At 43.4% G+C, this 144,179-nt stretch overlaps 2 protein-coding genes and 1 long non-coding RNA gene across 5 annotated transcripts in view; 1 reads left to right on the forward strand and 2 right to left on the reverse strand.

Moving 5' to 3' along the window:
• The first annotated feature begins 15,301 nt into the window (after window positions 1–15,301).
• Pik3cb (phosphatidylinositol-4,5-bisphosphate 3-kinase catalytic subunit beta) lies at window positions 15,302–119,778 on the forward strand. 2 transcript variants are annotated; one of them, XM_021636594.2, is made up of 24 exons: window positions 15,303–15,535; window positions 33,984–34,085; window positions 50,632–50,818; window positions 53,345–53,570; window positions 61,665–61,888; window positions 64,489–64,668; window positions 67,757–67,927; window positions 69,217–69,294; window positions 82,877–83,128; window positions 85,554–85,650; window positions 86,561–86,691; window positions 90,869–90,919; window positions 93,832–94,020; window positions 95,751–95,872; window positions 97,833–97,976; window positions 100,137–100,236; window positions 100,409–100,587; window positions 101,815–101,924; window positions 103,236–103,314; window positions 110,227–110,394; window positions 112,155–112,278; window positions 114,227–114,372; window positions 115,807–115,939; window positions 116,743–119,778. In XM_021636594.2, the coding sequence occupies exons 3-24, from the start codon at window positions 50,648–50,650 to the stop codon at window positions 116,878–116,880; spliced, it is 3,213 nt and encodes a 1,070-aa protein (XP_021492269.1). In that variant the 5' UTR covers window positions 15,303–15,535; window positions 33,984–34,085; window positions 50,632–50,647; the 3' UTR covers window positions 116,881–119,778. The 2 variants fall into 2 exon arrangements, with proteins under 2 accessions (XP_021492270.1, XP_021492269.1); XM_021636595.2 differs by lacking the exons at window positions 101,815–101,924; window positions 103,236–103,314 and having other exon boundaries at window positions 15,302–15,535.
• A 9,516-nt stretch (window positions 119,779–129,294) lies between these two features.
• LOC132654505 (uncharacterized) lies at window positions 129,295–136,421 on the reverse strand. Its single transcript, XR_009592139.1, has 4 exons — window positions 135,909–136,421; window positions 134,850–135,149; window positions 132,439–132,555; window positions 129,295–130,153 (listed from the first exon to the last, which is right to left on the reverse strand). It is a non-coding gene; the product is annotated as an uncharacterized LOC132654505 (long non-coding RNA).
• A 1,269-nt stretch (window positions 136,422–137,690) lies between these two features.
• The window catches only part of LOC110548405 (fas apoptotic inhibitory molecule 1), an 11,392-nt gene continuing 4,903 nt past the window's right edge, over window positions 137,691–144,179 (reverse strand). For both annotated transcript variants that reach the window (XM_021636620.2, XM_021636619.2), the window contains 4 exons: window positions 143,679–143,811; window positions 143,116–143,344; window positions 140,381–140,430; window positions 137,691–138,170 (listed from right to left, as the gene is read on the reverse strand). In XM_021636620.2, the coding sequence (XP_021492295.1) occupies window positions 138,021–138,170; window positions 140,381–140,430; window positions 143,116–143,344; window positions 143,679–143,789 (540 nt within the window). In that variant the 5' untranslated portion in view covers window positions 143,790–143,811 and the 3' untranslated portion in view covers window positions 137,691–138,020. The remainder of the gene's footprint in view (window positions 138,171–140,380; window positions 140,431–143,115; window positions 143,345–143,678; window positions 143,812–144,179) is intronic.

Genomic DNA, 144,179 nt, shown 5'->3' on the forward strand with positions numbered 1-144,179 from the left:
CAAATGCCATGGCATGTGCGCCGCGCGCATACACACACACACACACACACACACACACACACCCACACACACACACACACACACTCGCGAGCCCAATAAATAAGCAATAAATTAGACATCAGAGAGCATCATATAGGGACGGCATCTTCTTCATTAAATCTGCACTTTTGCATATAGCATTGCAAACAGATCCATTCTTACTTACTTACTTGTGTTTATAATAGAACATGCACTTCTCACTGGTTATTGAATCAAGGAGGAGATTAAGACACCATGCCCTGAGTTCTGTCTGGCACGGGCGTAGCAAGAGAGTATTCATCTCGTCCCAAGGGGGCCAGAGTTCCAGACATCGAGTTGTGTCATCATCGGAACGTAACACGTGTGAAACTCATTCCATGGACCGGGTGGAAATGGAGACACAATTTCAGGATGCTTGCAAGGTGAACTCTGTGCTGCGGAGGCTCTGGTTACATCCTCAAGGCCATTTGATTGCATGTGCAGTCAGGTGTATTCTCTCCATATTTTCTCTTTCAAATAGCAGATGACTTAATTACTTAGAGTAGAACAAGACAAAAATTCTGTCTGGGGTGTGGTGGCGCATGCCACTTGCAGGCAGGGTTGTAAAAGTACCAGGAGTACAGTTAGGTGTGAATCATTAGATATATATGTAATGAAACACATGTATTTACAAATTCTTTTAGACAGGGTTACCCAGGCTGGCTGATAAGGGATGACATTTGGTATCTAATCCTCCTGCCTTAGGGGAGTGCTGGGGTCACAGGAGTGCTGGGATTGCTCTCATGGGCTGCCAGTCCCAGTTCCTGTACTGTTGGGGACGGAGCCAGGGGCACTCCACCAACTGAGATACACCACCACACCATTTTTTTTTTTATGGGAGGAGTCCTATAATATAGAGCCTTATTTTGTAACTTACTATGCAGCCCAGGTTCACTTTTAATTCAAGGCAACCTTCCTGCTTCAGCCTCCCTATTGCTGGAATTGCAGGCACAAATGCCTTTGTCTACATTTTCTTTCTTTCTTTTGTTTGTTTTTTTTTGTTTTGTTTTGTTTTGTTTCTGTTTTTTTAGACCTGGTCTCACTTCTTAGGTCAATATGGCCTTAAATTGACTATGTAGTCCAGGTTGGCCCTGAACTCTTGATGAATCTCCTATCCCACTCTTTCTACTCCTTGAATGACCAAACCCATAACTCCTTGAGGTGCTGGATTATGGATGTGCACCTTCCTAAAATTGCTTTCTGGACATGGACAGACTGAAAGAAGAAGCAGAAACCAAGAACAAAAGCAGACTAGGGGACAGAACAACAGAGAAGTAACTGACTAGTTACCTCAGATTATCTTGTTTGTGTATGGAGAGAAAATGTCATTATCTCCTCAACTGATAATTTAGGAAATTTGGTGTTGTTTGTGTAATCCTGATTTACTTAAGGACAGATAATTGCCTTAGTTTCAGTGGAGAGACATCAAACTTTAATCAGTGACTTTTTTTTTTCAGGGCAGGGGCGAGGCTGGTTTCTCTGTGTACCCTCGGTAGTCCTGAACTCACTCTGTAGACCAGGCTGGCTTCAAGCTCGAAGATCCACCTTCCCCTGCCTCTTGGAGTGCTGGAATTAAAGGGGTTTGCCACTACCTCCCGGTAAATTTATCTGAGGCTGGCCTTGAACTCCTGATTCTCCTGCTCCTGCCTCCCCTAGTGCTGGGATTACAGGCCTATGACATCACCCTCAGCTTCTGTTTTGACTTTAGCCTCTCCATGCTGGAACTTAGCCCCTAACAGTGGCCTCCTGTCATTTGTGTGTGTAACAATGGTGGAATGGTTATTCTAGTTCATGAGTAGTCTGCTGCCATCCTGGCAGCTCTCCAGGGTAGCTTTCCTAAAGGCTGGCTGAAGCCCAGGTTGCTCTCCTTGTGGGCTTTCATATCAGCGTTCAAAAAAAGAAAGGACCTAGAGAAACACACCAATATTTGTTTCTCAACACAGCCAGCATCTCACTGCACAGTCCAGGCTGACTTCAGACTCCTTATCCCCCCCCCGCCCCCGCCTCAGTCTCCTGGGTTTTGGGGTTACATGTGTGTGCTACACACCTCCCTGACACCGCAATAGAGAAGTGAGGGCTTTTTCCCCCCGGTGGAGGATATTGTTTATTTGTTTGTTTTCTTGCTTTCTGACTTTCATTGTTTGTTTGTTGCTTTTGTAATACTAAAAGCTCAAACCCAGGACTTCTGTATGTGAGTGACAGCTACACCTCCAGCCCCTACTCTGGTTTCTCTGGATTTCTCCTTTGCCTAGGTTTCTTCCTGCTATAGGTCCACAGACCTCTTCCCTAAGTTGTTTTGTTTGTGTATTTGTTTTTGAGACGGGTCTCAGGGAGCCCAGGCTAGCTTCAAACTTATGATGCAGCTGAGGATGGCCTGGAATTCCTGCTCCTTCTGCCTCCCCCTCCCAAGTGCAGGGATCACCAGCTCATGCCACTGCAAGACTGCCCAAGCTGTTTGTGATTGCACTACTTTTAACCATCCCTCTTCCTTTTAAGTCAGGACTTCCATCAAACCCAAGCTATCTCTCCCTTCCTTAGGGGAACCTTCACTTCCCCTCTGACTAAGCCAATCCCCCTATTATTATTTGCTTTCACAACATCAGGCGCCCCGACTTCATGTCACTTAGATGTAATTTGCAGTTACTCATGTGATGACTTCATTTATGACTGTTTCTTCCGCTGCTGCCCCAGCTGTAGGAATCATGTTGTTTTGTTCACTCTCCTATCTCCACCCCTGCCTCCCAGTGCCTTTGACTGATGCTGAACGGAAGACAGAATAATTCCCATAATCCAGGAGCACTTCCCCCCTCTTTAAAATGTATTATTGCAAAGTGAGAACCAATGCTGCCTATGTGAATGTCTTTGTTCTCTTCTCCTTCTCCCTCTCTCCCCCCTCTCCCCCTTCTTCTTCTTCTTCTTCTTCTTCTTCTTCTTCTTCTTCTTCTTCTTCTTCTTCTTCTTCTTCCTCTTCTGTCTTTTTTTTTTTTTTTTTTTTTTTTGAGACAGGGTTTCTGGGTATAACAGCCTTGGCTGTCCTGGAACTGGAACTTAATTTGTAGACCAGGCTGGCCTCAAACTCACAAAGATACACTTATCTCTGCCTCACACCTGGCTGTCTATGTGAATTTCTTTGAGTAGCTTTTAGTTTTAAGATTTAATTGCGCACGCGCTCATGCATGTGTGCATGTGTGTGTTGGGGTGTGTGTGATAGAATTGAAATTGGGGGCTCTTTAAATGTTAGGCAAATGCTCTCCTCTTATTGGCTGATATTGGAAATCAGTTGACACCTACAGAAGGCTTCCAGATTCTTATGTACTGGAACAAAGAATTGACCAGGTACATGTCACAGCAGAAACAGGGACAGCTTCTAAGGAAAAGATATAGTTCTAGAAACCCAGAACAACAAAAGAGTTCATTAGCTTAAACTGAGGCAGTATACAAAGCCTGGAACTTATGGGGAACTTAAGAGGGAAAGATCCCCTTTACCCAGAAGTCTGGTTGTACCCTTTAGGCAGCTGAAAAGTCAAGAATCCCAACATGATTAATATTTGCTTTCTGGGCATAGTGGCAGACACCTTTAACCTCAGCACTTGAGAGACAAAGGCAAGTAGATCTCCGTGAGTTTGTGACCAACCTGGTCCACACAGTGAGTTACAGTACAGCCAGCACTAAATAGTGAGTGAGCCAGTCAGTGGTGGGGCATTCCTTTAATCCTAGCACTCAGGAGACAGAGGAAAGCTGATCTCTGGAGGCCAGCCTGGCCTACAGAGCAAGTTCAAAAACCAAAACACAAACAAGCAAAAAAAAAAAAAAAAAAAAAAGACAATGTTGAAATGTTGAAATCAGAATTTGTAGCCTAAGCTGGCCGTCGTGGCATGTGCCATTAGTCCGTTAGTCCCAGCACTTGGGAAGCAGAGGCAAATGGGTCTCTGTGGATTTGAGGCTAGCCTAGTGTTCCAGGACAGCCAGGGCTACACACAAAGAAACCTTGTCTCAAAACTAAAACAAAGGAAAAAAACAAACAAACAGAATTTGTACCCAGAGTATCCTGTGGGAAAATGGGAGATAGAGACAGAAGGTACCTCAAAGCTGGTGGGCTTTCTAGCTTGGCCCATACAGTCGGAAAACAATAGACAGCCTTTCTCAAATAAGGACTAAGGTAGAAGGGGTTGCTGACCCCCAGAGTTGTCCACTGACCTATCCACACACATGTCATAGCATGCACATGCACACCTACACTCACAAATGCATCCTTGCATACACCCATCACACATACAAATAAAATCAAAAAGTTAAAAAAAGTTTTAAATGTCTTTATTAAGATGAAAAACTTTATTTGTGTGATTCTGCATGAGTATATGTGTACCACAGGCATGCAACAGCCTTCAAAGGCCAGAAGAGGCAAGCAGATCCCCTGGAATTGGAGTTACATATGGTGTGATCCAAAGTGTGGATGCTGGGAACAGAACCCAGGTCCTTGGGAAGAACAATAAGCACCCTTAAATAACAAGCCATCCCTTCAGCCCCTAAAATATCTCTCCATAAAAACTCCAGACTAGCCAGGCTCACTGCCAGTGAGCTATATCACCATCCATCTTTTGGTAGCTTTACAGAAACATCCTTGCCAACTTCATTCCGAAAATTTAGCCTGGACATAACATCTTTCACCACTGCTATGGACTGAATCTACCACTGGGTCATAACCATACCACAGCATGTGCAAAGTTTCGTTATTGTTAAGTTAGAACATAAAAACTCAACATATTGTTGAGTTATTGTTACATTTATTTGTGTGTGTTACAGAAAGCGTGTGGAAATCAAGGCAACCTGCAGAAGTTCATTTTCTCCTTTTTGCATGTGGGTCCCCCAGGGGATTGAACTCTGGTTGTCAGGCTTGGCATAAGCACCTTTAACAAGCCATCTCAGGTTCGCTTGTTAGTTGATTGGTTGGTAGGTATTTGTTTGTTTATCTGTGCTTTGAGGCAGGATCTGGCCTCATACCTGTCTCACACCTGTAATTTGAGCTATCTTAGATGTAGAATCAGAATGATCAGGAGTTCAAGGCCAGGTTGTACTGCATAGTGACGCCTGGTTTGTACTCTTTCTAGTAGAGACATGACAGTGTCTCTTCCCTGGAGAGCTAATTCAGTTGGTCTGGCCAATCACCTGGCTAAGGAACACAGCTCAGGATGGCAGATTCACCTAACTCTATGCTAAAAGATGGGAGGAATAATAATCCCTTTTAAAGAGAGAATGTACCTTTCCTTCCCAGAATCCCTTGCTCTCACTGTAGTTGCTATGGAGCTGCTTTGGGGTTCTGTTAGATCTGGTTGCCTGGTTTGATTTAGAAAAGTGGAGTGTCTCCTTTTTCTTCTTTTCTGTCTCTTTGAGATGCCAGCCAGGGCCTAGTGAATCATTCTCTATTGTTGGGGCTTTTTCACTCTTTCTCAGGCCACTTCTTCCCTGCTTGTTCTCTTTGTGGCTGACCTCCATGCCAGCTTAACACAAATGGCATGACTTTTTCGCCTTTCTAATCTTCGTCTTCCTTCTCCTTCTCTGAGTAGCTGTTGGGATGTCCTCCTGTCTCGCCCTCCCAAGTCCTGGGAACATGGTGCCAGGGTGTAAGTCTTTGTGGTGTAAGTCTTTGTGTGTGTGTGTGTGTGTGTGCGCGTGGTCATGCGCACTCATGTGGAGGTGAGAATATAAATGTTCTGCTCTTTTCTCCCCTTCCATTGTATGGTTCTAGGGACAGAAATCAGGTCCTCAGGTCTGGCAGCAAGTGACTTTACTAGCAGAGACACTTTCATGGCCCCTGAGTGTAAACCTTGATCACGTAAGAGGAACAACTTTATCTGGCCTAGTGCAAGGTTTAGGGAACTGAAGATTAGGGAAGTCGCTTAGTTTATTTGTGCTGTCCCCGCCCTTTCAGATTGAGCAAGGCAGGTTTTTGTTTCTTGAGGGAGATCTTGTACCTGTAAGCTTCCTCATTCATTTGCATAGGAATTTTCAAGCCTGCCACCTACTTCTGTTCCCCACTTAATTATCAAAAGCTTGTACAAAAATTCAAACTGCCTGATGGAATGCATGTGCGGTCTTAGCACTCTAGAGTCTGAGTTACGGGGATTCTTGCTAGTTCAAGGCAAGCCTGAGCTACACAGTAAGACCGTGTTTCAAAAATAAAAATAAAACCCTATGGTTCTCTTCCTGCCTTAGGGGTGGTGGAGCTGTTTCCCACCAGCCATGAAGTCAAGAGGGGCAGAAGACGAGGAGCAGAACTTGAAAGGGTGGCAAGCGCTGTGAAGATCAGACATTCTGGGAACCGCTTCAGGAAGCTAGTTCAACTTTAATTCCATCGAACAATGGCTATGTACCTCTTGGGGAGTGGGTGGGGGGTTCCAAGGATAACTGTACATAATTGGTTAAAACCGGGCACTTCAAGGATGCTTGATTTGCATTAAACAGCATATGAACACAATACCTAATTATCCTATAATACGGGGGGGGGGGGGCGGGGGGAGAGCTAGCAGGGAGTTGTGTCAAAGGCCATATATCAAATGTGGTTAGGAGCATCTATGTCTAGAGACACTGTCCAGATGAAGTCAGGCAGAGAGCAGGAGGCCCTGCTGGAGAGAGGGGGTCCTGTGCCTTAAGCTTAGCTCAGAATGGCTCTCCGGACTGGGAGGACTGCAATGTCAGACAGCAGGGTCCTTCTAGCAAAACTCAAAGTGCCTTTATCCACTACTGCTTTCAGCTCTGTCATTATTATAGTTATTTTTTTCCCTGGGGCTTCTCCATGCTAGGCAAGGGCACTGCTTCCAAACTGTACCATCAAGCTCTTCACCTTGTTATTTATTCCTGCTGGTGTTCCTGCCGTACTAGGGAATAAAAGCATTGCCTCACACGTTCTGTCCCTACCAGATTTCCTTGCCTACCTCAGCCCTTTTGCTCTTCTACTTTTGTTTGTGCTTTTGTTTTGTTTTGAGACAGAATCTCAGTTTGTACCTCAGGTTGGCCTGAAAAACAAACTGTGTAGTCCAGGCTAGCCTCAAACCCATGACAATCCAATTGCCTATGTCTCTGGAGTGCTGGAATTACTTCGAACCATGATGCACAGCTATTCGTTCATTTACTCATTCATTCATTTATTTTAGGGGCTCATTGGCTTTGGCCTCTTTGGGGGTCTTAAACACCCAGAAGATCAGTTACACTAGTATGGAAGAACAAGTTGTTGTTAAAGTTTCGCTATTGTAGGGCCATCAAGGTGGCTCAGATGGGGCTGGAGAGATGGCCTAGACGTCAAGAGTGTTGTAGCGTGTCCACCAGAGAGAACTGCTTGGGACGGGGTTTAAGCCGTTAAAACGTCTTTATGAGATGGCAATTTTGCTTATTCAGGATCCCAGTGCAGCTTTCTCAGGGTGAACTTTTAAGCACAAACAACATGTCCTGAGCTGATATACTTCAGTTAACAAGAACAGTTAGCCAGAAGCTGAACTACAGAAGCCAAAAAGCAAGGCTAGTACATTAGTACATTTACAGACTTTCCCAGACCTACGGGCTTTGACAAATTAGGCCTTTGTTTTAGTTTCAGCAGGCGGTGCCATCTACCTGTTGAGTTTTACAACCTGAATCATATTTCTACCATGGCCTCAGTTGTGCTAAGGTCGGGGGACCTGTTAAGATCTGGAGCCCTGTTGTGAGAGCACTGGCTGCTCTTCCAGAGGGCCCAGGTTCAATTCCTAGCACCCATATGGCAGCTCGAAATTGTTTGTAACTCCGGCTCTGTGGGATCCTACATACTCAGACAGACACACACACAGGCAAAACACCAATGTACATAAAATAAAAGTGAATCATTCCAAGAGCAAAACAACAAGGAAGAAAGAAAGAAAGAAAGAAAGAAAGAAAGAAAGAAAGAAAGAAAGAAAGAAAGAGAAAAGAAAAGAAAGAAAGGAAAAAAAAAAAAAGATGGTCCGGAGAGGGTAAAGCTGCTGCCAGGCCTGATGATCCTGCCAAGTCCTGAGTTTGAGCCTCAGGACCCACAGAGTAGGGAGAACCAGTTCCTGTAGTTGTGGCATACATGTGCCCCTTTCCCACAGTAAACAAACAAATAAATAAAATAGAAAACAAGCAAGCCCCAATTTATGTAAATCACCAATCAATCATCAGAACTCTTGTGGCAATGCACGTCTGGATATCTGTTCTCCCACCTTGCTCGCTAGCCCACTTCTACACTTGGGTGTACCTTTTTCCTACTTAATAAATTATCTCCATTTCTGTTTCTCTTCCATGTGTCCCTGGTCCAGTTTCTTTTTTCTGGGACACAAGATCCTGGAAATCAGTGGGTTTCCACACTCATCCACACCTGTGACATTCTCTGGCTGGTTGTTTTTTTTTTTTTTTTTTTTGGTGTGTGTTTGTGTGAGTGTGTGTGTGTGTGTGTGTGTGTGTGTATGCACACATGTGTGATTAAAAAAAATTTTTTTTTCCAGAGGCATACCATGCTGTTTCTCCAAATTCCTAAATTTTTTATCCTTGAACTTAATCTATAGTCTCCACAGACCTTGAACTCAGTCCTCCTGCCTTAGCCTCTTGAGTGGCTGGGATTACAAACACTAGCCACCAGAGATTTGAGTTCGTTTTAAAAATAAAAGCTTGAAAAACTGACCATAGTGGCAAATATCTACAACCTGAGAACTGAGGAGATGGCGCCAGAAGGAACAGTTCAAGATTATCCTCAGTTACATATTGAATTAGAAGCCCAGGCTTTAGAATAGCGTATGTCAAGATGGATACAGAGAGACAGAGACAAGGATGGAGGGTGTCTTTGATTTGCTAGCTTTCCGTATTTATTTATGCACGTATTCGTTTATTTTTGAAGGAAGGGACTGTAATGAACTCCATTTCCTTTTTCCTTCCTTCCTTCCTTCTTTCCTTTTCTTTCTTTCTTTTTTGTCCATCTCTTAAAGCAATTCTCTTTCAAGTTGGGGCTTTGTTTTGAAAGAGCCTTGTAAACTGTCCTAGGGAGGTGAAATGTACCCTAAGAATTTAGTTACCAGGGAATCAGGGCAATCTGCAGACATTTCTACCCAAGTCTTCTTTTCTTTCTCTAGACAAGTTTTCTTATATTGCTTATGCTTAAACTCCCAAACTTCCGGTGTTTTTCTTTTTCTTTCTTTTCTTTTTTGGTGCTGGAGAATGAACCCTGATCCTCCTGGAAGCTAAACATTTTCTCTCCTGCTGAGCCACCCCACAATCCCTCCTTTCTTCTTAAGTAGTTTGTAGTCTGTGTAAATTGTTTATTTACTTGCATTATCTTCCTTAAATATAAAGGCAATTTAACTTGTAGTTTAGAGAGGTTTGTCCATTGCAGGGCAGTGCCTTTGTTGATAAATAGTTCACATTCCACAAGGCAGAGTCACACTCAGACCTCTTAGGAATCAGGGCTACACACACTTTGATCTCTCTCATTACAAACCCTGGCACAAAATGATTTGTAAAGTATCTGATTTATTATCCCTTATATTCCTGTACAGAATGACACCATTCTAGGGCCACAAGTTCACAGGGCTGAAATACCTTGTGAAATGGACTTCTCAATTTGCAAGGCTAGTTTCACAGCGTTGTTCTTTCAGCCCTTCAAGCTTCAAGCTACCCTTGAGGCCTCACTGTCTTCCTCACTAGCCATCTGTCTTTCCTGCTTTTGCTTTTCTTTCCTCAATGGCAGTCATTCTTTCAATAAATTACAGTCTTCCCATATATATGTTTTTGTTTTTGTTGGTTGGGTTTTTTGGTTTTTCTCTTTTTCTTTTTTTGGCTTTTTGAGACAGGGTGTCTCTCTGTAGCCTTGACTGTACTGCTGGACTTGCTTTGTAGACCAAGCTGGCCTCAAACTCACAGAGATCTGCCTGCTCTGTCTGTTGGAATTACAGGCACATGCCACCATGCCTGACCCATAAAGTTTCTGTTGTTGTTAAGACATAATCTTAAGTAGCCCATGCTGACCTGGAACTTTCTATGTGGCTTTCAACTTCTGACTCACCTGTCTCCACCTCCAAAGTGCTGGGATTATAGGAATGTGCTACCATTTATAGAATATGTATGTTTTCTTATGCATACACACACACACATACACACACAAAATAGACATGTTAGAGATATACCACATAAGTGGTTATGATTAAAATTCCAAGTCATATTAAAATGGATAACCATAAAATTCAATCATATCCAAGCACAATGACCCAAATCCATAATACCAACCCCGAGGAGGATTTCCACCAGTTCCAGGCTAGCCTAGTCTACATAACAAGTCCAACCTGGACTATGTGAGACCCTTACTAAAAAACCAACCAAACAAACAAACAAAAAAGACAAAAAACCAAAACCAGTTCTGCCCTTAAGTAAGAAGCAATTTGCAATGGTAGCTTCTGGAAGAGGGAAAACTAGTTTCCTCCAATGATGTGTCACAGGGTATATCAACCACGCTCCAGGGTAGGCCTCAGGCTCAGGAGTAGCTAACCTACTCCATGATATTTCACAAATATGTATGTTTGGAAAAGAGAGGGCAAAAGAAAGAACACAGAGTTGGGTGGGTAGTGAGGTGGGAGAGAATATGGGAGGATATAGGGGAGGATAAAGATATAGTCAAAATATATTGCATACAAATTTAGATTTTTTTTAAAAAAAGAAAAACAGAACAAACAACAGAAGAAAACTGACTCGAGACAAGCATGGTGACTAATATTTGTAATCTCCTCACTCTGGAAGATGAGACAGGTGGATTACACTGAGTTCAAGGCACATCAGGATCCTGTCTCAAAAAATTACATCAAAATAAATAATAATTAAACATGCTGGGTGGGCTTGGTGGTGCATGCCTTTAACCCCAGCACTCCGGAGGCAGAGGCAGGCTTATCTTTGGTAGTTCAATCCCAGCCTGATCTACATAGTGGGTTTGAGGACAGCCAGGGCTACATAGAGAGACCCAGTCTCAAAAAACCAAGGGAACTCCCCTCCCCACAAGAAAACCCAGAAAACAAATCAACCAACCAACAAACCATGGGCTAGGGATGCAGCATGGCAGAGCACTTGACTTATCATCATATGAGGCTCAGGGATCAACTCCCAGCACACACCTCTCACCCTTAAAGGGTCCAGTCAACATTTATATAAGTATAAGCAGTAATGCCAGGAATCAAGGCTTTATAAAACGATGTTTTTCTTGCCTGAGCCAAGAGATGGGGGTAGGGCAGCTTTTCTGCTTCACCTTCTCTCTCTGAAGTTCCTTCCTCTTGTATCTGCAGTTTGTCTGTCTCTGCTCAAGTGGCTGCGCCTTGCTCTTCCCCCTCCTTCCTCCTCTATACCCTTTATCTGTCTCTGTCTGTCCCCTTCCTCCCAAGGTTAGTGGCACTAATATGGAAGGCTGGATCTTCTGTCCTGGCCTTTGAAGGGAAGAGGGATTGGCAGCAGGCCAACTTTGTGGATAGTACAGGATGAGGTGTTCTTGCCTTTCTCTGCTATGTATGTTCACCATCTAGGCTTTCTCCACAACGCAGGGAGAGTAACGGACTTAGGCCATGTTCAATTCTTCACGCTTTTCCAAAATTAAATTAACTAATTTTAAAAATTTTATATTTATTTATGTATTTATTGAATTCCAGGGGCTGAGGGGGCAGCTCAGTTGGTAGAATGCTTGCCTACCACACACAACGTCCTGGGTTCTGTTCCTAGCCCTGAATAATATCAGACATGGTAGCACAGGACTATAATCCCAGCCTTTGGAAGACAGAGGCAGGAGTTCCAGGGTGTCCTGGAGAACAAGACACGCTCTCAAACCCCTGCCCCCAATTTTATAATGATCCTGCTGTGCAATCTGAATTTTAAGCCTTCAATGTCTAATCTCTAAAATTCCCTCCCCCACAAAAAAAAAACAAAACCAGTTAAGCCTGGATATGTGATAAATGCCTATTGTCTTAGCACTGGGAAGGCTAAGACAAGAGGAGTAGCCTTAAAACAAAAAACAAAAAAACAAAACAAAACAAAAAAAACCTTTTCCAGTTGCCCTGGAACAAGTCTGCAGAAAAGGATTAGCCTGAGGACCCAAGTTTAATAATCTCTATTAACATACGATGCTCCTCCATGACTGAAACCCCAAACCTGCAAAGAAACAAAGAAACAAAGTGGAGAGACTGGTGATGGGAATGGAAGAGCACACCTGCAATGCCAGAACCTCAGATGTTCAAGGTTGTAAAAAATTAATAAGTAAAATGAAAAACCTCTTAATAAACAAACTAGTGGGACTGATTGCCAATCATGTCCCTCCCTCCTTCCTGTTCTTTCTGTTTGCCAATACAAGCAATATTACAGTAAGCATTTGCATTAGTCTTTTGTCTAACTGAGAAAATTGTTGCAAAGTTTGTGCTTAAAAAAAAACGACAACCCTAAAATTTAGTTCCTCATAGTTCTGGACTTTAAGAGTGATGTCAAGATGTCTGCAAGGCTGGTTCCTTTTGAGAAATGTTAAGACTCTGTTTTATGTCTCTCTCCTAGCTCGTGTGGCTGCTAGTAACTTTCATGTCCTTAGGTTGTAAAAGACATTGCTCCTGTATCTGCATTCTTCACATTACCCTCCTATGTTTGCCAAATCAACCTTTCTTTTTATTTTTATCTATCAGCTATCTGTCTGTCTCTCTATCTATCTGTCTGTCTGTCTCTCTATCTATCTACCTACCTATTTGGGTCTCCGTCTTACTATGTAGCCCTGGCTGGATTGGAATTCACTATGTAGACCAGGCTAGCCTTTAACTTTTCTCTTTCTCCATTTTTTTTTTTTTGACAGAATCTCACAGTTTAAATCCAGGCTCAGGTTCCTCTCTCTTTGGCTTCCTGAATCCTGGAATTCCAGGCTTTCTTTCCTTTCTTTATAAGGACACCTGTCTTTGGGGTTAGGTCCATTCTAAATGAAGGATGACCTCATTTCAAGATCCTTAACTTAATTAGACCTGCCAACACTATTTTTTCAGCTAAGGTCATATTCACAGATTCAAATGTATCTCTGGGGTGAATGTACTCCTGTCTCTGCTTACTTATCTCCTTCATTGCTACATTGGGGATAGCTGTCTGAATCTAGCTTTCTGGGGCTGACAGGCATTTAACCCCTTTCTCTATGCTACACATTTGTTACCAAAAGTTAAAACAACACAAAATTTTATTTTATTGTAAATTTTGAAACCCAGAAAATATAGTTATCTACTCTAATTATTACATTCTAACCAAACAACCTAATATTCTATTTGCACCTTTGCTATTGTATTTCATTTCAGTCTTGGAGCTTTTAAAACATACCTCTTATAAATTAAAGCATGAAGGTACAATGAAGTCATTCATGTACATTCAAACTGCACACATTTTTTTTTTAATATACTACTGGTGACAAGTGGATGAGGTCCTTAGCATCGTGAAAAAGATGCAAAGAGGAATATATCACAGAACTCTTATCATACATTGATTATTCAAAATTACCTTTGAACAGTCTAATCTCCCTACTGCATGGCAATACTAGCAGCAAAGAACAGTGTAACCAGACTAGGCCTAAATCCATTCTTTGTCATAGTCTACTCCTGTTCTAGCATTCCCATCTTGCTACTGAAGAAACCTCGTAGGTATTTGACTGGCAAGCTTCTTGCTTTTTCTCTGTTTTATTCATTCCCTCCTTCTCTTCCTCTCTCCCTCTCTCCCTCCCTCCCTCTCTCCCTACCTCCCTACCTCACCTAAGTTTTCTCTGTGTGGTCCTAGCTGTCCTGGAACAAGTTCTGTAGACCAGCCTGGCCATGACTTAGAAATCATGGCGTGCATCACCATTTCCAGGCTGGTCTCATTTAGGATCAATGCCTCTTAGTTCTCTTTCAAGCTGGACAGATCTTCTGTTTACAAGATATCTCAATTTCGCCTGCCATTTTTACCTCACAGACGGCAAAGTTTTCATACTCCTTTTCTGCTTGGCCAGGAAGCCATCTCTAGTTTCCTGAAAGATACTTTCCCTTCTGTCCTGGGCCTGAGGCTGACCTTGTGGTAGAGGGGAAGGAAGTTTGGTAGGGTTGAGGGTCAAGTTGTGGAGGTCCTCTACTGACATTTCTGGCTGTGAGCTCGCTGAATCTTGAGGGGAATTTTGTTCAATGGACATCTGAAAAGACCTGGGGTTCATAGTTGGGTTAAGCATTTGATGGCTCCACTGGCAAGGGGTTAAAAGCCAGCTATACATAAAATTCCCGATAGAAGCTCCAAATTCCTGCAATCGTGGTAAAATCTGTTTTTGTTGTTGTTGTTGTTGTTGTTATTGTTGTGTGTGTGTGTGTGTGTGTGTGGTTATGCAGCCCTGCCTAGTCTGAAACTCAGGATGTAACCCAGCTGGCCTGGAAATGCACCTGCCTTAAGGGTCGTGAATGCTGGGCTTTACAGGCATCAGCCACCACGCTTGATTCTTCTCTTAAAAACAAACAAACAAACAACAAAACAAAACACTGAGCTAATATTCAGAATCAAACTATTGTTTCGCCACCTTGCTTCATGTTCGTTTGCTTGTGATTCTATCCCAGACTGCTCAAGTATAAGCCTGAGCTGTTAAGAGTAGCGTTAGGTTACAGTAGGCTTGCGATATGCAAACAAAAAGACCGTGGGGATCCACGCTGGACCTCACGCAGGCTACGAGCCTTCCCTACCGCTGAGCTCTATCCCCAGTTCCCAAGGTTTGGCTGACAGTAAGTGAAATTCAAACGTCTCGCTAAAGGAAGGGCTGTGAAATTTCCCGACAGCAGGGAGATGAGGCAAGCAAAAAGCTCTGGGCGAAGTGTAAGGTTCCGCAGCCAAACGCCAGCTGCGGTCTGGTACAGACGAGCACAGAAATGTTTCAAAGGCTGGACTCTTCACATCGCAGGGAAAGGAAAGCCAGCTGGGCGGGGGAACAAAGAGTGTCTGCGGAGGTGCGGGTTTTCCCGAAGGCGGCGAGCTGGGGGCTGCAGACACCGCAGTGCTCCGCGAGCCAACCCAAGCGCGCCGGTAGCGCAGCAGGACCGCGGCGCAGACAGCCGCACTGGGAGAGGCTGGCGCTACCTCCCCCGGGGGGCGGGGCCACGGCAGAGCCCTGCGCGGCAAGTGGGCGGGGCTGCCTGGAGGCGGGCGTCCGGGGATTGGCCCTGGAGGGTGGGCGGGGCCGGGCGGCGGGGAGGAGAGCCCGGGAGGCCCGCGCGCGCACTCGCGCAGGCGCGGGCACGGCGGTGGCGCGCGCGTGCTCCGTCGGGCGGTGCAGCGGCTGCGACTGAGCCGGCCATGGTCGTGGGCGGTGGGCGGGTGTCGCGCTGAAGCCCCGAAGGCAGCAGGAGGCTGAGTGCCGGGCATGCGGGTGCGGGAGCCGGGCGGGTGCCGCCGCGGGAGCTGCTGACGGCGCTGCGGGATCGGGAGCCGGTGGCGGCGCGCGGGGCAGGTGAGCGCGGGAGGCGGCGCGGGCTGCGGCGCTGGCGGCTCGGGCGGGCGCTTCCTGCCGGGCTCGGCCGCGGGCGCGCGGGCTCCGAGGTAAGCGGCGGCCAGGCCTCGGGCGGCGGACACCGAGCAGCGGAGGGCGCCCGGTGGTCACCGAGGGAGCGGGTGCGGAGCGGCCCGGCCGTCGTCGTTGCGGACGCCAGGCTGCTGCGGACCCTCAGGTGCCTTGGCGCAGCGTTCACGGCGCGATTCCGGGCTCTCCGGCTTCGGACCCGTCAGAGTCCCGGTGCCGTCGCTGACGAGGTCCCGCGGCCTTGACTGAAACACTCCGGGGAGATGTGAAGCGGGAACTGTGAATACTCAGCCTCCCCGGGTTGCGGGAGGCCGAGCTAACCCCGCCGTAAGTGCTCTGTGGACCGGAGCTCTTGGGAGCAGCCCGCTGCAGCATCCTTGCTGGCTCTGGCTAGTTCCAGTGCAGGTTGGCATTGGGGGCAAATTTAGTTCTGAACCGCTCTAGTGTTGCAGTAAGCTCAACTCGAGTTGCTTACGAAGAAGCCTGTTATCTTACAGCGTCCAGAGTAGGATTCTGTAGTCTCTTCCTAGAATTCTGTAGTTTCTCTCGTGCAAAGGCTTCCTTGGAAACCTATCTTAGGCACGGAGTGAATTAGTGCAATGAAATCCATCAAAATTACAATTTACACAACGTGGGAGATGGTGGGACATGTAACCTGACTTGCTTTGCTAGTTAACGCATCTGAAGTGACGCTTAAATTGTCACTTGTTACAGAGTATAAACACAGGAAGAATATGGAAACACTCCTTTTTTTCTGCATTGCTACATCCGAAGGGAGTGACAAGTGCTTTTGTAAACATGGTTGTGGGCAGTGTTACTTACTGTCTGGTGAAGTCATCATAATTAAATCAGATGACTATTTATTCTGTAGTGCTGAATGGGTGATTGGAAAGATGATTCCTAATAAAATCTCCAAGGAGTCTGAGTTTCCAGGAGTTATCACTTGCGGCCTTTTGTACTACTTTGTAAGGTTTTTGTTTGTTTTATTTTGTTTTGCATTTTCTGAGACTGAGTTTTGCGGTATTATTATTTAATGAACTCACTCTGTAGACTAGGCTGGCCTTGATTCATTCATGTCTCTTTCTCCCTAGTCCTTAGATTACAGAATTCCAGGACTGTAAAGTGAAAACAAGAGCGTTTCCAGAATAGAATTTTTTTTTTTTTTTTTTTTTTTAAGGTTTGGGTGGCATCCACTTGTCATCCTAGTGCTGAGGAGAGGCACACAGGCGGATCGCGGGGGTTGAATCATGGCGCCACACGCCCAATGAGAGACCCTTTCTTAAAAAATAAGATGTATGAAAGGACACTTGAGGCTGGCTTCTGCAAACGCGCGCGCGCGCGCGCACACACACACACACACACACACACACACACACACACACACACGATTTTTTAAAAAGAAAGCACAACTGTATAGGAAAAATCTATAATGTGGCAGAAATCAGGGTGCTTTGGGTTAGGATATTGCCCAAGTTTCAGAAGGCAAAAATCTGAAACTAAAATTGAAACTGTATTCAGTAAAGCTAAAAGGCTTTAAGAAACATCTTTAGTTTACCCTTGTGATTCACACACTGACTAGGACATTCCACCTTCAGGGTGTTTTTACAAAGTGGAAAAATCAGGTTGGTTTTCTTGTGCTAGAGATTACTGGCCTGACAACAAGTTGGATGTTGATTTATTCTACTTTTCTGAACCTAGGGCTTTGCCAGGCAAGTGCTTTACATCAGAGCTTATATGTCCCGGTTACCTTTGTATATTAAAAACAGAACAAAACAGAGCGTTGCTCTGGAGCCCAGGCTCACCTATTGCTCATTGCGTAGCTCTGGCTTCTTGTATCTCTGGGCAATTCTGCATCTACCTCCCAACTCTACCCTTCCTAGTGCTGGGAGTCCATCACACACCTGTAAACCACACCTGGTTTCATGCTGAGTTGGGGCTTAAACTCCGGGCTTCCTGCATGCCAGGTAAGCACGTTAGCACCAGCTGGGCTATGTCCCCAGCCCCTGCCTTGACCTCCCTTGTTTTTTTGGTGTATGCATGCTGAGGATTGAACACAGGTCTTCATTGGTAAACATGCACTTAGACCATATCCCCAAGCCTGCTTTCCTGCTCTTTAAAAAAAAAAAAAATTTTTTTGAAGGTGGAACCTTAGAGTCTTCTGATCAACTTGTTTTGTGAATGTCAGCAAATTATATAGAGAACAGAAGTGACTCCAGTAGCTAAATGATCTTTCTTGTCTGCTTTATAGAGTGTTGCTTGTGCTACCCATTGTGAAAGGCCAAGGGTCAGAAGTGGCATCTTGGTTTGGTTCTAGACCTTGACCTAAGTCAGAGTCAAAAGAGCTTCGGTTGTACGGGTTTTGCCTGGTCTTTATGAACCTCAGATTTTTAATTTATAGAATTTAGATAAATATGTGGCAGATAGGAAGAGGTGGTCTTGGTGAAGACACTGTACAACCTGAGAATTGAATAAAACCAAAGAACTTTCTAGGCCTTAGAGTTTTAAGGCTTTCTTCCCTCTTTCCTTTACCCTTACTCCTTGAATTGAAAACATCCAAAATCCCTGAGGGCCTCCTGGCCCTCTTCATTTCTTTACCTGTGCTCATCCTGAATGATGTCATTCTCTTCCCTCTTTAAATATTATCACATGTTGTTGACTCAGATTTTTATCGCCAGTCCTGAGCATCATACTTGGGCTATAGCTAGACCTATGCATTTTTTTCCTCCTCCTCATTCTTATTCTTTCCTTGGTTGGGAGTCTGGATAGGATGGAGCTGTTGTGGTTCTAGAGATGGATTTATTTTTAAAGTTTATGTTATGGCTATGAGCGTTTTGCTTGAAGTATGTGTGTGTCCAGTTGCCAGTGGAGGCCAGCGGAAGGCTTGGACTCTCTAGATCTGGAATTGCAGATGTTAAAATTTAAAAGTAAAATCGAAAGGGTTAAAGAACTGGTTCTGTGTAGAGTAGAGGGAACAGTGAGTAAAGAGATGATTTATGAATGCATGCCTATCATCCTGGCACCTGGAAGGCTGAGTCAGGAGAATCTCTAAGAACAGCCTGGGTTATACGTGAGTTCTAGGCCAGTGTGACCTTCCATGGAGAGAGACAACAAAACAAAAAACAACAACAAGAAACAGGATTTGAGGTCAGGTGCAGTGCTGCATGCCTGTAATCCCAGCACTCAGGGAGGAAGAGGCAGACAGAACTCTGCCTCTGTGAATTCAAGGCCAGCCTGGTCTACAAAGGGAGTCCAGGACAGGCACGGCTACATGGAGAAACCCTGTCTCAAAAACCGAACCAGACAAACCAGAATCTGGACCCAGGTTCTCTGCAAGACCAGCCGGTGCTCTTGATCATTGCACCATCCCATTTGTAGGCATTTTAAAGGTAGTATGGTCAGGACTGGTTATTAGCTCTGGCTAGATCACTTGCATAGCATGTTTTGAGGGGTTGAATGCCATTGTGTGTGTGTTTGAAATATTCAAACAGAGAACTATTAACTTCTAGTCCCCAATCTATTTACTACTTATTTTTGGCTTAACTTTTGAGACCGGCTCTCCTAGAGCCTAGGTTGGCCTTGAACTCCTGATCCCTCTGCCTTCCTGTTCCAAGGACTGGAATCATAGGTGTGTACTTTTGTGTCCTCAAAAGTCTTCCTCCACCCCACCCTCTACCCTTGAGTGACAGCTCCAGTGGTCATATATTTTGTTTTGGGTTTTGGGACAGTGTCTGTCTCATTCTGGAACTCACCGTGTTGCCCAGGCTGGTCTTAGACTCTTGGTGGTTCTCTTGCCTTGGTCTTCTAAGGCTTGGGATTACAGGTATGCATCTGCAAGTCACCTCTTTACCCCACTGCTCCTACCTACGTACCCAGTTCTTTAAGTCTTTCAAAGTTACTTCTGAAATACATCCCAACTGAGTTGTCTTCACATTCCTGCTTGCCACCATCTCTGTCCTTCCTGGGTTGTGATTTATTGTGGCGTCCCCCCACCCCCACTCTTGTTGAGCCCCTCTTCAGTCCTCCCCTCTCTTGCCTTCTGTCATGCCTTTTTGCACCAAAGTCTAGCTTTGTAGTCCAGACTAACCCGGAACTTTCGATCTCTCTGTCTATACCTTCCGTGGGCTGGGATTACAGGTGTGTACCACCATAGCAATCAGAGCAGTTTATACCATTCTGTTGTCTCAGTGACTTCTCATTAAGAAAAGAAAATTCAACCTTATATTTCTAATTATTTTGCATATTCTGTCTGTGTCTCTTTCTTTTGAGACAGGGTCCTACTGTGGCCTAATTTTTTTGTGTAGACAGGCTGTCTTCAAACTCACAGAGCTCCACCTTGGTCTGTGCCAGTGGTATGCTGGGGTCAAAGGCGTGTGAGACCCTTCCATTACTTGTATGTCTATGTGTGTGTGAAAGAATTAGTATGTGTGTGTACACAGGTACACGTGGCAGCAGTATGTGTAACCCTCTCAGTCATTTGCCTCCTTTACCACATACTGCCTTACTTGGAGAAAAATCCCTGTCATTGGATTTCTGCTGACTACTTACTTGACAGTGTGGCCTAATTGTATTCAGTGTTGTCTGGCTGAAACATCAATCCCGAAAGTTGTTCAGAAGATCAGTTCGTGAAGAAAGGTCATGGAAAAATCAGAAGTGGCCTATGCCTGTAATCCCAGCACCCAAGAGGCTGAAAGCAGAATGGCTACTTCTGTAGTAGCCAGTAGTCTAGCCTGGCTACTACGGGATGTGACTCTTGTCTCAGAAAAAGAAAAGAAAAAGCAAACTCAGAATATGTAAGTCCATTGTCAAAGTAGAAGTACAGGGGAACATGTTGGAATTTAAAGTCTTTTGGTTTTTCAAGACAGAGTTTCTTGGGGCTGGAGAGATGGCTCAGTGGTTAAGAGTATCGTCTGTTCCTCCAAATGGACCAGGGTTCAATTCCCAGCACCCACATGGCAGCTCAAAAACTATTAACACCAATTCCAAGGGATCTCACACCTTCACACTAATGCATAAAAAATTAAATAAGTCATTAAAAAAAGACAGGGTTTCTTTTTGTAGTCTTGGCTGCTCTGGAACTCACTCTGTAGACCAGGCTGGCCTTGAACTCACAGAGATCCACCTGCCTCTTCCTCCCAAGTACTGGGGTTAAAGGTGTGCTGGAATTTAAAGTCTTAGAAGAATATTTAATGAACAGGAAATGCAAGCTGTATGAGATATCACCAGTTTGCTGGCACCTGTGAGACAACTTTTCTTACCCACTCCCCCCCATCTTATACCCTAGATTTTGACTCTATTGAGCCATATCCTTGCCCTCCTATCTATGATGAAATGGAATTCCCATGTCTTTATTAATAGCCTGCCAGATAGTGTGAGGATTATGTTCTGAAGCCTCAGCCTTTCTCCTCTTTTTTTGAGACAGGTTCTCTGTATTAGCTTTGGCTGTCCTACAGCTCCTTAAGTAGATCAGCCTGGCCTTGGACCCACAGAGATTCTCCTGCCTCTGCCTCCTGTGCTGGGATTAAAGATGAATACTAGCCTACTACTATGGTACTGCTCCTAGTTCTTGAGAGGCAGGTGGGTCAATCTCTGAGTTCAAGGCTAGTCTACATAGATAGATAGATAGATAGATAGATAGATAGATAGATAGATAGATAGATATAGATAGATCGATCGATAATAAAACAATAAAACAAAGATATGCACTACTATGCCTAGCTAGCCTGGTCTACAGAATCACAGGACAGCCAAGGCTACACAGGGAGGCCCTGTCTCAAAAAAAAAAAAGATAAACAAAACAAACAAACACCAAAAACAAAACAAAACAAAACAAAAAAACAACCCTGACATAATAAAACATAAAGATATATAATACAATGCCGGGTTCAACTTCTTCATCTTTTGTTTTGTTTTGTTTTAGACAGGGTTTCTCTGTAACAGAGCCCTAGCTGTTCTGGAACTCACTTTGTAGACCAGGCTGGCTTTGAGCTGACAGATCCATCTTCCTCTGCTTCAGTGCTGGGATCAAAGGCCTGCCTGGCCCTTTCTTCTTCCTTCCCTCCCTCCCTCCCTCCCTCCCTCCCTCCCTCCCTCCCTCCCTCCTTCCTTCCCTTCCTTCCTTCCTTCCTTGACTTATTTATTTATTTATTTTATGCATGGTAGTGCTCCTTCTGTATGTACACCTGCATGCCAAAAGAGATAATCAGATCCCGGTGTAGATTGTTGTGAGCCACTGTGTTGTTGCTGGGAATTGAACTCAGGACCTTCAAGTGCTCTTAACTGCTAAGCCATCTTTCCAGCCCTCAGTGTTTCTTGAGTCTTCTCTTGCTCTGTATACATTCTGTTTCTTACTTGGTTCCAGCCAAGTTAATTTGGTTAATATGGTTAATTTAGGGTTCTGTTACTTCTTCAGAAAATATGTAAACTTTGATGTGTCTGTTTTGTTTTGATGCAGGGTCTTCATCTCTAGCCTAGGATAGCCTGGCGCTCACAGCTATTCAATGTTAGGATTATAAAATTAGTGTATGGCTTATAAAACAGCTCTTTTAATATTGAGCAGATATCCTGAGTTGGGGTCTCTAACTGGGAGTATGAGCCAGGTCTCCAGTTCCCAGCTGCCCTGTGGCTTGGTTTCCCGGTGCTGAGGCCACTGGGAAGACCACCAGGCAAGTGACCATTTGCCTTAGAGGAGAATGTGATCCTGATTATCCATGCCTAACCAGAGGATTAAGTAGATTAAAAGAAATTGGGTGGTAATCCAGAAGCTTTATTTTAAACTACAGTTTATCCACATTCCTGACCATAGTTTGTCCCTGGACATTGGAAATAATTTACTAAGAATATTTCCTAACTGTATTATATTTAAAAATTGTACTCATCCTGTCATTTGAAGTCATGGCAGTTGTGAAGTAGGGAAAAGATGGAAGGCGTTTAAGGAGTTAGATGATCAACCTGCATTGCCTAAATAATTTGGTGTTGACTGTGGTCAACCACAGTGATCGTTAGACTGAAGACCTGAATTCCATGAATTCCTTACCTGCTGAGCCACTGGAAGGCATTTTCAGTGGCTGTCAACAAGAGGGCAAAGCTCTGTTTGGACACATTTTTTTATTACTAGTTTATAAACAACTGAATTTTTTTAAATCTGAATAACTGACACTTAAGATGATCAGAATTTTAAATATAATCAAAGTTGGTGTTTGCTTTATTTAAAATAACCTGTGGCAGTGTTCTTAGAAAATAATGAAAAAAAAAATGGAGAGGGGAAAAAAAAAGAAATTAAATACCCTGAAGGCCTAGCAGCCATCTGAAGTATGAAAGAGCCCCCACCTCCAGGCAATGTCCCACTCTGGAGCTCAGGTTGGCCTGAAATTTGGGAGCCTCCTGCCTCAGTTTTTGGTTGAGAGATACTTTTTTTTAAGGCAGAGGCACCACTACCTCACACAAATTACATATAATAGCACAAGAATTTCCATGAATTAATTGACATAGAATTTAAGGGTACTGTGTTTGCAGTATTGGGACTGGAATGTAGGGCTTTTTAAAGTGCGCTGGGCAAGCTAACACTAAGCCACACCCTTACTTCCATATTCTTGTTTTTCTCTGAAGCAGGGTCTTACAGTGTAGCTGAGGTTGTCCTCTCCCCTGCTTGGGTACCACCACACCCATCCCATTATTAACTGATGCTGGATGACCTCACCTTTATTCCAGTATTTTTATTTTGTGGTGTTGAATGTGTACCCAAGGCCTCATGCACACTGAGTAAAATGCTCTACCACTGGACACACCTTAGCCTTTCTGTTAATGTCGTCTCTTGATGAGGAACTTCTGAGTGTAAGGTTCTCATGCTGCCTTTATGAAGAGCTAGTTATCAGACTTACCACTTGTTTTTGTTGGGGTGGTGGTGGTTAGGGGGTGGGTGATTGTGTTTTTAGACAGTCTTGCTATGTTGACCTGGCGGGCCTAGCTAGTACTCAGTGTGGCCCAGGTTGACTTTGAACTTGTGGCATTTTCCCTCTCTTAATCTCTTTAGTACTGGGATTACAGCAACACTTGCCTAGTTTAAATACTGGGGACTGAAACCCAGGGCCTCATGAATGCTAGGCAAGCATACTACCAGGTGAGTTACTGGCCTGTCTTTGTTTTAGTTTGAGAGACAAGGTCTCAAGTAGTTTAGATTAGCCTCAGTAACTATGCAGCTGAGCCTACCCTCAAACCCCTGGTCCTCCTGCCTCTATTTCCTTTGGCTGGCATTACTGATGCTTGCTGCTATAGTAAGCACCAGCTTCCTCTTACAGCCTCTTAAAGATGTGGCTGTGTAGAAAAACTCCCAAGTGCCTCCTCCTGTATTTGGGACTAGGCTGACTAACAATAACAAGCATTTATTGGATGCTTACTTACATGTCGGGCTGTGCTAAGTGCTTTCTATAATTTTATCTTTGTAACAGCTCTCTAATGAAGGGACTGACAACATCACCACTGGAGGAAACTGGAATTTCAGGAAGTTACATGTCAAATGGAGCAAAGTTTTTAAGTGGTAGAGTCAGATGTTATGTGTATGGATTTTTTTTTTTTAATTTATTTTCATCTCGTGCGCTGGTGTTTTGCTTACATGTATGTCTGTGTAAAGGTATAGGAGCTCTTGAAATTGGAGTTAGAGACAGTTGTGAACTGCCTTGTGGGGCTGCAAATTGAACCCGGGTCCTCTGGTGGAGAAGCTAATGCTCTTAACCACTGAGCCACCTCTCCAGCCTTTGTATGGATGTTTTGTCTGCATGTATGTCTGTGGTTCACTTGTGTGCCCTGTGACTAAGGAAGCCAGAAGAAGGTATCAGATTCCCTGATGTTGGAGTTACAGACAGTTGTGAGATGCTATGCCATGTGAGTGCTGGGAATCAAACTCAGGTTCTGAGAGTCAAAAGAAAAAGTATTTATTTAAGTGTATGGGTATTTTGTCTGTATCACATGAATGCCTAATGCCCATGGATGCCAGAAGAGGGCATGAGATCTTTGGATCTGGAATTACAGGTGGTTCAGAGCGGCCATGTAGGTACTGGGAATTGATTCTGGGTTCTCTGGAAGAGGAGCCAGTGCTCTTAACCACTGCACCATCTCTCCAGCCCCCATGAGAGTCAGGTTTTTGACTCTAGGTCTATCTGATTTTGTACTCTCCTGCCTCAAGTAGCTGGATATGTAGTCCAGTCTGCTCTGATGTTCTTCCCATCATCATCATCATCATCATCATCATCATCATCAATCACCATCACCATGACTGTTCACTTTGAACCTAGGGCTTCATGCATGTTAGGCCTCTACCACTGAGTTATAGTCTCCGGTCTTAAATTTTGTTTTATTTTTATTTTTGAGAGTCAAAGTCTCACTGTAGCCTAGGCTGTCCTGGAACTTGGGGTAATCCTCTTGCCTTGGCCTTCTGAGTGGTGGCATTGCAGGTGTGAGGTGCTGTACCCAGCTGTGTGTGTGTGTATGTGTATGTGTATGTATGTATATGTATGTATATGTATGTGTGTGCGCGCACGCTTGGCTGGTTTCAGACTCAGAGATCTGCCTCTGGAGTGCTGAGGTTAGAGATGTGCACCATCACGCCCTGATCATTTATGTATTCTTTTGTAGGATTTTTCTGGTAGCTTTTGTAGCTCTATACTTCTTGGTCTCTTTTCAAGTGTAATTTGCTCTTCTGACCAGGCCCTGTAGACCCAGGTTTGTGTGTACTAATATGTTTGAACATACTAGGTAACTTCTCTGCTGCTGAGCTATATTCTTGCCCCCCCCCCTTTTTTTTCTCCTTTTCTTCTCTTTTCCTTAATAATTAACTAGCAAGGAAGTTTAATGATCCAAGTGTGAAATCCAGCTACGGCTTACATATGAATTCTAGGCCAGATAGAGCTACATATATAGTGACACCCTGCCATCACCACCAAACCAAACCAAACCAAACCAAAACAACAACAACAACAAAAATTCCTAATCTTAAATGTACCATGCTAGCGTGGTTGTGTATTCTAGTAAGTGTGTGCAGATGAATTAAAGGTTTTTGGGTCAGAAGGCCTTGACTGAGACTTTCCTGAGCAAAATCTTAAAAGTACTGGGCATAGAGGAAACAGATGAGTCAATGAAATGCAATAGGTAAACCATGAAGTGTAATTGGTAAACCATTCACATTCAAGTACATGCACTGGGGAGGCTGAATAAGGCAGCCTGGTCTACAGAATGAGGACAGGAAGGGAGGCTACACAGAGAAACCCTGAAAAGACCAAAACCCCAAACAAACAAACAAACATAACCTCAAAACAGTAACAAAACAACAAACAAACAAATAAAAAACCTATAGCAAACACTTGCACTGTTAAGTCCTTTTCTTCGTGTTTCAAAAAGGAAAGGATGTGCTAACCTTATGCCTGTCATCAATAGTGCTTAAGCTCTCAAGGAGAATCCCTTTCCTTTGCTTTTTTATTTTAAAGGTTTATGTTTATTGGATATTTGAGGTGTCTGCATGTGTGAGTACAGGTGTCGGTGGAAGCCAGAGGCACTGGGTCCCCTGGTGAGTCTGAGCCACCCTTCATGAGGCCAGGAACCAAACTTGGGTCTTTTGAAAGCAGTAAGTGCTCTTCACTGCTGAGTAATCTCTCCCGCTCTGCGTGTGCCTGAGTGTGTTTGTTTTGAGATGAGTTACATGTAGCCCAAGACTGGCCTCAAACTCTCTATATAAACAAGGGCCATGGCTGGAATTATAGGTGTAAGCAATAAAATTATGAGACAGTAAGTCAGTATGAGCTAGGCTAGTCATGTAAGATATCTCAGAGGTCAGACTTGAATTTTGTGTACTATTTATTTGAGATAGGGTCTCAGGGCCCAGGCTGGCCTGGAACTCACTGTCCTCCCAGGCACTGGTACTTAACTGTCAGGTCACAGACATGGGTACTTAGGTATCACATCCAGCTAAGACCTCTTATGCGCTGCCTTAGAAAGTCTAGTCTCTCTCTCTTCCTCTCTCTCTCTCTTCCTCTCTCTCTCTCTTCCTCTCTCTCTCTCTCTCTCTCTCTCTCTCTTCCAGACAGGATTTCTCTGTAGCTGTGGCTGTCCTAAACTTGCTTTGTAGACCAGGCTGGCCTCAAACTTCTAGTGATCTGCCTGCTGCTGCCTGCTGAGTGCTGGGGTTAAAGTCGTGTACCACTGAGCCCAGTTGGAAATTCTAGTTTCTTTGACCTGCTTCACAGAGGGAGCAGCCAAGACTCTAAATGTGTATATCACACCAGGGTGACTCCATCCTAGAAACTAACCTTCTAAGGGCTTGTTTTTCTGATGCTGCTGTAGCTCTTCACTTGCTGTTGGTCTCAGCTCTCCTGCATTTAGGAACTCCAGCCATTCAGTCCTAGCCATAACCATACTGGGTCTCAGTTCTCACTCCTGGGACTTCTGTCAGGCTGAATTTGGGAGAATGAATACAACAGTGTGATCGTCCTGTGCATTTATTTCTCTTCACATCTGAAAGAGTATCACTGAAGATTTGCAAGAAAAAAAAGAATCACTGATGTTAATGTATCTTTCTCTCAGTCTGTGTAGACATTATTGCTCTATCGATTTAATCATTGCAGATAGACTTCATAATTTTTATTTCTTTGTTGTTAATATTATTATTGATACTGGGCCTCTTGTGACACTGTGGATTTCTTATAGTCAAGGCTGGTCTCTAATAGTAAAGGCTGACCTTGAATCCTAATCCTCTTGCTTCTACCTTCAAGTGTTGGGATTACAGGTGTGCCATGTCTTTCTTCTTTTTCTTTCCTTTTTTATTTTTTGTTTTTGTTTTTTTGAGACAGGGTTTCTCTGTGTAAACTTGGCTGTCCTGGACTCACTCTGTAGACCATGCTGGCCTTGAACTCACAGTGATCCACCTGCCTCTACCTCCCTGAGTGCTGGGATTACAAGTGTGCATCATCATGCCTGGCTTTAAGTGTTTTTATTCTTAAAAAGCTTAAAAAAAAAAGATTTATTTATTTATTCATTTATTTATTATGTATACAGTGTTCTGCCTGTATCTGTGCCCGAATGTCAGAAGACAGCACCAGTTCTCATTATAGATGATTGTGAGCCACCATGTGATTGCTGGGAATTGAACTCAGGATCTTTGGAAGAGCAGCCAGTTAGTGCTCCTAACCCTGAGCCATCTCTCAGCCTTCTGAAAAAGATTTTAAATTTATGTGTTTGTGTGTATGGATTGGAACTTTTGTCCTCATGATTTCACAGCAAGTACTCTTAACCCCTAGTCATCATCTCCCCAGCCCAGAAATTAAGATTTTTTTTTTTTCAGATCATCTGTGTTTCATTTACTCAAGATACTAGGCTATACGTATATACGCATGTGTCTGTATATGTAAGACATAAATAAGTAATCAGGTGTAATAAAGAAAATGTGGCAGTAGTATTAACTTGTCTGTGAATGATCTAACCACAATTGGATGCCTTTTCATGACATGCATCGTCAGGGAGTTCACTGATTAGGGCGCCAATCATTGGCATACCAGATTTGTTCCACGGGGTTGAGTCTTTCTCGGTACACGAGTTAAAGACTGCAAATCACAGCACATGGTTGCTGCTTTTGGGGCTTCATTTTATAGTCGAGAATAGAGGCGCAGAGGAAGCTGGCAGCTAAAGTCTGCAGTGGCTGTTGGGGGAAGTGCTCTCGGCTAGTGTGGCACCTCGCTTCTGTCTCCTGGGCCCTTACTGCAGATACAAGCGCTTTGGGACAAGTGCTTCTTCAGGGAATGAATACATATATCTTGGCATATTGGTTAATTATTAAGGTCCTAGGCCAGATGTATTTATACGCATGCATGCGTGTGTGCATGTGTCATTGAGAATGGAGCATCATGGGCCTCTCTGTCACTCTGGTAGACCCCCAGCCCAATTTTTTTTCCCCAGCCCAAATTTTAACATTAATTTATTTTTGGTGGTGGCAATCAGGATCAGTGCCTGTCCCCTCCACTGACGTACACCCAGCCTCGTTTCTTTTAGTAGTGCATTTTGATGAAGTTTTCGAATACATATGACTCTCAGAGTGCGGATACTTGCATTCTCTTAGTCACCAGTGGCTGGTGTTTTCCCTACCACCACATCACTGCCCTCTCCCGCCCTTTTAAAAACAGTGGTGCAATTGTCTCCTTGCAGAGGTGGATGCTTTTTTCAGTCAGAGGGCTGGAGCTGTGGGTGTCTGGAGTTGAGCTGCCTCTCAGGATCAGCTTTTCTTGCTGCCGTAGGGCAGAACTTTGAAGGTCTGATCTACTGTGTCACACCGGGTCTGAATGTATTCTTTATTCTGCTGCTGGCATCGCTGTCAATTTATCATGAGTTTTCTTTTATACATTTCTGTTAGCTAAAGAATTGGCTGTGGGAAAGTCTGCTTCATCCACATACACTTCCAGCATGTGAGCCTGTGAGCATTTGCCTGTATCAGCTTCTTCATGGAACATGTGTTGAGGATGCGCTTAGGCTATGTGAGGCGTTGGGGTTGAAGAGAGACACAGTAGGCTGGGTGTGGTGCTTGTGCACGGTTAATCCCAGCACTCAGGAGGAGGCAGAGCTAGGTGTGTCACTGAGCTGAGGCAAGCCAGATTTACAGTGTAAGTTTCAGGGCTGTGTAGTGAGACCCTTCCTTGAAAAATGTTTTAGGGGCTGGAGGGATGGTTCAGTAGTTTAGAGCATTAGCTTTTCTTCCAGAAGAACTGGATTTGATGGCCAGCACCAACATGGTGGCTCAAAGCAGCCTGTAACTCCAGATCTGGGGGAATCCCACATTCCCTTCTGATCACCTCAGCACCAGGCACATAGACATACATGCAGGCAAAACATTCCTTTGTATAAGTAAATAAAGATAAGTTTTGGCCAAGTATGGTAGAGCTGAAGGATCCTTAGATACATAGAGTGGAGGCCAGCCTAGGTCACATGAAGTCCTATTGCAAGAAACACACACAGTTTGTTTTTTTTTTTTTTTCTTGCTGTTTGAGATGGCCTTACTAGGTGACCCTGTGACCCTGTTTGGCCCATAATTCACTGTGTGTAGAGTAGGCTGGTCTCAAACTCAGAGATCTTAACTACCTGTGCCTCCTGAATTGTGGGATTACACATGTGCAGACAGTTTTAATGTAAAACTTTGGTTTTATTTTTTTATGTGAGCACCTTATTAAGATGATACTACTTACTAAAACGATTAAGATATTAATTACTAAAAATAATGTTAATGGGCAGGGAGTACAACCCAATAGTAGAGTTCTTGATTGTCATGTTCAAGGCCCTGGGTAGGACCATGAAATACAGCAAGAAAAAAAGAATTTTTTTTTTCACTGTAAACTTGGTGGCCCTGGAACTTGCTTTGTAGACTATGCTGGCTTCCTTCTCTGCCTCTTGAATGGTAGGACAGCGGGCTTTTAACACTGTGTCCTAGCAGTTTAAGTAAATATTAGAATTAGTTTTAATTACACTTCAGTAAATATTAATAGAACCTATATGATAAGCAAGCTTCTTGGGTCCTAAAATTTGTCTCTCTTTACTTTTGAAATAGGGCTCCCTACATCTTTTAGGCTGGTCTCAAACATACCACAGGAGTATGCCTCAGCTTCCTGAGGACTGGGATTATGGTTGTGGCTGCCACACTGGGCTTCTTGCTTTTTTGATTGCCAACACCCTCAGTGTAGATAGAGCAGGCTTCTTGTACTTTTCCCTTTAGGGTTTCTTTCCATCAAAGACATTTTTACATGACCCCTGGTATATAGTCATATGGAATCATTATATACATCAAAGACTTATTGATAATAATAAGTTTATTTAAAAATAATTCTTTGATATGTAGTTATCTTTCTCACCTATTAAATATGAAAACAATTTCATACTAACAGGTGGGTGTACTTATTTATTTTTGATGTCAAGTGTATGTATAAGGCCACTTCAAAAATTATTTAAAATCATGTCCTAATCCCAAGTCTGTGTAGCCATTTCTTTCTCCCTCTCTCTTCCCCGCTTCTCCCCCGCCCCCTTGTGTTTTGATAAAGCGTTTCTCTGTATAACCTTGGCTGGACTAGCTTTGTAAATCAGGCTGGCCTCAAACTCACAGAGCTCCGCCTACCTCTGTCTCCCTGAGTGCTGGAATTAAAGGTACATGCCACCATGGTTGGTTTATGTAGCTATTTCTTAGAAAACCCAAGTCAGCAAATAAAAAAATGATTTTAAAAATCAACTTTTTTTTTGACAGTTTTATATATGCTTACAATGTATTCTGGTGATAGTCACCTGAATAGAACTTCTGTTTTGGTTTGATTTTTGAAACAAGGCTGTCCTGGAACTCTCAGACAGAGATCTACCTTCCTTTACTTCCCAGTGCTGGGATTAAAGGCATGTGCTACCAGTGCCTGGGGGCAGAGTAGAACCTTTTAACACAATCTGAAGATATAGATATACTAATTTGGTACTTACATGCTGAGGAGTAACAGTAGGAACTAACTAAAAAGTGTTTGCTTTCCACAATTAAATCATGGTGTTTATAAGAACAGAAAGCCGTGTGTATACGGTGAAAGAATTCATAGCATGCAGTGCTCAGACAGGAGCTGAGATGTCTGAGATGGCATGATGACAGTTGGTCAGTTGCACAGCGCTCTTACTGCCTTCAGAACCAAGGTTGCCGCAGTCTCCTGATGCAGTGCGATGCGAGCTGAAGAAACTCCTGGGATTCATGAGATCATTTCCAGTTGCTATTTGGTTGCCCGTTCAGAGACCTTTTGCTGTTGCCAGTTTTTCTCTGATCTCCAGAAGAATCCTATGAGGAGCTACAACCCCTAGTTTAAGAAACTGAGTTCTAGATGGTTCAGTGGTTAAGATCACTGGCTGCTTTCCAGACGATCCTGGTTCAGTTCCCAGCACCCACATGGTACCTCACACCTGTCTGGAACTCCAGTACCAGGACTTCTGACACCCTCAGGCAGACATATGAACATAAAACAAAAATAACGTTTTTGTATGTATTTGTACGTACATGTATACATACATACGCACACACTGGGTTCTAGAGAATTTTGTTAAAATCTTATCCCCATCTTCCTATGTCTGAAAATAGGTAAATTTTAGCTCATTCTAGTAAGCAGGCTACATCCCTCATGATAAATTGAATGTAAGAGGGCATGGGTGTTTCATTTGTTTTTAAACTATTTTATTTGGGGTATTTAAGCCTCTACCTCCCTTCCACCAACCCTTTAGCCCTAGGTAAGAGAGAGAAGGTTAGAGGGGAGAGTTAGCACAGACCCCTTTCTCCTGGCTGTTTAGGGTTGATGGGTTCCTTTGGGGCTATACCAGTCTCTGTCTACAGCAAATACAGCAAGCAGTTTCCTCTGTCCATCTTCACCAAGCCACTGTGCCACAAAGCCAAGTGTCTCTCCCATGTCTCTCCAAGCTGCCGCACCTTCTCTTTCTGGATTCTCATATATCCCTCAGAGCCCTAGACCACACCCCTCCCCCTTCTGCATCAGCTGGCAGAGACCATGCCCCACAGGAGGCAGTTATCAGCTGTGGACACACTGAGGCCCAAACTAAAATCCCACACCCAGGATTAAAACAAAACATATTTACATGACTGAGTTTTTAAAAAAAACAAAACTTCCACTACAGTGGGGACCATTTGTGTGTGTGCGTGTGCGTGTGCGTGTGCGTGTGCGTGCGCGTGCGCGTGCGCGTGCGTGTGCGTGCGCGTGCGTGTGCGTGTGCGTGTGCGTGTGTGTAGCCGCCTGTTTGTTGAAGTGTTTTTACATGGAGAGTTCAAAGTCATTGAAGAGTGCAGGAGGCACTGCTTTCAGAAACCGAGGAGGAGGAGAGTGCATGAAGGAAAGGAAGCTAAGCCTGCTGTTAGTGCATGCTGGGAAGCCTAGGTTGGGAGCCACTGGGGAGGTGAGGCAGGAAGATTGTAGGCTCAAAGTCTTCTTGAGCTAGAGCGAGTTCAGGTCTAACCTTGGAGATGCATTGAGCTACGGTTGCACAAAATGAGGAGGGGGTGGGGCGATAGCCTGGCAGTAGCGGCTACGGGATTTTCCTAGTAAGGTGCCCTGGTCAACCTTCAGTCAGAGAGGAGTGGGGAATGAAAAGATAAAGCGTAAATCTGATTGTTGTTGTTGTTGTTGTTGTTTTTTAATATTGCATTGCACAGTGAATTTGGAGCCAGCCTGAGCTACATGAGACCCTATGCCAGAGAACCCAGGTTCAATTCCCAGCATCCACATGGCAGTTTACAACTGTCTGTTACTCCTGTTCCATGGGATCTGACACCCTCACACAGACATACATGCAGTGAAAACACCGATGTACACAACATAAAAATAAATTATTTAAAAAAAATCTTTTCAATTTTTATTTTTACGTATGTTTTCACTCATGTGTAGGTATGTGCACATGAATGCAGGCCCCTGCAGAGGCCAGAGATGTTTGATTTCCCCAGAGCTGGAGTTGGCTGCCTGATGTTGGTACTGGGACTCAAGAGTAATAATAAAATTTTCTTTCACCAGCACTAAACATTCTTACAGAGATAAGAGGTTTACATTTAGAATTAGCCAGCTGGACTGTGGTGATCGCGGCTTTGTTGATCGCGGCTTTGTTGACAGCGGCCAGAGCCTCCTAATCAGGAGCCAGTTGACCGGTGCTGCCTTCCTCCATGAGGTTGGGCCCAGGGTGTCATCACAGCTCTCGCATCCTGTTTGATCTGGTGCTGTTAGCCTTGACATCTGCAGTGAGCATAAATGTCATTGTTGTCTTCTCTCCGCTCATGGTCGCATAGTGGTTAAGGTTGTATTTCCTGTGAGATGCTATTCCGAGGCCTCTGGAGCTACAGTGGCAATGGGCCACCAGAATGTACAGACAGGTGGACTCTGTTCAGTGTGTGTTCTTATCCTCTTTGCTTTGGGATTAGACATTTTTCCTTATAGAACCACCTGGGGAAAGGGTCTTGCATTTTGTTGGTGGTTTGAATTTTTAATTAAAAAAAGTTTTGTCTTTTTTCAAGATAGGGCCTTACTGAGTAGGCCTGGTGGGCTTGAGGGGTCCTGCATTTTTATTTTACACTACATCCTATAAGTTACTTGGTTAGATTTTATCTTGAATGTATAAACCCACTAATAGGGAAAAGGTATCAGATTAAAAAAAAAAAAAAAGGCCCAAAGCTGAGAATAGTGGAGCACAAATCCTAAATATAGTAAAAGGTTTTAACTGCGTTAGATCTTGGGCTTTTGTTTTAAAATGTGTGTGGCTATAGGCAGGCACATGGCATACAAGTAGTAAACATTTAGCATTGTCCATCTTGATTAACACTTTCTCTCTTCAACCTTTTATTTTGCAGTTTATCTTTTAACCTGAAAAAGACCTTCATGAATTCTTCACCTTTAAAAATACGTAATGTCATCCGTTCCTAGAAGACTGAAATGGGGGCTGTTATTTTGAGGTAAGTGTCCAATTTTGTAGGTTTTATTTCTTAGTTTTTGTTTTTTTATGAAGTTGAATATAGGAAGAAAGTATGAATATTGGTTAGCTTCTGATTTTTTTCTAATCTCTTGAGACGGTTTGTATGGGGGACAGTCCTAAGCCTTGCTGTAAGGTAGACTGAGATTTAGGGTTGCTTAATACAGAGGGTTGGTGTGCCTGCTTGCTTCTGTTGTTTGTTTGAAACTGTAGCCCAAGCTGCCCTGAAATTGACTGTAAAGCACAGGCTAGCCTGAAACTCCTTCAGTCTCCAGAGCACTGGGATCACAGTCGGGAGATACTACTACTGACAAAGGTGTTTTAATTATTGTTTTAAATAAAGGGTTACTAGGTGGTAGCATTGCTGAAAGCACAATGCCATTCCTAGTTTAGATAACAAAAGCAAGCCAGGCTGCTGTTACTAACCTATGAGTTTGAACACTTTATTTTTTTTTAAATTTTACTTGTATGAGTGCTTTGTCTGAAATGTATGTCTCATGTGTGTGCAGTGTCTTTGGAGGCCAGAGGTGTCAGATCCTCTGGAACTGGAGTTATAGCTGGTCGTGAGTGCCCATGTCGGGGATGGGAATTGGACTTGGGTCTTCTGGAAGAGCAGCAAGTGCTCTTTACCTCTGAGCCATTTCTTCAGCCTCCGAGTTTGGACATTCCAAAAACTTGATAGTTTTTACTGATGCATTGCCCTTTTTTTGGAGTATGACAATCCTGGGAATTAAAAGGTGGACAGGTGCTCTACTGCATAGCCTCAGCTCTACCAGTTGTTTATTGGTTTTATTTTATGTGTATGGATGTTTTGTATGCATATGTGCCTGTGCAACACTTGCATGCTGGGAGGCCAGAAGAGGGCGTCAGATCCTGTGGAACTGGAGTGACAGACCGTTGTGAGCTGCTATGTACACGCTGGGTTGGGAATTGGACTTGGGTCCTCTGGAAGAGTAGCTGGTGCTCTTAACCACTGAGCCATCTCTCCAGCCCAGTTTTTTGTTTGTTTGTTTGTTTGTTTGTTTGTTGAGACAGACTCTCACGGTCACTGTCTGTGGTAGTGGTCTGGATCTAGCTTTTGGACTAGAGTGGCTTCAAACTCAAATCTGTCTCTGCCTCTTGAGTGTTGGGATTAAAAGCGGGCACCTTTTGTGCCTGGCTGGCAGGGTTTTGGAGCCATCAAATTAGGGAAATTTTGAAGAATGATCAGCATGAGTCAATAAAACACATGATGAGAAAATGGAGAGGGGAATACCAGGAGCGGAAGAGAACAGGGAGAGTCAGGGTGGGAAGATGGCAGGTGGGGGAGGGGCAGGGCGGGTCTGGAGCAGGGTGTCAGGGTACCAATACAAGCTCAATATGTGTGTGTGTGAATATGCCATAAGAAAACTTGTTACTTTATATGCTATTTAAAAAGAATGATCAATATGGGGTTATTCATTTGAGATACGGACTTATTCTGCAGCCCAGGCTGGCCTCAGCCCAGGCCTATCTTCCTGCCTCAGCTTGCAGAGTGCTTCAATGGGACATGCACCACCTGAGCAGGGCTGATGTTATTTTGTAGGTGCTACAGGTTTAATCCAGCATCTCACACACGCTAAGCACAAGCTCTGTTGCTACGTACAACTCCCCCTTAATGCAGCTCTATGCTTTTCCTTAGAAAATTTGTTTTGGTTTTCTTTTTGTGGTTTTGTTTTTTGAGACAGGGTCTCATGTAGCATAGTCGGGTCTCTAACTCCTTCTGTATCTGAGGCTGACTTTGTACTCCTGGTCTGCTTCTAAAGCCTTGTAGGTGTTGGGATTACGAACATGCACCACCACAATTTGAAGTTTCTGAGACAGGAACCTGTCTTTCCCCTCTGAAGTGCTGTGATTATAGGCAGGTACCACCAAGCCTGGCACTGACCTGTCTGAATTTGAAAGTTGTAAAAGGTTATTATGTTTATAAACTCAGAGTGAACAGTGTGGCTCAGTTTCAGCTTTGCCTGTCAGTTCCGGGAGCTGCTGTCCTATCTCCAGGTCTGTTCACCGCTCAAGGATCCTTTTCATTAACTTGCACTGGATCTCTATGCAGGTGGAAATGACGTTCATAAGGATATCATTGAGTGTCTGCAGGGCTGGCCCTTTGACAGCCCAGTGGCAACGTGCGTCTTGCTTTTACTGAGTACATAACTGGTCAGATTGTCATGTCGTCTGCCATAGACAGTAAGGATACTGTGAAAGCTGTGACTGCCTGCATAGCATGACCTTTCAAAACTGTTTTTTTTATGTTGCCAGAATCCCATTTAGTCTTTTGACAGCCACACGATAGAGGAAGTAGTAGATAAAGGGCAGTATAAATGGCCGCCTTGTTCTCAGTCCAATTTTCTAGTGGAAGAGGTTATTGAATAATCATGCTACTACACACATACAGCTTTATGCGAAAGGTTAGGTTAGGACATTCTTAAAATTTATTGTTATTATTAGTGAATGTGTGTGTGAGAGTATCTGTGTGTGTGTGTGTGTGTGTGTGTGTGTGTGTGTGTGTGATGGTGTACATGCCACAGTACTCACATATTTGGAGGACAGCTTTGTCCAGTTGGCCCCCTCCTTCTACCTCTATGTGGATTTCAGAGATACAGCTCTGCTTGTCTTTACCTGCTGCTGCAAGCACCTTTGCCTGCTGAATCATCTCACCAGCCCAGGGTTGTTTGTTTTAGATTTATTTTATTTCCTATGGGCAAGTATTTTGCGCCCACGTATGTCTGTTTGCCACAAGCATGCCTGGTGCCTGCAGAGGTCACAAAGTGGTGCTGGAGTTACGGACTGTTGTCAGCTGCCATGTAGGTGCTGAGAATCGAGCCTGGCTGCTCTGTAAGAACAAGTGCGCTTAATTGTTGAGCCATCTCTCCAGCCCCAAAGGGTTTTGTTTTTTAAAGATTATGTGTGTGTCTGTGTTCAGCTATGTGACTGAACACACGTGTATGGTAGTCTGTAAGCCTGTCTGCACACAGGCCGGCCAGAAGAAGACTTTGGGTCTCTTCTTACCATTCTCTACTTGTTTCTTTGAAGCATAGTCTCTTCCTGAGCCTGGGATCATACTTCCATAGCGAGGCTAGAAGCCAGCAAGCCTGGCAGTCCTCTTGCCTCTGTCTTCATCAAGCTGGGGTACTGTTATGCAGTAATGACTGGCTTGTTGTGTGTGTGCTGAGATCCCAACTCCAGTCCTCATGATTATGCAGGAAGAGCTTTTACCCAAGGAGCCATCTTTCCAGCTCTGGAAGTTTGTGGTTTTATCCATAATATGTAGGATATATTCTAAGTGTAATTTTATAAAATGGATAGTACAGATTGACTTTCCTAACCTGAAATGCTCCATAGTCCAGACTTTGTATGTATGTGGTATTATTGGGAATTGAACTCAGAGCCTTGTAGGAACTCAGATATCATTAATGGTGTTTTGAGCAGCAATTAGCAGGATACAAAGCCTTGCTGTAGTCCATAATGTGTCTTCTGGCTTCAAGTGTGGAGGATAAAAGTACAAGTTGTAACCAGCAGGTAGAGGTGAACGTAGGTCAGAACAGTGCAGGAAGAGTGCAGTTGCAGGGAGCAGAGCGGTCTGCACTGTGGCTTTGTTGACACCAACGTGGAGACCCCAGGCTGAACGCACTAGGGAATGTGTTTCCATTACGTGGCTTTCATGGCAGGCCTTGTAATTTGCTGTCACTGTGGAGATCTGCATGTATAAAAGGGGCGGTGGCTCAGCAATTAAAATTCTTGCTATGCAAACAGCAAACTGGACCCTAGAATCCCAGACTCCCAGTAAATGCTGGGTGGACCTATCAGGCTGATGGTAATTCTAGTTGGAAGATAGAGATGGGGTCCCCTGAGTATGCTGGCTAGCTAGACTAGCCATACCTGTGAGTTCAGGTTCAACTGGAGAGACCCTGCCTCAATGAATATGATGGACGAGCAATGGAGGAAGACCACATACACACCTGAGCAGCTACATGCTTTCAGACCCAAACACACACACATGCACATCACACAAGAAAAAAGACATGCCTGTGAAGACTTAAATTTACAAAGAACAGTGAAAGTAAGACCTGTATGTGATACCCTGGGCAGTATTTGTTGTAGAAAATATTTGGCTATTAATGTTTATTATTAATACATAAAATTATTTTTGGTGGTTATTATTCAACTGCTACCATATCAGTAAAAGACAAAGACACCTGATTGATTTTTAATAAACTTTATTTTACCTGGGGCTGGGCAGATATTAACACCCTGATCTACCTTGTTTTCTCAGTCCTACATCCCATGGCATTTGCAGCCACGCCAGTCCTCAGAGTAAACTCCTCCCATCCATGTGTTTTTTCCTCCTCCTCCTCTTCTTAAGATTTATTTATTTATTATGTATATAGTGTTCTATCTGCATGTATGCCTGCAGGCCAGAAGGAGGCAGCAGCTCTCATTATAGATGGTTATGAGCCACCATGTGGTTGCTGGGAATTGAACTTAGGACCTTTGGAAGAACAGCCAGCCAGTGCTCCTAACCTGAGCCCATCTCTCCTGCCCCATGTGGTTCTATATGCTAACCCATAGTGGTCTCCGCTTCCTTCTTCTCTCTTGTACCTGTCTCTCTTCTTCCTCTCCATGATCCTCCCAGAATTATATAGGCTTTGATGGATTAGACCTTTGTTTCCATTTTGGCAGGTGGTGTTGTCTATGTGCTGAGTTTTACAGCCTGAATGGTACTTCAATAATGGAGTCAGTTGTGCTAAGGTCTGGGGCCCCATTACACCTTCTCCAGCTTCTGTCAGATTTCTATATAATCCAGATATTGTGGCCACACATTCTCTTTGGCCTCTTGGCCCTCTCCTATTGGCTCCTTGACTCTTCTCTTGGGGAGATGTTATGGGATAGTCTGGTGCTTTGTATTCAGATGTTAATTGCCCCCTCCACCCTAGGATTCTTACTGTTCAATAAGCAGTCCCTCACATATGCCAAAATGATGCTGTGTAACCTGGTCGCCAAAATTACCTGTGATTGGCTAAATAAAGTTGTGTAGACCTGAGCAGGGAGAAGTGAGGTAGGCGTGTGTGTGTGTGTGTGAAGGTTCGAGGGCTTGGAAGACAGAAGGATCTGTTGAGGGGAGGGGCAAACAGTTAACATCTAAGTACAAAACACCAGACCACGCCTTAGCAAATATTAGTGCTTTCCTCTGCTTCCTCTCTTTTGCAAGAGACATTTTACTGAATTTTGTTTAATTGCCTGTTTGTTTTTATATCTTGATGATACTGTGCACATCTCTAAAGTCCCTTCCTTCCTTCCTTCCTTCCTTCCTTCCTTCCTTCCTTCCTCCCTCCCTCCCTCCCTCCCTCTCTCCATCCCTCCCTCCCTTCCTTTTTTCATTCTTTTTGAGACAGTCTCACTATGTAGTCCTAGCTGGCTGTAGGCTACGCTGGCCTCATACTCACAGAGATCTACCTGCTCTTCCTCTTTAGTACTTGGATTAAAGATGACTGTCCCAGCCCTCCGGGAGGCAGAGGCAGGTGGATCTCTGTGAGTTTGAGTCCAGCCTGGTCTACATAGCAAGTCCAGGACAGCCAAGGGTACACAGAGAAACTCTGTCTCAAAAAATAAAACAAAACAAAAGGTGCATGTCCTCATTCCCAGTGGTTTTTATTTTGTGTTTTTGAGACAGGGTCCTGCTTTGTAACCAGGCTGGCCTGGAAGGAGCAGTGACCTTCCCCTCTCAGCCTCATAAGTGAGCTACTATGCCCATCTCCAATGACATTTTAACCGTTATTTATAGTTAAGTAAATTGAATCTCATGGCATGTGTTCTTTTGCCATTTTCTTCTCCTGGCCATCCTTCATTTTAAAATTGAGACAGTGTCTCACATTATTCCAAGTTGGCCTGAAACTGAGTAGCAATTCTTCTGTCTCAGCAGGCTGAGTACTGTGGATACAGATGTGAACCACCATGCCTGGCCCTTTTTGTTTCTGTTAACAGTGTTTGTGAGGTCCTTTAATGATGGTGTATTGTATTTAGTTATTTTTCCATATTGTAAAATGCTCAGTACGATTTCTTTTTCTGTTAATGTGTTTGAGTTGAGACTTCTTTAGGTTATTATGAAAAGGTGTAGCTTAAATGTTGATGTACTTCTGATATTCTTGGATAAGAATAAAGAACAGTATGGAGTTTTTGATGTCTTGTTTAGAAAAGGTTGAGTTCAGCTCTAAACAGTGATCTGTGAATATCAATGGGTTTTATTTCGTTTTTGTTTTTATTTTGAGACAGTGACACTGTAGCTTTGGCTCATCCAGATCCACCTGCCCCTGCTTCCCGTGCTGGACTTGAAGGTGAGCACCACTGGCTTGATTGTGGCTTTAATCTCCATTTTGAGTTTGGTATATTTCTGGTTATTTTGCTTTTTATGTTGGAGTCATATTTCTTATAGATTCCTTTTCACATTGTAGCTTATCAATAGTATAAATTGGCTTTGGCTCATGACCATTTGAATTTAGGGTTTTGGTTAAGGTATATTCCTACCCCTAAAACATGCTTTGTTTAATCATTTTGTGCTCATGTCTTGAATATTCTTCATTGAGTCTTCTTTTCATTTACATTAAGAGGAACACCATATGGACTCAGCCTCTTGCTGTCACTCATGCCAGTTCTCTGGCTCCCTGAGTTCCAGTCAATGGTCTTGCTTTTTTTTTTTTTTTTTTGTACTTAAGGCTTCTGATGTCCTTTCTCTCTTTGCCTAACTTCATGTCTGCCTTAAGTCAGATTCATATTCATTGCTCCTCTGCAGCTGTTTACGAAAACAGTAATTCCCCATTTCAGTTGGGGAGGGTGCTCTACATGCAGCTCGCAAAGTAACTGAGAGGAAAGCTGGAGTCTGAGTAGAAGTGAGGGCTGTGCTGCTGTCATGGTGGCAGTCTCTTCACTCTTTATAATTCTGTTTCCTGTTTGTATAGTGAAGGAAAATGTTTGAGACTACCTGTGACTAATGATTGTGAGTCAACTATGTGTGCTTGGCTAAATTAGTGAAAATCAGCTGTAACCGACTGAAAAGAAATAATGCAGCAAACTCCACCTGTGCTTTCATTCAAGAAGCAGTTGCTGTGGAGTCATCTCTTTTTTTCACTGCATGATTGTTGTTTGTCACCATTGTGAGGACAATGAGATGATACAGGTTGTACATCATCATCTTGCAAATACCTGACCTGAGGTTGGCACAGTCATTCCCACTCATTCCAGCCGAGAGACCTTTGTATACAGCCTCTTGTAACTGCACAGGAATCTGGAGTTTATGGCTTACCTGGTGTCCCAGCACAATTCCAAGTCTGTCACAGTGACATTGGTGATCTTATTTCTTAGACCTCAGTCTCAGTCCTGTGTGGTGTCCCATGCCCTCTGCCCCTCAGGCTCACCTCTGATTTTGAGATCTGCCTGCCTCTACCTCCTGAGTGCTTGGTCTAAAGGTGTGCACCACCATAGGCCCAGTTTTAAATGTTTAAGGTAAAGAATCCATACTCCAAGGCTGGATCAGTGGGTGAAGGTACTTGTCAACAAGCCTGATAACATGAGTTTGATTCCTGGGACCAACATGGTAGAAGGAGAAAATCAACTGTCACAGGTTGACCTCTGATGTTCACACATATGATGCAATATGCATGTTTGTCCCCTTCCTATATGTTCACACAAAATAAATATAATTTAAAAATTAAGGATATTTAAAAAAATATTTAAGAAAAAGATATTTAAGAATGCATGCTCTCAAGATTTGTAGCAAGCAAGCTTTTCCTTAGTAATGACAGCGAAGTGTTTCCTGACATCTCCACCCATATCCCATGCTATAGAAATTCACTCTATAACAGGGTACCCACGTTCTGTGTTGTAGAAATTCAGGCTGTGACAGGTGGCTTTTACTAACTCTGTTATCACAGTCAGGCTTTCGAAGTTCACTAGATTGCCCCAGATCCTGGATGTAGGCTTCATTATGGAGCCAGGCATGGCTGCCATTCTGTAATCACAGTACTTAGGAGGCTGAGACAAGAGGCCTGCTGCCAGTTTGAGGCTAAGACACCATCTGTAAAACCAGCTATAAAACCAAAATACAGAAACAAAACTTGATTATGATCTTGTAGCAAATGGAAGTTATTGCATGAAATAATTCTGAGATTATGCATTTTTCAAGTTGGCAGACATTAAGTCCGATGTTAGCTGGTTCTAAACTATTAAATTAAGAAATTGCTTAAATAGTCTGTTCATTAGAAAGTATGACTGTTCTCTCTCTCTTTCTATATATATATGTGTGTGTGTGTGTGTGTAGTATATGTGCATGTGTGTGTGTGCGCACACACACACATATAAGCACACAGGTTTCACTATATATAGCCCGGCTTGTCTGGAATTCCCTGGGATGTCAAGGCTGGCCCCCTGCCTGCCTCTGTCTCTGGGGTGCTGGGATTAAGCATGTGCACAGACACACATACACTAGGTCTGGTGAAAATTGCTTGTATTCTTCATAGGACAGCACCTCCACTGACCTGTCATGCTTGCTCTGCATGGCCCTTTCACTCACCTTACCATTCCAGCTCCTTGGGAGGTTCAAGCAGATCCTCTGTCATCCTCTTTCCTCTAAGCCATCCTCATCACTTGTGGCCAAGGCTCTTACAGGTTGAGGTGGAAATCGCTGCGATGTCATTGAAGCTTTATCGACCTTCTCATATAAAAAGGAGCACCATCTGGGAGCACCATCTGGGTGAGGCAGAGTAGATGTGACTCCCACTTAACCACTCGGCAGACACAAGTGCTCCAGTACAGGCGAGATGCCAACCACTTGGTGTTTTATTTCTATATGTATGGGTGCCTTCATGAATGTCTGTGTACCATATGAGTACAGTGCTTGCAGAGGCCTGAAGAGGGCATTGGCGTCCCTGGAGTGGAGTAACAGACACTTGTGAGCCGCTGTGTGGGTGCTAGAAATCAAACCCAGTGCTCTTAACTGCTGAGCCATTTCTCCAGTTCCAGTGTTTTATTTTTTAAATCCTATCTTGCCTCTGTCATGTGTGGTGTGCCTTTAACAAAGTGAATATTTAGTAAATATTAATTGAACTCAGGACCTTGGCTTGCTAGGTAGGCATTCTACCTTTGAGCTGTATGGCTAGCCTGTCTCCTTTACTCAGCGCCTTGCATTAAATGACACCGTCTGATTGCCTTTCCTGGCTCATTGTGTTCTCTAGAGAGAAAAGACAGTGCAAGAAGACTCCAGTGACAGATACCTTTTTTATTCTTAGTTCCCTATACCCTCTTTGCTGTCAATCATAAGGGAGAATTGGAAGCTCCTCATAAACGCACTTATTTTCATTCATAGTCAGATATCTTAAGAGGAAAATTGTCACCAAGGAAAAAAGTCAAAACAGATACGTAAGTACTGTGCAAACCAAAGTTAAGCCATTGTAGAAAGGAATAGTAAGTCCTGAAATGTCTGTGGGGAGAAGCCAGTGTTGGTAGCGTGCCCTTTTTTTAAATTGTATGTATTATTGCTCATTTTCAAGATGACAGCAGACAAATAGTTAAAAGGCCTAGAGCCTGTAGTAGTGCTTTTCCTACAGCTAAAGCTATTTAAAATTCTTCTCATGTTGCTGTTTGCCATCCAGATGGCTTTCTGGCCCTGGTTCAATTCCTAGATGTGAAGGCTGTTGGTTACTCACCAGCACTGCTATACACTTGTACAGTTTGGCATGATTCATTCACACAGCAGTTACATGTGAGTATCTTTTGCTACACAGAGTCATTCTGATTGTCATGGTGCTCACAAGTAAGAACCAGAAATCCTTGGAAGATTGCTGACATTAAAAAAATAAAAATAAAAAACCAAAAAACCGACACACCAGGAGCCTGATAGACACAACCAGTGGGCTAAGAAGCAAACCAGCATCCAAACAGTGAAACTTCTGGATATTTTTCTTTTCTACTGATCAAGACTTTTCAAGGCTTTGGGGTTGTTTTGTCTTTTTTTATTTTTATTTTTTGAGACAGGTTTTTGCTGTGTAGAGCAGGCTGGCCTTTAACTCACAGAGATTCACCTGTGTCTTCTAAGAGATGGGATTAAAGGCTACACCACCACACCTAGCTCTGCTTCTTAATTAAACCCACTTGGACTCTGCTCATACCCTCCTTATCTTCCATCTTCTAGGACCCCTTGTGCCAGTCAAGGTGGTGTCTGGTGATAAGCTTCAGGAGCCATGCTAGGTAAACACCAGTGAGAGGTTTTGCTTTGTTTTTAAGAAATACTTAGGCAAAACTGTAATAGATGATGTTTGTATTCAGACTTGGGTCACTGTCTTCTACAAGTACATACTGACCCAGCCAAGCATCCTAGCAGCTTCATGACCAGGGCATTGCTGCTTTTGATTCTGTGAATTGGCCTACAGAATAACAACCTGAATTTAAAAACAAAAACAAACAAACAAAAAAAAACACCCAAACTTCTTGTTATGGCTTTTCATTCACAAATAGGACAAAACTCACTGAGCACTTGTCCCTAAGATCGGTGCTGAGGAAAGACTGCATCGCAAGGCAGAATTTGTAGAATGTGTACGAGCAGCAGGAGTGGCCCTGCTGTGCATAGTCACATGATACGTTGCCCTTGCAAGCGGAGGAAGAATGTAGTGGCCCAGTCTGTTCTTTCTGGGCATTTCATCAGCAGCATCTTGAGTTTTGGAATGTTGTAAAGCAGTTATGTAAATTGTGTTTGTTTTAGTCAGGAGGAATGGAATTGTAAAGTATACTCCTTATTTGGTCTCTGTTCATTTATTGTGTAGGTGGGTGCTCCTTGTACACATAGAGAAGAAACACCCTCTTCCCTCAGGTTTTGGGATCAAGCTCAGGTTGCCATTTGCACAGCAAATGCCTTGACATGCTGAGCCATCTTGCTGTCTTGCAATTTTGGTCCCTTATTTGAATTAATTTCGAGTTGTTAATCCCCAGCAAGCACTACCGCAGTCTGCTCCAGTGGCACCCCTAGCCCTTGATTCCCAAAGGAACGCTATAACACAGTAGTAACTGAAAATTCAAATTAAAGAAAACTCATGACAGTGAAGCCATTGCTGAGACCCTCAGCACTGTATCACCTGATTGTTAGCCCGGAGAAACAAACATCAGCATCTCCAAGAAGCACTGCTCTCACTGTGCTCCCATCTAGCATCAGTGCTGATTGGAAGCACGATCATAAGTTCCTCTTATGGCAGCAAGGCAGCCTTCTAATATTGCCCCCCAGACAAACTAACATTCTTTCCAGTGCTTTCTAAATGTCGGACTATTCCAGGTACCTTGTGTGTGTGTGTGTGGGGGGGGGGTTATTTTAAAAATATTTAATCCAGTTAATTGTTTTGTGACAGTCTGACTACAATGCCTTGGCTGGTCTAGAACCTGCTTTGTAGATGAGGATGGCTTTTCAACTCAGAAGCTCCTCTCCTTCTGCCTCCTGCACACTGAAGGCCAGATAAATGAGGCAGCTTATTCAAGGTCATAACAGTTCAAGTAAACAACTAGTCTCAAAAAGAAAAAAGAAAAGAAAGGATAGCAAAAAAGAAAACCTGGAGATAAAACCAGAATATCCAAAAGATCCCTTGAGGGGCGGGGCCCAGGCCCCACCATCTCTGAGAAGGTGACACTTAATGATTGCCAGGGGGATGGGGAATTGTTTTCTCTAGAAGTGGCTGCAAGTTAGATGCCCATGCTCTAGTCAGTACCTTTCCACCCGTCTTGTGCAGGCAATGCTAATCAAACTTAGTGGGGGCACAAAAGACATAACCAGAAGGTAGGAAGACAGGCTTGTTGGGAAGAAGGGGTTCATCAGGAGATGGTTATGGGGTTAGGGGGCGGTAAAGTGACCAGATTGTATTATATAAATGTTTGAAATAAAAGAATAAATTTTGAAAAAGTCACACACAAAGAGAAAAAGACAGATTTGTGTATCATAACATCCCTATGGATCTGGTCCAGTATTAATGAGTTTTATACCACATTAAAAACTGATAATCAGCCGGGCATGGTGGTGTACTCCTCTAATTTCTAGAGATCAGGTAGATCTCTATGAGTTTGAGACTGACCTGGTCTACAGAGTAAATTCCAGGACAACCAGGACTATACGGAGAAACCCTGTCTCAAAAAAGAAAACAAACAAATGAACAAAAAGTTACAATTACTTTTTGGTTCACATTTTGCATGTGTACAAGATAAAAATTACTTTAGAGAGATCTCTGTACTAGAATTACAGTAATTCAAATAAGATGATTTTTAAAAGGATGTTTCACATTTTGCATGTACACATTAAAATTACTTTAGAGAGATCTCTATAATAGAATTATAATGATTTAAATAAAATGATTTTTAAAATAAAACACTTAAACCCTGCATGGTAGTTATATGTAATCCCTCTACTGTAGTTTTGCTGTAAAGCAGGAGGATTACAGTAAGTTTACACTCACAGAGATCCACCTGCCTCTGCTTTGTGAGTGCTGGGATTATAGGCATATGCTACTATTGCCCAGCTAAAAAAGGATTAATGGCACCTTCTGGGGAGGAGAGCAGGGCACAGAGAGAGGCATCCAGGTTAACAGTAAAGAGTCCAGTTGACAAAGGAAGACGGGAAACTGTGAACCACCAGGGCTACGTGTAAAAATTACTGTGCTCAGGGAAAGGCCCAGGCTCCAGAAGTGGGAGAAGGTGGCACTGGCTATGTATTAAGTGACCTGTAGAGAGCCCTGGCCCTGCCTTTTGTTTCTTGTCCTGGCTTTCTATGTGTTTCCATTCTCTGTTAGGCCTTTCTCTGTTAGGAACGGTTTCTATTACTCTTCTTGTACTCCCTGGCCGGCTTTTTGTTCCAGGGGACCAGACCTGGAAGGCTGAGTGAGTGTCCCTCTGTGCTCAAGTCACACGTAGAGCAGTGGACACTTACTTTCCTGTCACTTTATCATGGAAACAGGAAACAGTAGTCTTTAATTTCCTTTTCGTTCTCTTTCAATTTTCTTCCATTTGTTTTCAGAGTGGTTTAGGTTGTGCTTGTTTACATGTGTGTTTCTCCTTGTCTCCTGATTTACAGAAGTAGTTTAGTGGCTTAGCTGGCGTGTCACTGGGGAAGTGGAGGTCTTTAAACTGTTCCTTTTTCTCCTGCGAACAGGCAGACACTGCTAGTGTGCTGTAATTACTATCTAGGGCTTCAGTGGGGCTAATTGTGTTCCATACGCTTTAGCTTCCCTGGAAAGTTGTTTTCATACTTTTAAAAATGTTTCTGTTCTCAGTGCCTTCATACTTAAAAAAAAAGAAAAAGAAAAAGATATAATGATTGAGGAGTTGGTAGCCCTGTGCAGAATATTTCCTTTAAAGGAGGCAAGGGAAACATGGCTAAGTGCTTTGAAAAATAAAACAACATCCTTCCTGCTCCTGTCTCTGTCTTCCTGCTTAGGGATGTCTCTGGAATTTAGTTTTCTTACCTTTAAAACAAGGAGTTACTCCTAAGACACCTCCTGACCTGAAGCTCATAGACTGGCTTTTGCATGTAGTGTGAAATAAGGGTGACAAGGCAAAGAGGAACTAAATGTTCTATTTTCAGTTTAATAGCAACAGTGGGAGGTGCAGTGCTGGGGCTTGAACTCAGAACTTCATGAATGCTAGGCATGTCCTCCCCGTCTAGTCTGTATTCCAACACTAGTAATTTTCTTTCCTCTTATCCCTAGACAGGGTTTCTCTGTGTAGCTCTGGCTTTTCAGGAACTCACTCTAGACCAGGCTGGCCTGGAACTCAGAAACCTGCCTGCTTATGCTTCCTCCGAGTGCTGGGATTAAAGGTTTGTGCCACCACCACCCAGTTGTAATTTTAGTTTTGGAGATGCGTGCTCTTTTTTGAGACAAGGTCTTTATTGCCTAGAGCTTGCTCTGAATACCAGGCTATCCTCAAACTCCCAGAGATCTGAATGCCTTTGCCTCCTTTTTGTTTTGCTTTTTGTTGTTGTTGTTTGTTTTGTTTTTTGAGTGTATTCCTGGCTGTCCTGAAACTTTATAGATCAGTCTGGTCCCTGACCATTCCCACCTCTGGCTCTACCTCCTAAATGCTAGGATTAAAAGTATTTGTTACTGAACAGGGAGTGGTGGTGCATACCTTTCTCTGGTCTACAAATTGAGTTCAGGATAGCCAAGGCTACAGAGAGAAACCCTGTCTCAAAAAAAAAATAATAATAATAATTAAAAAAGAAAGGGAAGGAAGGATAAAAGAGGAAAGAAAGAAAGGAAGGAAGAAAGAAAAGAAAGAAAGGTATTTGTTACCATGCTCTGTTCTAGAAGTATTTCTCTTTTGCTTGTTTGAGACAGTTTCTCTGTGTAGCCCTCTGTAGACCAGGCTGGGCTTGAACTCAGGGATCTGCCCATTTCTGCTTCCTGCATGCTGGTATTAAAGGTGTATACTACTATGTCTGGCTTAAAAGTATTTCCAGTTGGAACAAGCATGGTGGTGTATGCCTGTAACTCCAGCATTTGGGAAGTTGAAGCAGGAGGTACTGGAACTCCAGGCTACCTGGGTCACAGGAGGCTCTGTCTCTTAAATAACACCTCCACTTGTCTTGGGAATGGAACTCTGTATGTGTAGTGCTTGCCTAGACTATCCAAGGCTCTGTGTTTGACCACCAGCATTTGGAAACTGAATTTTGGGCAGTTGATAACACACTTGTAATCTTGGCATTTGGGAAATCGAGGTAGGATTGCTGTGAGTTTAAGGGCCAGCCTAGGCTAACATAGTACAAGATCCTGGCCTTCCAAACCAGCCCCCTGTACCAGACCAAACCAAACCGAACTCTACAAAGCAGGATGTGATGGCACACATTTGTTACCTAGGCCTGTGGAAGATAGGAGGGTCTGTATTCTGAAGCTAGCCTGGGCTATATGGGGTGACCCTGTTTCAAATGAAACCCCCAAAGCCAAAAATCAAAGAAACCTTGATAGAAACCTTATCACCTTTGCTGTTGCTGTTTGTTATAGCTCTGTGTGCTTGTAATCAGATACCACAGTAAGCTAAGTGTCTTAGATCTGGGTCAGTGTACCTTCCTTATGTGTCTGTAAATTTACATAGTGATGACTGAAAGAGAATTTAAATAATTGATTTCTAGTGACTTCCTCTTGCTTTTTTAGGTTCATAATTTATTCTTTTTAAGTATTTTATTTTTAAATATGTATCTCTGTGTGGGCATGTGCAGACATGATTGCAGGTCCCTGAGGAAGCCAGAGGTGTTGGATCCTCTGGAGTTCCTGGAGTTCCAGCTACTCAAGCTGGGTGCTCCAAATCAAACTCCGTCTGAGCAGCAACAATCGACTGCTGAGTCATCTCCCAGCCCTGTGTGTTTTGTTTTTTCCAGTTTCATTTTATTTTCATTTTTTAAAGATTTATATTAGTGCTCTATCTGCATGTATACCTGCATGCCAGAAGAGGGCATCAGATCCCAATATAGTTGGTTATGAGCCACCATGTGGTCACCGGGAATTGAACTCAAGACCTCTGGAAGAACAGAAAGTACTCAACTGCTGAGTCATCTCTCCAGCCCCTTTTTTTATTTTTAAAAGCTAAGTCTCCCTATGTAGCTCAGGCTGACTTTAAACTCATTTCTTCTCCAGTGTAGCCTCCAAATAGTGGAATTACAGACATGAGCCCCCGTTTCTGACTTTCTCTGGCTATCTTATTATTTTAAATTTTTATCAGATTTACGTGTGTGTGTGTGTGTGTGTGTGTGTGCGTGCGTGCGGTTGCCATAAGACAGCTTGTGGCAATCGGTTCTCTTTCCTTGTAGGACCTGGTGCTGAGCCGGCTCTTCAGCCTCCCCTTTGATTGTTTGAATACCACATTTAGTGGTCTGGAGAGATGGCTCAGTGGCTAAGAGCACTTGCTGCTTTTCAAGAGGACCCAGGTCAGCTCCCAGTATGACACTGGGTGGTTCACAACTTCTTGTAACTTCTCCATGGCTTTACTCATGTTTACGTACCCTCCCCGAGATAAGAAAAACAAACTACATTTAATTGGACTCCTATTGCATTACTGTCTGTCCTGAAATTAAGAACTAGTTGTAGGAGTTATATATGGATCAGAGGCTTAAGACCATTTGATGCTCTTGGAGAAGGCCTGGATTTGGTTTCTAGCTGGAAATCACCTAACTAACAGCTCCCCCATGACTCTCTCGGCCTCTGTAGGCACTAGGCGGGTACAATGCACATGCACACTCAAGACACTCATCTATACACATAAAATGAAAAAATATATATATTTTTTAAGAGAGCTAATAGATTGGTAGTTTGCCATTTTCTTAGAGTTTTGCTGTACTTCACATTTGAGGCTTCTAGCTCTTGGGCTCAACTGATTCACCTGCCTCAATATCCCAAATAGCTTAGGACCATAAAACTGTTCCAGCATGCCTGGATTGTTGTGTTTTGTTTTATTGTAGAAATTGGCTAATGGTGATTTTTTCCATTTTGCTTGATTTCCAGCACCTCAAGGTTATGAATGTGCTTCCGCTCTATAATGCCTCCTGCTATGGCAGACATCCTTGACATCTGGGCAGTGGATTCACAGATCGCATCTGATGGCTCCATATCTGTTGATTTCCTTCTGCCCACTGGCATTTATATCCAGCTGGAAGTACCCCGGGAAGCCACCATTTCTTATATTAAACAGGTATGTTTACAGTTAGAATTTCTCAAGATTTAGCTTACCTTCAGTGTAACCTAGTGGAAAATTCATTATAGAAAATGTTATTTGTGTAGATCATGTGGCAAAACTGAGAGATGATTACATTTCAGACCATTTTAAAATTTTTGATATGACCTATTTTTATATATAAACATGTTTATTTTCCCACCTTTGTTTTAAATCCATATGTAATGTCTGTATTAAGAAAGATTGGCACTAGTCATGATGACGTGCTGTAATCCCCCGTTAGTTGGGGGAGGTGGGAGTGGGAGACGGAAACAGGCAGAGGAGGCATTTGGGGTTGTAGCTTGCTGTATAGAGTAGGCTGGCCTCGGATGCCACAGAGATCTGCTTGCTTCTGTTTCCCAAGTGCTGGGATTAAAGGCACGAGCTACCATGCTTTGCAAAGATGCTGCAGGCTCCTTAAAGCTAAAAGTTCAGTTGTGATATTTTTAAGAACAATCAATCACATACACAACTTTGGGTTTGGAGGGCTGTTTCTTTTAATGAGATCACCAGATGGATCCTGGGGGGAGGACGGGTGCACCTGGCAGGATTACAGTTGATAAGGGAAAGTCTAGATCACAGGGATGCAGGAAACGAGCCATATCTTCTCTGTAAACACAGTTAATAGCTGTTTGAGATTCTGAGGAAATGTCTGGGGAGAGGCGTGAGTCCCTGCCCAAGGTCATGTACTCTGGGTCCTTAAACCTGCCTAGTTTAAAATAAAATACTTAACAATCTTCACAGGAAGCCTTGCTAATTGTCCCAAGGTCTGTCTCAGCTTCACCTAATATATCTACTTACTTATTACTTATTGATACATACGCTTATGTGGGTGTGTATTAGTGTGAGTTCATGTGTGTGGCAGGGGTGCATGTGTAACTGCATGTGTGGAGGTCACAGGAGCTGGCTTTCTCCTTCCATCATGAGGGTTCTAGTGATTGAACGCAGGTTATCAGATTTGGCATCAAGGCCTGTCCATTGAGACACCTTGCCTACTCTCTACAGTGCAGTTATTTCAAGACTACTAAGCCTGAAGGAAATTCACCAAGAACTACATGTAAAATAGACTTTTTAAAAAAAGGCATTAAATTATATGATTAAACTGTGATTAAACTGAAAGTTGCATAATAAAATCAGAAAAGTTGTCAGATATATTTTATAATAATTATTGATACATGAGAATTCTAAAAGTATAATTTATAAAGTTAAAAGAAAACGCAGAATTTAGCTATTGCATTGGTACTGAGAGTTTCTAGTTTGTCTGTTTTTGCCTTTTTGTTTTTGCTATATTGTATAGCTCTGGTTGTCCTCAAACTCACATAGATCCACCTGCCTCCACTTCCCAGTGTTACAATTAAAGGCATATGCTGCCATGCCTGGCTGTTTGTCTTGTTTATGACACAGGACCTGATGTAGCCCAGGCTGATCACTACTCACTATGTAGCTGAGGATAGCCTTGAACTATTCCTCCTGTCTCCTCTACCCAAACGCTGGGAATCACAGGTGTGTGTCCCCATACCAGCTTTCTCCTACGGCATTTAACCTTGCCTGACTTTGAGTTAACCATTGATACTGTTCATTTTTTTTAAATTAGGAAATATGTATGACATTAAGATTTATAGTTCAGACATTTTTAGAATTTCTTATAGTTTAGGCCGGCTTTGGACTTACGGTGGAGGATAACCTTGAATTTTTGTTTCTCCTGACTCTGCTTTAAGTGCTGGGATTACAGACCCATTCTACCACACTCTGATCAATCTTGTTTTTTTTTTGTTTTTGTTTTTTATTCAAAGTTACTTTTAGGAATGTTAAATATTATTAGCGCTTAATCTACACGGGCAATTTTCTTTACATGTTTTGTGTGCTATGCACAACAATTCCCTATATAACCTATTTTAATTTGCTGTTTTGTATCATCAGGAGAATATCTGTAATAACTGTACTTTTGGTTTAGAATGAACAAGCTTATTAAATATATAGCAAACAAAAGTAAAAGAACAAGTGGCACGTGAGCTAGCAAAACACCATCAAATCAGGGTGTACAAATACCCAGCAGGAGCCAGCTGGAGTCCCACTGGTGAGCTTCTGATGGTTGAATTTCTGAGCAGCTCTCAAGTTTGCTTCAGGCAGTTCAAGGGCAACCTGTAGGATGTGTTCATCTCCTGGCTGGTCTCAAAGAGAGGGCATTTTTTACTCTTGGGCTGATTTTCTCTCCGCTTCCCTCTTTGTCACCGAGTTAGGTGACCTCTCCCATCCCTGGCCTTTGAACTCGGATCCACCTGTCTCTGCCTCTCAGAGCGCTGGGATCGTAGGCGTGCATCACCATGCCTGGCTTTTAGCCAGTGTAGTTAATTGCAGAGTTATCTCTAGCCCCATGAGTTCTGACTTTTGCAAACTGTGCTAATAGGTATTCATATATATATATATATATATATATATATATATATATATATATTTTATACATGTGGCAGTATTCCAGATAAATCTTACTGTTTTTCCCTGCAGATGTTATGGAAGCAAGTTCACAATTACCCAATGTTTAACCTCCTTATGGACATTGACTCCTATATGTTTGCATGTGTGAATCAAACTGCTGTATACGAGGAACTTGAAGACGAAACACGAAGACTTTGTGATGTTAGACCTTTTCTTCCAGTTCTCAAACTAGTGACTAGAAGTTGTGACCCAGCAGAAAAATTGGACTCAAAAATTGGAGTCCTTATTGGAAAAGGTAATTTAGAAGTTTTCAGTATGAATTCTTTATTTTTGTTCTGTGTGTTAACATGTAAGTGTATTCTAAGGTATTAGTCTCAACATTTAGTTCATAGACTGGCATGTTGAGGGTTGGAGAATAAGGTGTGTGTAGAGCTGAAGGGTGAATGTTTAGACACAGCTCTAGCAATGTAATGTTGCCATAGCATCCAAGGGCTTGCATTTTATGTCTCTTTCTTTACTATTGATTTATTTTTATTTTACAAAAGAATTGGTATTTAATGGGAAAGAAATAATTGTTTTTTTTTGTTTTTGTTTGTTTGTTTGCTTCATATAATTTGAGAAAGTCCCCCAACAAATGGTCATATATAATGGCCCAGATTGGTGTCTGTCTCACCATGTAGACAAGCTGAGGTCTTGAAATTGCCACTCACTGAGTGTCATGGTGTGTTCCTGTAGTCCCAGTCCTAGAGGCCAGCCAGGGGGTTATATAATGAGACTCTGGCTCAGACAAGTTGAAATTGATACCCTTCTGCCTCAGCCTCATGGGTGCAGATATATTGGAGGCACGCACTGCTTTACTTGGCTGAGAAATCCTTTCTTAATAGATGATTTTTATTTTTTTAATGAACTACCCATAATCCTCTCATAATATGAACTATTTTATAGGTAATTGTTTACCAATTAAGACCATATGTTGATTAATGTTTCTATAAATTAACTTGTGTTCTTGGCAGATTTTTGCTCTTTCATTGAACTTGTTTTTAATTAGATGTTATTTTCGTATCAAATAAAGATATGTCCCTGATTCCTTAAATTATTTCTAGGGGCAGAAGATGTCAGAAGGGGCTTAGTTGGTAGGATACTTCCCTGGCATGCATGAACTGCTGAAAAAGGTCAGGAGTTCAAAGTCATCCTCAACTACATGGCAAGCTAGAAACTAGTCAAGGGCTAGCTAGACAAGACCCTGTGACAAAAAGAATTTCTGGAGAAATTTGAGGACATAGAAGAGTTAAATTCTTTTTTTTTTTTTTTGCTATAGAAATCTTAGCAGAAAATATTTAATGTCTGTCAACATCTTGCTTTAGAGAAAGTTCTGATCTGATTTAGGTGGGGTTGCTAAGGCTAGGACTTGGAAGATTAATCCCAAATCAGAAAGTCCTGGAGCTTTTTGGATTTGATTGACTGCTTGCTTTGCTGAGATTCACTATAGTAGCACAATACAGTGCCCCTCCCCCCTTTAAGGTATTTTTTTTCTTTGGGGTGGAGGGAAGAACTCAGTAAGGTGCTTAGGTAGCACTCCAAGTTGTTCTATCACAGCTATTTATTTATTTATTTATTATTTATTTATTTATGTGTGAGTGCTTGCTTAACTCTCTCTGTGTAAGTCAGAGGACAAGGTTTTGGCTGGTTTTCCATCAACTGTGTTCTCGGGGGAATTGAACTGGGGTCTTAAGGCTTGGTGGTCAGCATCTTTACCCACTAAACCATCCTGTAGCCCCAAAACTTAGATTACTCTTAATGGCCATTTTAATCTTAGATGTAGATTAACTAGCTACCACTAACTGGTCGTAAGCCTGCAAATTTAGCAAATAAAAATGTAGGAAATGCAAATATTACTTACATAGGATATGCTTGGGCTAAACCGTGTCTTCGGATAGAGTGATTGAGCAGAGTTTCGCCTTCTCATCTCAGCCGTACTCCAGCCACCACAGCATGAGGGTGTGCTACAAAGCTATAGACCCTGCGGTTCACGCAGTGTCTTGTGACTTACTGCATCTGTGTTTTGTGTAATGTGCTCTGCAAGTTGATCAAGATGTAAACGGTACTTATAGCACAAATTAAGCAGTTTATATGCTCTTAGCTGTTTATAAGTATTTATTTTTAGGGGATCTGGCAATTCTTTAAGATCATATGCTAAAAGTTTTTATGTAGGAAGTCTGTTTCAGAACAAGTCCTCACTCTTCATACCTAACGAGGCCATGTCTGCAGTTGCTGCTCTGTCCATAATGACTGTATCCAGGGCTGGGTGAGGTCATGCCTCCTGAGAAAACAATAAACAATTACTTCAGTTTAACTTCAGGAACAAGGTTGCTGCCTCCTCTGTCCAAAGAAAACAATAGAACTTTTACAGCAGAACTGCCCTGAGCAGGCTAAAAATACCGTTTCCTCTAGGATGATGTGCTTCATGTTTTCTTTACTGTTTATCCTAAATAATTATTTACCAAGTCCCTCTTTGTGCTCCGTCTTCTCCCTCCTGTGAATGTATGCTCCGCTGCCTTGTTTTCTACAGCACCCAGTAAAGTAGAATCATAGCCAGACAGTTTTATCAGCAGTCTGAAGAGAATGGTTTCAGAGGTTTGTAGTCCTAGCTGCTCTAGAGACCAGGGAAGGAAGATCACATGTTGAAGCTTTAAAGGCAGCCTTGCAGCTTGGTGAGCCCTTGTCTCAGAATCAGCATTTCCAAAGAGAGCTGTGAGGCTAGTGCCAGAGTGCTGGCTTGATGTGCCCAGCCCTGGGATCATCATCACGCAGCACTCCTCCCCTCGCCAGGCCTGGCATCTGCTCCCACTCTGTGCGTGCTTGGGCCTCCCATGGTTATACTCGCCAGTGCCGATGGAGACTGGTCACTTGCCAGCTTGCCTTGGCGGTCTGTAGGAGTGCAGTAATATTTTTAGTGTGACCAAACTGTTTTCTCATGCTTTTTAAGTATAATATTTGTCTATATGAATACACTTTTTTAAAAATAATTTTCTTAGGAGAAAGTATACAGAAAATTAAGTTTAAATTTGAATTACTTAGCTTAAGTTATTTATGGCATGTTTTTTTCTGTCAGTGTTGGTCCTGGGAATCAAACCCAAAGCCTCATTAATGCTAGGCAAACTCATCTCTGAATTACTCTTCAGTCCCAAGCTTTTATTTGTTTTTATAGCTTTTAAAGTTTTAAAAAAATTTATTAATTTTATTTTTTAAAATTGATTTTTTCATACAATATGTTCTAATTTTGCTCCCTTCCTCCACCCAGTTTATCCTCATCTTCCTTCACCTTTCTGTTTTGTTAGAAAACAAAAAGGCATCTAAAGGATAATAATAAAATAAGATATATAATAAGATAAAACAAACCAATTGGAATAGGACAAAGAGAAGAAAAAGAGTCAAAGAAAAAGCATTCTCTCTCTTTCTCACACACACAGGAATGCCATAATATATACAAATGACCTGTAAGGCTTAAAAAAAAAAAAACAGGTCTGGCACAACATTATGAGACAAAGAACTTCCAAAGATAAAGATGTCATTGACTTCAGGATTTTTTTTTTTTTTTTTGGCCATTTACAGCTGGACACGCAGCCTACCATTGGGAGTAGTTTGTTTCCCTGGTGAGACTTCCTTGTAGAAAACTAAATTTTCATTAGCTAGTGGTTATCAGTTGGAGAAGGCTTCTGGGTTAGGGACGGGACATGTGTCCACCTCTCCTCTCAGCCCTAGGACCGTATCTGGTGCAGAGCCATGCAGGCGCTGTGCATGCTGTCTCAGGCTCTGTGGGTTCTTCTGTGTCTCGGTCCTGCTGTTTAGAGGTCCTTGTTTTCTTGGTGTCCTCTTTCCTCTCTGGATCTTACATTCTTTCCAACAGGTTTTTTGCAGGGTTCCCTGAGCCCTGAGGAGAAGGATTTTATGGAGACATACTGTTTAGGGCTGAGTGTTTCAAGGTCTCTTTCAGACTCTGCATATTGTCTGGCTGTGGGTCTCTGCATTTTTTTCCCATCTGTTGCAGGAGGAAGTGTTCCTGAAGATCTGGACAAAGCACTGATCAATCAGTATAGCCGAATATAATGAGGAATATAACTAGCAATTTTATTGCTATGTTCCTTTAATGGAACAGTAATATTTGGTTTTCCCCAGGTCTCTAGACTACCTGGTCTCAGGTTCTTAGTCTCCTAAGCAGTATAGGGTGTGGGATTCATCTCATGAAGGGGGCTTCAATCAAATCAGATATTGGTTGGTTACTCCTACAAGCTTTGTGCTTGTTTCAGTAGCTTGCCTTGCAAGCAGGACACCATTATAGATTGAGGGGTTTGTAGCTGGGTTGACATTTACCTTTCTCCTTTGATAGCATACAGAGTGCCTCCTGATACCGAGAACACTAGCATGTAGTAGTATCATTTTTGAGACACAGTCTTGCTATTGCCACTCAGGCTGACCTTGAACTAGCTTATATAGACCTACCTAGGCTTAAATTTGAGATTTCTAAATTCCTCAGACATTTGCCACTATGCCTGTTCCTCCTCCATTTAAATAATAATAATAATAATAATAATAATAATAATAATAATAATAATAAATTTAAAGACAGAGTTCTCACTATCTTCTGGCTGGCTGGTGCTTACTATGTAGAACAGGCTGATCTTGGACTCACAGAGATCGACCTGGTTTTGCCTCACAAGTGTGCCACCATGCTTACTTAACCTTAGCTCCTAAATTTAAAAAAAAAATTAAACTTGTGTTGTGCTGCGTGTGGATGTGTGCGTACAGTTTACATGTGGAGTCAGAGGACAAGATCTTCAACTGTTACTTTCACCCATTGAGCTATCTCGCTCACCCCGGATGTAATTGAAGCATTTTTCATTTGTTTAGGTGTGTGCTTGTTTGTGCACATGTGGAGGTCAGAGAACAGGTTGTAGGAGTCCATTCTCTCCTTCCGCCATGTGGGCTCCAGGAATGAAATTTAGGCCATCAGCCCTGGTGGCAAGCATCCTCCCTTAAGTATCTCTTAGCGAGCCATCTTGCTGGCCCCCAGACTTTACTTTTGAAAGATTTTTTCAGTGGTTCTCAAAATTCATGCAGCATTACTTTATAAAAAGAATATACATAGGCCAGGAGTGGTGGTACCTTTAATCCCAGCACTGGTAGGCAAAGCATGGAAAGAGGATCTTTGTGAGTTTGAAGCCAACCTGGTCTACATAGCAATGTCCATGACAACCAGAACTATCTAACAGACGCCGTTCCAGCAGACAAACACACACACACACACACAACAACAACAACACGCTGAGCAATTGCTGGTAATCCCCGTACTCAGGCAGAGACAAGAGGATCCTGGAGGCTTGTTGGCTGCCCACTCTAGGTTAATAAGCGAGCTCCAGAACAGTGAGAGATCCTGTCACAAAGGAAGGTGGTCAGTGTTGCTGAGAAAAACACCTGAACCCCCCCCCCAGCTTATGTGCACAGCTATGTGCATAAACCCTTACACATTAGTATCAAAGAAGAAATTGTTAATAGATCAGCAGTGATTTCCGTTCTTCAGTGTATATTGAATCTTTTTTTGTTGTTTGATTTTGTTTTTTTTTTTATTGTTGTTCGTTTTTTCAAGACAGGGTTTCTCTTTGTAGCCTTGGCTGGCATGGAACTCAGAGATCCTGTTGCCTCTGCCTCCTTGAGTGCTGGGATTAAAGGTTTGTGTCACCACGCCCAGTTTATATTGAACTTGTAAATATGGAACTTCACTGTGAGAAGTAAGGGATTAGGAGACACTAGAATGCAGTGACAAGGGTCATCTTAAGTAAATTGAGGACGGCTGCTTGGGGAGTAATTCTAAACCGGTTTCAGTGCTGACAAGTTTGGCAAATGAAGGGGTTTATAGGAAAGGCAAGAAAAAGGGAATGTCCTACAGAGATGGCCTTCCTGAAGACTAACGAGAATTTATAATAGTTGTTGAAAGAGTCTGAAAGCATAAGCAGTGTAGACTATTTAGGTACACAGTAGCTCAGAGCAGGGAGAGTTATCAGAAAAGTTCGAGATTTACTGCTTAAGCTCTTGGGAGCCCCCGACTCCCCTCCACTTCCTTTTCATGTGTCATTATAACAAAAGACTGAAGCAGGATGCCTTTCCCGTTCATGAGCATCATGCTGCTTTACAGTGAACAGTTTCTATTCTTCAGAGAAGCGTTTGTCTCGTTCATTCACTTTGTGACGGGTCATCAAGAATAGCTCCAAAATCAACAGTCCTGCCATTACCCCTCAGATCTAGTGAAATGTTTGAGCTTGAAAGACATGGAGGACACTGAGCCTGCTCTGATGCCTTAAATCCCATTTGTAATTTAAGTGGAGCAAATGGACCCTGGGTATTCATCAGTGTGGAAGGATTCATTTCATCTTCGTTGGGCTGGAATCTTTTTTTCTGATAATTCAAGAGAATGGGCAAAAGTTAAACCTTTGTACAAGAAAAGCTCTCCAAAGAGCATAGTGACATTGCAGAGGCCCCTTTGCTTGAACCTGAAGACTGAGGTGCCACCAGCTCAGCTTTGAGCCCCGTCCTCCAAGTTCCTCTCCATCAGGCCCTGTGAACATACATCCTCTTGGCCCAGTTAGTGAATTGGACACTCTTCCCACTTCTGTTCCCTGAGGAATTTTTTTGAAAAGTTTATTTTTAAATTCTGTGCTTGTATTTGGGTATGTGTATGAGAGTGTAGGTGCCAGGTTGTCTGGAGCTGGAGTTACAGGTAGCTGTGAGTCCCTCCCCACCAAAGTAGGTGCTGAGAGCAAATTTGGACCTCTGCAAGAGGAATGCACACTCTTAGCAGCTGAGCCCTATCCCCCAGTCCCATTCTGGGAAATTTTCTATGGAAAGAATTTAAATGGGAAGTAATATCAGATTTGCATTGTAGAAAGCTTGCTTGGAGTGAGAAATTGGAGAGCTTAAGCCTTCAAGCTAAGGCTGATGGCCGTTGTCATAAAGACCCTGGAGACAGGATAGCCTGAGGTTGATTCCCAATACCCACACGATAGAAGGAGAGAGCGCTTCCAACAAATCTTCTACTGACTTGTGTGCTCCTGTGTGTGTCTGCCTGCCTGCCTGTCTCTTCTCTCCCACCAAATCAATAAACATGTATAACTTAAAAAACAACAGCAACAAGGAATCTGTGAAAATTGTGATAGTTGCTGATGGAGGGTGCTGAGGGCTAGGATTAGGTTAGGACTGCAGAAACAGACAGGTAGACAATCGGCAAACATTCAGAAGGTTTTTAGAGCTGAGGATGGCGGTGCACCCAGCAATTTTAGCAGGCAGGCCAAGGCATGAGGATTGCCTTGAATTTGAATTTGAGAGCAGCCTGGGCATGTGGTAAAATCCTGTCTCAAATATACCCCCCACTGCCCCACCAAGAAAAGACATGGATTAGATGTAGTAAAGGGTTTGATTTTTGCTGTTGGGTGCTCATTTCTCTTTCCAACCCTGTAATAGCTATTACTGTGAACAGAAGAATGTTAACTGTACACGCTAAGAATTCCCATTGTAGGCGACACAGTCTTAAGCCTACAGAGTTTATGCTCAGGAACTATGCAAAAGCCAACCCCCTCCCCCAAATTCTTCATGATGTTTTCTGTTGGGCCACATTCATAGCTATCCTGGGGCATATGTGCCTGGTTACACATGCCAGCTCGGGGTCCAAATGTTTCTCCTAAAATTATGTAGGTCACCCACAGTTAATTTACAGTAATGTTTTTTTGTTTCTTTTCTGAGACAGGGTTTCTCTATGTATCCTTGGCTGTCCTTTGTAGATCAAGCTGGCCTCAAACTCACAGTGATCTGCCTGCCTCTGCCTACCTGAGTGCTGGGATTACAGGCATGGGCCACTGCACCCAGCTCAGTAATTTTTAATTTTTTTACAGGTATATAAGACTATGCAGGAAAATCTATGGTTCTTTTGTCATGTGTATTATAAATTTCATTTTTTTATTATTACATTTTTACTTTTGAGAGAGTATATGTTTGTTTACTGTGTTGCTCTGGCTGTTCTGAAACTTGTAGCAGCTCTTCTGCCTCCAACCCCAAATTCTACAGTATTGCAGCATGCCCAGTTTTGATGGTAACCCATCTATAGTTCTACATAATGTTAATAAATTTACATTCTAGAGATCCCACAGCATTTGTATTTTATACACAAGACTCATTTTATCTGTATGCGTTTGTCATCTTCCATGTAGTTTTTTGTTGTTTTCTCTGCTTGGTAAAAGTCAGATATCCAAGTTAGTTTGTATTGAAGATATTTTGTGATATTCTTCTTTTTTTGATTATTATTAGCTACTAAAAAACTGACATCTTTACAAAATTTCTTTAGGTCTTCATGAATTTGATGCCTTGAAGGATCCTGAAGTGAATGAATTTAGAAGAAAAATGCGCAAATTCAGTGAGGACAAGATTCAGTCTCTAGTGGGGCTGTCTTGGATTGACTGGCTAAAGCACACGTACCCCCCTGAGCATGAGACATCTGTCCTGGAGAACTTGGAAGATAAACTTTACGGAGGAAAGCTGATCGTAGCTGTGCATTTTGAAAATAGCCAGGTAGTGCTTGATAAAATATTTATGTTATTTTGTGGTGAGTCTCTTTCTTTACCAGACTACTGCTCCATTCTCAGAAGCACTTGCTTAGAAAGCACTACTACAAAGAGAACTTGTGGAGTCGGTGCTTAGTTTGTAACTGCATAGGACTCTCTAAAGCCTTTGTACAGTTTTCCATGTGTTATAATAGTATAGAAATGAGCTGTCAGACTGCACTGTTTAACTGTGTTTTGCAGTTCTAAAAGAATAGAAAATTTAAGGTGATATCTCATTTTTATTTTACTGTACATGTGTGAGCTTTTTGCCTGCATATATGTGCACTACCTGCCTGGTCTCCACAGAGGCCAGATGGCGTTGGATCCCCTAGAACTGCAGTTACAGGCAGTTGTGAGCTGCCATGCTATGTAGATGCTGGAGGAATAGCCAGTGCTTCTTACTGCTGAGCATTCCCTCTAGCTTCTTAAAGAGATATTTTTTTTTTGAGTCAGGTCTCATGAATGACCTTTAACTTTTGATCCATATCTGCTTGTCTCCATTGCTGGCGTGGCAGGTGCAGCACTAGGGTTTGAATCCGTGGCTTCATGCTTGCCGGCAGACCCTTAAACTACAGCTCTAACCCCCATTGTTGTTTTGGTTGGTGTTGTTTGTGAGTGTAGCTCAGAAGTAGGGTGTTTACCTAGTATACACACCACCATAGGTTCAGTGCCCAACAGCCCTGTCCTTCTTTACGTTTGTAAAATTGGACAGAAATCATGAATTTATGGGTTAATAATAGGATATATATCTTTTCTTACCCATTACCCATATAGGCTTTTTTCCCCCGTCTGCGCTGGTCATCAAAACCTAGGCAGGACTTAGTAGTGCACATATTAATTTCCAGGGCCAGACAGAAGCAGCAAATCTCTGAGTTCAGGACCAACCTGGTCTACACAGCAAGTTCCAAGACAGCACTGAGAAACCCCGTCTCCAAAACTCAAAATAACAATAATAAATAGACATCATGCTAGGCCAGTGGGCTGCTGCTGAACTGTACCCCTACTGTGGACATTTTGGTTTATTATATGTAAACATGTTGGGGGATTTTAGTTTGCCCACACCTGTTAATAGTCTCATGCAGAGAGTGGGCTTTGTCAGCTGAAATTAGTTGAATTCTGAGGAATACAAATATGATAGCTCAGAGGAAAAAGAAGGCACAGTGGGTAGAAGTAGATTGGAGGAAGATTGCTTCTTGCGCTTGCTGGCTTTCTGGCTTGCTGGTTTGCTGGTTATCTGGACCTTTGGATATCCTGACAACAGACATTGGTCTGCCCCCAAAAGAATCCTACAACCCTGCCCAGCAGGAAGCAATAAAGAGGGCTATATCCTCTCTCCCTTACAATCTTCTTTTTCCCCTACCTGGTGTTGGGGGGTTGGAAGCTTTAAGGAACTCCCAAACAAAGTAACATTTGAAAAACTAGTGCCTGCAGTAGTATCCCAGCCACAGGTTTTATAATAACAAATAAGATACTATCCACTGGATTATTGCCCAGTAGTAAACTTCAGCTAATTTGGGGTGTGGGATATTTTTCTTTGAAGTAAAACAAATGAATATGATATTTAAATGTTTGCATAAAGAAATAGTAAACAATCATATATATCACCTTGTTTTGCTTTTCATAAAACCAGGAGGCTTCTCTGTAGGCTTAGATTTTTTTCAACAAACCTACTTTATCTAGCGTTCTTAAATGCTTCTATCCTTTGCAGTCCACTGAGGTAGAGGAGAAAGAAGGTTAATAGGAAAAGGGTATTGTAGACCTTTTTAGAAGTACTTCCTTGAGGTAAGTCCATTCTTCGTTGTCTGGATACCATCAGTCCAAATGCCAACACCAAACAGCAACATGAATCAACATGATTCAGCAGATTTGGACAAGTCAGCGGAAGCTGCAAGACTCAGTTGGAATGCCCCAAGAAGTTCTCTGGAGCATATCGTTCTGCGAAGTGAAATGTCGAAGAACAAAGACCAACACAGGGATTTTGATCTAAAAGGTGTTATCTCACTCTCCATGGGCTTATATAAATATATCCTGTCCTCAAAGCCTACCCAGGGATGTTTTCAGCTGGACGAACTCACGCCCCTACCACGAGACAGCTCACAGCTAAACACATGCCCTCTCACAAGACAGCTTCCAGCAAAACATCACATGATACAACTGAGTCTTCAAAGAAACTAGGCATTTTACTTCTCAATAAATATTTTTTTAAATGACCAGTAAATATTCCTGTTACCAAAGATTCCAAACAATAGAGTATAAATCCCGTGTATTCTTCAAAAGAATAAACTTACTATACAGATCGAAAGTATTGAGTCTGGCCCAAACGCCCGATCCTTCTGGCTCCATCTCCTAAGTGCTGGGATTGTAGGATAATGCCACTTTGCCCAGCTACTTCAACTAATATTAATTTTACCTTGGGAGCCGTGACACTCAGAATATAGTGACATAACGTATAAATTATCAGAAAACAAATTATATGTGTGTACATGTTTAGCATATTGAATATTTGAGCACAATTGTTTTCCAGCCAAATACAAACTGTGTCATGTTTTCTGCCTTTCCTCTTTTTAGGATGTATTTAGTTTTCAAGTGTCTCCCAATTTGAATCCTATAAAAATAAATGAATTAGCAATCCAGAAACGCTTGACTATTCATGGAAAGGAAGATGAAGCTAGCCCCTACGACTATGTGTTACAAGTCAGTGGGAGAGTGGAGTATGTATTTGGCGAGCACCCACTAATTCAGTTCCAGGTATGTATATTGACTGTCATAGAACAGTGCGCACCGATGCCTTAACTTCCTCAACTTTAAGGAAGTGCCTGTGTCTGACCGTTGTTTGGGACCTACCGAAAGCTTTATGGGATTATACAGTAAACATCTGTTACTGGACCCTGCCCCTAAGTAATCATCACTAATGTTTGGCATGTGTTTGACTTTTTACCAGTTATGTTTGCTCGGGGCATAATGGTCGTGCCTGTAAATATGCGTCAGTGAGTTTGCACCCTTGTTTGTGGATTATTTTAGTGCTTAACATTATTTTCCTGTAGCATGAATTCCTAGCAGTGTGCTATGTATAGCTGCTTATTATTTTTTATACAAATGTGATTTAAGTGTCATATTCTGAAGGAAGTAAAAAAAAAAAAAAACTTACTTATTTAGATAGATACTTACAAGCACCTCATAGAAAAAGTAAAAATTTGAGGGCCAGCCAGATGGCTTAGCAGGTTAAGGTGGTTGCTGAGCTGAGCTGAGGAGCTGGATTTGGCTCCAGGAACTTAGGTGAAGGTGGAAGGACAGAACCGACCCCACAGAGCCACCCTCTGGCCTTTGTGCCGACTCCCCCATTGCACATGCACTCATAACGATGGCACAGTTTCAAAAGAAAAAGATTCTTCTAGGGGTTTTTTGGGGGCGGGGAGGATTGAACCCAGGGCCTTCTGTATTTTGAGCATGTGCTTTACTATTGTCAAATTCCCATTCACTGCTTTGTCATATTTTTTATTTGTATTACTTCCACCTATGGGAGAAGGATTACAACTGTTAGGTCCCAGTTGGTGTGTTTGTGTCTGTGTGCATATTGTTTGAATTCTTTGAGTATATTCTGCCTGCAGTGACCAGTGAGATGGTTCTGTGAGTATAGGGTATTTGCTTCTAAGCCTGATAAATTGAGTTTTGATCCCTGGGACCCATAAGGTGGAAGTGGAAATTGTCTTCTGACCTCTACATTCGTGGCATATTGCATACACTCTCCCCTCTGTCCATAAATAAATAAGCAAATAAGCAAACAAACTAGTTAACTAATGGTCTCACTCTCTCATTGCAAGACATTAAGCTGCCTTAAGTTGTTTCTGGAGTGCAGTGGAGTTCACATAAGAGAGGTACAGTGCAGACAGTACATTATCCCATTCCCCTCAAGATTTGCTCTTTAAGTTGTGTTATTTTTTTGTGTGTGCTATGTCTCCTGGCTGCCCTGTACCTTACTATGTATGTAGATCATCCTGGTCTGGAACTCCCAGAGACCCATCTGCCTCTGCTTCCTGAGTGCTGGGCCTAAGCTGTGTACCACCAAGCCTGGCTCAAGATTTTCTTGTGAATATATGCTTGGCTTTGTCATCGAGGAACATAAAGATAGGTGTATTGATTTGGGAACTAAGAAGTGGTTGCTAAAGGAGTAGCACTTGACGTGAGAGGTCAGTGTTTGGCTTTTGTTTTATGGAAGTGTTGGTGTTTAGGAGACCAAGGCCCCGCTCTATAGCCCTCAGGGAAGTAATCCTGCATCAGCCTCCCAGCTGCTGAGCTATACGTGTGAGCTAGCTAACACGCCTGCCTTCTTAGGCAGGTGCCAAATATTAGAGTGATACCTGTATGGAAGGAAAGATTTGAAGCCAGGTGTGGCAGTGCAACTCATGCTGTGTAGTCCAGCCAGTTCAGGCTGTGTGATACCTTGTTTCAAGTGTCCAGAAGGAAAATGGGTTGAGATTAGTTTAAAAGGTCACAGAATTTCATACCCTTTGTTAAGGTTCTGCTGTTGGCCCCTGATTCGGGAGGGGCAAAGGACAGTTACAGTGTACATGCACAGCTTTGGGGCAGTTGGACTCTGGTTGATGAGGAGGAAGAAAGTGAAAGTGCTTGGTGAGCAACCTGGAATCACAAACTTCTTTTCCTCATGTTCTGTTATCTTGCAAGGCATCCTCCAGTTTTACGAAAATAAAATAGAGCCATAGGCTGAAAGACCAGAAAGTCTTTCCTAGGTAAACTGCTGGAATGCTCACCTCGAGTCCTGTCTGAAAAAGGGCCATCTCAGGGATCCTCTGGAATGAACCACATATACCATTCCTGGCAGATTAGCTAAAGTATAACTTGGGCATCAGACAAATCAATTTATGTTTGCGTCTTAGAGATAATGGGATATATAAGTTAACCCTTTGGATTTTCATGGCCATGAACTGTGAAATGGCGCTTGGTCTCTTGATGAAGAATAGCCATACTGTGTGTGTCCCTCTCACTCCATTCCTAGGTAATTAGGCACTCAATTAACAGTAGATGGGGCTTTGTTGATTGTTTGTTTGTGCTGGGGACTGGACTGGGTTCCTTGCACCTGCTGCGCAGAGGATCCATCTCTCCAGACTACATCCTCAGACCTTTGTTTTTTGAGTCAGGTCTCTCTTGCTCATACTGAGCTAACTTGCTGTTTTCCCAGCTGGCCTCAAACTTGTGGTCCCTAACTTTAGTTTCCCAGCAGTGCGCCACAAGGATGCACCGCCATGCCAGTTGCTGTGATGTGATTTTATTACATTGCCATTTGTTTTGTGTATATTTGTGTGCACCAGGATGTGCTTGTGAAGGTCAGGGAACAACTTGTGGGAACTGTTTCTCTGGAACCACGATGTAGGTCAAGGGTAAGCATGAGTCATCAGGCTTGGTGACAAGTGCCTTTACCCACTAAGCCATTTCACCACCTCCTGTAGTGTAGTATTTTTAAATTATCTTTATATTATGTGTATGGCTGTTTTGGCAGCATGTATGTCTATGTACCATGATATGCAGTGCCCACAGAATCCAGAAGTGGGCTCTGGATTTCCTGGACCCGGGGTTAGCAGTTATGAACCACCTTGTGGATGCTGGGAATCCAGTCTAGGTCCTCTAGAAGAGTAGCCAGTGACTGGTGCACTGCCTCAAGCCTTCCTGCGTTGTGATTTAAATGATTACATTATTGATACTGAATTGAGTAGCATATACATGTACTGTACATTTAGCATAGTGTCATTCAGATTAATTTTCTTTGTTGATTTACATGCTTGCCTAAAAATCTCTTCCTTTGTCTCTCTTGCTATTGCAGTATATCCGAAATTGTGTAATGAATAGGACCCTGCCCCATTTCATTCTTGTGGAATGTTGTAAGATCAAGAAAATGTATGAGCAAGAAATGATTGCTATAGAGGCTGCCATCAACCGAAACTCATCCAACCTTCCTCTCCCTTTACCACCAAAGAAAACACGAGTTATTTCCGTAAGTTTCCTGTGTCAGCCTTTGGTAACCCCAGAGCCATGTGATTTTCAGTTTGTGTGCTAAGTCTCAGACCTGTTTCCTTTGCTCACTTCTCCTTCTGTGAAAATCAACATCTTTGCCAAAAGCTTATTGCCATTTACTTGAAAAATAGTTTATTTTTTTTCTGCATGCTATTTTTAGTGTTCTCTCACCAAATACTATCAGACTAGACATTATACTTTATCAACTTGAGACAGGACACAGACCGTATATTTATGTTTTGTTTCTTTTTTTTTTTTTTTTTTCAGAGTCTTTCTTGTAGCTTTGGTCTGTGACAAGCTTGCTTCAGCTTTCTAACTGCAGTTTATTTAATTTCTATCAGTTTAATCAGAATAGTTTTGATATGAATGTGAGGGTTAAAACAATGATCCACTGTAGACTCAGGCTGACACAGAACTTCTTATTTAATTTAGACCCAAGGCAATTATCTTGCCCCACCTTCCTATGTGCTGGAATTACAGATATGTTTGAGCACATCCCCTTTTTGCCCTCTGCCTCCCTTCATTTCTTAGCAAAATTGAGTGCTAGTAGTTATAATGCTTAATTTGATATTTATGATTTTTAGGGGGGAGAAATGGAGTTCAAGACAGGGTTTCTCTGTGCATAGCCCTGGCTATCTTGAAACTCGCTCCATAGGCCAGGCTTGCCTCAAACTTGAGATTCGCCTGTCTCTGCCTCTGGAGTTCTGGGATGAAAGGTATCCACCACCTTGTCTGGAAGTATTTGTGATTTTTAATTGTTAGATCAGAGCTCTGTTTCCATAAATTCGCCCTATGTGAGAACTGGAAGACCTCCATGGCTAGCGTCTTAGTTAGGTTACCATTGTGATGAAACCCCATAGCCAAAAGCAACTTGAGGAGCAAAGGGTTTATTTAGCTTACACATCCAGTGTCATGGTTCCTGGGGGAGGGAGGGGGGTGTCAAGGCAGGAACTCAAACCATGCAGGAACCTGATGGCAGGAGCTGATGGAGAGGTGCTGAAGGAGGGCTCACTCCTCATGGTTTGCCCAGCCCGCTTTCCTATGGAACCCAGGGGCGGCACACCCACAGCGGACTGGCCCTTTCTGCATCAATCTAGAAAAAGCACCACAGGCTTGCCTCCAGCCAAATTCTGTAGAAGCACCTTCTCAACTAAGGTTTCGTCCTCCCAGATGGCTATAGTTTGGGTCATCTGACTAGCCACCACAGCTATCATGTCGTATTCGTTCCTTTCACTTAAAAGCCTCCGTGTTTATTTCATTCTTTTACAGCATGTTTGGGACAACAACAACCCTTTCCAAATTGTCTTGGTGAAAGGAAATAAGCTTAACACAGAAGAATCCGTAAAAGTGAGTACTTGTTAAGAGTCGAATGACCTTGATAATTCATGAGCTCTGTGTGGTGTCATTCCTCTCCATCATGTACGAAAGACAAGTGTGGCAGCTTGTTATAAAACTATTGAGCATTCTTTCTCTCTTGTTTTTTGAGACAGAGCTCATATAATCTATCATTGCCTCAAGCTAGCTGTGTTGCTGAAGCTGACCTTGAACTTGATCCTCCAGCCTCCACCTACTAAGTGCTGGATCAGAGACATTAACCACTGTACCTGACAGCATTTTAATTTTAAAGAACTATTTGAATAGTTAGAGATTTATTGGAAAGCCTGACATTATTTTCTTAGTATATATCACAGACGAAATTCTGGTTTTAGATCAGGAACTTGACAGAAAGAAGTTTATGTGTGCTGATTGATGACGCTGCTACAATTTATTGGATGTAGTAAGCATTTGCTGTGTTATGTTAGAAGTAAAGTTTAAATGTGTACAGCTTAAAAATATTGTTTGAACACTGGTATTACAATAAGGGCTTTTGTCTTATTCTCATTCTCAGCTCAATTTTTCTTTTTAAACTGTGTATTTCTAGCTAGCTTGTAGTTTGCCTGTTTTCTGTTTTAATAGTATCTGTCTTCTAATTTAAAACTTTTATTATTTTTTTCTTTCTTCTCTCTCTCTCTCATTTTTTAATTGAGACAGTTTATTTATGTAGTCCTGGCTGCCTAGTTATCCTGCTAGAACTTGCTCTCTAGACCAGGCTGGTCTCAAACTCCTGCCTCTGCCTCCTGAGTGATTGAAGGCATGTACCACTATGTCTGGCCTTTTCTCTTTTCTTTTTTCCTTCTTTTCCTTTTTGTTTTTAAAGACAGTCTGCCCTGTAGTTCAGACGGGCCTCACACTCCCTCTGTAGCAGAGATGACCTTGGGACTCCTAATCTGCTTCCGGCCTGCCAAGCCCTAGGATTACAGGCACATGCTACCACTTCCTGCCTGTATTGTTTCTCCAATTTAAAAAGTATATCACAGGATTGGAGAGATGGTCATTGTCAAAGAGCACCTTCTGCTCTTGCAGAGGACCCAGCTTCAATACCCAGCACCCACATAGCAGCTCACAACCATCTGTAACTCCACCTCTAGATTAACCTATATATATTCTCTGACCTCTGTGGGAAGTGAAACGTTTGTAAAAAGCATATCATGACTTTTCCAACAAAGCATGAAAAGGATGAAGAAACAAAGATGTTCATCTTTCTTTGTTTATACATTACAAATCATATACATTATTCATTTAATGTATATGAGGGCTCTATTGGCATGTACACCTACATGCCAGAAGAGGGCACCAGATCTTATTATAAATGGTCGTGAGATACCATGTGGCTGCTGGGAATTGAACTCAGGACATCTGGAAGAGCAGACAGTGCTCTTAACCACAGAAACTGACACATTAACACATAGAATGGGCAGCAAGAATGTTTGGGTTGTATTTATTTCTTTTATCTGTTGAGCGTCACTATTGATCAAGCATTCAGTAGTTTGTTTTACTCTCTTTTGAATATCTCTTAGACATTCCTGTGGAGTAGTAAGTGTTCAGTAGAGTTCGTTCTTAAAAGCAGAAATCAAGCATGGTGTTGTGAGTCTGTAACCCCAGCGCTTGGGAGGTGGAGGCAGGAGGATCGAGAATTTAAACCAGGCAGGGTTACACTAGACCCTGGAAATTCAATGTGGGCAGAGTTTATATAGTCAACTCTGCCTCTGGTCCTTTGGGGCATAATCTATATTTTATTTTATGCATGTGTGTGTACTTTCACCAGGGAATAGCCTTATAGATGCATAATGTAAATAGGTAAAGCTGGGGCTGCATCCTCATTCCTCACCTCTGTAGGCTATCATGTGACTTCCAAAGATAATTTATCAGTTGCTTTGTCTTGGTATTGGTTGTTTTTTAACTCTGTTGGGCCTTGCACAGGATAAATACCCCCCCCACACACACACACACTGATCTGTGGGTGGGTACAGGAAGCAGGAGAAACAACCTTCTCCAGAGGCAGTTTCCAGTGAAACAGCTCTCCTTATTTGGGGGGTGGGGTGGACAGGGCTAAATAAACCTTGGGAGTGGGTAGGGTGAGCATACATAATTGGCTGGGACTGAAGTGCAGGGAATGTTTCATTTTTATGAAGAGGAATTCCAGATGCTTTCTAGACATGTCATGATAAGAAGAGAGGAAGTTTAACCTGTAATCTGGCCACCAGGGTACGTCAAGGGTGGCAGAGGTGGGGGACACGAGGCAGCGTGCACTGGGACATACAGAGCAGGGAGGAAGCATTCCTACTTCTGCCAGTCTCATGAGAGTTCTGGGGTTTGGACATGTCTCAACCTCATTCTTGCTCTGGGCCAGCTCCCCTGGTCGCATGGCTCACTGGCCCCACATCTCCCCTTTTTTGTTTTATAAAGGGTAGGTGTCATCACAGTCATCAGCCTCTATGTGGGGAATTGTTTGGCCCTAAACCAAGAACCTGGTTGGCGGTGATTTTTGTAATGCTACTTATCTGATGGTTTAGAAATTGGATGAGTCAGGGTGCTAGGAGAAGTAGGGCCCCAGTGGCCAGTAAATGTCAAAGAGGGGAAGAAGCCAAGCTACCAGAGGGCTTTCGTATCATGGGGTAGGGGTTTTGGGTGCATAGCATGCCAGGAGAACTTGCCAGGAATCTTAGAGCATTTGCATGCTTTGTTCCACCAGCCCAGATTCATTGACATAGAAGCTGTATTCCTGCCTCAACACAAGGCAAGTCTCTTCCTGTTCAGCAGTTAGTAAGTCCAGAGCTCTCCAGTTTTGTAGAACAGCCCCCACCAGGGAGGTGAGCTGTTAGTGGAGCAACTCAAGACTGTGCATGATAGAAGCCATAGTCTGGTCAAGCTTATCCTGGAAGCCGTCAGCCAGGTGTTGTGTCTGGTCTTTTTGCTCTGAAAACACACAAACTTTTAAAGCAAATATTGTAGACACATTTCTGCATTAACACATGTATGGATGAGCAGTGTGCACAAATCAGCTAATGATGATGATTCTGTGCTTTGTGTTTGAACAGATGAAAAGGCACGTGTACAAAATAAATGCAGAAATAAATGTAATATAAAGATTTTAACATTTAATTGCATATTCACAATGCAGAGTACAAATATGAATTGTCACAAGTTAAAAAACTTAATTTCCCCAGAGCTATGTAAGCTTTTTATTTCTTTTGTGCCCATTTTGGTAATTTTTGTCTTTCAGAAAAGTACCTACAGAGTGCTCCCTCACCCCAACCTTTCTTTCTTGTCTGTCTGTCTGGTTTTTTGAGACAGGGTTTCTCTGTATAACTACTGCTCTGGCTTTCCTGGACTCCCTTTGTAGACCAGGCTGGCCTCAAACTCACAGAGATCTGCCTGCCTCTGCCTCTTGAGTGCTGGGATTATAGGCATGTGCAACTATACCCAGCTGCCCTAACTTTTCTTACTTTCATTTGTTTGGTTTTGAGACAGGGTTTCACTGTGTAGCTTTGGCTGGTCCCTGTGTAGACCAGGGTAGTTTTAGCTTACAGAGATCTACCTCCCAAGTTCTGGTAGCATGTGCCACCGTAGCCAGCACTTACTGTGTGTGTGTGTGTATGTGTGTGTGTGTGTGTGTGTGTGTGTGTGTGTGTGCTTGCAGGTACAAGCTTGAATGTGTATATGCCATGTTAATGTAGGTGTCCAAGGAAGAGATGGTTATGAGTTGCCCTCTTTTAGGCCTTAGGAACTGAGCTTGGCCCGCTGAATCATTCCATCCATAGAATCCCTTTAAAGAACTACCAAATAGGCCACGCTCTAGGAAGATAATCTCCTTGTGTGAAGTTGGTTCTTTCATGTAGCATATCTAATCACCAGAGCTCAGTCCAGCATAGATAGCCACAGGACCAGATGATGTCCTACAGGGCTCTGTGGGATCTGAGGAGAAACCTTGAGCAGCTCAGGGATGATTCACTGCTCTCTAATGTCTGGCTTCCTGGTCAGTCTTTGCCCTGTTTTGTGTTTTTCCATCTTTTGTGTGTACGTAGCTTTTCTCCCCTTCGGTGATAGTGTCTCGTGTGGTCCAGGCTGCTCTCAGACTCACAGCTAAGGCTGGACATAGACTCTTGTTCCTCCTGTCTTCATCTCCCAAGCGCTGAGGCTGTAGACATGTGCTGCCGCACATACACACATAAGTTAGCTGGTGCTGCACACACGTGCACATCTCACTGTTCAGCAGATGCCTCAGCTCCCTGCTGCTTAGAGCACAGAAGATCACATTAGGCACTCGGAGCATGGAGAGAAGCTGAGGGCCGTCCTAGTTGGACAGAATCTTCTGAGTATCAGAGGCAGCAGAAGTGTCAGTCTTGCTTCAGTCTTTTCTTTTCTTTCTTTTTTTTAAAAAAGGTTTATGTCAGCATTATTATGTGTACAATATTCTGTCTGCATGAACACCTGCATGCCAGAAGATCTCATTAGTTGTGAGCCACCGTATGTATGGCTGCTGGGAATTGGACTCAGGACCTCTGGAAAGAGCGGAAGAACAGCCAGTGCTCCTAATCTCCGAGTCATCATCTCTCCAGCCCTTATTGTTCCTTTTTATTGAATTAAGTATTTTTCTTTTATCAAATGTGTGCACATGAGTGTAGGCACATGATCTGTGTGGAGGTCACGACAACTTTGGGGAGTAGGTAGGTTCTTTCCTTTCTGTGAGTTCTGAGGATTGACCTCAGGTCGGCAGGTTTGTGTGGGAAGCACTTTTACCCGCTGAGCCATCTGGCTGGCTCTGTTTTTTTTTTTTTTTTTTTTTTTTTTCCTTCTCATTTACTCCAGTGTCTAAATAGTACATTGGAAACAGCAGCAGCAGTCCCAGGGACAGCTTCAGGGATGGGCAGAATCCTAAATATCAAGAGTTGGACTTTTCTTTCCACTAGAAGTGTTGTAATCCCAAGAGTATGGTACATCGTTGTGGGCTTTTCTCCCTGCTTTTTTGAACAGACAGTGCTTAGCATAGCTTGTAAGAAATACACACAAATAAACCCTAACATTCTGGTTGGATGAAGGGATACCTGGAGTTGGGAAAGTACGGTTAAGTTTTATATGCTGTTCAGCTTATTCCTTGGCTGTGCATATGAGGACCTGAGTCTTCAGTGTCAGACTGGCTGCACGTGTGGAAGTAACCCTATACAAGCACTGAAGGTGCTGGAACTGCGACTGACATAGAAGGCTCATCGGAATGCCTCAGATAAAAGGGCAGTGCTCTGCATTGAATGTGCATACCACGCAGCATTCCATTCCTAACAGAATGTCTGAGATACACTTCAGAATCACTTGGCGGGGAAAGAAATCAAGAAAAGTCAGTCCTATGGACACTGACAATCAGATGCAAGGCTGAGCTGATTCAGGTGTCATGGGGACATTAAACAGTTATAAGAAATAAGTTTCAACAACTAATGGCAAGCACACATTCCAAAACAGAATATGTAAAAGAAGAAAGTCTCAGCCAAGCAATAGAAGCTAAAACTGTTAATGACACACTGTGATCCCATTACTTGGGAGGCTAAAGGAAGGGAATATGCAGGCCAGCCGGGCTATAGTCTAACATGTGTCCAAAACAAACAAATAAAGAAATAGAAGCTAAGAGAGGCATGGTGGCTCTTGTCTCTAATCCTGGCTGTTGGGAGGTCACCTTCTAATATACAGTAAGTTAAATTCTAGACCACCGTGGGGTATAGGAAACTGTCTCAACACCAAGACAAGCTAAAGATCCCAACTAAGCCTAAAGAGTGCAGTATATTACATTTTATAAATTAAACCGGTTGTAGAATGGTATCAAGAAGGACAATGTTAGTGAACTTGAAGATTATTCAGTACATTTTGCTGATCTTTGAACAGCAGAGGAAAACAAAGAGTGGTGGGCAGAATGGTATGCATTTCAAGGATTGTGAGGCAATCCCAGAAGGTCTAATAGACTTGGACTCTGGGTTTCGTAAAGGGAAGAAAAAGAGTACAATTCAGGAAAGAAAAAAAAACCCACTTCAATAAGTAATCACAGGAAACCTTTTCATGTAAGCATACAGATTCAAAAAGCTGGCTGAACCCAAACATGGTGCATGCATATTTTTTATTACATGTAGCAGTTATTCATCATAATACCTCCTAGCTTTGTGGTGTGGTTTTTATGTGGGTTTCAGCACTCCTAATCAATCAAATATATGGAAGTAGAAAAAAAATTTCCCTCTATCGTCTGGGCACTAAATACAGTGTGTGGTGAGTTTGTACATTTAATATAGTAGTCACCAACATCACCACACGCCCATAGTTTTCCTCTCTAAGTCATAACAAAGCTTCTAAAGCCCACGCCGTTTCCTGAATGACGGGAGAATCCTAATTATGAGGGGCAAACTGGGAAGTGTGAGGATAGGACCTCATTTTGCACAGGCTGACCTTGAACTCTCTCTCATCCTGCCTCCACATTTCAAGTGTTGGGATCATGGGTGCATTGCTATGTCTAGATGGAGCATCTTTTATAAGAATATTGAACTCAGTCCTGAGTTCTGAGAGAGCGAGCTTCAGAAACCCTTGATGTCTGTATAGTAGTTGAAGGGTTTCATCTTGTCTTGTTGATTTTGTTTTTAATGGATTTACTGGTAGCTATTGGACTTTGGGAGCAGGATTGTGGGATTCCTCAGTTAATTAACAATTGATCAGAAGTATTGACGAATCCTGGAACTTGAAACTGGCACGGAAGTGAACTCTTATGGAACTAAGCCTATGAATAGTGTCGAAACTGAATTGTAGGCTATTCATATAGGAAAAATAACTACACGTTTGGTGCCTGAAGTCTATGAGTATAGTGGAGATAGAGGTACCTTTCCTTCAGAGAAATGATTAGGAGTACGAAGTTGACATAGTTTATGAAAGATGGGAATTCACCCTTTTCTTTGTGCTGACCTCTTTTTGTGTCTAATACCTAAAGGCAAAAAGTAGTGGATTTTGGCCACAGTGTGGAACAAGAAGGAAATTAAGGTGTTGATGTTGTGAAAAAGGTTCAAATCTTGCCCAACACAACATTTTTAATTGGTGAGTATAGGAATGCAGTTTGTGTGTTGGCTTGACACCTCCCTGCTGTAGCACAGTGACCAGTCCTTTGCATGACAAAGCCTGTTTCTCCTGCTTTTCTAATGTGTTATTCTACTCAGATAATGAAATGTGACTATATGAAGCATGATGACACCTTGATTTTTTCCCAAATGCATATGGACTTTATGTATTTATAATAAACTATGGTAAGAACAGTGATGAAATAATCAGGAAAGCCACACGCAAAAGCTACATTCAGCTTTTCTCTCGTGGCCCCTCTTGCTCCTGGCTTCTTGGCCTTCTCTCCTTTCTCTCTTAGGCTGCCCCCTCTTTCCCCTTCTCTCTCTTTCCCTCTCTTTTTCCCTCTGTCTCCTCTTTCCTCCCATCATGTCCTGTTCTCCCTGCTCTCCCTTCTCTCTCTCTCTCTCTCTCTCTCTCTCTCTCTCTCTCTCTCCATATCTATCTAATAAACCTCTTTTGTATATTAAAAAAAAGTTACATTCAAGATGTTTAGCCCATTTGTATTTGGCATAAAATTATTAATTTTTGAAAATACTAGACTCAGATATTTGGAAAAGGGACAGTGTTTTTGTTTTGTTTTTGTTTTCAAAGTTTCATGTGTCATATTTTGAAAAAAATTTAAAGCCATTTTCTCAAAATGAAACCTTTGTTATAGTTACAGGATTCTAAATTCAGAAAGTTTTCATTATCTCATTCTATAGATCATTTAAAATACCTACTTTAACATTTTTTTCCACCTTAATTATTTTAGTGAATTACCAGATTTCTCAAGCAGAAATCATCTTAATGACTTCCTCTTAAATGATTCACAGTGATGCTCTTAAATAATGATTTTTATTCTACCCAGCAAATTTCTTTAGGACGTGTAGGTCTTTATAGTTACCAAGTCGAAGTTAGACTAGTTCCTTGTTATTTTTTCTCAGATCACACCTGTCTGTGGGTGTTCACAGCTGGCATAGAACTTTTCTAGCCAATTGAACTTGAGTATTTTGAGCTTTTTAAAACTTGTCATCCATAATACCCACAGTGCCGCTCCACTCCCAGTATCTAAGGCTCAGCAGATGTTTGTTGGTGCAGATAAAGCTATACTTCTTTCCCTTTTTTGGAGATTGACTCACTATGGCTGTCCCATGTCTAGAATTTGCTGTGTAGCTGAGGTTGGCTTTGAATTCACAGAGATCCTCCTGCATCTGCCTCCTGAGTGTTGGGATTACAAGCGTTCTGTCTTGTTTTGGTTTTAAGCTATTATTAAGTAATATTTAGGGCTGGAGAGGTTAAGAGCACTTTGCAGCAACCACAGGGTGGCTCCCAACTGTCTATAGTGAGATCTGGTGCCCTCTTCTGGTGTGCAGGCACACATGCAGGCAGAATACTGTATAAATAATAAATAAATCTTTTTTAAAGTAATATTTATTCAGCACTTACGGTGGGTGCTTGTTGTAACTTCTCAGTGATTGTCCAAACAACAGAGGATGGCTGGATTTTAGAGCTCAGGTTCTCTTTTATCAACAAAACCTTGGAAAGTGTTCATTTTTAAAGCCATAATTTACTGAATGTATTATCTTTAACATCTCTATGTGAGAGGTAACAAGAACACATAATCATAAGGTTGTTGGGTATAAGTCTAGGATGTGTATACTAAATCCCCACTTCTAGCCTCCCACAAGACAGATACAAATGTGTTCTGAATGCTCTATTCAAGATTTCAGAAATGATTTGTAAGAATCTCATGTTCTTTTCCATAATGCACGTAGTGAGTTTTCACTTTTTAGAACATAGTGAGGATATTTAATTGACAAACAACAAAAGTCTTGGTATAGCTCAGTTGGTAGAGAGCTTTCCTTCCATGCACAAAACTAGGTTCAATCCCCAGCACCGCATAACTAGGCGTGGTGGAGCACACTTGTGATCACCTGGGACACAGGGACAAGAAGATCATGTTTATGTGTATAACAAGATTAAGACCAGTCTGAGCTACATAAACACTGTTTCTTTAAAAAAAACATACGTGTGTGCGTGCATGCAATTACTTGGTTGGTGAGCTACATATTTATTTAGTTGTCTATACAGCCATTGGACAAAGCAAAGGGAAAACTTAGCTTTGAAACTCTCTAGCTGTCAGTTAATCATAGTATCAATGAAAAAAGGTATATTTAGTGAATCATTATGAAGCAGATACAGTGGGCGATACTGTAAGTGAATCAGTATAGTGTGTAAAACCGTGTCTTTCACAGCGTGGATTTAAAGGATTTAAAGTGCAGTTGACAGTACAGTCGAACAGAATCATTCTTGGAGATCCCAGCCTGATCAGGGGACTGCACTTGGCCATGTGGTAGTTTATTTTTATTTGAATTTTCCAAAGTCCTTCAAAAACTTCTGTGTGCATGTGCAAAGGGCTAAAGCTGGGCTTAGGGAAGGGTTAGGGGGATACCTGGCTCTGCCGGGTGTGGTAGAGCATGCCTGTGGTTCCAGCACTTGGGAGGAGGCAGGAGGCTCAGGAGAGTAAAGAACACATAAACAGGTCTGGGGTGATGGCTCAGTGGATAAGGGCACTGGCTGCTCTTTCAGAGGACCTGAGTTTAGTTTCCATCACCCACATGGTGATTCACAACCATATCTAACTCAGCTCCAGGATATGACACCTTCTGACTTCCACAGGCACCAGGCATGCACAAGGGGATCTATGCAGGCAAAACATTCCTATACGTAAAGTAAAATGAATAAATATAAATAAAAAATTATTTAAAAAAAAAATGAGTAATTAAGGAAATATAGATCTACTGAGCTCATGGTAGAGTTAAAGTCTTCCTTGGAAGTTCCTAAATGGAGATTAGCTCGAACAAGTGAGCCACCCTTTGTGCCATTCATGGAGACGTGTAGTGTCTTCCATAGCTATTTTCAAATAGAAAAGCTTGTATTCTTCAGGCTCTGCTAGCCCATTCCACCCCTACATGACCTTACTCTTTATATTAGGCACATAATTTGATCTTAATACTTTTAAAATAACATAACTAATAATGAGATGCTGTTTCAGTGTTCTAATATGCTATAACTTCTAAATTGAGTAGATTACAGAAGGTGTCCTGTCATGTCAAGATACCATCTTAGTAACAGAAAACCTCCCTGAAAGGTAGCTTAATAGGCTTTGGAAACATTTGTAGCTTATTGAATGTGAATCTGGTTCATCTCTGGAGAGTAAAAGGCAGTGTGGTATTGACGAGTGAAGGGAGAATAAGAAATGATTCTCTCACTGGTTAATCAATAGCATTACGCTTGAAACTGGTTAGTCTAAGTGCTACAGACATCTGTCCAGGGACTTGTGGCACAGAAGAAATGGTAATTGTATTTATCTCAGATGGGGACTTCCAGAGAGAGAGTCAGAGGAGGACAGGTGGGCACTTGGGGATTTTTGTTGAAGTGGAGGCAGAATGACTGATGGAGAATGGAGGATAGGTGTCAGTTGTGAAACAGGGGTCATAAAGTTGAGTTCTCTCATGGGAAGTTGTGGAGTAAGTTGGAACAGCACGTGTCCAAAAAAAGAAATCTATAGCCAGCGCAATGCCTCACAGGGCCAAGGCACTTTCTGCCAAGCTGGACTACCTGAGTTCCGTCTTTGTGGCACACATGGTAGAAAGAGAGTCACCGACCTCCACATGCATGCTCACACACATATACACACGTGAACTCACAAAATAAAATGTGAAAACATGAAATGGAAGGATTAGTGACTTGAGGGTAATGGAATGTGGGAGAAGATAAATTCAGAATGTGACTAGCATTGAGGGACAGGAGAAAGGAGGTTCTGATGTTCTCCCCCACCCACATCCCCAATCCAAAAGAAGGACTAGTTTTTTTTAAAGACTGATTCATTTATTGAGACAGGGTTTCACTGTGTAGCTGTGGCTGGCCTGGAACTTGCTATGTACACTAGGCTAGCCTCGAACTCACAGAGATTCACCTGCCTCCACCCAGCAACTTCTGAGATTAAAGACATATGCCACCATGCCTGGCAGATTTATTTTATTTTAAATTTATGTATGTGTGCCTGTGTGTGGTGTATGCACATGAGTACAGCTGCCCGTGGAAGCCAGACGAAGGTGTCAGCTCATTGTAGCTGGAGTCACAGGCAGTTGCACATTGCCCACCATGGGTGCTAGGAACTGAACCTGACTCTTCAGCTTCTGTAAGAGCAGCTGTGCTCTTAACTGTCTCTCTAGCTCCAGATTGTTTTCCCGAGACTAGGTCTCAGTAGTCCATCTCTTGATTCTGTAGTATGCATCAAATACTGAGACTGCATACCCAGCTTCATTTACTATACCTGTCTATACGTCTGTCTGTCTGTCTGCTTGTCTGCCTGTCTGTGTGTGTGTGTGTATGTCTGTACCTGTGTGCATATGCAGGTGTGTGGAGAGGCCAGAGGTCAGTCTTGAGCATGTTCCTCAGGAGCTGTTTACTTTAATTTTTTTTAACTGCATTTAAACATATTTGTTTATTTATGTTTGTTTATTTATTTATTGTATATTCGCACATGCACATCTATCAAAAATAACTTGTGGGAATTGGTTCTCTTTCCACTCTGTGGGTCTTGGGGATATCAGGCATGATGCAGTCAGTAATATTCTTAGCATCCAACTATAAATTACTTTTATTCCTGCTCTTTTTATAATGTGGTCACGATGCAAATACGCTTTTAATAGTAATTGAATTAGTCCATCTTCAGTTAAGGTATGCACACACACACACACACACACACACACACACACACGTGGATATATATGTGTGTGAAAGTGAAGACAAAGTTGTGTAAGAGGATGCTGATGCCATTCTTGGCATGGTAGACAATATCAGTGGTTGTAGGAGGAAGGTTCTTGAGTTTGGTATGGGATAGAGCTGGCTGACTCTAAACTTGTGATGGTGGGAGAGTTTCTTGTGGTGAGGAATGGAGCCACGGCAGAGTACCTGGGGAGTTAGGAGAAAGGTGGACCAGCATTTGAATGACCAGCCTGGGCTATGTGACAACCTGTGTCAAAAATAATTAAATTTCATATATGCCTATTTACTGATTAAATACATATTAATGCTACATGCTGATGTCATATAGACAGGGCTATGAATACGTTGATACAAAGATACTTCTCTTCAGAAGTGCTGCCCTGCAGATTGCCTGTTTGCCGGTGTTGCCATGCTGGGCTTCACACTGGGAGGCCTTGCTGCATTAAGCAGGTGCACAGGCGGCCACTGCCCCTCCAGCATGTGTTGCTGTCTCAATTTCTACTTTTACTCCTCATCTTTTTTAAGTTGAAGATTTTTGTTGTTCTCTTTTGTATTTTTGAGACAGGGTTTCTCTGTCTTAGAACTCACTTTGTACATCAAGCTGTCCTCGAACTCAGAGACCCAGCTGCCTCCTCCTCCTCCTGAGGTGCTGGGAGATCTTATTAAAGATACAGGCTTCAGTGTGAGGGTTGGGAGAAAAGAGATGCAGAGCAGAAAGTTAGACATGCTCAGGTACTGAGTATAAGCTCCTCAGAGCTGAGTGCAGTCACTCTTGAGGTGGATCCCTGGAGCTCACTGGCTAGCCAGCCAAGTTGAGTTAGTAAGGTTCACTGAGAGAACCTGTCTTTAAAGTACAGTTGGGAGTGTAAGAGGAACACAGCCAATGTAGACCTCTTCTTCTGTCTGTACACATGTGAGCACGTGTGCGCATGTGCGCATGTGTGCACGCGTACACACATACAAGCACACACATTTTCAAGTGACTGAATGAAGTTAATTTATTTTCATTTTCATTTTCTATGGCATTTCTTGTTGGGTTGGCAAGCAGGTCCTGTATGCCATGTCAAGGTAGAGGAATGAAGGATAACTAGAGATGTTCTTTCTAATTTATGTGCAGTGCTGGGAATCAAACCGGGGGCTTTGTACATGCGAGGCAGGTACTCTGTCACCTATGCTACATTCTGACAGTGGAGGAAATCCTGTTAGACATTTTACATGTGCTCTGTGTTTTCCTGTGTGTGAACCTTCACAAAAAGCTAGCCATGTGAGGTGTGATTATACATTTAGTTAGAATATCTCCAACTGTTTCCAACTGCCTGTTGACAGATAATGACACACTGGTAAGTTATTTTCTTTTTTGTATGTTTCGTTTTTCTGAGACAGGGTCTAGCACAGCCCAGGCTGGTCTCAAACTTGCTATGTAGCCAAAGCTGCCCTCGAAGCCCTGTTCTTCCTGCTTCTGCTGTCTGTATATGTGAAATGTCATCCTTACTGCCTTGATTTCTTTAGTCCCGTTCCTCCATGGAAACAGCACTGGCGTTTTGACCAGCGTCTGGTGTTGTAGGCCCTCCACGGACTAAGGGAAAACCAGACGGATCCCCCACGGTGTAGTGAGCGCTCGCCGGAATCTGTGCGCAAGTGTTGACCGTGGCTCTTCAGTGTGTAGCTGCCTGACTGTTTTCTTCCCCTGTCACAGGTCCACGTCAGAGCAGGTCTCTTCCATGGAACTGAGCTCCTGTGCAAAACCGTCGTAAGCTCAGAGATCTCAGGAAAAAATGACCATGTTTGGAATGAACAGCTGGAATTTGATATTAATATTTGTGACTTACCGAGAATGGCTCGATTATGTTTTGCTGTTTATGCAGTTTTGGATAAAGTAAAAACGAAGAAATCAACAAAAACCATTAATCCCTCTAAATATCAGACCATCAGGAAAGCTGGGAAAGTGGTAATGATAACTTCAGAAAGCTGTTTGTATGGTGGGACATTTTAAGGCTCTGAAAAAAAAAAATTGAGCAACAGACATTAAATTATTTTGTGTGACTTGAACCCTAAAAACTAGTTTCAAGACGCTGATAAATTTCTATGTTCATGTCATTTTTACGTTTTTTTCTCAAATTTATTTGAAGAGATTTCATGATACAGCCGTCCAGTTACAGATGTACAAAACCTAGGGTGGCCCAGAACTCCCCTTGTAGCTCAGGCTGGCCTTTAACCCACTTTGATGCTTCTGCTTCAGCCTCTGCATGATGGGAATAGCAGGTAGGAACCACTAGTGAAGACATTTTTAAAACAGCCGGTGTGCACCTTAATTAAAATTCCAGGTTTTTTACTATATATGTAAATATATACACATATGGGTATATTTATTTATGTATTTTAAAATTAAGGTTTATTTTAGGCATGGTGGTACACACCTGTAACCCCAGCACTCCGGAGAGGCAGAGGCAGGCTGATCTCTGTGAGTTCGAGGCCAGCCTGGTCTACAGAGTGAGGCCACGACAGCAAAGGCTACATACCCTGTCTCGATAAACAAAACAAAAATTGAGGAAGATTGTAGATTGTACCTCACTCAGCATACCTGATGTGACTTTAAGACACAAATGCATAACTGAGAATCAGTTTTGGAGTGAAATAAGAATATTTGTACTAAATGTGAAAAATCAAGCCTTTAGGCTAGTTCTAGATAAACTCAGCTCCTTTGTTGCTGTCATCTTGCTGTAGACAAACTGTTAACTTTCAGAATTCCTTAGATTTTGAAATCCTAGCTAAGGATAGTAGAGCTGTTGTTTTGAAGTGCATGCACATGCATTTATATACACACACATACTCAAAGGCATACACACAGATATTACATCCTTTTTTTTTTTTTCTTATTTTGAAAACAGGGTGTTTTTGTGCAGTTCAGACAGCTCTGAAAGTCACTATGTAGCCTAGGTTGGCCTTGAACTCTGTTCCTTTGCCTCTGCCAGCTGAATAAAGTGTGTGCTGCTAGAGTTGTGTTAGAATCAGCCATGGTTTCTCGTGATTATTTTTCAGTGTAGGGATTGCCAGGGCCTCCTATGTGCTCGAGGTTACCTAGCTTGAGACTATCTACTATAGCAGAGGGTGGCCCTGCCCTTCTCATCTTCCTGTCCTGTCATCCTTGCCTTCGTAGTGAGTTTGAGACCAGCCTGGTATACAATGCAACACTGAAGAGGGAAAGGAAGAGCTGGGAACTTCCCCTGCTTATTATGATATGTCCTTCTAAAAATACATTTTAATGTCTCAAACATCATAGAAGGGCTGATTCCTTTATGAGTTTTCCTGCCTTGATAATAGGATTTTCAAAGGTTTGGAAGTGTGTATGTACATATATGTATAGATACATATAGAATGTTAATTTATAAATGATATATATGTACACACATATTTATTTCTATATGTTTATGTATATTTAACTAGGCTGGCCTTAGGCAGGCTCTTTAGCTGAGGATGACCTTGAACTCCTAATTCCCCTGCTTTTATTTCCTAAAGTTGGCATTACAGGTGTGTGCCACTCTACCAGTTTTATGCAGTGTTGGGAATCCAACTGAAGGCCTCCTGTAAGATAGACAAATACTCTAAATACTAACCCTTCAAAAAAACATCTTTGACATGCTGTTTAAATACCTTCATAAGAGTCCTAGCTACGCAGTGCCACTTTTTTGTTCTTGATTTCGAGATAAGGTCTTACTGTGTCATTAGCTATGCTGGGTGGGATTAAAGGCTTGTGCCACTGTGCCCAGCTTTGTAGACCAGGCTGGCCTTGAACTCACCTGCCTCTGCTTCCCTGAGTGCTGGGGTTACAGGTGTGCGCCACTGTGCCTGGCTTCTGCCCAGCTTTTTAAAAACAAACATATTTTTCTGTAGAACAGGCTGGTCCATAACTTGCTGTGTGTAGCCCAGGCTGACCCCACATTCATAGCAGTCCTCTTTCCTCAGCTTCCTGAGCTGGGATTGCAGGTGTGGGTCACCACCTATGACACAAGTGTCTCCCTCTTAGCAATGTAAGCAAGCAGTTCCCGCAGTGTCCTCAGGAGGACCTACTCCACCACCTACATCATATTCATCATTTTAAAACTTCCTCAGTTTCAAGAATTGAAAAAGAAAGTTTTCTGTTCTGCAGGCATACCATTTTATTATGGAACACTAATTGGCTGTAGAACTTTCTTAGCAGTTATAAAGATTGAAATGGCTCCCATCCATGCCTTGTTTTCTTTTTGCATGCATTTTTGGAAATTACCTAGAACTTCAGACATTCCTAGTGCTAACACTGATACAGGGGGCATGGGTTTTGTCACGCCTTCCAGTCCAGTCTGGGTTTATTTACATAGTGATGCTTTTTTCAACAGCACTATCCTGTAGCATGGGTAAATACGATGGTTTTTGACTTCAAAGGGCAGCTGAGGTCTGGAGACGTAATACTGCACAGCTGGTCTTCATTTCCTGGTAAGAATTACTACTTTCTGTTTGTTTGTTTGTTTGTTGTTGTTTTTGTTATTTTTTCTTTTTTCTTTGTTATTTTGTTACAGTGTTGAGTTTTTTGGTTTTTTGTTTTGTTTGTTACAGGGTTTCTCTGTGTAGCCCTGGTTGACCTGGAACTCACTTTGTAGACCAGGCTGGTCTCTAACTTAGAGCTCCACCACCACCTGGCTAAGATGTATATTCTAAGGGCAGCCTCTAGTGCTGGAGAGCAGCTAGTGTTTCACTGCTGTACTAGTCAGTGTTTCTCAGACTTCACGTTGTTGTTCTAGTTCATTAAAGAAACTGTTATTTACTCTTTTTTTGTAGTTTTAAATTTTTTTTTTTTTTTTAAAAAGAGAGACAGAGTCTCTCTTATGTGGCTGATCTGGAGCTCACTATTTTGATCAGGCTAGCCTTGAACTCACCAGCCTCTGCCTCCTGAACCCTGGGAATTAAAGGCCTGTGCCACCATGCCCAGATGTCATTTATTCTAAAATTGGCATACATGCAGTATTTTGCTGCAGACATTGAGTATGTTTTTTTTTTAATGTCAATGAGTGTGTTCTTTTATTAAACATTTATTTTTGTAGGTTTTTAAGAGAACCTCTCACATAATAGCCTCTTCTTCATTGCTCATAGTTGTCCTGACTGACAATGAGTACTCCACAGAGGTGGAAAATAGTAAAAGCTCTCCAGTTAGATTTAGCTTGATGTTCAAGAGAAATGAAGTCCTCCTCATGCGTTCAGGCTTAATGATACAGTTTGCTAAACTTGCTTAGGTGACACAACCTTTAGGATATTTTCATGACAGAAAGCCAGTTCCAAACTTTTGTTTTTTTTTTAAAGTTTAGTTCCAAAAGCATGTTTTTAAGCCTCCAGGTAATTTGTGTTGTAGATGAGCTGGAAGAAATGCTGAATCCCATGGGAACTGTCCAGACGAACCCGTATGCTGAGAACGCGAGTGCCTTGCATATTAGGTTCCCAGAGAATAAAAAGCAGCCTTATTACTACCCTCCCTTTGATAAGGTAAGCGCATCCAAGGCCATGGGGCATGAAGGGCTTGGATCATTCCTGGATCTAGCTCAGCGTGTCCAGCTCTCCCAGAATTCCACGTGCGCTGACACCATGACCCAGGGGAAGGCCTTGCAGCAATTGGTTTGGGCTCATTGCTGACCAAGTGAAACGTCGTGTCTCTGGAGTTCAGGGGCCGTGTTTGCAAAGAGAGGTTTAATTGTTCCGGGTTATTTTCTGATGTAAAGAGTCTCTGAGGTGCGTTCCTACATAATCTGAATGTGTAATGTGTTCTGTGAAACATGCCTGACATGTTGACTCAGAGCTAAAGATACAATGATAGAAGAGATGCTTCAGGCTGAGTATAAGTACTGTCAGGACTGTGAGGGAAGTGGCTTTTGAGACCGTGCCCCACTCTAACCGGCATGATCTAGAACTCACTGTGTAGTCCACACGTGGGCTTGAATTTGTGGCAGTTTTCCTGCCTCCACCTTCCAAGATTGGGACTACCAAGTGTGAGGCATCATGCCTGCCAGTGGCTTCAGTAGAGTCTGTGGCCAGGATTTCTATTTCAAAATACACACTTAATATAGAGAGTATATGCATGTGAAATAAGATTATTTGGTGGTGGCCGAAAGCAGGGCTGAAATGACTTACATGCCAAGAAAGCTGAGCTGTCATATATTTCTCTCCCTCCACCTGCTGGAAGATGAACCCAGGTCTTCGAGGCTCGACCTTAACGTTCTCAGCCCTTTCCCAATGTTCTTTTTATTTTGTTTTGTCTGTAATTTTATGTGCATGAGTATTTTCCCTGTGCATATGAATGTGGGTGCTTGGTCAGAAGCAGGTCAGAAGAGGGCTTCAGACCCCCTGAAACTGGTATTACACAGGGTTGTGAGTTACCACGTTGGTGCTGGAAACTGAATATGGCTCCTCTGGAAGAGCAACAAGTACTCCTAACCGCTTAGCCATCTCTCCAGCCTCCTCTAATATGTTTTGATTTTCAGGCTTGACATTCTTTCCAATTTTAGGAATTATTAGTATTGATTTTAATACAAAAATCTTTGAATACATCCCCAAAATTTACACAAGAAATTTCTTCTTTTTCTAAAGATTTATTTATTATGTATCAATGTTCTGTCTGAGTGAACACCTACATACCAGAAGAGGGCACCAGATCTCATTATAGATGGTTGTGAGCTGCCTGGGATGTGGTTCCTGGGAATTGAACTCTGAACATTTGGAGGAGCAGCCAGTGCTTTTAACCTCTGAACCATCTCTCCAGCCCCTGATTTGTTTGTTTGTTTGTTCTTATTTTTGTTTTTTCAAGACTGAATTTCTCTGTGTAGCCTTGTCTACCCTAGACTCGCTTTATAGACCAGGCTGACCTGGAACTCACAGAGAACCACCTGTCTTTGCCTACCAGAGTGCTGGAATTACAGACGTGTGCCACCACGCCAGCTATCTCAAGAAATTTCTTGGTCCAAATGAGAAAAGGTTACCTTTAAAGTACTAAGCAATACCTAAGCTAATCCACTAAATCAGTGGATTTAAATCAGAGCATCACCAGACTTGCATAAAAGAGACTTGTGTATGTGTGTCAGAGCTGTGGGGAGAGGTGCTGATATTGGATGGTAGAGCCTCACACCGCATTTAATCCCAGAGATGGTTTTTAAATTTTAAATTTGCTAATTTAATTTATGTAATTCATTGTTACTTTGTTTATTTGTATTTTGTGAATACTATCCACCTAAGAGCCAACTTATCATTACAAGTTCTTCAAAATGTTTTTCTAGCTGAGCAGTGGTGGCAAAGGCCTTTAATCCCAGTATTTGGGAGGCAGAGGCAGGCAGATCTCTGTGAGTTCAGGGCTAGCTGTGAGTTCTCTCCCGCAGTGTGCCTCACACCTGTAATCCCAGCAATGGTGACACTGAGGCAGGGGTGTTGTAAGTTCCAGGTTGGCCTGGGCTAGATAAAGTGGCTTTTTCTCAAAAACATGAAATATAAAAAGAGCCGTGGATGTAGCTCAGTGGTAGAGTATGTGCCCAGCATGTGCAGGGTCCTGGGTTCAAGCACCAGTGCTATAATGAACTTAAGAATAAGATTAAAATACTATTCTGACTGGTAATTTAAAACTAAATTAAAAGTTGTGCTTCTTAAAACAACTGCTGAGCAGGTTAAGACCTTTCCATTTAAAACATCCCGAGGAGGGAAGAAACTACATTCAATTCCTCTGTTACATTGCTGTAGTCCCAGACACTGTCCTTAGATCACAATCCATTCCTAAGCCATTGCTCATGCGCTACATTTCACGGTCTTCTGTAGTGACCGTTATCAGCTATGAGGTGTGTTCAGTAACCAGTTATAGTTTCTTGGGGATCAAATTAGATGCCTCCTAAAGAATTTTCAAATCTAACATATTATGCAATATTTTTGCATTTATCTAATTTTAGAGAAGCCAGATTTCTTTGAATATCTAGCTTCACTATTGCTGCTGTCATCCTGAACTAGTCATCTCGGTTCTTGCTGCAGCCTCCTGAGTACTGAGGTTGCAGGCAAATGCCACCATGTGGGGAGTTTTTGGGTTTTTTGTTTTGTTTTGGTTCTTTTTTTCCTGGGTTAAGGTGTGGTTCATGGGGAATTGACCCTTAGGGCTCATGCACGCTGGGCAATTGCTACTGTATTTTATCTTATTTTTAAATTCATTCCCTTTACAGTGCTGGCACTTGAACCCAGAACCCTGCACATTCTGGGCTAGCACTCTGCTGAGCTGCATCCCACAGATCTCTTTTGGGCAAGCTCCATTGTAGAGCTAGAGCTATATTCCTGACCCTTCGACCCCCCCCCCCCTTTTTTTTTTTTTTTTTTTTTGAGTCACCATGAACCTATGTCTAACCTCCATTTAAATTATTTTGTGTGTCAAAGTCCTGCTTTGTTGCCTGGCAGACTTTGATCTGTCCTTCTGTTCAGCAAGTTACTTATGATGACCACAAAAAAAGTCACAAATATAAAATGCAAAAGCCCCCAAGGTCCCATGTTGTTACGCAGTACTGCAACTGTCATCGCTTATCTTTTGTTTTACAAGTCAATTTTATGACTTGCTTAGTAGAGAACGTACTCTCACTCGGTCTTAGAAACCAGACTGGGAATCACCACATTGAACACCAAGCTCAGCCACAGGATGGGGAACTTCTGAGTCTTCCTGTCTTCCCACATCGGTCAGTCCTGGTCCTTTCAAGAACACAAGCTCTGTGTAAACCAAGGGAACTGAAACTGGTTTTCTGTTCTCACTATGTCAACACTTCTGCATCATTTTATGGCAGCGCTGGGGGTCAACGCAAGTGCTAGGAAGTGCTCTACCGCTGAGCTGCAACTCCACAGGCCTCCACTTCCAATTTTACTCTCTGTTTACTTCATTTTCCTCTCTCCCTGCCCGTCCTCCACCTCACCTCACCACATCTCTACCGTGTAGCCCAGATTGGGCTCACACTTGCTACTCCTCCCTCAGCTTCCTGATGGAGAATATAGATGGTGGGACTTTTGTTGTTTGGGTCTCCCAGGACCGTGCACATGCTAGGCAAATGCTTTAGCCTCGACCCACGTGCACCCCAGCCCTTAGTAGCTGTTGACTGTGGAAAACCAAATGTAATGATAATAAAAATTATTACTTATTCTAATTCCGTAGCTCTCGTTAAAATTTTTAAGATTGTTTTTATTTTATGTGTGCAGTGTTTTGCCCATAAATATATATTTGTGTACCGTATGCCTGAAGTCCCCAGGGAGGCCAAAAGTTCAGCTGCCCTGAAACTGTGGTTGCAGATGATTGTGAGCAACCATGGTGGTTCTGGGAAACAAATCCAGGTCTCTGGAAAAGCAGCGACTACTCTGAACCACTGAACCATTGCCCCAGCCCTGGCCTTCGTAACTCACTTTAGAAACACTCTGGAAGAGCCCTGGCTCTGCACTGTCTTCAGTGACATCATTGTTTCCCTGTTGTCAGGGGTTTGAAGCACTTTGGGACACACTTCTGTTGCTGTTTTATTTTTTTTTTAATTTGTTTCCACTTATAAAGTTTAGGAGCACCAAGCATGTATGGTCTCTTGTAATCCAAGTGCAAGCATAATTATTAACAGTGAAAATTTTACAAATATTAGGGCCGAAATTTAAGTTGTATTTTTTTTTTTTTAAACAGATCATCGAGAAGGCAGCTGAGATTGCCAGCGGAGACAGTGCTAATGTGTCAGTAAGTATCGCGTTTCACCTGGCCCTTCTCACTGCAGAGCTATAGCAGCCTGTGAGAGCAGATTGGTGCGCACAGCCAGCGCCGGCTGAATGTGGCTCAGTGTGGGTGGCTCGTGTGTGAGTGGTAAGCCCTTTTCTTTATAAATTCAGGGTACTGGCCCATAGAAGATGCTAGTGTACCCCACGGATTTCCAATGCTATTTTAGTATCATTTAGTTAAGTGAGGAGACCATATTCTTTCAAGTAGCAAAGCTGGTATATTACAGACTAGCTTTACCGTGGGGGACCTGCGTTGTATTTTCTCCTTGGGAACTCTGCCAAGTTGAAAATGTCATTTTTGTTTTATGTTTTACTATTTTTGTTCCAAACTTCCTAACTATATTATAGACAACAGAAGCATGGATGTAAAACTAAAGGTCATATAGTTGATTTTGATGATAATAATAATAATATTATTATTTTTGAGATTAGAGTTTCTCTGTGTAGCCCTGGCTGTTCTGAAATTCATACTGTAGACCAGGGTAGCTTCAAACTCACAGAGATCCACCTGCCTCTGCCTCCCAAACGCTGCGATCAAAGGTATATGTCACTACTGCCCAGCAATATCAAATCGTTTCTGCTGACATCGCATAGGCTAGATCCTGGACACATGACTAGACCATAAGTTAGGTTAGACAACATGGTCTTTTATTAGACTGCCATGTTGTTGGGTAATGGTAAGAGGTGCTAATTCTGGAAGGAAGTAAAGGAGGATGATATTTGGAATGTTTAGGTAGTCTTACTGTGTACTTCAGTGGCCTGGAATTGCTCAGTCTTCCTGCTTCAGCCATCCAAGTGGTAGCAGTAAAGGTCTGTGACTGTTGAAGCCTCGCATGACAGAACACGCCTGTATTGCAGCAGTGGGGAAGTAAAGGCAGAAAGATCAGGTCATCTTTGGCTGCATCGCAGGTAGAGGGCAGCCCGGGCCATTATAAGACCTGGTCTCACATGACCAGAATCAACAACAAACCAACAAAACAGGACAAGACTGAGCTCTTTCTTCATTACAAAGTTCCAGATTTTAAACATCTCCGGTAAGGGCTTTTTTCCATGGAACAACGTGGAGACATTGTGTGAGTGATGCAGCTTCCTCAGAGCCCACTGCAATGGTGTCTAGACTGACTAGGTAGCAAGCCTCCAGAAGCTCTCCGTGGCTGGTTACAGAAGCATGCTCTGCCTGGCCTTCACCGGGGTGCTGGGGGTCAAAGTTCAGGTCTTTGTGGTTGTACAGCACTCACCCCACCACCCCCATTAAGATGCCGTCCCAGCTCATTGGTTCTCACTTGGAACTTAATTTTTTTTTTGGTTTTCCTCAATTGTGTGGATTATTCTTGGTTACCTTGTTCTTAAGTCTAACTCTGGCCGTCTCCCTATTCACTGTAATGTGCCTTCTGGATGACATCTCCTACATATAGAGACTCCCAAGCATTCTGCGACCAGGTAGCTCCCGGGGGGTCAGCACTTTTTCTCTTCACTGTTGACAAGATTATTGTCCCAGCATAACACAGGGAGGGGCATGCAGGGCCAGCGAGACTGCTCCCTTTTTGGGCAGACATGTTTGCTGCCCAATCCTTATTTCCCTAGCCTCCTCCTCCTCTTTTAATCTGAGTCGGAGCTCCCTGGAACTCTGCTTAGCACCTCACTGCTCCCTGAGCCCGAAGGCCCCATCCCTAGTTCATACCTGCACTCTCTCACTAAAGGACTCCTGTTAGGTTCATGCACATTTCATTTGACGCCCCACCCCATTTTAGACAGGTTGGTCTCAGACTCACGGTGTTGCCGAAGAGAGATGCTTTGACTCTCCTGAATCTCCTGCCTCACCCTCCTAAATGCTGGGACTGCAGGTTTACCAAATTACGTGTGGCAGGCGATTTTGTTTGTTGTTGTTGCTTTCTAAACATGATCGGCCTATGCTGACTTGCACTTTGAGTCTTTCTGCCAAGTCCTCCTCTATACTGGGTTGACACCATCCCTGAAGAAAGAAATTCAGCTACCTTTTCTTCATTATTGTTGTGTTGGGACTGAACCCTGTGCAGGCTGGGCCCCTGTTCTACTGGATAAACGTTCTAATACTATAGGGTTTTGTTTGTTCTGTTTTATGATCATGGAGTGTCTAGTTTATAGAATTTTTATGCCTTTAAGTCAAGGCACAAGCCAAGAAGGTCTCTGTTGATCATTCTTATTTTACTCCTTATATGTTTGGGTTATCTTGTATGTAGGGATGGGGAGGGGGTTGAAATGGCTCTGGATAAAAGAGCACGCCACCAAGCCTGACAACCTGAGTTAGATCCCCAGGACCTACATGGTGGCACTTGACTGTACACACACCTACAAACACACACAGAGGCTTATTCTTTTAAATAATTTATTTATTTTCATTTTATGTGCATTAGTATTTTGCCTGCATGTAAGTCTGTGTGAGGGTATCAGAACTTGGAGTTAACAGACAGTTGTGAGCTATCATGTGGGTGCTGGGAATCGAACTCTAGTCCTCTGGAAGAGCAGTTAGTGCACTTAACCTCTGATCTATCTCTCCAGCCCCTGGGGAGGATATTTTTTAAAGAATAAATTTCATTCAAATAATAGTGAATTTAGAAGATATTTAAATGATAATATATATTTAAGCTAAAAGCAATAGTGCCATCTAGTGTTTACACTTGGACTTAAAAAAAGAAAACCTTTATACATAGCTTGTATCCTTAATATTGAGCAATGCAAACTTTTAAAAAAGATCCACTTTAATTAATCTTTGTACAGAGTTTCAGTTTTGTATTTCATCTGGTAAAACTCACAATTATAGCATATAAATTTGCTGACTGGTTGCCTGTGGTTTGCACAGTTAAAATCTACAATGAGTATTTTATTTTCTTGAAGAGTCGCGGTGGAAAAAAATTTCTGGCTGTACTGAAAGAAATCTTGGACAGGGACCCCCTGTCTCAGCTGTGTGAGAATGAAATGGATCTCATCTGGACTCTACGGCAAGACTGCCGAGAAAATTTCCCACAGTCACTGCCAAAACTCCTCTTGTCAATCAAGTGGAATAAACTTGAAGATGTTGCTCAGGTAACAGAAAATTCCTCCTTCCCTCTCCTCCTCCTTTCCTCCCTCTTTCTCCTCCATCCCTTCCCTTTCTCTCCCCATTCTCCCCCCCACTTTCTTTTCCCCAAATAACAACAACAACAACAAAAATCTGTCTTCAGACCTATGTGCATGTGTGTCTGTGTTACTCATTGATTTTGTGTAGAATGTCTTTCCACAGACATTTCCATTTGTTGGATGTTTTCTGATTTCTGTTTAAAGATAGGTTCTCACTGTGACCTTGGCTGCTCTCAAACTTCCAATCCTCCTGGCTCAGCCTCCGAGTGCTGGGATCACTGATGTGCGCAGTGATACCTAGCTTGCTGGGTAATTCTCTGCAAAAGCTATTCCTGAGGTTTTACAGCTTACATATTCTGGGTAACTTCTGAGATCCTGGAGCCCGGGTGAGGCGACCATGCCTTATAGCAATAACAACTGCAACAGTAGTTTGGGAGCCACCGTCTATCAAAATGGGCACTAGTGGTTTTGTTGTTTTAGTCAGGGTCTTACTTCGTAGCCCTGGCAGGCTTAAAACTCACACCGGCCTCAAGCTCATACACATCCACATGCCTCTGTCTCCCGAGTGCTGGGTTTAAAGGTATGCACCACCATTCCTGGCACAGTTGCTTCTAAGATAAGCAGCCAGCTGAAGGAGCACCCTTCACTGTCTAACCAACACAGCTCTGATCTTGCCTAGTAAATTGCTGTCAGCGGTTCAGGATGTGCAAGAAAACCCAACAAGAGATCACACATACTAGAGAGTAAGGTTTTATCAAGTGTTGAGTGTTGCAAGAGCCACAAATCAAACTTTTTAAATTCTCATTCAGAACCAGTTTTATTTCCAGTTGTCTGTCCCTGTGAGACTGTGCCCTGTAAATGTGTCATACCCACAGGAGGAGGGCTCCGGATCTCACAGAGCCATGGCAGAGGCAGCTAAGGGTCCCCGCCCCCCAGAAGACATGGATGTAACTGCATCTATACATCTTTCATACAGAGCTCTGGCTCTTGCCTGGGGTAGGGGTGGGGTGGGGGGTCTTTGTTGTCCAGATAGCATTGTGAATATGATTTACTATCTATTTTAAAAAAGTAGGCACTAGTATTTAGTTCTTGTGGTTTACTTATGTTCTGATTTGAGGAACTCAAGCATGCTCTGATTAATAAAAGATTCTGTAAAGTAATACATTTCTTTAAAATTTCATTTAAAAGTAGATGGGCTTGGTGGTGCATGCTTTTAATCCCAGCGTTTGGGGGGCAGAGACAGGTTGATCTCTGATTTCTAGGTTAGCCTAGTGTACAGAGCAAGTCCAGGACAGCCAAAGTTACACAGAGAAACCCTGACTCAAAAGACAAAATAAATAAATAAATAAATAATTTATGAGGAAACTTTGCAATTTTATATTGAGCTATTAACCTCCCTAGTGTATAGGCCTTTAATTAGCTCAAGACTTAGCTTGTTTATACTTTCTTATCCTTAAATTATGTGATGGCTGATGATTGTAGAATCCACACTTGCAGTGTCTTCCTGTTTTCATTAGTTAAGCACGTAGCAAACTTTTAAACTTAGACGGCCTTTGTTAGTCTGCATCTTCCAGAATGTTTCAGGCATCAATAACTAAAGTTTTTCCTTTAATTTGACTCATCTCTGTTCCCATGTGCCTGGAAAGATAAGGCACTTTTGTCCACCAAATTTGTAACCCAGCTTTAATTTTAAACAGCTTCAAGCCCTCCTGCAGATTTGGCCCAAACTACCCCCCAGGGAAGCACTGGAGCTCCTAGATTTCAACTATCCAGACCAGTACGTCCGGGAGTATGCTGTAGGCTGCCTGCGACAGATGAGGTAAGTCCTTTACTACACCAACCTGGGGCAAGGAATTTCCTGGTGGGCCAGGAAGAGGGTGGCTACTTGAATGGTTACATAAGAAGCCTAAGGAAGTTTGAGTTTCCGTGGCCAGTTATGTGGGAGCTCATCAGAGCACCCTCTGCTGGCCCTATAGCCTAATCGCACTGCTGATGAACAGTTGAGGTGCGGAAAGCCACTCTTCCCTTTTTCTACAGGACAGAGTTCTGAAACCAGAGTTTCTAAATGCCTTACCCTAGGCCATCCCCAAAGGTTAGATTTCCCAGAGGGAACAGGCACACCTGTGTTGCCTCTTTCCTTCACAGTAGTCTACTAATGACCAAATAAAAAGGGTTAATATTTTATGATGGAGGCATATTTGTTTGTTTTCACATAGGATCTCGCAGGCTGCCCTTGAACTCACCATGTAGCCCAGGCTAGCTAGTTCTCAAACTCAGACAGATCCTCTTGCCCCCAGTCCTGGCTATGGTCCCTTCTTGCTTTTAAAATCAGCTCAGTTTCAGATCGCTTGATTGGCAGAGGAAATTATGCAAACTCTTTAATGGTCTGAGATGCAAAATCTAATGTGTGAGAGAAGCGGCTTGCCACTTTTATACTTCTGTTTTTCACCGTAGCTATAGGTCTTTAGGTGGATGCAGATCTTCTTGGTTAATTGATCACTTAATTGTATAGGATGTTGTATAGGATGTTTTAAAAATGAAGCTTTTGTGCTGGAGAAATGGCTCAGAGGTTAAGAGCACTGGCTGCTCTTCCAGAGGTCCTGAGTTCAATTCCCAGCAACCACATGGTGGCTCACAACCATACATAATGAGAGCTGGTGCCCTCTTCTGGTGTGCAGGTCTATATGCAGACAGAACATTGTATGCATAATAAATAAATAAATAAACCTTTTAAAAAACCATTTTAAAAAAAATGAGGCTTCCAGTTGCCTTGTCTCCCTGAGTTTGCGCTGGAGACCTGATGAAAAGGGAGGAGCCACTTTTTTCTCTGGGTTTTTTTGGGGGGAGATGTTGCAATGATCTTGTCGTCTGTGATCTGACCCCTCTCTCCGGATATTAGTGCCCTGAGCTTTGTTTCCCATTTATTGCAGTGGTTTGGCCTCAGTTTCGCCCAGTTTTGTAGCCGGTTGTTGGAAAGCACCGTGGACAGTGATAGAACAAGGGTCAGTGCTCTGACCCTCGGGGCCACTGGGCTTGTCTGTGAAGGTGGTGGCCACCAGCCAGAGTAAATTCAGCCCCTTTAGTAATAGTGTATTATGCAGTGACATTGTTATAATCCCCGCCTACAGGTGCATTCATTTTCTTGTCCTTCAATCTGTTTGATGTTAGGTTTTAGTTGTTCACTGATGTGGAAGAATGAATTACTTAAAACCACAAGATAACAAAGAAAAAATAAACCAATAATTAATATAATTTATTAATTATTATTAAAATTAATAATTTAAAAATGCTTGCTTGGCTAGATGGTCAGAATTGTTCTCCAGGGTCTGTGGAATAGCTCTGGAGGTGAAGTTTTGACATGAAGCCTGATGTTCTAATTGACCCCTGGAGCCATATAGAGGGAGAAGGAGAGAATTCACTTTACCACACTGTCCTCTGACCCTCACATGAACAGCATGGCATACACACCACATAGATGCGCCACAGTAAAAATAAAATTGCAGTGGGGTTCGTGGGCGGGAATATTGGCTGATTATGCGTGTAATCACTAGTTTGATAAGAACGCCATGCATCTGTTCTTCGATGCGGCTCACTCCCGCCTGGCATTTGAACTCTCTATCTTTTGGTCAGTATTCCAATATGGTACAGTGGGTGTAAATACGTGGCAAGCCTGCTCCGGGAGACCATACATTTTAGCCTGTTGGCATATGACAGTTTGGTAGGGAGGGGCTTTTTTTCGGCACAGGTGGCTGAGTTTCTCTCTCTTTTGTTTCTTTCAGTGATGAAGAACTTTCTCAGTATCTTTTACAATTGGTGCAAGTTTTGAAATACGAGCCTTTTCTTGATTGTGCCCTCTCTAGATTCTTATTAGAAAGAGCACTTGATAACCGGAGGATCGGGCAGTTTCTATTTTGGCATCTTAGGTAAGTCCTTCATATTTGAATTTGAGACCATCATGTGCTCTGACAACTGTAATCTAGTGCGATGTAAGACATTTCAGTGGAAGAGGCAGAAGCTTAGTGGTTCCTGATCCGTCTATAACATTTATGCTATTTTGGTGCCTTATCTTATTTTTTGGTAACCAAACATTTGTCGAAGTATTTCAGGTATGTGTTTTGTGATGCTTCCTGGATTTTTGTTGTTGTTGTTATTTGAGACAGGGCTTCTCTGTGTAGCCTTGGCTGTCCTGGACTCACTTTGTAACCAGGCTGGCCTCGAACTCAGAAAGATCCACCTGCCTCTGCCTCCCTGAGTGCTGGGTTACTGCGCCACCATGCCTGGCTATTTTCTGGATTTTTAAATAAAACTAGTAACTGATACATTGTTCTAGTCTCTAGCAAATTGTCTTTTAAATATTTATTTAATATTTATACTTGCATATATGTTTAAACTCCACCTCATCCCCTCCCCTTCAACTTCTCCTCTACCCCCAGTCACTTTTCCATTCTAACTTCATGTGCTCTGTTTTTTTAAGAAATAAACTAATTTTCTTAGTTATGTGATTTATTTATTCCTTTCAGAAGTTTGCAGACAATATATACTTCTAAATTTATTTTTATTTTATGGGGATGGGTGCTTTGCCTATATGCCTGATGCTTACAATGGCCAGAAGAGAGGGCATTGGATACCCTGGAACTAGAGTTATAGACGTTTGTGAGCTGCCATGTGGGAACTGGGAATTCAACCTGGTTCCTTTGGAAGAGCAGCCGGTGATGTTAACCACTGAGCCACTTCTCCAGCTTCAGTCTGTGAACACTATCATTATCACAACTATTACTGAGTACAGTCAAAGTTTTACTAAAACAGTAGAGATTTTATTTGTGTATTTTTTAAAATTGTGTTTATTTCCATGTCTCTATATGTGAGTACAGATGCATGTAGGGGCCAGACAGAGGCCTAGGATTTCCCTGAAGCTAGAGTTATAGGTAGTTGTTAGTCATCTGACGTGGAACTTGGGTCCGCTGTGAGTGCACTAACAGCTTAACCTCTGAGCCGTTTCTCTAGACCGGGCACCTGTTTAACTTTGCAGTGCTGGATACTTGTTTAGTCGGGATTCTATTGTTGATCTATATCTCAAACTTGTGACTTTATTAATTAGATCATTTTTAGAAGCATATGAGCCTGTTTCACTAATTATACAGCAGTAAAGTCAGGAATAAGCGCTAAAGTTGACCTGTGTTTAACTGTGAGAGCAATGGATTTCTCTTTTACACCCTCCTCCCACCATTTGCACTTCATTGTTCAAGTTTAAATTTATGGGGGGAGGGGGGATGAGCCTTCCTTTCAAGTTTTATGAAGAAAATACGCTCTCTGTAATACTGTGGTATTAATTTTAGTGGAATTTTCCTTTTGAAGTGGTTTTTTTGTTAGTAGATTGTTTTCTTATTTATAATTTGCCTTCCTTTTATAATTCAATACTATTTTGAACCCCTCAGAGAATAACAAAATAAATATTCCTTCTCTTTTTTCATATATGTATAAAAATGAAATATATATGAAAAATATATATGTATGTGTGTCATTCTTTGAGTGAGAAAAGAAAACTGGGGACAGCACCATGGTTCAGTGAGCAGTGGTTTTTGCAGTGCAAGCCTGACAACCCGAGTTCAACCCCTAGAACCCACAAAAAGGTAGAAGAACCAGTTCTCCACAGTTGTCCTCTGACCTCCACATGCGCCCTGTGTCTGTGCCCCACCCAGATCACACCCACTAGGTCACTCAGCAGCAACAGGAGAGGGAGCTGGACAGGCTGGTTGACTGACCCCAGTCAAATAAATTTGTTTCTGCCTAAATTCTCTCAAAATTCCCAAGTCACATTTATTTTCCCCTTCAAAAGGCAAGTCAAGTAGAAGGTGAAAACGGCAGTTTTCTTCAACTAAAGAACTAACCATTAAGATCTCATAACTTCTGAGTCCTGACACCTGACATTTGAGACGGGCCATTTTACTAGTCAGTGCTTAGGATGACCAGCTTCTGGCTGGTTGGCATCAGAAGAGCATTTAATGGAGAATGAAAAAGTCAGTGTTTCTTTTCCATGGTCTAAAATTTTGATTACAAACCATTTGTGTATTGATTTTCTGCAGGTCAGAGGTGCATATTCCAGCCGTGTCCATACAGTTCGGTGTCATCCTGGAAGCGTACTGTCGCGGAAGTGTAGGCCACATGAAAGTACTTTCCAAGCAGGTACAGGCACAGTGACCAATCGAGTTCACAAATGGAATTTCTCCACCTGCATGTTTGATTGCCCTATCCGTAACTTACCTGATCAATACTTATGGGAAAGGACTGAGTCTCATGAGGCCCAGGCCAGTCTCGAACTCACTAATTGAGGAGGACGGGGAACCTTATTTTTCAGGTTGAAGCACTCAATAAGTTGAAAACCTTAAATAGCTTAATCAAGTTAAATGCGATGAAGCTGAACAGAGCTAAAGGGAAGGAGGCCATGCATACTTGCTTGAAACAGAACGCTTACCGGGAGGCCCTCTCCGATCTGCAGTCACCTCTGAACCCATGTGTCATCCTCTCAGAACTCTCGTAAGTGACTGTGCTCTGCACAGGGACTAGCAATGCCAAAAAGATTCCCGAGGCACTGTGTTGGCAACTGGTGGAGCTGGCTGTTTGCCCAAGGAGGTCAGATGGACTAAGGACAGAAAAGCTTAAGAGTCTTCCGAAGCTGTTTATATTCATTTTGCTCTATAGCTATTGGCTAGATTTCTCTGTGGGGGTGTGTAGTAGTTCAAATTAATTTCTTTCAGTTATATCTAATTTTTGTTGTATGCAAGCACATAGTTTTTAAAAAAAGATTTTATTTTAATTATTGGGGTCGGGCATGTGCACATGAATGCGGGTGTTCCCAGTGGCTAGAGGCATCAGATCCCCTGGAGCTTGAGTTACAGGCTGTTGTAAGCTGCCTGACTTGGGTGCTGGGCACTGAACTTGGGTCCCCTCCAAGAGTAATGAGATTTAAATGAATCTCCAAACTCCTGCTCATATTTTCATACAGAAATGGAAAATTATAATTTGTGTCAATAAAAGTATTCAGAATTGATCCTTCATTGTGAAATCAAGAATGAGGGCTAGAGATGTAGCTTAGCATTTAAGAGCTCTTGCTGCTCTTGCAGAGGACTAGGCTTTGGTTCTCATCGCACATGCCAGGTTGTAACTCCAGCTCCAGGAGACCTGATGCTCTCTTCCTGCCTCTGTAGTACCCATATACACACACACATACACATAAATAAGAACTGTCTTTAAAAAGAGTCCTTTTTTGTCCTAATTTTAATACAGTAGTATCTTCTAATCTTTAGCTCACAAAGTTACAATGTTAAGGAAGTATAAGAAAACAAGGAGAGGGCTGGAGAGATGGCTCAGAGGTTAAGCGCACTGGCTGTTCTTCCAAAGGTCCTGAGTTCAATTCTCAGCAACCACATGGTGCCTCACAACCATCTATAATGAGAATCTGTACCCTCTTCTGGCCTGCACTCACACATGCAGACAGAATAATGTATAAATAAATAAATAAATCTTAAAAAAAAGAAAACAAGGAGAAATTGCAAGCAGAGGCAATAAAAGGTGGTCAGATCCCAGGTTGGAGTTTTGTCCCTTGAGCATCCGTATATGCCAACCAGGGCTGTCCTCAGGGTCTTTTTCTACCCAGAGGGAGTTTTTCTGGGCTGTGACTTAGGCACGCCCAGAAAGGAGTAGGTGGGGGCACTCTTGCACGTTGTTAGGCTATCGTGGCTGACCTCCCCTTGCTGATTTCAGTGTGGAAAAGTGCAAGTACATGGACTCCAAGATGAAGCCATTATGGCTGGTCTACAGCAATAGAGCGTTTGCAGAGGACTCTGTTGGGGTGATCTTTAAAAATGGCGATGGTGAGTCCTAGAGTTTTCACAGCATACTGGAGAGTGCCTGACGTGTGATAGCAGACCATGACCGCTGTCATTGCTCATGAGACCAGATCAGCACACCCTAGGATCCGCTCATTTCTTCTTGAGAAATCACTTCGACAGTTTATCTAGTGACCTAATAAGCTTTCCTATTTTGCACTGTAAAATACAAGTATTAAATCTTTTGATGAAAATGTTGTGAAAGGCAAGTATATGTCAGCATATATTCATGCATCCTGTTCCAGGAACAGCAACTTTGATATCACTCTAGAGCCTCATGTTTTAATTGAGCTGATGACCCAGACTTCATAAGGAAATGCCTATGAAGCATTGCACCAGCCAAAGGCAGTCATAGCGTGTAAGCTAGATGGCCTGCAACTGCATAGCTATAGGTTCTCCATCTCCTAAAGGTTATGGCATCTGTGTGCCAGAGTCCTTAAAGGGATATATGATAAATAACTTCTTCAGAGTGACTCATGTTTGAGACAGTTCACTCTGTACCACAGACTGGCTTCAAACCTGTGGTCCTGGCTCAGCCTCCTCAGTGCTCGGATTAAGTGAATGTACCAGCATAACCGCCCTCATGGTGTATTGCTAAATATTTTAATCCACTAGACCATACAAATAGTATAAAATAAATTATTACTTTGACATTATTTTATCTGAAAGTATTCGTTCAGATAGGGGGAGGGGAGACAGTTTTATGCAGCCCAGATTGGCCTTGAACTCTGCCCCAATCTTTCCCACCTCTCAAGTGCAGGGCTTATAGGTGTGGCCATCATGTCAGGCTGAAAATACTTTTAAACTTTTATTAACTGCTATTATTTTGGCTCGAGAGCTCACTATGTAGTAAAGGCTGGCTTTCCATTTGCAGGGTTAGTGCTTCAACTCCTGAGTGCTGAGACTGGAGGCTCTTATAGACAGGATGATAAATAAATCAACTATTACTGTTTTGTGGACTCCTTGTATGACTTACAAGAATTTTCTGTGGAGCATTGAACACAGGAAAAGTTAACAGTTTGGCATTTTTAGTGGAAATATACTTTTTATAATATTCCTGTGGTTGGTACAGTAGTCCATACATAGGAAAGAGTTGAAAATTTAATTTCTGAAACCATACGGGGGCATGCTGATCACTGAGCCTGCCTGATACAGTGAATATGGCAAGATTAAAACTGGGGAAAAGTACAGTGTTGGTAATGGTTTCGGTGAGTCTGACTGAATGCCTGATGTGGAGTTAGCAAGCAGTGGTCCTGCGATGACCAGCGCATGTAACTTGGCTGCTGGTTCCCTTAGATTTGCGGCAGGACATGCTGACACTGCAGATGCTGCGCCTGATGGACCTGCTCTGGAAAGAGGCCGGCCTGGACCTTCGGTGAGCATCCCAATGCCTTTGCTTATTTTGTGGTGTTTGTCTCCTATTGAGGCCTTTCCTTCTGCTATTTTAATTATTATTCATAATGATAGTTGATACGGCCTTTTACAATGTGCTTTCTAGTCATTGCTCTATTTGAACCTCATCAGACTTAAAACTACAGTTTCTTGAGGTTCCAGAAAAAGAGTAGGTTTGGACTTTAATGCAACTTGGACAGACATCCAGAACCACATATCAGGTTACACCTTGATGGCTTTGGTTTGACAGGACCTTTGGTAGCTCAGGCTGGTATTGAACTTACTCTACAGGCAAAGATGGCCGTAAATTCATCATCCTCCTGCCTCAGTGTCCCAAGTGCTGGGATTCCAGTCATGTGTCTTCACACCCTGTTGAACTCTTTTATACAAAGCTTTGAAATCATTGCTGTGCATTGACTAACAAAGGCACTTGGTTAATTTCACATAGATCATCTCTTGCAAACCTCATATCTCCATGAGGTCGTGTTACTCTTTTTTAGCAAGTGAAAAAAATCAGGACAGTAGTGATTTTTAAACAGAGGTTACAAAAATATTAAACGGTGGCTGACTCAACTCCAGGATTTTCAAGATTCTTAAGTTGATGTCTTTCTTCTATTTCACTGGCCCATCAAAGTGAGAAAGCGGTGTGGAAAGACTTGTCTGGTAATCCTTCGTTTGCCAAAATATGACAGTACTCACAACGCCTCCTTGCCTACTTCGTGCTTTCTTCTTTTAGACGTTTGTGTGTGTGCACACATGCACATGTGTGCACCATGAGGGCACATGTAGAGGTCAGAAGGCAGCTTTTGAGGGTTGGCTTTTCCTTCTATGGGTCCTGGGAATCAAGTCTTACGTTGTCAGTCTTGACAGCAGCATTGTACCCACCGAGTTATCACGCCTAGTTATCACGCCTTGTTTGTGTTTTACAGGAAGTCTTTGTTTCCAGATCCTTCTAGAATATGCTTTTCCACTTTTATTAAGTTAGAATAATCTATTTTTTTTTTCTTTCATGGGACCGTAGATGTGATTGCAGTAAGAGAGAGATGCATTTTTTCCTCTTATTCGAAATAGATTTTTTTTCATATAATAGATCCTGATTACAGTTTTTCCTTCCACTATTTTTCCCAGTTCCTTCCCACCTCTCCTCCTTTCCAGACCTACCCTATTTCCATCTATCATTAGAAAACAAACAGGCTTCTAAGGGATAGTAGTAAAATAAAATATAAGGTAAACCAAAAACTAACACATCAGAATTGGGCAAAGCAGACGAACAGAAGAAAACGAGCCCAAGAGAAGGCACAAGAAATAGAGACCCACTTATTCTCACACTCAGGAATCCCATAAAAACAGGAGCCTGGAAGCCATAATATATACACCAAGAACATGTGGGGTAAAAGAAGGAGGAAAAGGAAACATAAAAGTAAAAAGCAATGAGATAAAGTTTAAAAATTATAAAAAGGAAAAGCCCTGACAGGACATTATGAGATAAATATATTATTGAGTTGGCTTTCTATTATACATATACTGCCAGATGGCGATGCAGCCTGCCCCTAAGAGTAGTTTATTTCCCCAGTGAGACTCCCTTGGGGGAAACTAAATGTTCATTTGCAAGTGGTTATCAGTTGGAAATTGCTTCTGGATTAGGGATGGGGACATGTGCCCACTTCTTTTAGCTCTGTGACCCCATCTCAAACCTTTTAAAAAGGACCCAGCAGTCACCATATGTAATATATTTTCCTTTAACTTATGAATTTGTGCTTAACTGCTATGTGTGAATGGCAACTTTTCTTTTTTTCTTTTTGGCTCAACCACTCATTAGGAATACATCCCAGGCAGAGGGTTGAGCATCTTGCGTTTGTTGTTGTTGTGACCAAATTCCTACCAAGAAGCAACTTAGGAGCCAGTGAGGTATCTCAGTGGGTAAAAGTGCAGTACAAACCCAGTGCCCGAACTCAGTCCCCAAGTGCATGACGGAGGGAGACACTGAAATGCTCAGACACAATACTTTAGCGTGAAGCAGCGTTAGGGAAGAAAGGCTTATTGGGTTCAGTGATCCTGGGGACTCACTGGGGCAAGACCAGCTCCTGGCCTTGGAAGGCACAGGTCCCCTCCTCACTCCTGCAGATCGGGAAGCAGAGCCCAAGGGAGTGGCAGCATTCCGCTGGCTTTCTTCCTTTCCCTTTCTTGATCTGTCCCAGAGCACAGCATACCCATGTGCCACCCACATGCAGGCACCTCCTTCCTGTCAGTTAATCCTCGCTGGCAACACCCTCCCAGGCACAACCCAAGGCGCGCCTCACTAATGCTGTAGATGTTTTCTTCCTTCAAACCAGCTGATGGTCAGTATTTACCATTCAGTAAATGAACCTCTGCTTAAGAACCATGCACGCTGTAGGACATGGGCTACCTAATCTGGTAAATAAACTTTTAATGGTGCACAGCCTTGTCTTTACAGAACTGTCAGTGGCTATTGGTGTACTCCCACAGCACAGTTACCAGCAGTGCTTAAAAACACTCTCTGGCCCATCCTAAAAGTTCATTGATTCTCCTATATAAAAGAAACCACAGAAAGTGATCTTACTGATTGGATCCTATACTAGTTACTTATTGGTGTGATAAAAGCACTGTGGCCAAGGCATTTTATAAAAGAAAGCCTTTAACTGGGCATGCAGTTTCAGAGGGTTAGAGTCCATGGTTATGGATTTAAGGCGTGGTCACAGGAACAGTTAAAAGCTTACACGTGGAACAGCAAGCAAACAGGAAGCACTAACTGGGAATAGCCAGTCTTTTGAAACCTCAAAGCCCACCCCCACCCCTACCCCAGTGACACACCTCCTTTAGGGCCACACCTCCTAATCCTTCCCATACAATTCCATCAACTGGAGTCCAAGGTGCTGTTCACATTCAAACCCCACAGATCCCATAACAAAAGAAATTTCCAACTCTGGTTGGGTGACTCCTTTGTGTTTTCCTCGGTATCAGAGACTACTGGGTGATCCATTACTAATGGCAGGTTTGGCCAGAGGATGGGCCTTTCTGAGTTACAAAGCCTGAGCTGAAAACTGATTTCTTAGTCCCATCATCCTAATTGAAAACTCCAGAGGCAGGCAAATCTCTGTGAGTTCACAGCTACAGGAGAAAACCCTACCTTGAAAAAATTAAAAATGTAAAGAAAGAGAGAGAAAGAAAGAAACTCCAATCCAGTTATTTTCTCTACATTTTGATCTTGTTTATTCCACCTAGAGTTGTCATGCATTTAGCTTCATGAACTTGACTGTAACCTCAGATAAAGAGGCTGTGTGGATGGCTGGACGCACACTTAGTTCCTGTGCAGTAGGAAGCAGTGAGTGTCCAGTGGGATATTGCTGGCATTTTGTCCTCTGACCCCCACCTCCTTTAAGTGAAGGGCTTTGAGTTCTTTCAAACTCCTATCTCTTTCTCACAAAACCTTCTCTACTGTTTCTATAAATAGCTGTGCTCCAGCGTGCCTGTTGTGTTTGTTTTTCTTTGGGGCAGCACGCACTCTTCAGTTAATGTCAAATACTTGGTACCTCCTATATGTTACTATTTTAGAACTGTAACAAAAATACTTACGTGCACTTAAATTTTCTCTTGTTTTCTCATGATACTCTGTCTTTCATATCAAAAGTAGAACATTTATAAGGCATATATATGTCAAGATACCTTGTTTTTTGCTTAACAGTCAGTTAGCTTCTCCTGTCAACTGAAAAGTTGTCAACCTTAAATCTATATGACATTTGGTAGACTTGACAGTCCTTTATGTACCTTGTCCCATATAAATAAAAAAATAAAAAAATGGGTAGTTATACATCTGAATTTTTAGTGATGGAACTTTGGGGGCCAGTCGAGGGGAACAGGGACTCTGTAGCTCTGGCTGTCCTGGAACTCACTCTGTAGACAGGCTGGTCTCAGGCTCACAGAGATCCACCTGCCTCTGCCTCCCAAGTGCTGTCATTAAAGGTGTGTGCCACCGTGGCTAGCTCTACTGATGGAATTTATTCACTTCTAAGAGAGGGTTAGGGTGCAAGAAGCACGTGAGAATAATGCAGACTAAGGGGGAGTCTGCACCCTGACCTTTGGCAGTAGGTAGAGGTACTACCCAGGCTTGCATTGGTGTGATAAAGGAAAGAGAAAGGGCTACCACTGTCCTCTTTCTAATTCAGTGTGTCTCAGGCCAGAGTCCTTGCTTTTCCAGGAAGGTAGTAGCATTGTCCTTAGGTCAGAGAGTGTGAGAAAGGAAGATAAATGTTAAAAGTGTTGTCATGTCCTTTATAAAGACTAGGTGCTCAGGGCAAAGGAGGCCCTGATGCAGTGGTTAGGGAGGGTGGCTAAGTTTGTCCCCAGCATGACTTCTGTCAAACTGTCCTTCAGATGAGGATGTTTTTTCCTTCCCATTGTGAATGTCCCATCCTTAAGTCACTGATTGCTTTCATCATTGCTTGCTTTTGAAGAGGAAGTTGTTGGACTTGTGCCCAGTTTGGCCTGTAAGTGGGATGACAGGGCGCAGGAAAGCAAGAGAGTGCACTTTAACCCAACAGTGTTTGCTTTGCATGGGTTGTGTCACAATGGGCTGGCAGGCACTAGTAAAAATACAGTGTTTCTTGTTTGTTTGTTTTTTTTTTAAGAGAAGTAAGTTAATAATATAGGTCTAAATCAGGTCATCAGTATTTCAGTCTGCCAGAATGTAATTTGGCAGTGTTGCTCTCATTTAAAGGAATATGCAATAATTCTTTTTTGGAAGTAATTTTAGACGCTAATACTTAATGCTCTCCTTTTATCTGACTGCTATATACACTAATGGACTCATTCTCCCCCACACTTGTTTTTTCTCTTGTCTCTAATCCTCACATGAGCTGCATGCAGGACCTCACGCTGACTTTTCAACATGGCTCATCTTTGTCTCACTTTGCTCAGATGTCCTGCCTAGTCCTTTCCTAGCTTCTCCTCAAAAAGTCTTTAGTAAAACATAAGCCTTTTCTAAGTTGCCCAGGTTGGCCTTAGTCTTATTGTGTAGATCAGACGATCCTTTAGTTCTCTGGACAAGGGCTCAACAGCACTCACAGAGAGGCCAGAGGAGAAAGCCAGCTATCCACCTATCAGTCTCTACCTTATTACTTTGAAAGAGGGTCTCTCGCTGGACCTGGAGTTAGGTTGCTGGCCATCAAGCCCCATTAATCCCCCCATCCATGTCTCCCCATCACACTCAGCTTTTTTTTTTCATTCTCCACTTATTTTATTATTTCATACAATATATTCATATCATGCTTTTTCTCTTTCTTGATCTTCTTCCAGATATTCTCATTAATGTAGACAGCAGATTTTTTAGCTTTATTTGTTTCTTTTATTTATTTATTTTTATTGTTTATTATTATTAGTTACCATTACCCTGCCAGTCTCTTTTTTCACACTCAGCTTTTTATGTAGATTTTGTGAGATCTGAACTGAGGTCCTCACACTTGCATAGCAAGCATTTTTTACCCGCTGAGCCACCTCTTGATCTTACATTTTTAAAAGACTTTTAGATTTTAAATTATGTGTATTTGTGTATGTCTGTGCATGTGAATACAGGTGCCCTCCGAGGCCAGAATAGGGCATCAGATCCCATGGAGCTGGAGTTACAGGTTGTTGGGAGCTGGGAACTGGGCTTCTGTCCTCTGTAAAAGCAGCAGGTTCTTTTAACAGCTGAGCCATCTCTCCCCCCTCCCACAGAGGTGATTTGGGGCTCCTGCCGGGGCATCTCCCCATCGCAACCACACTCACGTCGTTCCTTGTGCTTCATAAGTTCAATGAGAGTAGGGACTGTTCATGACTGAATCATATCTGGCATTTGATAGAACATGTGCCACGTAGCTGCACCCAGCATTTACTGAAACCCTACATTCTGTCCTTTGGTTGGTTGTTTGGGCTGGCATCTCATATAGCCCAGGTTGGCCTCGAACTTGCTGTGTAACCAGGGGTGACTCTTACAGCCAGGTGCTACCATGCCCTGCTTTGTTTTCTATTTTCTGTAAGTAATTTAACGTTTACTTGAACCTCCCAAGATGCAACACTCCATTACCAACTTCCTCTTCTTTCTCTCACGCTGCCCTTGAACTTGCTATGTAGTCAAGGCTAACCTTGAACTCCTAATTTCCACCCCCAAACACTGCCATTTCCGGCATGTGCCACCATGCCCAGCCCCAGTAACTCTTTAAATAAAAAATTGTGTAATGTGCATGACCCGAGTGAGGCATGTGCCTGGAGATCAGAGGTCAACTTGCAAGTTCTGTTGTCACGTTCCATCATGTTGGTCCCAGGCGCTGAATTCAGTCATTAGGCTTGGCTCAAGTACCTTTACCCACTGAGCTGCCTTGCCTCTCCAAAAGTTACCCTTGTTATAGTTTTCAGAAAATTGGAGAAAGCTGGGTGTTGGTGGCATGTCTTTAATCCCAGCACTCAGGAGGATCTGTTGAGTTTGAGGCCAGTCTGGTTTACAGAGTGAGTGCCAGGACAGCCATGACAACACAGAGAAACTCTGTCTCATGGGGGGGAAAAAGATTTTGGTTCTGAAGATTTAGAGTAAAAAGGAGTGACTTCTTGTTTATCTGATGTGCTTCTGTCTGTCAGTGCAGACCGAATATTTCACAAGCGTAATTATATAGCAAATGATGCATTTAGTTGCAGCATTAGCATTCCAGTAAACCGTTCCATCTGTTGGCCCAGGCTTTATTCTCTAGCAAAAGATAGAGAGAACTTCTATTTTCCATATGGAGTTACTAAGTAATGACAAGTCTGCCAACAATAAAACTCTTCTTCCAAATCAAAGGAAAAACTTAAAAACGAGTGTTTTCTCTCATGGAAAACGTGGCCCCTTGTGTCTACTTTTCCCTTTCAGGATGCTCCCCTATGGCTGCTTAGCAACAGGAGATCGCTCTGGCCTCATCGAGGTTGTGAGCACCTCTGAGACAATCGCTGACATTCAGCTGAACAGTAGCAACGTGGCTGCCACAGCAGCCTTCAACAAAGACGCGCTCCTGAACTGGCTCAAGGAGTACAATTCTGGGTGAGTGTGCGCCATCATTCCCCTGTGTGAGCACTCAACAGAGATCATCGTGACCCAACAGAAGCCTGACTGCTCACAGGGAATGTTTGTACTGTATTTTTACCTCACTCAGCACAGAATGCCTCATGGGCCTTACTAAAATATCAAAACTTAGCCAGGCATGGTGGTTCATGCCCTTAATCCCAGAACTCAGGGAGGCAGAGGCAGGCGGATCATTGTGAGTTAGAGGCCAGCCTGGCCCAGGATACAGAGAAGAGAAACCCTATCTCAAAAAAAAAAAAAAAAAAAAAATTAAAACTTGGGGCCTGGAGAGATGGCTGCTTACCCAGGGGTCCTGAGTTCAATTCCTAGCAACCTTTTATCTTAAAGGCTAGAAGCTCTTCAGTGTGTCCAAGTGTGTTTTTAAGACAGTGGATTGACATTGTTGTTCACATGCATCAAATTATGTTACTTTATGAACTTAGTCTTCTAATAGGTTAATCCTTTAAAAGATATGTTTGTTTGGTTTTGAAGGTTGGGTATCCCTATAGTTCTGGCTGTCCTTGATCTCATGCTGTAGACCACAGAGATCTTCCTGCCTTTGCCTCTTAAGTGCTGGGATCAAAGGCATGTGCTGTCCTTAGCGTTATTTTTAATTAAGTGTACACATGTGCCTGTGCCTACATATGTGCACAGGAGTACAGATACTCATGGAGTCCAGAAGAGGGTTTCAGAAGTCCTGGACCTGGAGTTACAGGTCGCTGTGAACTACCCTATCAGACCAAACTCAGACCCTCTAGGAGAGCAGCTAATGCTCTTTTCTGCGAGGCCATCTTCTAGCCTTAATAGGTTACTTTTATGAACATAGCCTATGATCCCTCCAAACTAAAAGAAAAACATTTACAATCTTGTTCCTGGGCTGTTACTGTAGGTAGAATGCTTTCCTAGTATTTGCAATACCTGGGTTTGATCCCTAGGACCACATGCCCGTACCTTAGGATTCGGGTGGTAGAGGCAGAAAAATCAAAAGTTCAGAGGCATCCTGAGCTGTATAACAGTGAGACCCTGCTTCAGTAATGCTGTAAGAACAATAAGTGTTATTTATGGTTAGAGTGATGGACATCACTATTCTAGGAAATAAAGATTTCACTATGAAGGGAAGTGCTTTCTTAGTATTTTTGGTCAAATACTAAGTTAAAATTATATTTAAATTTCATTATTCTCATGTGAGAATCAGGTCGATTTCAAACTTACAGCTTTCTATGAAGGGTCTGTATCCTCATTTCTGATTGAGGCTCTGAAGCCAGGATTCTAATCTGAGGTCACACTGACTGGAATGGCTTTCTCCTGTAATCTCAGCATTTAAAAGTCTGAGGGAGAAGACAATTGCCATGGATTCAAGGTCAGTCAAGCTCTGTGGTAATTTTTGTGCCAGCCTGGGCTGTAGAGTAAGACCTTGCCTTTAAAAGCTAAAAACCAAAACAAAAGCCTATAAAATGTTCCCAGGCCCCAGGATGATCCACAAAACCCGAGGCATCTCACACTACCTTCATGTAAGCTTAAGCCCTTCTGAAACAGGACCGCAGGGTCACAGGGATTCAAATGGCCAAGGCTCAGCTGGGCAGTATCAGAAGCCAGCCTGACTCATCTGCCCTCCCAGCACCGAGTGCTCACTTGGCGGCGGCAGCTTGGTGCTCTGCCTTCCCTGAGTAGCCCTGTGGCTTAGGACGCATCCCCCACGCTAGAGGCCTAACTCCCTTTGCTCCTGTGTCTGTCTCCAGGGATGACCTGGACCGAGCGATTGAGGAGTTCACCCTGTCCTGTGCTGGCTACTGTGTAGCTTCTTACGTCCTTGGTATCGGTGACAGGCACAGCGACAACATCATGGTGAAAAAAACTGGCCAGGTAAGCTGCTACAGAGGCTGTGGGCTGCGGTGACGGCAACTTTTGCTTTGTCTTTTCTTTCACCTTCCTACCAACCCCCCTTCAGATGCTACTTGCTTTTCCTGTAATTTGTCTAGAATTTGGTAGTAAGCATTTAGTTAAATGTCTAACCGCTGCTGTCATTTAAAAGTGGCCTGTCCTTTCATTGTGAGAGTTTCTACCTGGGCCTGGTGTAATGGTTTGTACCTGTAATCACAGCACTCAGAAGACTGAGGCAGGAGAGTTGCTTGTTTGAGACCCTGTCTCAAGCTCAGTAAGTGAAAAGTTCAGAAAATAACCAGTTTGGGGGCTTGAAAGATGGCTCAGCAGTTAAGAGTGCTGTTCTGCCAGAGGACCCAGGTTCCTTTCCCAGCATCCAAATGGTGGCTCACAGCTGTCAGGAACTCCAGTTCCAGATTTGACATCTTCGGGTAGTGTGGACACCAGGCATGCACTCGTTCCATATACAACATGTAGGCAAAACACTCTATACCAATGAAACAGAATAAACAAAACCTTTAAAAAGAAGTAACCAGTGCTGAAGAAAAGAATACAATCAAGATGAAGTACCTTGAATCATTTCTTGTCTTTTTTCAATTTATTCTGTGTGTGGATATTTTGCATGTATGTATGTTTGTGTACATGTGCATGTCCGGTGCCTATAGAAGGGGGAAGAGTGTGGCAGCTCCCCTGAGACTGGAATTACAGAGATGCTTGAAAGAATTCGACTGGATCTAAAGAAGGGACTCCTCACAAACATAGCAGCCCGCACGCCAGAGTTCGGAATCAGAATGACTGAGTTGTTCTTCCTTACGTTTTTGAATTGTATTTATTTTGCGTGGTGTGTTTGTGCCACTGCACATCTGTGGAAGTGGGCATCAGTTCTCCTTCCACCTTATAAGAGTTTTTCAAAAGCTGTGTTGGAAATTTCTTTAAAACAGTAAAAGTTAGTCTTCTGGACTTGCTTTGTAGGCCAGGTTAGCCTGGAATTCTCAGAGATCCACGTGCCTCTACTCCACACCACCATGCCCAGCCCGCAATGCTTTTCTTAAACTTAGAAGATAGGTGGTTCTAATCTTCCTCAGTAAACAAGCAAGTATAAGATGGGACAGACAGTTCTTTTGAAATTACATCTATTTTGTGCATATGTTTGTGGGGAATCAAGCTAAGGTCATCAGGCTTACTAGTAAGTTCCTGGACCCACTGAGCCATGTCACCAGTCCTGGAGTAGTTGGGGTTTTTTTGTTTGTTTGTTTGTTTTGTTTTATTTTGTTTTGATTTTTTAATGCAGGGTCTTACTGTGTAGCCCTGGCTGTTTTGTAACTCACTATATAGACGAGGCTGACCTCAGACTCACAGAGATCACCTGCCTCTGTCTCCCAAGTGCTGGGGTTAAAGTAAAATGTATGCTATCACATCTGGCCCGGGAATAGACCCTTTCAAACATTCAAGGTCTCAAGAGCTGGACCTCATCTGTACTGTTTCTGTTATGCCTTTTTTAAACAGGTTTTCACTGGCCCCATCCTCTCATCCTCCCACCATGGCCTTCTGAGAAGTGACATTACAGACCCATGCCACCATGTTTTCCTTCCTTTGCATCTTTTCTCAGGAGGCTGCCAGGGATATCCACCAAAACCAGTCTAAACCAGAAATTTTCAATTGAGTTGATACTCCCCTGAAATGTTTGCCATTTGCGGAGATGTAGTTGCAGCTGTTGTAAGGAGGGGTGAGGGGCGGTGCTGCAGCATCTCGGGTAGAGAGCAGAGCCGCTAAGCACCCACAGTGCCTCAGGTTGCCATCCTGTGTAGGCCGTGATCGGGTAAATGACTCAAGCGGGAGGATTGTTAAATTGGACCTTAATACTACAGAAGTCATATCAAATAGAAATATTTGAAACTCACAAAAAAATAAAACCTCATTTGTTTTACAGCTCTTCCACATAGATTTTGGACATATTCTTGGAAATTTCAAATCTAAATTTGGCATTAAAAGGGAGCGAGTACCCTTTATTCTTACATATGACTTCATTCACGTTATTCAACAAGGAAAAACTGGTAACACAGAAAAATTTGGCAGGTGAGTACCACTCCTGTGTCAAGAAGTATCTACCAGTTCTCTGACCAGCGAGCTCACATTCCCCAACTGTTCAGTTACTTTCCTGTTGCTGTGATAAAATACCCCAACAAGAGCAGCTTAAAGGAGAAAGGGCTTATTTTGGCTCACAGTTTAGTTGTGGGGAAGTCAGAGTAGCAGGAGCTCGAGGAGGGAGTGGGTCGCCTTGTGTCCACAGCCAAGGAGCAGAGAACAATGGATGTTGCTGCCCAGTTCCCATCCTCCCGAATCCCGAATCCCAGCTAGGGACTGACAGCTCCTGCCCCCTCGGACTAAACACACTCAGGGTAATCCCCACAGGCAGCCCAGAGGCGAGCCTCTCAGCTGCCTCTGCATTCTGTAAGCAGACAGCTGACACTGAGGACTATTTTGATCTGGGAGATTCTTTGTTTGACAATAGAAGACCTGGACAGGGAGGAGTCACCTGCCCCGTCCCTCACCAGTTCAGAAGTGACCAGGAGGGAGGTCCAGAGGATCAGTGCTAGAAACCTGATAAGGCATTGTGTTTTCTTTTACTGTCTATCTGTTTCAGAAATTTTAATCTCCAAATACTAAGATATTTGACAGTAAGATGCTACGAAAACGCATTTTACTGTCACTCTGTGTGGTAACAGTAAAGGAGCCGGGTCTGAAGGGCTTGAAGTAGGCATTATTGCTTGCGTGTTCCCCAACACTTGCCTCTGTTTCTTTATCTTAAAATGTGGACAAAAGGGGTTGAAGAGATGGCTCAGCAGGTAACGCTGCTTGCCACCAAGCCTGGGCTTCTGAGTTTGATCCCCAGAATCCCATGATTTCAAAGAGAACCGATTCTCCTGTGCACACACACGCAGTAAATAAATGAATGTAAACAAAAGTTTTAATGTGGGCAAAAGTAATTAGCTGGTGATTAGGGGTTATGTAGGTGGGCACTAGACTCCATGCTCAGTAAAGACTGAGAGTAACACTTCTAGTTTAGCGGGAATCGGGTTGGATAGCTCTTCACCACTAGGGTCTTAAAGGAGAGAAAGAGCCAAACAGACAGGAGTGCACATCATCAGCTGTGCCTTAGGGACTGAAAAGATTTAAGCCAGAGCCCAGAGTGTTCCGAATGCTCAGGAATTACAGCTGCCACTTGTTTAATGTTTTCATGTTTTGTGGTAAGTAAAAAGCCCAGATTGTTTCTTTGCCTATTACCATAGAATTTAAATTATTTTTGACTTGAAGAGAGAGACCTATGTTTTTGGTAGCATGATTTCTTTAAGTAAATTGTAGTCTTCTTGGGACTGTTCTCAGAAGCACACATGAGCTGAAGCTTATGCTCTTGGCGATGCCCCAGCTCTAAAGATATCTTCTTGTTTTCCTTTACAATGCCCCATCTCCCTCCAACACCATGCTCCCGGGATGCTCCTTCAACTCAAGGTTTCGCCAGTGCTGTGAAGACGCTTATCTGATTTTACGGCGGCATGGGAATCTCTTCATCACTCTCTTTGCACTGATGTTGACTGCGGGGCTTCCTGAGCTCACATCAGTCAAAGACATACAGTATCTTAAGGTAAAAAGCCCCTTCTCTGTGTGTCTCCTGGACTTTGTGGGCACAGCTCAGAAGTCTACTCAGAATGTCCGAAGGGAGCTGGCGAGAAATGCCTGCTGCCAAGTCTGAAGATCCCAGTTCAATCCCTGGAAAGAGAACTGACTCCCTAAAATCTCCTCTAACCTGCAGGCATGTGCGCTCAAACACACACACACTTGCATGGGCATGGGCTCAGCACATATGGGCATGCACATGCATATAAAGTAAGTGTAATAAAGATCTATAAAGAAGACCTCAGAGATGCCAACCTCTAGTCTTTTTTTTTTTTTTTTTTTTTTAATAAAACATCCAGAGGAAGCAGAACAAAGTCATTTCCTCTGGTGTTTAGGCAAAGGAAGGGGAAGAGATCTGTGACGTTCACATGAAGGAGCAGCTTCATAAGGAGTTTGTAACCTAGATGTCTCCACAGTAGAAGGGCATGCAGACATGCCACTTTGGTGTTCACCAATTTGCCTTTGACTTGTGTTACTGGACCTTTAGTCATCAGACCAGAAAAGCAAATTACTGAGAAAATTACTCAGAAATGTACTGAGTCTTGCAGTAATTAACAAATTAATTTCATCCTCAAAAAGCCCTTGCTAAGACCATATTGTCATCCTTCCTTTTTGTTCATCCTGCTCTGCAGATGACACTTACACAGAACTGGAAACTCTGTCTGACAGATGGGGAGGCTGGCCACAGCAGCCAGCCTCCTGTAGACTATGACAGTTGCATGTCTCTGTGAAGGATGTGTGAAGACAAACACTTCTCTCTTTCATTTTTAGGACTCTCTTGCCTTAGGGAAGAGTGAAGAAGAAGCACTCAAGCAGTTTAAACAGAAGTTTGATGAGGCGCTCAGGGAAAGCTGGACTACTAAGGTGAACTGGATGGCTCACACAGTCCGGAAAGACTACAGGTCTTAGCACCAGCCTCCGCCGGCTCCCGACAGACTTGTCCGTTTGTTCCTTTCCATTTTGCACTTGCACTAAATTGAACATGACCCTGCCAGAAATGCAAAGGGAATGAAATCCTGAAGCTCAGAGGGAAATCAAGAACGAGGCGTCCCACAGAGCTGGATCTGAACCACCCTGATGGTCACCCTGTTTCTGAAATGCTTCCAGGACTCATCATGAATATTCCCAACAGCATGGAGGACCCTCTCCTGCTGACCTTGCACGCCGAGGAATGCTACTAGGGACTGTTTGGGATCTCCTCCTCCTCTTCCTCCTCTTCTTTAGTATTTGGTACTTTACCAGAGAGGTGTAAATACTTCTTTTCAGTATTGTGACCAAGTGCTGCCACTCAGCCAACAAGTTATCACATTTGGGGGCTGGGAGCTCTTCTGATTGTCCAAACAAGCCTTCAAAGAAAGGTGTCTCCCTTCCCTTTTCAAATTGTGTAAGCTACAATTTACATTGATTATGTTGAACTTATTATTTTTCAAAGGAAATATTTTAAACTTGTGAAAACTCACTAATTTTGTTAATATTTATCTATCATGATAGCATCATTTCAGTCAGACTTGCTGAGAATCTATTGGTGGGGCAAATATAATATATATATATGCTGCATATATATTTATAAAATTTCTAGTGGGAGTTCTATATAAAAAGATGTTTCTTTGGTGTTCCTCATCCTGTGTTTAAAGTTTTACAAAAGCAGAGCTTTTTCCTAAGTTACTCTTCAGTTAACTGCGGATCCAGTTCTTCCAGCTGCTTCTGTACTGAGGCACATATGAATGCAGTTTGTCTGTGCAGCTCTGAGAGTTCACTTCATAGAACACAATACTTGAGCAGATGTATCCAAGGAAGTGAGCAGATGAAAAGGAATCTATTTATGGAATAAACTCCAAACCTAAATTTCAGTATTTTAATAATATGCCAGCTGTTCTTACTGTATTTATTAAAATGTATAATAATGTGATTTTTTTTTTCAATGATATTACTAGTTCAGATTGAAATGGATTCATGCCACGTGGAAATCTTTAATTTATTTGTTGAGGTACCATATAGTTAGGGTGCTAGCTGAGAGTGATGCTGACATGTGCAATAGGAGCTACTGGCTGGTGTGTAAATGGATGCTCTTTCCAAGCACTGTCAAGATCCAGCGGAACTACTGCTTCTCCAAAGAAAACTGGGAGCCCTCAGTCCTCAGTGGCACGGGAAAGACAACTGAGTACTAGCCCTGTGACTGCAGTTTTCTATAGGAATTTTATTAAAGATTGTTTAATTTTGTTGTCCTTCTTAAATGTTCTCAGTCAAATAAATGGGTGGTTTCGGTTGTTTGGGGACATGTGGGCCTCTTCTTTGTGGGAAACACAGAGTCTTTGGAACCTGCTGCTACTGGGACTGTCCCAGAATGGCCACGCCAGTGGACAAAACCAGCCTCAGGAGTGGGCTGAGGCTCGACCTCTGCCCAGCTTCCCCTTGCTTTCTAGCTCCACCGTGGACAGTCTGGAAGGCCTCTTGGACTGATGAGAGCCTAAGTTTGCTCTTATTACCTCATCTCCCCTACCTCCGCTGTACTGCGGTCATGTGCACGTGCGGGTGGGAAAGCCAGGCTGGTGTGGCTCAGTATGGAGATAGTGGCAGCACCCCATCCATACTCGCTGCACTGCTTGTCTCTGGCTGAGAGGATGGAAGGCAGAAAACCAGCCACCTGTAGAATGTGTTAACACTCTAGGCTCTATATCCGTCTGCTTGAACAAGGACTGGTTAACAGTGCCTTGACTTTGAGCAAGCTGTATTTCACATTTCTCTTCACGCTTGGATACCAGGCCTGCTACATAACACCTTTTCTCTCTCTGGCTCTGAGCCGAAGGCCCAGCCTCCCTCCTGGTTGGCTTGAGGACTTGGTGACAGTGTTTGGAGCGTGTCAGGCTAGAGTTAAAACAGACTGCCAGGCAGCACAGCTCTGCAGATCATCCAGTCACACTGTGGACAGTGATTATTCTTTGTCCCTGGGTGCCTGTTCCTATGCCTCACTGTAATTTATTCAGGTTAGTCAGATATGAGCCCAGGCATTGCGTATCTGTAATCCCAATGCTCAGGACAAGCTACGGTGAATTTGATTGAGGTCAGCCTGAGCTATGTGAGACTCTGACTCAAACCATCAAGTAGAAATGGTTTTTAGTATTTTCTAAACTACTTTTCAGAAATATGTATATTCCTGCCATCCTTCCTGCCCACAAGCTATTTCCTATTCCCTTCAGTGACTGAGGCACTTACTTCTCCTTTGGCTCAGCAGGCCCTCTTAAAGCAGCATGAGGTTTTTTACATCTACCTTGACCAGCTCCTGTTTTGTCCCCTTGGGCCATACTTAAAACCAGGCACTTGTGCCACAACCCCTTCCAGTGGGTTAAGAAGGCATTCTTGGAAAAATGCCTCTGTAAACCTGGGCTGCGGACAGGCCTATAGGGCACATGTAGGTTTTTCGAGACGAGGTTTCTCTGTGCATCTCTGGCTGTCCTGGAACTTTCTCTACAGGCCAGGCTGGCCTCGAACTCAGAGGTCCACCTGCCTCTGTCTCCTGAGTGCTGGGATTAAAGGCGTGTACCATCACTGTCCAGCTCTGTAGGGCACCTTGATTAGTGATTGATGTGGAAGGGCCCAGACCATGTTGGGTGGTGCCACCCCTGAGATGGTGGTCCCGGGTGCTATAGGAAAGTAGACTGAGCAAGCCAGTGAGCAGCACTCCTTCATGGCTTCTGCTTCAGTTCCTGCCTTGGGGTTACTGCCCTGCTTGAGTTTCTGCCCTGACTTCCTGCTGTGACAGACTGTGATTTGGAACTGTAAGCTGAAATAAACTCTTTCCTCCCCCGAGTTACTTTTGGTCATGGTGTTTTATCCCAGCAATAGAAGGTATGAGGAGAAAATTATATCCACTTATACCACCAACTGAAGTTGGAATAATTTGATTTTATAACCCACTTAATAAGCTGGAATACACTATTGTTTATTCCTGAAGGAATTTTAGATTTTGGAGTTGAGCCACCCAGTTTAGAAGGATGCCACTTCTCCAGTCTCCAGGTTTCTCTGTAATAATAACTTATTTTCAGTATCTTAGAAAACCTACCTCAAAGTCACCTGGCTGGTCTCCACTTCCCTGTGCCTTCCTAATGTTACCTTCCGTTCTGAGTAAATCAAAACATCACCAAGTCTTCATTAAACAGTATAAAAGATGTGAATGACTTCAACGCTTGATCTTTTTTCTATTTCACAGAATGTGATCAGGTAAAGATTTAAATTCCAAATACTGTGCGCCTGCATTGATAGCCAGTAGCATTCTTGTTTCCTTGGGTAGGAGGTGGTTCCCTGGGTCCATCAGAGTCTCCCATCTGTGTACGGACTCATCTTAAGAATTCTACCCAAGTTAAATTAGAACGGCTTGGAGTGTGGCTCTGCCATTGGTCATTGGTCTGCCATTGTTCTCCATGTAACACTTTATTTGTGCAACCATTAGTGCAGCTGAATTAATCTTCCTGATTTCCCTTGTCCTTTCTGGCCCAATAAAAAGGATTTTCTAATACACACACATACACACACACACACACACACACACACAGGGTTTCTCTTTGTAGCCCTGGCTGTCCTGGAACACTCTGTAGACCAGGCTGGGCTTGAACTCACAGAAATCCACCTGCCTCTGTCTCCCGAAGTACTGGGATTAAAGTGTCTGTCACCACTGCCAGGCCTAGTATTTTAATTGCTAGCTGTGCTCGAGTCTGTCTCTTAATTTGATAGCAATCCTCCAAGTTATAGAGGCCATTTCTTCCTGTTCCAGGTCTTACCTGCTGTTCCACGGGTGCCGCCTTTCCCAGTGCAGCCCTGTTTCTCTGCAGTTAAGTGGACACTGTCCAGAAGGAACAACTCAGGATGAACAGCAGATGACAGAATTGATGCTGAGGGCCAGCCTAACCTGCAAGATCTTCCAGTACTCACCCCTCCCTTGCACCCTGATACCTTCAGTCATCCCTGCCTATCCCAAATTTTAAATCTCACTAGTTTGTGCTGACCAGCTTCACTGGTAGAATAATCTTCGAAACAACAGAAAACCCCAAGTCCCCGCTCCAAGTCTGAGATCCTTACTAGAGAAAAGTCACACCCAATCTACTTCAGCTTACCCGCCTTGGAGAGAAGATTGCTGATGCCTGATTCGCTTGCCCCCTAAAGCCCCAGACAAGGCTCTGCAGTGAGCATCAGAAAGGTGGGACAGATGGCTGGAGATGCCCACCCAATCAGGTTAGTGGGGAGAGCTGTGTGGGTGCAGCCACGTGGGCTGCAGCCAGCTTCTGGAGGGAAGGCGGGCCCCAGGAGAGGACAAGGGGCACAAACCCCGAACAACTGAACTGATGAGGTCGGGGAACCCAGCTAAAGTAGCTCCAAGATTTCCATTACCTAGCCCCCAGCTGTGCCTGGTTGCCCTGGTAACCGCACGTGGGGGCGGGGCTGGCGCAGGGGCCAGTTGGCCCTGCCCTGTTGGTTTCCTAGGGAAGCTGGGGACCCAGAGCAACAGCTGAGCTTCTGTCCACTTTCCATCCACCACGGTGCTTCTGCTGGGCTTCCTCCTCCTATGCAGTGAATAGGGGCCATTAGATCCCAGCGTCAGTTGAGCTCTGGGGGGCCGTCCAGGAGGCGAATGGGAGAGGGCAGGAGAGGGGGAGCTGGGAGTGGAAGGAGCCTCTACAAGGAGCCACCCTGGCTGCAGGGTGAAAGAGCTGGGATGTGAACTCTAAGGTGTGGTAGGGGGTTTGGGGAGCTCAATTATAGAAGATTCTCCAGGGCAGATATCATTGTAGGTGACTTACAAATTTCTGCTTTAGATGGGTCTACCCCAGACACCCAGAGAACACAGTATAATTGCTTGGATTTGAGGTTGTATTGTTGTTTTCTGGAAAGTTCCATTTTGATAGGCACAACCTTAACCAAGGGTGTTCTGATACTCTCTGCTCACCAGTTCTTCCACTCTTTGGAATCTAATACTCACCCGTCCACTCCTGTGATGGGCCCGCTGTGGTCACATCCAATAAACGAATCACACCTCCAATATCTTGACTGCATCATGCTTAAATGGCCCTGACAACCCTGAATTTGCCTTTTCCAGCTTTGACCATTCTGCCATTTCTCTGAACTCTTGACATGGGGACCAGGGAAGGGTTCTTTTCCAGTCATTTCTGCTTGGGGTCTAAATGTGTCAGGTACCATGATGTCCACATCTCTTTCAAAATTTGGGGAATTTTCCCTTTCTTCCTCCCCTCCTTTCCTCTCTCCCTCCTTCCCTCTCTTCTTTCCTTTTTTCCTTCCTTCCTGGTCCTGGGGGCTGAACGGAGGGCCTTGAACACTCTCTGAAATACTCTATCACTCAGTTGCATTTCCAGTCTTTATTTCTTTTTTAACCACATTTAATAAATATTTCTTTATAAAGTAACTACTAAGCCCCCCAAAATCACATGAAGTGATTTGAAGGTTTAAAAAAAAAAAAAAAAAAAAAGGAAAGACAAAAGCGTTTCCAGGTTTTTGTTACCTGTCACATGTCCTTTTTAAAATTTGGTTAAAATATTTTTAAAACATAATTTCCCCCTCCCTCTCCTTCAGGCTTTTTGTCTCATGTCCGCTACTCCCTCCCAAATCTGTGGACCACCTCATCTTTAATCGTTGTTGTTCCATGTACATGTAATGAGTGAACATAAATGCAGCCTGCTGAGCCATGAGTGTTACCTGCACATGTATGTTTTGAGCTAACCATTTGATATTGACTAACCAGTCTTTGGGAAGACGAGTTTTCCCTCTCTCAGCAAATGTTAATCACTTGAGGCTCTTTATCAAGGGGTGGGACCCTGAGAGATTTCCCCTATCCGTGTTGGGATATCAAGTGGAATTGGATCTGTTCAGGTCTTATTTGGGTAGCCATATTGTTGAGACTTTGGGCCTGTAGTTGCCCTGTATGTAGCTTGAAGGCACAATCTCACAGCAGATTTCCCAATCTGAATCTTAGGATCTTTCTGGCCCGTCTCCAGTGACATTCTCCAAGTCTTTGTCTAAGCTGCTAGGCTGGCCTTGAACTTGATCTTTCTGCTTCAGCCTCCATAGAGTAGAGGTCACAGGCCTGTGCCACCATTATTCTCCAAAAGCAATGAAAATGTAAGCAATTCCGCTTGTTTCGACAGAATTCTCAAATTCTGGCCAGAGAGCAAGTTCCAGGACAGTCAGAGAAACCCTGTCTCAAGAAAAGAAAAAAAGACAGGAAAAGAACAACAAAACAAAACAAAAATCCTCACAATCTTGAGATTGAAATATAGCAGCTAAGCACAGAGCAGCTCGCAGCCTGAAGATGTCTCGAGCTCCAAGTCAGAGCCCACACATCTAAGTACCTCCCTCCCAGATGCAGAGACAAAACAGAACACAGGTCTCCTTCCAGGCCCAATGCCTTTGATTTCTGACAATGCGGCCTCCTGCTAACGTCTGTCGTCTACAGGGCTGTATGGGAGGCCCTTGTGTAGTCTCCCTTTCCAGGGTTTAAAGCTTGTTCAGGCAGTGCGTGCTAGTTGCTTCATTTGCACGGCTGTACGGAGGGCCTTTTCTATGTTCTGCTTGTCTTGGACACTTTCCCTCTAGTTCTTTGCTTTCGTCAAAATGCTGCCATGGCTTTCTTGGTTCATGGATTCTAGTGCATATTTCCGGACCTTGGATGGACTGAATTTATTTCACCGGTCTCAGTTTGCCCCGTCCCACCCCTCACCTTGTTTGCTCTTGGGGTAGAAATGACCGAGACTGGCCACGACCTCCGGTGATAAGCACCTGGTCCTTGTGAGGTAGTAAAATCCCAGTGCTTGAGGGTGGGACCTGCGAATAATTTCCTGTAATAGAGGAATTACGTGATGTATGATCTGGTCCCCCCTTTGATCCTTGGTCCTTGGGGTTCCACTGATGAACCACAGGGCAGTTAATACTGCCTGTGGGAACAGAGAGGGAGTGGTGAGCAGAAAGATTTAATTTGATAAACAGAGGGCTCGCGAATGGAACCAATAGAGAAAGTTGTGAAGGGACAGAACATCCCACTGGGGTTCCCACAAACGTGCCTTACCCATCTTTGTCACCTCTTGCCCCCTTTTGATTTCTTCCTTCCTTCTAGATTTAATCTGCGCAGTTGTACTTTCTGTACAGAACAGACTCGTCTGTGCTCACGGTCAGTTGTGTGTGCTTCACCTCACTCTTCCTCTGTTCTTTAGGCATGCACCACCTCGCACCTCTGTTCTTTTGCTCCCCTCTTATTTGAAGGGGCTGGTGTCTGAGCCTCCCCCACCCCCATTTCTTAGAGTCTCACCAAGCTCGAAGGTCACTGGGGACAGACTACTCCTGCCTAACTAATGTCCTCTAAAACCAGGAACTGAAAGAAACCTGGTGAGTCTGATGGCCATGATTGGGCCTCGTGGCCACCTCTGAGACTCACTTTCTGAATCGTCCACAAGATCACAAGACTGCTCATGGGAGTCAGAGGTGAAAGGACCCCCCCCAAACCAAGGTCTCAGCACAAAGGAGACTTATTTTCAAAGAACTGCCTCTGGAGACAGGCGCAGCACATAGGAAAATGGTGGTTTATAAAGGTAACAAGGGGAAACCGCATGTTAGGATGAGGTGTTTAATTTTAGTTGGGCATGTTAATTAGGTGAGCCAAAGGGGGCTTTTGATTGCTGGATTTTAATACTTTGATAGCTGGACCTTAGTGGTCAGCCTCAGGAGGAGGAAGGGGCCAAATAAGGGAATGGACCTTGGCAGCTAGCTTTAGGAATATAATCTAATAATTTTTAGCAAGGCAGAGGGAATGGAAAAGAAGAGCAAATCCTGTCAGAGCCATGCTCGCCACACTCCAGCTAGCCAGAGTCCCTTCAAGAGCTATTTTGGTAAAGAAAAAAGCCATAGTGTTGTCCCTTCCCTTCAGAGTTCAGCCAAATGTGTCTGTCAAACACCTGAATAGGAAAACTCTCAGGAACACTGTTCAAGACACGCAGGTGGGCGTAGTGGACCCTCAAGGCTACTGCCCATCTCACCCCGTGAGAGTCCTTTCCTTCACAGTGGTCCCTTTAGCTGCTGCCCACCCAACCTGGACAGCGCCTCATGCTCTTCCATAATGACAGAAGTTGTCAAAAGTCTGTGAACTTTTACAGATCCAAAACCAAAGAAAGAGATAAATCAAAGCCCCTTTCAGACACATTGGCAGGAACCTTGGGCAGGTGAAGGGCAAAGTGGGGTCAGTCTAAGATGCTAACTGATGACAGTCTTGGCTCTAGGTTAGTGGGATCTCTTAACACGCTCCAAAGGTTTAATGTGGCCACCGAGAGCACTTTAGAACAGTCACAGCGCTCACTGAACGGCTATGAGGGGCATTATACTGAGATACACTTAGAAAAATTTAGCTCTCTAATGGAGGTGGTGGAGAAAGGAGAAAATGGACATCCCGACTCTCTACTAGCATGGAAATTCTAATCCATGATTAGACTCTTTTTTTTTTTTTTTTTTCCTGAAACAGGGTTTCTCCGTGTAGCCTTGGCTGTCCTGGACTGGCTTTGTAGACGAGGCTGGCCTCAAAGTCACAAGAGATCTGCTTGCCTCCGCCTCCCTGAGTGCTGGGACCACAATTGTGTGCCACCACGCTAAGTCTGTTAACCGGGGTTGCCCCTCCACCTTCCTACAGACTCTTCATGCGCCGTGTGTTAAAAGGCCATAAATGTGTCGTGTTCCTTTGGTAGCACAAAGGAACCTCAAAAAACGTCTCTTACACAACCTTATAGGGCAAGGGGAGAGCCCAGGCTAGGGCGGGAATCCTGCCCGGTAGATGTTTTGTTAGGCGAAACCTTCCTTCTTGGTGATCGCACAGCGCGAACACGGTGCGCAGGAAAAACCTTTCCCTGGTTCGGGGACGCGGAACCACGTGGCTCCTTCCACGCTGGGCAAGGGCGGGGCCTTTTCGGGGTTTACGGAGCAGAAAAGAGCCTTCGCGAACGGCCACGGCGGCTCCGCGGGGCTCACTCACGCCCTCCCGTGGGGGAGCACACGCAGGGGTGGAGGTTCTAAGGCGCGGTGGGTCCGTAAGACACGGGATCCGCCGCAGCCCCTGGCACACACCATTCGGTGCCTACCCGGGCAGCAACGCCGCGATTAGACTCTTAAAGACTCTTTCCCACGGGTGTGGCTGGTCTGGTGTCAGTCAAAGAAGCTTGCCCTATCTGAGGGTGACTCTCCACAGCTGTATTGCTTATTTTTGGGGGGGGGCTCTCAAATCTGGTCAGTTTCAGGGACTTCCTGAAGCTATTTTGAGTTGTTGCTATTTCTGTTTAACGAGCTTACTGCTCGTTAGAATGTTTCAGTCGCGGAGGAAACTGTTACACAATATGTTGCGCTCCGTTCAGCAAACGTTCATTGGCTTTGGGGCTCAAGGTAACCTCAGCTACATCAGGAGTTTGAGGCCACGCTATATGACGTCTTTCCTGTCTGAAGAAACAAGAATGAAAACCTAGATACATACCAGTAAGAAAAAAATACTATGTAAGCTGTAGCCGAAAGAAAAATAAAAAAAGGAAATGAAAGGAAAAGGAATTCCCAATAATGTAAAAAAAAATAAATAAATAAACAATATTAGATGAATGTGTGCAGGATAATAGAAGATAAAAGCGTAAAATAATTTTTAATGCAGTAAAGTGAAAATATTACTAAAAGTGTAGCTAAAAAGAAAGAAATAGAGCCTGGTGCGGGGGCACACACTTGTAATCCCAGCACTCGGGGAGGCAGAGGTGGGCAGATCTCTGTGAGTTTGAAGCCAGCCTCGTCTACCAAGCGAGTCCAGGACAGCCAAGTCTACACAGAGAAACCTGTCTCGAAAAAGAAAAAAACAGAAAAGAAAAGAAAGAAAGAAATGGGAGGGCTGGCGAGGTGACTCGCTGGACAGGGGCATGGCTGCTCTTCCACAGGACTCAGGTTTGAATCCCATCTCCTCCATGGTGGCTCACAACTGTCTGTAATTGCAAAACTCCAGCTCCAAGAGAATCTGATGCCCTCTCCTGGCCGCCACAGGCATTGCATGCACTTGGTACGCAAAGAACGCAAGCAGAACACCCATACGTGTAAAATAAAAAAGAAATCTGCTGTTGTTGTTCTTGGGTTTTTGAGACAGGGTTTCTCTGCGGAACCCTGGCTGTCCTGGAACTTGATCTGTAGACCAGGCCGGTCTCAAATGCACAGAGATCCTGCTTCTGCCTCCTGAATACCGGGATTAAAGGCAGGTGCCACCATTACCTGGTGAAAAAAAAAACAACAAAAAACAAAAAACAACAACAAAACAAATTTTAAAACAAACAACAACAAACAAAGAAGTGAGAAGCACGGAAGCCAATAAATAAATAAATAAAAGAAAAGAAAGAAAGAAAAGAAAATTCCAAAACAAAACAACTGCTCCCAGAACATGAGGCGTTGGAACAGCTTCTCTGGGCTCCCTGAAAGTTGCAGATTGCCACTTATCTGCATGGGAGTGGTGTGACTAGGTGGACTCATGGACCAGTGTCCCCTGCCTGCCACCACTGTCCCCTCCTTAGCAGCCTCCCTTCTCCATACACCAGGGGCCTCCAGCAGGCCACACTTAACTTCTCCGTGCCGAGGGAGCTGTTTCAGCCGAGGAGTGTCTCCAAAGCCCGTTGGGATTGGAGAAACTACAGCGTGGAGAACTGTGTTGGCAGAGAACCTTTTCGTGGTCATTTCCAACTTGGTAAATGTTGCTTTTCCTGCGGAGGGACGCAGCCGTGGAAGTCAGGTCTTGTCCTGGAACCTCGCAGTTCTCAGACTCGGCAGCAGAGAGCTGAGTCCAGACAGTCCATCTGCTAACGCCATGCGGGGACCATCAGACTCTAAGGTCTTTCTCAGATGTCCAGGTCTGTTCCTGGTCGCCAAGAGCGAGGCAGCCTCTTCCTACACAAGTCACAGCCTGATCCGAGACTCTTCACCGGCTGCCTTTTCTCCATCGTCACCCTCTGATCCTTCTGCTCCTCGTATCTACCACTCAGAGGCATCCCTCGAAGTGGGCAATGCTAGGCTAGTCTCAGGAAGGCCGCCAGCTGTACGCGATGGGCTCCCTGTCAAGGTGGTGTCTGTCCACGGCTCTCCAAGTCACACGGAGGGGAAAGACAGGATTCCTCTCCGTGGCTGAGCCATCTGCCAGCGTCTCACCTGGCCACGTCACGTGAGACCTCGAAGGTTGAAGTCCGGTCTGGAGGGTAGGATCTCCAGTCTCTTCTCCCCGGGGATGAGTCTTCTGTTTTCCCTCTCGGTCTCAGGCCGCTGAGTGGGAGGAGCTTAGCCAAGCCTGGCTTCTCTGTGGAGCATCCACCTTTTCCCGTTGGTACCCGTCTACCGTGCTGTCTCTTCTTTTCTTTAAGGGGGTCACACGGAGGCAGCATCTCACCCGCCGTCTTAGGTGGAAAGCCCTCCCCCTTAATACATCGCACTATTTTTTAGCGTTGTGGCTTTGCAGCGAAATTGAGCAAAACGTGGAGCGTGCCCCTTTGCACCCTCTGCCTCCGCTCACACACGGCATCCCCTGAGGGGTAATGTGCCTCCCTTCACGCATGAGTGCCTCTTCAAGTTCCCATGTTGCATTAGGTTTTGTTTTTTTTTTAAGATTTATTTATTTATAATTTATACAGTAGTCTGCCTGCATGTACGCCTGTACACCAGAAGAGGGCACCAGATCTCATTGTGGATGGCTGTGAGCCATCCCGTGGTTGACTGGGAACTGAACTCAGGACCTTTAGGAAGAACAGCCAGCACTCTTCACCTCTCCAGCCCATCCATCTCTCCAGCCCAGGGTTCAGTCTTAGTGCCAAGCATCCTCCGGGTTTGGATAAATCCACTATAATAAGTAGTCACCATTTATACAGAGGGCTTTCACTGCTCTACTCCTGTTCCAGCTTCCCTCTCCACTAAACCCTGGCGGCTACCAGTCCTTGACTCTCTAGTTTTGCCTTTTGCAGGCTGTCTTGGAATCCTGGTGTGTGGCCTTTTCAGATTGCCTTCTTTCACTTAAGTGCATTTAAAAATTCATCTACTTCAGCCGGGTGCGGGGGGCACATGCCTATAATCCCAGCACTCTGGGAAGGCAGAGGCAGGCAGATTTCTGAGTTCGAGGCTAACCTGGTCTACAAAGTGAGTCCAGGACAGCCAAGGCTACACAGAGAAACCCTGTCTTGAAAAGCCAAAAACAGAAAAGAAAAAGAAAGAGAAAGAAGGAAGGAAGGAAGGAAGGAAGGAAGGAAGGAAGGAAGGGAGAAAGGAAGAAAGAGAAAGATCCTGGCACACTCTGGAGCCACTTAGCCACTTGCCCTGAGGCAGGTTGTTTTGATTATCAGACTTAGGTGCCTCTGTCAGAATTCTGCAGCAGGGAATCCTTCACTTTCTCACTGTAATTAGTACTTAGTAATTAGTACGTGCCTATCATCTGTAGAAATGCTCTATGCTCTATGCCCCGATCTTTGCCATTCCTTACTTGCCAATTTCCAGCCTCTTGCCTGAAATGATTACTACTGTGGTTTGACTAAATGATGCCAAGTGATGACTTTCTAAAACTTTTAAATACAATTTTATTTTCACAGATCTTGGGTTTCTTTTCCACTTTTCTCTAAGAGTTTCCTCATTCAAAAAAAAAAAAAAAAAAAAGGAAATTCTTTGTGGGCTCTAACTTCTATAATTGAAGACTCGCAGAAGAAGGAGGGCACCAAGGGCCCAGACCAACAAGCAGCTTAAACTCGAAAAACCTAATTAGAGAAATGAGGTCACTTCCTGGCTGCCGAACTTTTTCTCTCTCGCTCACTCTTTTTCATTTCCAGTGCCGCTCCATTTGGGAACAGAAACAAACTCTCTCAAGTCTCAGTGGGAAGTGACATCAAGGGCCAAAAACTGCTCCTGGGTGAACTCCTGTCACTTTGATGAGCAAATGCAAGGCAGGCTGGGCGGGAAAGGAGCTCCTCAGGTCCAAGTGACTTGAAGAGGGAGATGAAAGGAAGCAGAAGACGGGGACTGTTATTTCAGTCACGGCTAGCCCGGGACATGGCCGAGTCTGTTGTTTATATAATCTTAGCGCTGTGCACTTAACTGGGTTCCACAGATACTTGAGGCGTAATCATTGCTCCGTGCTCCACCACACTCTGAGTAGAAGCTGGAGTAAAACAGTAAGAAGATTGGTGTTTCATTTCCTTTTGGACCGTATTTGAGCCCACAAGCAGCCGTCAGTGAGTTAAAATATCACTGAAGTGAGGTTGAAGAGCTGGCTCGGCAGTTAAGAGCACTGACTGCTTTTCCAGGGGATCAGGGTTCAATTCCCGCCACCCATATGGTGGCTAACAACCATCTATGACTCCGGTTTCAGGGGCTCCAAACCCTCTTCTGGCCTCAAGGGCAATGAACACAGATGGTTTGGAGTTAAAATGCAGGCAAAACACGTGTACTCAGAAAATACGTCTTTCAAATATATATCGCTAAGGTCTGCTGGGTGAATTACAATGGATAGTGTAAGGAAAGAATTCTCACAGATATTACACAGGGAGTCAAGCTACTGTCTTTTGTCCTGTACAATTGTTGCTGTTGCCTGTATCACTTCTGTGAAAAGAAGCCCTTTACTGTTGCTAAGAAACCCAATATGGAAATCTGTATGGTCTCAAAACTTGAATTTGTTTAAATTCATTTAATTCACAATGAAGCACAGATGAATTTTTTCAAAAGCTTTTACTTAAACTTTTACTTACTTACTGCATGAGCGCTCTATCTGCATATATGCCTGCAGGCCAGCAGAGGGCATCAGATCCCAGTATAGATGGTTGTGAGCCACCACGTGGTTGCTGGGATTGAACTCAGGACCTCCGGAGGATCAAACAGTGCTCTCATCCGCCAAGCCATCTCTCCAGCCCTCCCACAGCTGGTTTTAAGCCTTTTTGTTTGTTTGTTTTGAAAAGGCAATCCTGAAATTTCTTAAGCACTGTGCCTATAAGAATTTGGGAAATCGCTGGGCAATGGTGGCACACACCTTTGACCCCAGGACTTGGGAGGCAGAGGCAGGTAGATCTCTGTGAGTTCAAGGCCAGCCTGGTCTACAGAGTGAGTTTCAGAACAGCCAAGGCTACACAGAGAAACTTTGTCTCAAAAAAAAAAAAAAAAAAAAACAAACAAACAAAGAACTTGGGAAGTAATTTTTCTCAAAGTCTCATCTCTCAAAAATAACTGTTGTGAACAATCTGGCGCCCATCTTCCCAGATACTTTATGCACACAGGCAACTCTTATTAAGGCAGTGTTAAGTTAGTTAGTCAGTTTAATTTTAAGTTGGGGTCATATATATACATACATATGTATACACACACACACACACACACACACACACACACACACATCCAGGCTGATCTCTAACATGCTAGGTTAGCTGGGGGTGACCTTAAACTTATGATCGATCCTCCTGCCTCGTTTGCCCGAGTGCTGGGTTTACAGGTGTGAACTGCCACGCCTAGTTCTTTTAGTGTAGGAGACAGAATCCAGGTATGTGTTGGGCAGGCCTTCTCCCAGCTGAGCTACACATCCAAGCTTCTAAACTAAAGGTATTTTTGTGTATGCAGAGGAAGGAGAGCTCCAGGTGGCCTGGGTGAGCATCAGCTAGCGCGAATGACATACAGACAAGGACCCCGGCCCCACTGCCTAACAGGTTCCTACAGAGCCCACCCGGAACACCATCTTCCCAGATGCCAGTTACTCTGTGCTGTCTATCACCAAAGCCAATTAAAGAGCTATCTGGAAGATGGGGGAATCCTTGCTCCTGGTAATGAGTTGGGCACTGACGTTACAGGTCTTACGCCTCTCCAAAGAGGGACGTCGCTAGCAATGTGAAAACTACAAGATATGTTAAGTAAATAAATTAATTTTAGAGATTATCAAGGTGATCATTACAATTCTTTCCCGACTCCAACTTAACACAGTGTTTGTTGCCTCCTCAATCCGTCTTCAGCTGTCGCCCTCCATGCCTACAACAGCAAAAGCCTGAAATATTTATTGGCATTAGGGTCATGCTTTAGACAAATTTAAGTTCTGGGGGAAGGTTGGTTTTTGTGTCTGTTTGTTTTTAAACTTTTTACAACTGTCTGAAGCAGCTGCTTTTTTAAAAATTTTTATTAGTAATTATGAGTTGCAAGTGCTTAAGGGGTGTTTTTTTTTTCAGATTTGTTTATTTTTATTTGATGTATATGGTTGTTGTGTGCATGGCCTTCGGAAGCCGGAAGAAAGCATCAGATCCTCTGGAACTGGAGTTACAGATGGTTGTGAGCTGCCACCTGGTGCTGGGAGTTGAATCTGGACCCCCTGGAAGAGCAGCCAGTGCACTTAACCTCTGAGCCAGCTCTCAGGCTCAACGGTATTATTATATATATATTTTTTATTTTTAGCTTATTAAGACAATCACTCACCCTACAGTTCAGGCTGGCCTGGAGCTTGCTGTGTTGGCCTTGAATTCATGAACAGTCCTCAGTCTTCCTAGCTGCTGTTACTACAGGTGTGTCCCATCATGCCTGGCTTCCAATTTTCTGTCAAGAAAGAAAGAAACTTGTCTTTTTATCAGATCCCACAGGTAAATTATGATCAGCCCTCTTTGGAAGCAAACGGTTGGAACATTCTTGTTCGTACTTGGTGGTGTACTGCAGCCTCTGAGGCAGCTGAAAAACAGGAGCATTCAAGAATGAGCAAGTGTTTGCTCCTGTCCCATCTAACCAAACAGTTCTTGCTATGAGGCCATCTATTTGTTATGGGGACGAGCCTCCAGTTCTCCATTTGAAATGGACCTTTGGATGCATTTCTACTCTGTCATTTTCTGCTTTGAATATGGTAGGTTTCCTCATCCCCTGCACCTCCATCTCTCTCTCCTGAAAACTCCTCTCCTCCCTGCATCCTTGCTTCTTTTTCTCCTTTCTTTCTGATACTATGGCAACATGATATTTACAGATCTTTAATAAACTAGGTTTTTGCTTACTTTTTTCCTGTTTTGGCTATTTTTCCCTTCTGTTTTGGATTTTAGATTATTTTGTATGCTGCAGATAAAATTTATTATGACTTCAGTCATGACCTGAAAGGACGGGTACATTTTACAACTATATGGCATTGTGTCTGGTGACGAATCCATAAAAATAAGAAATGTTTGGCCTTCAGCCAGTTACACCTACAAGTGCAAAGTGAAAAAAAGCCCCTGGTGTTGCCGAGACAACCATTCAGCTGACAGCTGTTGGTAAGTAACTATGGCTGGTAAAGAATGGCTTCTCAGTAACAGGTGAAAGGTTACAGTACTAAAGTCACAGCATTTATGTAAGACAAACTTAGCTTATACAGTCATAATTGTACTTATTCCTTTGTATTATTCTAGGAATGAAACCTGAGCCTCATCCTTGCTAGGAAAGAGCTCTATACCACTGAGACACACCTCTAGCCATAAAATAATAATGTTAAACTTATAAGGTATCTATAATGTCCTCACATAGCATAAAATGTAAAACTATCACATTTTTGCATAAGAAAAGTAAGAATCAACTAACTTCTTTGCAAAGGTCTTGACAATTTTCAAAATAAACGAAGTGGTTTATTATGTGAGAAAGAGCTCTGTGCCCATACTCCAAATCTGTATTGCCGCTGTCACTGTCGTTTTGAACCTCGTCTTCTGGGTTTGCCCTGAGAATTCAATACATTTCATTCCCTTGGTTCACGGTCTACTCCACGTGTATTGAGACATGTAGAATAAAAAGCTTTATTTATTATCGCGGTACGCGTCAGGGGTCACCCCTTCAGAGCTGCGTGTGAGTGCTCTGAGCTTTTGCTTTTGCTGCACAAAGACAAATGAGATTTCTACAGCGAAGAGCTGGGTGTTTAGGATGCTGGGATGGGAAAGTGGGGTGCGGTGGGAATGTGCGTGTGTGCGGGACACCATCGCAGAGCTGCCTTTCTTCTGCCACCTTCATGTTTCTAGGTGTCCAGCTCAGACGGCCAGGCTGACACTGGGAGCTCCTTTCCTCACTGAACCACTGTGCCTGCCTTAAATGCAAGGGTTGCAGAATACCAATCTCAGAATAAGTTGTAAAGGTTTAAAATGGCCTCTCAAAAATATTAAAATAAATGTGATTAACCTTTTTAGAAAGGAACTGGGAAAGGAGATGAATTAAGACACGTTTTAAACATAATACCTAGGCTATATATATATATCTGCAGCAGTTAGAATGAGACTGCCACAGGCTCAGTCTAGCACCCAGTTAGGGGCACTATTTGGGTAGGTTGAGGAGGTGTGGCCCAGCTGGAGGAAGTATGCCTTTGGGCGCAGGCTTTGAGGATGCAAAAGCACCACATCACTCACGCTGCACGCTCTGCTTCCTGCTTCCTGTCTAGGATGTGAGCTCTCAGCTTGCTGCTCCAGCTGCCAACGCAAGCTGTCATGCCAGCCATTCCCCAGAGACGGCACTGAATCCTTATCCTTCCAAAACTGTAAACCCAGACAAGCACTTCCTTCTACGCGTAGTTGCTTGGTCATGGACTTTTACCAAAACAGTAGAAAAGAACCTAATAATAATAATGATGATGATGATAAATGTATGTATGTATGAAACCTGGCAGTGTTTCCTTATAAACTGTCCTCATCAAAATTTCTTGCTCAGAAATAATTTTAGCCATTCAGGGCTAGGAGTGTTAGCCCATTGTAGACTGACTGCCTAATAGAAATAGGCCTAGCTTCTGTCCTCAGAACCCCTGCCACCACAACAAAGTATCAGTAAAAACCATAGAATCAAACTTCATAGAAAGTTAGAATTAAAGACAGTTTGACAGAAAATGCATCCAAAGTTACCCTTATGTGTCCCGCACACAGAGTCTCCAGGGAGCCTGTGGCACCGCGGCTAGCATGGACCAGGCTGGCTTTGCCTTTGTAGGCCACGCTGACTTCCCAGAAGCTCACTTGTCAGCATCTGCTGGGAAGAGTGAGCACGTGCTGTCAGAAGCTTATGGAGGTGACGCCGGGAAGGGAATCCTACAGGATGACTTAATGTCCACAGTCGGTCCACTTTCAGGAAGGCTTCTGCGGGTGGGGCTGCCTCCTCCTGGGTCTCATCCACATCATCACTCATCCTGTCTCCTGAGTGCCTTCCTCCTGGAGGACAGTGACAGCAGATGTCCAGTGTCAGGCACATGTTTCTCTCTCCAGATTTCACTGGGGTGTGAGCATCCCTACTCCAGAGCGAACCATTTAGGAAGTTCAAGGGGAAACTGTATGTTCACCTTAGCCCTGAGGACCAAGGACCACTGTTTGTTGACTGGACGTAGCTTAAAGGACCCGAAAATGAGGTAGTGAGCTGCCTGGTGAATGTGCCCTGTGCCTGGTCACTTTTGCTGGGTGGATGTGGTCTCATGGGCAGGAGTCCCACTGCACAGGCCTGGAATATGAATAGAGGAAGGGGTCATCAGATTTCTTGAATGCTTGGCGGACAAGAGGATGTTGTAGAAGTTCTGAAAATGTGCACTTGAATGTTTGTGACAGGAGACAAGGAATAAGAGGGGTGTGGTAAGTTGGCTGGGCAGCAAGGGTGTGTGTGTGTAGGTATGTGTGTGTGGGTAGTGTGTATTCTATGTCTTTTCTTTTTGTCATGATCAAACTTCAGCCTCCCTAGTTGCTGGAACTACAGGCATGATGGTCTTGCTTCCAAATTTGCATTAAGACAAAAAGGAATTTGTCCCCTCCCCTCCCCTCCCCTCCCTTTAGATCACACAGGTATGTTAAGATCAGCTGCCATAATGGATTACTACAGTTTGGTGGCTCAAGCTACAGAAATTTCTTCTCAGTTGTAGAGACATAAAGTCTGAAATCAAGGACCACAGGGGTCCTGCTGCAGACACCAGGGGAAACTCTTACCTGTTCGTTCCTGGGTTCCGTTTGCTTGGAGAAATGGTTTCCATCCCTTTGCCTAAGGAAACGGTAAGGTGTTTCTTAGAGGCAGCAAAAGTATCATTCTTGCTTCCTAATCCAACCTGCTATTCTGGGTCTCTTTATTGTTTAATCGGGGTGATTCAAAGACCTGGACTAATTCCTCTCATTTTCTCGTATATGTTACAGAAAAGTAAATGGTGTTTAGGCATATTAATTTTTATAAATTGTCTTTGTAGCCAGCATTCAGATGAAGAACACAGCCATCAGCCCTGAAACTTCTTTTTTTGCCACTTCTGGTTTTTCATTCCCTCCTAACGTGAGCATTACGGGGACTTCTAAGGCTTTACATCTGTAAGGGGTATTTTTTTTCCTGTCTCTGCATCTTACATAGAAGTGATGCACCCTAACGCTTACGAGATGGAGGCAAGAAGATCAAGGCCAGCCTGGGCAATGAGACAAAACCAAAAAGAATTAAAATTTTTCTGTCAGAATGGTATCTAGAAAACATACTTATTCTCCCCACCAACCTGAAGGTGGCTAGGGAGTGGGTTACATGCATGAGCTTCCTTCCACAGAATCCACACAAAAGCGCTCCTCCGTAATCCCAGCACCCACACAGGGATATGGGAGGTGGAAAGGAGAACCCAGGGAAGTTCACAGCCCAGCCAGCCGGCCATACCCGGCACCAGACCAAGGGGGAGGGGAGGACCACACCTGTGGTTGTCCTCTGACCTCCTTAGGTGGGCAGTGGAAAGTGGGTGCTGGCCATGAAAGACTTTCAAAGAGCGGGGGCCAAACCACAGGTGAGCAGAACCATGCGGGAGAATGGACCTGGAGCCGCTCCTCTGCCAAGGGCCCCCTGTGTGGTGCTGTGCACAGAAACTGTGTCCTCCCTCTGATGGAGGTCCTCTTTTTCTCTGTATTCTCCACCCCTCTACACAGACAGACAGACAGACACACACACACAATGATGAAAACAAAACATTCGAGACAGGCTGACCTTCAAAATACAGAAATCCGCCTGCCTCTGCCTCCCACGCACTGGGATTAAAGACATATAACACCACACTCACATAAATTAAAATCGTTTCACTTTTTGATTGATTGATTGATTTTTGAGACAGGGTTTCTCTGTGTAACCCCAATAGTTCTGGAACTTAACTCTGTAGACCAGGCTGGCCTCCAACTCAGAGATCTACCTGCCTCTGCCTTCCAAGTGCTGGGATTAAAGGTGTGAGTGATTTATTTTCATTTTATGTGTATGATTACTTTATCCTAATGGATATATGTGCGCCACATGCAAATCTGAGAGTCAGGGGGGCCAGAAGAGGGACTGGATCCCCTGGGACTAGACTTATAGATAGCTGTGAGGTACCTCATAGATGCTAGGAATTGGACCCAGGTCCTCTGCAAGAGCAGCATGCACTAACTGCTGAGCCATCTCTCCAGCGCCTAAATTAAATTCTTTGGTTTTTCAAGACAGGGTAGCCTTGGCCGTCCTAGAACTCACTTTGTAGACCAGGCTAGTCTCCAACTCAGAGATCCAACTGCCTCTGCCTCCGAAGTATCGGGACTAAAGGCAGGCATCACCATGCCTGGCCTAAATCAAATGATTATATGGCATTACTGGATGTTTTTTTCATGTTTTCAGATAGAAAATGCTTCTTGTTTTCTCTGATTCCACCAATGGCATCGTTGTGAACTAGCTGCTTCAAATGCTAGGCCAACCTATCTGAAGAGGTGAGAAATGCACAAAGACAAACCCACTGTGGGACACAGCCAGCAGCACCAGTTTATTTTACAGTGTTCACTATCACAGTTAAGGTTACTGTTGTGAGATGTTAGTGGTTTTGGTCCACATTTTATTTTCCATCTGAATTAGAAACATTTTACATTAGTTAAAAATAAATTTTTATGAGTCTGAGTCCACATTTTTTCTTGACCACTGGAACATTACAGTTTCAAGTAACAAAAGATAAAAATAAAAACATCGAAGACTAAATCTACCGATATGTACATACTGAACATGTTTAATGACCACAGCCATTAGCAAGTCCTGATGTCACCTCTTCGGTTCGGAACCTCACTACCGAGCCATCACACAGAGAGCTCTGGGACTTCCCGGTTGTCCACGATGAGCGTATGGATGATGCCTTCTTTCCTCTTCCCGCTGCTGACAGCTTTTATGTAACACTCATGGCTCCCGACACTGAAGTGTGTTTCAGTCCCGTCATCTACAAACGCGCCCTAGGAGAGCAGAGCAGGAGGCATCAGTGTCGCAGAAACCCCTCTGCCGGAGAACAACACCCTCTTAAAAAGTACAGGTCATGATGTCAAACTCTGCGACGTCAGAGCCCAGAGATTATGTTTAGAGACCTTGCTGTAATTTCCAAAAGTCTGAGGGGTCTTAAGTTTTGGGAGGAGAAAGTTCTATGTCCACAGTGTAGACAATGTTTGCAGAACTAAAAATGGTGAGCAGGTCAATAAACATTTCTCAGCTACACCATATCAGCTCGCGGACACCGTTTCACCGACTTTACAACAGCTGCCAGATAGCATGACTATACTCATCTTATAGATACAGAAGTTGAAGAGCAACATATTTAATAACTTGCTGAAGGCCCAACCAGCAAGAGACGGAAGGGTTCCCACCAACAACTCAGCTGCCTCTGGTGGAAGGCTAACACGCGCCCAGCGTAACCAACAGCACTGACCACTGAGCACCACACCCTTCACTAATCTGTTCGTTTTGTTTTCTGAGACAGGGTTTCTCTGTGTGAACAGCCCTGGCTGTCCTGGAACTGGCCAGGAACTGTCTGGCTCTGACGAGGCTGGCCTTGAATTTACAGAGACTCACTGCCTCTGCCTCCTGAGTGCTGGGGTTAAAGGTGTGCACCACCACACCTGTCCTTATGGCATTTTTGCTATTTGATTTAAAATAAACATTAAAATTAACCCACCTTCAACTTCTAACATTACATCCAAGTCTCACTGGCTCATACTGTATTTCTGTGGAGCGGTACTAACTTAGAGTTAAACTTTGGGAGCTTAGAGGACAGAAGTGGAGTGTGTCAGAAAGCAAGGGAGGCACAATCAGACTCAGAACTTGTTGGCAGAGGCAGGAACTGTGGCTTGGTGCTGGAGGTCCTGCTAGTCCTCACTGTGCTCCTGGGCACTGCAGAGATCCACAGAGTGAGCAAGCCTGGAGTCTGCTCTCTAAGCAACAGCACGCACGGGAGCATGAGAGGAAGTGCACCCTGGGCTCCCAGCAGCCCCGGCGGGTGGTCTGCAGAGGAGGTGCAATGTGCTCCTCCAGGCTTGTCCTGGGCACTTTGCACTGAGCCCTGGAAGAAACCTTTGGAGGGCCAGACAAGGTTTCCCAGCAGAACCCCTGCTTCTTGGCAACTTCACACGCTAGTGATGATGCTGGGGTGGAAACAATGTGGGCTGCACGGGAGCAGCCCCGTGTGTGCACAGACTGGAGCTGGCCGAGGTGGGGAAGCTGCCTGCGCCGTTCTGGCGCCAGAGCGAAAACAGGCAACGTGGTTACAGAGGGCTGTCTTCACACTGGCTTCCCGGCAGTTACTGAGAACGAGCCCATCACAGATGGATGCTGTTTCTACCCTACTTAAAGCCACATGCACTTATACTGAAAGCCATTATTCTGTGCAAATGACAACACGGTGATATTTCCAGAAACCTACCTTATCACGGTCAGTTTTGGCACATTGAGGGCAGTCGCTCGGGCCTCACACATGCTAGGTAGGTGCACCACTCTACTCCTGAGCTACAACACCAGGCTTGATTTATTGTTTTAAGATTCCATTTCACTAAACATTATTTTCAGAAGCCAGGCAGAGTGGCACACACACAGCTGTAAGCCCAGCACTCGGTTGGGGGCAGAGGCAAGTGGACCTCTGGGTTCATAGCAGCCTAGTCTGCAGAGCAGGTCCCAGGACAGCCAGGGCAACACAGAAAAGCACTGCCTTAAACAAACAAACAAGACAAAAGCATTTGTTTTAGATTTTTCAATTGTGTATGTCTGCACGTTTTGCTTGCATGTTTGCCTGCGGACCACAGTGGGCCTGGTGCCCATGGAGGGGAGAAGAGGGTGCTGGATCACCAGGAACTTGAGTTGTAGATGACTGGGGGTGCTGGGAATCCAACCCATCCTCTGCAAGAGCAACAAGTGCTCTTAACCAGTGAGTCATCTCTCCAGCCGAGTGTACATGTGTGTGTGTGTGTGTGATCATGCCTAGCTTTTACACGGCACTCGGATCCTAACTCAGGTCCCTGTGCATGCCCTGGCAGTTTACTGGCAGAGATCGATACAGCTCTCATCCTCTCCACACTCATACCTCTTGCCTCCATATTAGCTCAAGAAAAAGGTGGGGGGGGGGTGTCCAGGATGAGGAACTGTCGACTCAAACACACTATAACAAATGAAGGGAACTTACTGCTGTCTCCATTTTTTGACCATTGCACCATACATCCATAGTGTCTTTTTCTGTAAAAGCAACATAAACTTCAAGTTATAATTCTATATTTCAGGTTAACTTCTTCTTTAAAGTTAGATACGCATATATTTCTAGATTACAATCAATATTCTAAAACTCAACACTTTCAATGTCTTTGAAACTCTCAAAATTTTGAAGAAACTTTGTGCATCAATGAAACCAAAAGACTTTTTTGAAATCTTTTAAGAGGGTCCTGTCAGAATATGATAAAAGTCTAATTAAACAAAGCAACTTCTGAAGGACAATTTTTGTCAAGAGTTTATAAACAAATGAACGAGGGAGTGAAGAAATGATGAGCCCTTACTCATGGGAAATGTGGTGAGCACCAGGGACTAGATGACTTCTCTTGCCCCCTGCACTGACAGAGCTAAACGGATGATGGCAGGAAGACCGTCCGCCTTGGGGTTTAGAGAAGGCAGACAGCAGGAACTTTACTTTTAGTTGTTTTTTTTTTTTCTGGACAGAACAATAATCCTATTTTTATAGCGGTTTTACTTTTGAAAAAAACTCCTAGATTATAAGGGAAAACAGATCAAGCACATGGACTCTACAGTATGGAACACAGGGAGCGCAATGCTGCCGTGGCACTAGCACATGGACTCTACAATACAGAACACAGAGAATGCAATGCTGCCATAGCACTAGCATGAGGACCCTACAGTATGGAACACAGGGAACACAACGCTGCCGCAGCATCCTTAGGCAGCAGTTTGCTACCAGAGTTCACTGTCAGTGGGAGTATTCATCTCTGCCTGTCAATATTGGTGTCCTAAAAACTGGATGGAATACTGTGGTCACCAAGGAGGCAGGTGAGGAAGTGGAGACAGAGAAAGAGAGAGAAAGAGAGACAGACAGAGACAGAGACACAGAGAGACACAGGGAGCAAGCCTGTGTTTGTGGCCTGCACAGGCACCAGGATCCAAGGATAAAATCCTGCCCAGGGGTCATGTCTGAGGGTCCAGCCAAGGGTGTGACTCCGGCAGGCCACCTACTGTAGGGGCACAAGGTGAGGGGGCTTCTCTTCTCCCCACTTCCTGAGCCAGATGGGCCCCTGGCTTAAGCTGCAGGGAGCCTTTGAGGAGGGCTAAATGTGACAAGAGGAAAGCAGTGGTGGCCTCAAGATACATGTAGGGCCATGCCAAAGGCAGTCTGGATATGATTCTTACATGGTCCGAGGCAGGGAAACCCAGCTGATCACAGCATGTGGCTGAATATCCAGTGCTAAGATCAGTGACAGGGGAAGAGGGACGTGATAGGTAATTAAGTAGTAATTAAGTAGGTAGGTAATTGGTAGGTAATTAAGTCTATTCACTGAACATGCATACATATTTAGATTATCTAAATTATCTAGAGAGGTTTGCTGGGGAGGATGGCTAATCCAGAAGCCATTAAAGAAAAACAGATTCCACCTGAAAACAAATTTTCAAAATCTGCATGACTGAAAAGACCATGGGCGTAGATAAGCAATGTCATATAATAACAAACCAGCGCTGCACTGCAAGGCTGTATCAACATTCAGAACAAAACCAAAGGAAGGCCCACATTCTCAAATGCATTGACTCTCTAACCCAGCGGTTCTCAACCTTCCTAATGCTCCGACCCTTTAATACAGTTCCTCATGTTATGGTGACCCCTCCCCTCCGTCCAAGCACAAAATTATTTCCGTTGCTACTTTGTAACTGTAATTTTGCTGTTGTTATGAATTGTAATGTAAATATCTGATATATGACCTCTAAAAGGGTCACGACCCACAGGCTGAGAACCACTGTTCTAAACCTTTCACAGCTAAATAAGTGGTAGGATGCGGTGAGTCTCTGCATCTCTGGCTACATCATGGTGACACTCAGAAAGATGGCTGACACAAACTATTAAAAGCTCTAGTAAGGAAAAAAAAAAAAAAAAGAGAGTCACACAGACACAAAACTCATTTAAAACAGTGAAGAACAGAAAATATGGGAACAAGGACTTCATAAATTCTGAGGGGAAATTATTTTGTCGTATTCAGGAAAAACAGCAAGCTGGGCAGTGGTGGCACATGCACTCGGGAGGCAGAGGCAGGTAGATGTCTGAGTTCCAGGCCAGCCTGGTCTACAAAGCCAGTCCAGAACAGCCAAGGCTACACAGAGAAACAAACCCTGTCTCAAAAAAACCAGCCAAACAAACAAACAAAGAGAAAAGAAAAACAGCAACTCAACTTAGAAGCCAAGAAAAAGTTTATTTCCTTGACCACAGAAATAATTCCTTCAAGATGTATTTCAGTAACGAGATGAAATTGGGAAGAGCTGGCAGCAACTGGCTGAACTGCTGCTGTTCATGAAGATGAGCCTAGGTGGCCACACTGGAGAAGGCCAGAATCTCCTGCTCTCCAACAGACACGACCCAAGAATGAATGGAGGGCTCAGTGCCTTTTATTTATGAAGAAAAATACCAAACAATAGATGTCTGCATTAATATTACTTCTTAAACCCATTGATTTTAATTTTCAAATCCAACCTTATCAAATGTGACATTAGGACACCGCATACAAAACCCAGGGAGCTGAATGAATAGCCATTTCTGCGGGACAGGAGGAGGACAGCTGTGCTTGCGGTTCTCCTCTTAGGAAAGGGACCACAGAAGTCTGTAGGGCAGGACATCATAATGGCCAGAAGGTTCTGCAGAAAGAGCCGACTTACCCAGAACAACTCTCATGTCCTTGCCGTCCAAATGCAATACCCAGGTGTTGGTTGTCTTTGATCTGTTCTCCATGTACTTCTTGAGGCTTTTCCCATCAATTTCCAGGGTGTACTCATATGCAAAACCACTGACAGCGTCTATATTTATGGTGGCTTTGGTTTTTGCGGCTCCGACGTAGAACGTTTCTTTGCCCACCAATTTGAACATCCACTCTTTTCTTATCTCTTCCTAGATGATGACATATAAAGGTTTAAGAAACACAGGACAGAAAAATTAATACTTAATTTTAAAAGTAGTGTAAAATTTCAGACTGTTCAAATGACAATATTAGCTGCATTTTTATTATTTCATGTAGAGGTTCCTCAGAGTAGTCATTCTAAGTTTAGATGTTAGAAGCTGCAGTCTCTGTATTCTGTAATGACCATCAGATTGCTATAGACACATGAAAAACAGCCACAGTCAAAACAAAGACAAACACAACCCCCTGATTTGACTTATTGAGAGGCTGCACTGACAAAACCAAGCTTTGCTGTCACAGTTGACAAAGTCACGCGTTTCCTACCTTCCCATCCACATACACAACGCGTTTGCCTGAGGTGGTCCCATGCTCAAATTCAATCTTGTGGACTCCATCACTTAATGCAACATCCCAAACAGCTACAAGATCTGTCATCTTTTCCAGGCTATAAAGAGGGCTAAGGGAATAAAACAGAGCCATTAAAGGGGGTCAAAACAGTGGGAGAATGACTAGTCACTCCTTCCACTGGGAAAAGGCCAGATTTTCAAGGTCCTTACAACTATAAAATGACAAAGTCATATTCCTCAAGATACCCCACTCACACGGCATGTAACTGCTTTCTCTCCCGGGCTCTCCCCTCAGGAGACACTGTGCAGAGGTGTAGTCTATAATCCCAAAGTCACCTAAATACTAATAAGATTAAGATGTAACAGTTAATCCCGGACAGCACTCTGGGCTGGGCCAGTACATGGAAAGGTTAGAGAGAGTCACTACTTTACGAACAACAGCAACAACAAAAAGGCCAGAAATTAGCAGTTTTTTTTG

Source organism: Meriones unguiculatus, chromosome 6 (assembly GCF_030254825.1).
Source record: "Meriones unguiculatus strain TT.TT164.6M chromosome 6, Bangor_MerUng_6.1, whole genome shotgun sequence".
NCBI classification, from domain to species: Eukaryota; Metazoa; Chordata; class Mammalia; order Rodentia; family Muridae; genus Meriones; species Meriones unguiculatus.

Coding starts and splice junctions, on each gene's coding strand:
- Pik3cb (XM_021636594.2), top strand. CDS start 50,648: ATGTGCTTCCGCTCTATAATGCCTCCTGCTATGGCAGACATCCTTGAC. Junction 61,889..64,488: donor TGCATTTTGAAAATAGCCAG/GTAGTGCTTGAT, acceptor TCCTCTTTTTAG/GATGTATTTAGTTTTCAAGT. Junction 67,928..69,216: donor AGAAAACACGAGTTATTTCC/GTAAGTTTCCTG, acceptor ATTCTTTTACAG/CATGTTTGGGACAACAACAA.